Here is a 144,179-nt window from a genome sequence, read left to right as displayed (position 1 = left end):
CAACTGTATTTATATATAATTAATTATCTTAGATAGTCCAATTAATTCAAACCCTCCAATGAACAACTAAGGAGAGATTATTCACAGAAGGTTAACCCTCTGTGAACCAAGACACAATAATGTAACCACTTCAAACTTTCAAGTCAGATTATCTAGTGCAGTTATATATATATGTATACATATTCAAGTAAAAATATATTCAAATAAAAATATATATATTCAAATAAGAATGTGTATATATAAAATGTATAAAATGTACATATAAAATAAATACAATTAATAACTCAATAACTATAAAAATATATGAACATAGATAGATATGTATAAATATGAGATATAAAAACTTCATATTAACTTGATCCAGGCAGGCATAATCATCCAAAAGCAGAAAAACTAATATGCAATATGAGTGTTTGATATAAACTGACTTATCAATAAATATGTATATATATAGATGTAATATGTAGATGTATAGATATATATATAGATGTTCGCTAGGAACGTAGCCATTAAATTACTGTTTTTTAGAGATGTACATGCTGAGAATGTCAGTAATTGTATACCTGATTATCAAATGTTTAAAAAGAAAAGTACTTTCTCCCCTATACTGCCGAGTCATGTGGAAAGCTTTGTTAAACTCTGTGAGAGAGATTTATATGAATACTTCCTGAAGGACAATAGAAAATGTTTATATTACAACATGTCCAAAGATGAAAGCGTTTCACTTAGGGAACTTACACGTAACCAATCTGTGACTATCAAACCGGCAGATAAGGGAGGGGGTATAGTTTTACTGAACACTAAAGATTACGATACATACATGAGAAATATGCTTGATGATTGCTCTACTTATAAACACATTGATCAGGAAAGTCTAAATAAGATAGTTAGTAACATTAATGACACCTTGTACGACCTATTAATGGGTCGTCAGATCAACAAGGATCTTTTTGACTATTTCTCTACCCCTTTTCCACATCTTCCTGTGATAAAGGGCTTGCCTAAAATGCACAAAGGGCTTCACCCGCCCCCGCTGAGACCCATCGTCTCAGGTGATGGATGGAGCACAGAAAACATTTCAGTTTTTCTTGAAAAAACGCTGAAACCATTAGTTAATAACATTCCAACCATCCTGAAGGATACCTACCAGCTCTTGGATATACTAGATACTCTAGGGGCAATATTCAATAAAGATAGACACCTTTTGGTGACTATGGACGTCAGGAACTTGTTTACCTCTATTCCCAACGATGAGGGGGTTGAAGCCATTAGAATGATAATGCAGGTTTTTCCTCTGATAGATCGTAATACAGAAATCCTGGTATGTCAGTTGTTAGAGCTGGTTTTGGATAATAATGTCTTTTGTTTCAAGCAGCGTATGTATTTGCAGGTAGCAGGGGTTGCCATGGGCACCCCCTGCGCCAATACATACGCTAACTTAGTGGTACATTACTGGGAGAGGGAATTCTTATTTACACACCCCTCTTTTAAAAAATGTCTAGTTTACCAACGTTTTGTGGACGATATTTTTATGATTTGGGATGGCAGTGAACATGACCTCTGTACATTTGTAGAGTATCTAGAAACCACTACAGGCTATTTAAGATTTACTGTGGAAACCTCGTTTGATAGTATCAATTTTTTGGATATCAGCCTTAGCATTAAGGGTGGTAGACTATCATCCACCCTCTATCGGAAGGCCTGTTGGAAAAATACTATCCTACAGTTTGACAGTATGCATCCCCGGCATGTCTTCAAGGGGATAGTAAAAAGCCAGTTTCACAGGCTTAAAAGGCTCTGTAGAGACCCTATGGACCTAAAGCTCCAGGTGAAAGAGATGGAGTTAATTTTTGTGGAAAGAGGCTATGATATTAAGTTAATTAATCAGGTTAAAATAGAAATACTGGGAGAGACATACGATGTTGATTATCACATGCATTCTGGTACTACGGCTGCTAATAAATTAGCTCCTAAAATGACAATGACTCATGATAGAACCATGTTTGTTACTACCTATACAAATGACAGTGCGACAATTAGGAGAATTATCTCTAGACATTGGGGAGTCTTAACATTGGATGATAGAACATCAGATATAGTAGGCCCCAGTCCTGGTTTTATGTATAGGAATAATAAAAATCTAAAAAGGATCCTATGCATAGATCATGACACAAGTAAGATTAATTTTTCATTGACAGAGGTAATGTCAGGAGAAAGGGGAACATATCCTTGTAGAAGGTGTAACTATTGTGGATACATATCCAGGGAACAAGATTTTATACATCCAGTGTTAGACTTCTCCTTTAGCCCTAGGTTCTATGCAGACTGTAATACCTCGGGGCTAGTTTATTTAGCTAAATGCCACACATGTACAGCATTTTACGTAGGCATGACTAAAAGAAGTTTTAAACAACGTATTTATGACCATGTATATGACATAAGGAAAAAGAATATGCTGAATGCCTTGGCTAAACATATTTCTAGCCATAATGACCATGGCTTTGAGTTCAGAGTACTTCAGATTGTACTACCTGGGCAGAGGAAAGGTGACTATTTGAGTTACCTGGAACAAAAAGAACTGGAGTGGATATTTAGACTAAGAGCTCATTATCCACCGGGCCTAAATACGTACATTTCTTTGCGTTCCATATTAAAGGCCCGTAGATAATAAGATATTTACATCATATATTTGGTACATATACATTTTTACACTATGAATTATGGTCTACTTTTAGATTCTATGCCATATTTTGCTGTATATGTTCTATTTTTATCTTTATATATTTATATATATATATTTACATCTATATATATACATATTTATTGATAAGTCAGTTTATATCAAACACTCATATTGCATATTAGTTTTTCTGCTTTTGGATGATTATGCCTGCCTGGATCAAGTTAATATGAAGTTTTTATATCTCATATTTATACATATCTATCTATGTTCATATATTTTTATAGTTATTGAGTTATTAATTGTATTTATTTTATATGTACATTTTATACATTTTATATATACACATTCTTATTTGAATATATATATTTTTATTTGAATATATTTTTACTTGAATATGTATACATATATATATAACTGCACTAGATAATCTGACTTGAAAGTTTGAAGTGGTTACATTATTGTGTCTTGGTTCACAGAGGGTTAACCTTCTGTGAATAATCTCTCCTTAGTTGTTCATTGGAGGGTTTGAATTAATTGGACTATCTAAGATAATTAATTATATATAAATACAGTTGTTACTCTTTGTGTGGTGATCTGAAGAAGCGTATTGTTACGCGAAAGCGCTCATCCCTGTGTTTCATCTAATAAATATCATCGTGTTTTAATATTCTGGATTTCATCATTGTCTCCTGCCTCTGCGTTGGAACTGAACGTGTTTTTTCTACTACTTGTTTCCTGGTTTGTAACGGACAGTTCTTATTTGGAGTGGTGATCTTTGTTTTAACATTAACACTTCTCACATACTCTCAACTTCACTTTGCACGCAGATTAGTCTTTCACCCTGAAAAACTGCCCTGCTATAAACGGCATACACTACAACTCCACTTCATCAAGAGAGCTCTCTGCTCAACTGACAAACACCTCTTCTTAACTCATAAAGATCACAACAAATCAGGAAATAGTCTTTACTCCAGTTGTATCTCAAAATCCTTGAACTCAATTCTACCCCTACCCCACCGCCATCAGACTACTCGATAACACACATATCTTCAAACATGAATAAAACTGTTCCTGCTTGACTCCTGGGTATGCCCCGGCTATTCTCTAGGATAAACTATCCAAAACTATCTCTGCTATGTACACATATATACATTGATTATCTTTTATAGGTTCACAGTTTTACTGGTAAGTACTAGGTTAGCTGTCCTTGCAGGCCATATTAAGCCTAGCCAGTTTCCCTTTTTGTGCTAGAAATAAGTTATAGATTGGCCTTACCCCTTGTATATTACCCCTAATGAAAATAACTGGGATCATACCATAGATAATTTGAAGGGACCCATGCAAGGGATAAAGCATTTAGGAGCTGCATCTGTCCATTAGTAGTACAGGGTAAGTTTTCTGTTTCCCATGGATCATAGATCTAAGTTGCACTTGAAAATGGACTGTGATGAACTTTAGGTTCATAGGTTAGTACTAGGCTAACTGCCCTTGCGAGCCATTTTAAGCCTAGCCAATTATCCCTTGTGATATTCAAACCCTGTACCTTGTATTTGTAAGGCAAACACCTTAACCATTAGGCCATCCTCCCAACCCAACCAAAGCTTTGTTTTATGTGTATGAGAAATCTGTTCCATATCAGTGGTATCTGCTGCAAAATATACCTATCCCTACAAACCATTCGGCTGATGTTGTAGAAGGGGTTTAGATCTCTAGACCAAGTATTTTTGATGCCATTTGACTTTCTGCTCTTATTTCTTTCTCATATTTTTCTGTCTTCTACTCTTATTATGACAAAATGCATATAATTATGTATGACCTAATGTACTACTACTTAATTGCACCCAACGATGACCATAGTGCTGCAAAATATACTTGTTTATTTCATAATTGTCTGCTTTATTTATCCTCTCCTTATATGTAATGCTGTTAATGCTACTTGAGCATTCTGTATAGTGTATAATAGTAGGTTTTGTATATGTTTGTTTGTCTTTCGGCTTTTTTCCCGGTTAGGGGTCGCCACAGCGGAACTCCGGTCCGCTAATGATTGGCAGTTTTTTTTTTTTTTTTATGGTGTCAAGTTGCCAGCCTGATGCCCAACCTTCAACAAAAGCACGCCCATTCAACGCATGTCTTTCGAGCGCCCACTCGACCGCGGGGAGGACATGCAGACTCCACACAGAAGGCACTCCCAACCCAAGCCAAGAATCGAACGGGAGAACCTAGGTTTTGTATATAATGCTGCTAAATGATAACTGAATATTCTGTATGTTGTATATGTACTACTATTATTTCTTGTGGAGTTTTTCTCCCCAGGCCTGGGACAAAAAGGGGCTTGTTTGCCCAGCTGGACTGTCCTGGTAAACAGATATAAATAAATAATAGTACTTGCAAAAATCCCTGACACTTGCAACCATCTTTTCCAACAAAAAACAGTTTCCTTTGGAACCTTTAACATAAACAGCGTAGTCTGCTGTCAGAATTTGCAAGCATGGATTATCTAATTTGCATTGCATACTAACTGTAATACAGCATTGAAGTACCTTCTACAACATTTTCCTACCTTTGTAGGACAGATACTACCTTTAAACAACTAGAAGAATTAGAGAGCAACTAACTGTGACTGACATCTGAATAAAGGAAAGTCTTTGCAGCAAGAAAACTCTATTGGGTAATATATACATTCCTTAGCAACCACTTTGTCACTACAGTATTGTACTTTAAGAAATAAATGTAAGAAGCTAACTATTAAAGCCAAAACTATCTTTTAAGGCAGATGCTGGCTTCTTTACTTGGAATCTCTGTGTTTCTGGAAAAAAAAAAACAATCAGCTAACAGAGAGGGAAAAATAAAACACAGACCACTATCTCTCACTGAGATCAGCAACTTATGTCTGTTACCTTGATATCAGACATTTTTACAAATTTTTGTCAAGCCGGATGAGTCTTGTAAATGCCCCTAAGACTCACTTTTCCAGAAATATTTCCACTGACTTGTTTGGCTTCTTGCCCAGTTTCACCTTTCTATCAGACTGAGAAATGTACTTGGGTACAACACAACAGCTGCCATGGTATATCCCAAAGTCATTAAAACCTACAGTGTTTTCATCTTTATTCCAGTCCCACAGAATTGACTTGCCATTCATCCAGTGTTCACTTATAACTCTGCCCAAGGCTGACCTACCAAGGAGAAAGAGTCCTAAAGGCCTACATCATTTCTGTCCTCACTTTCCTAGGCATTTGCTATAATCACGTCAAAACAACTGGTGCACCACCTGGAGAACTGAGGACTGCTTTGTGAATAATAGCACAGTTTTCACAAAATTGGTAGATCTACTGCCAATTCACTGCCATTAGCCAACAGAATGTGAAGACTATGGATAATAGTGAATTAATGGGCGTGATCATTACCGAGCTTGTGATGGCCTTCACTTCTGTATCATACCAAATTTCCAGGAACGTGGCTTATATGGGCTACAGCAAATATACCTGCATTAATTAAAGTTCTTTAAAGATTGCCACTGATCAGTCACTATCATGGACAGTACTGGCCAAAGCATAAATCTTTCAATGTTCTCTCTTTTTTTTTTTGGGGGGGGGGGGTGGTAAACATTTCAGCCTTAATTCCATCACTTTCTACCTACCCACTATCAGTGCAAAAATCTAATATGCTAGACATTACAATGGCCTAGTAAGTGTTCATAGTTGATTTCTCCCACAGAGCTAACTGTGAACTGTACAAAAAGATATAATCTGTGATGTTTGTTACATACAGTAAAATCACAGTATTCCAGGTCGACTCAGCTATAACTTTACCCAGTAGTGGATTCATTGACACGAGGTACCTGGGTTCCTAGCTAGAACCCTCCCTGACCTTTGCAAACCAAATGCATTTTTACAGAGTAATTAAAACTAAGGCTGTAAAACTACACTGAAAAGTGGGTGAACATTTCCACAATCTGTACTCCCAGTTTTGTCAGCAACTTCATCATTAAACTGTCCAATATCTGCAGACAGGCTTGACAAATTCTATAAATCTATATTTCATTTCCCCAAATGCAAACATAACCAGTTCAGATTACAATGAAGATGTTTTTTTCTGTTTCCTATAGAATGCAGTGTGCCATTAATTAGTGCCCTCACATTCAAGGTCAACAGACAGTGAACTGTCCCTTCTTAACCAGGATGCGAAAATCCAGAGTCCATTGCAGGACATTAGGATGGTTATCTCTTCTTCTACAAGGCATTATCTGTGTATGGACCTAAGCTATGGAATACTTTACCTGTTGAATATATGACTCAACCCTCTGTCACCTATATGGTGATGGTTTTAGAGACTGGTGTACTTGCAATTCTGTTTTGCCTAGACAATGAAACCATGTAAATAACTGTGATGTGTCACTTCACTGCTGTCTGTAAATAAGCTTGTGAGACAAAATCATTTAGGAGTATTTGAATTTTGTCTGATGGGCTTACACTTAAAAATCAAATTTAACTGAAGCTCAAGGATTCACCCTTAAATGAAAGCAAGGTTGCACGTTGCTGGAGAGAGTGTACTTCAGTTATGCTTCACCTGACAATTTGTATGCTGCGGTGCTAACATTGCTGCAAAACTGACAAGTTTGATCCTACTTGAGCCACATTTGCACTTTGATTCTGTTAATAGTTCAGCTTACATTCTTGCTCTTTAAACACAAAACTAACAAATGTCATATTTGTGTTTGCACATTAGTGTGTCAGTCACAAATAACTTGTAGTTACATCTGGAATCAATTAAGGACATCTGCCATTAGGCAAATAGTAATGGGTCTATATTATAACATCGAAGTCTAAAAACTTCGAATGTTATAATATCAAACCCATTCAATCGAAACACTAGAAAACCGAACAGTCAGAATAGTGAATTTTTTTCCCAGGGGAAAAAATTTGCTGTTCCGACAAACATACACACAACTCAAGCACACCAAAATAAATAATCCACACACATACACTTCACGAAACCCTACACTAAACCAGACATACACCACTAGCTACCCACTTACCTTAACCCAACCCTAACCCTAAGGTCCCTAACTATCGCACACTCACCTTACCCGCTCCCTAACCCTAAGTCACCTACCCCACCCTAACCCTCACGTCCACACAATCGCACATTTACCTGACCCGCGCCCTTACCCTAACTTACCTAACCCATGCCCAATTGCATGCTCACCTTCATTCGCACACTTACCTTAACCTGGTCCATAACCTTCTCTCCACAGTTGAGGAAATAGCGAAGCTGCAGAAACGGCCCGCTGAATACTTTCCCTAAGAAAGTATTTGGTGTTCTGCAACTTCGCTATTTCAAGCGTTCACTGTACTGCATTCGATATTAAAACATTTGAAGTTTTTAGACTGTGATGTTATAATATAGACCCAGTAGTAATACCAGGAATGCTATATCCAGTCCGTCTCCACAAAATTACCAATTCTAACTTCCTGAGTCCTGTCTGTGAGCCATTTGGCTATCCACCGGGTGACATATGGGTTTGTACCTAACCTCTTCAGTTTGTCAATAATGCCCAAGTGAGGTATTGTGTCAAATGCCTTGGCCAGGTCAAGGTAGGCAGTGTGAATGATTTTGCCCTCATCCATTGCTTTGATGACCTTCTCAAAGAAGTCCACCAAGTTAAGTAGGCATGATCTGCCCTTGACCAAACCAAACTGGGTTGGGTTCAGTGTCTGGAGGTTTACTATATCTCTATTGATCATCTCCATAATAATTCTTTCCATGGCTTTACATATAAGACTAGTGAGACTTATGGGTCTATAGTTTCTAGGGTCTGTAGATGGCCCCACTTTTGTGCAGAGGGATGACTGTTGCCTTTCTCCGTTCATGAAACATGAAGCCTGTTTGGAGGCTACAGTTAAACAGTAATTGCATAGGCCCTGATAGGTCATGCTTTGTTATATTTAGAAGGCATCCTGGGATATTGTCTGGGCCCTTTCATGCAGTGTTCTTGGTCTTAGATGGAGCATTAAGGACCTGTTCCCCAATATTATTAGGGGGAGTTATATTTGATGATATTTCCTGAGGGAAGGTTTATGGGGAGAGAGGGGTAAAGCTGGATTTGAATTTATCAGCCAGGAAGTTTGCTATATCTTCTAGCTCAGTATAGGTGACTCCATTTACAATGAGCTCTGCACACAATTGTGTATTGCCTTTGAGGATGCCAACATAGCTAAAGAATGCTTTGTGGTTGTCCTTGGCCTGGGAGGCCAAACTTACCTCAAATTTGGCTTTAGTAGATTTTATTTGCCCTCTGAGGTGTTTGTTTAGTTTGTTGAGAGTGCTTTTATCCTGTTTGGTGCTGAACCTCCTAATTTTTGCCATAATTTTCTTTCTCCTGTTGTACGGCCTACTGATTTTGTAATTCCACCAGGGTGGCTTGTTTTTTGAGTTAGTTCTGTATTTCTTCCTGGTGGGTACAGCTGCCTCTATGGTGCTATTAACATGCTTGTACAGGATTTCTGTGAACAGTTCTGCATAGGCAGCAGTGTTCTCTGGGATTATGGGGGCTTTAAATTTTGCCAAGTCCTCACTTAATAGCAGGAGGTTAGCCTTAGAATAGTTCCTGAATATTCCAGGTTTAGCTGGTTGCCCAGGTTTTATTTTTACTACAAAAGAGACCATTTTGTGGTCTGACACTACAGTAAGGGATGTGCAGCACTTTCCCATATTAGTGAGTATCCAGTATGGTTCCACCCCTGGTTGGTGTGTTGACTATCTCGTCCAGGGGTTTGTATTTACAAAATCCAGGAATCTCTGTGCATGCACGCTTGGTGTCGTAGAGGATTCCAAGTTAATAGTTGGGTAATTAAAGTCACCTATGACTATGGTATTGTGTTGGATGATTAGCGTTTCTAATAAGTTTAAATACATGGTATGACTTTCCTGGGTCATAGAGGGGGGACTATAGCTTGCAAGGAAGTGGTATTGGATATTGCCTATGGTGATTTGAACATGGAGCAGCTCTAGTGCATTGTCCTGTTTGACTAGCCTTGAAATATATTTATTTTTGATGTAAACAGAGACACCTCCACCTTTAGTCCCTGACCTGTGAAGTAGCTGGCCTAAACGTGTGGAAGGTATTATAACCTTGCACTGTTGGTGTGTTCTCCACTGCTTTAAACCATGTTTCAGTGACCACACAGACATCAGCATTCTCTAGGGTAAAGAGAGCTTCTAGGGGATGAAGTTTTTTGTTTAGACTCCTAGCATTGAGCAGTAATATCTTTATGTTTTCTTGGTTTTGACTTGCTATGTCAGAAGCACATTCATTTTGGCATTGCCTAAAAAAGGCACTATAGGGGAAGACAATGTTTTAGCTAATATTCAAAAGCCTTGAGGGAGAGGTGCACAACATCCCTGGCAAAGCAGCTTGGCCTGTTGACCATCTCCTTCCATGCTGACAAATACTGCACCCCCCTGGAATGACACCAGAAACTAATCCAATTATTAAAGTCAATCATCTTTTGTTCCTATTATGGCATCATCTTTGGAGAAGGTAAAATGCTGCTCAGTGCTAAGCTCATACCAGCCTGAGACACTCCATGATGTCTTTTTCATATAGTTTAGGGAGGTATGTCCCAGTTCATTTACTCCCACATGGACTATGTCTGAGTCATATTGGTAGTTGTGGTCCAATGACCTGAGTGCAAGAGTAATGTGGTGGATCCTGGACCCTGATAAGCAACCGACCATGACTCTCCTTACTTATCCTGGTAAAAGGGACATCAGTGTGTCTCACAATGGAGAATGATTAGAATGTTGGATTGTGTGTTGGTTTACCTTATGGGCTTAGAGATAGAGGGTCCATGAGATTTATCTCTATTTGTCGATGTGGTTGTTGCTTTGAAAGAGCGCATTTGGGGCTGCTGAGAGTATTTGTTATGTGTACTTCATCTAGGAGGTCTTTGTAGTTTAGGAAAGTTACATTTAAGTGCCTCAGCATATGTGGGTCGATATGTCTACTTCAAATTATGCGAGAGCTTTGCCTCCAGTGACATTGTGTAAATACATTTTTCACATACCATATCAGTTTGTTTGAGAATTAACTGGTTGTCAGTAAACATGAGGCAATTTCTGCATTGCCTCAGGATGTCCATATCCACCAAGCCAGTAACAGAGACAGTAGGAAAGTTCATATCCATGGCAATAGACCCTTTTTATTGATTAGATTGTTGGACTGAGAATATGAGTCACTGTCACAGTCCTTATCATTGAAAACTAGTTGTCCTGTGTGTAACTACGTATTGGAGAAATTTCAGTTGTGGTTTTACAGAAAGAATGTCACTCAAGGTGTCTGAGTCTGTACAGGGCATTGCCAAACACTTGAGGGGAACTAATACATAGACCCTGAAAATTTAGGGATGAAGTATTTAGGCAGATATTCTGAAGTAAAAAATAAATCAAGCAGTACTTACTGAAAACAAAGAATTAGCTTGTTAAGAATGATGAAAAGTGGAGAGTCACATGAATTGCTACTGCCTGGCTACTACTAATGCTGGTCTCCCCACAGCTTCACTCTGTTGGGATACAATGCTCCTTTGCTTCGTCTCTCACCAGAAGCACAATGTTAGCACCAATCCCAGGATTAGAAGCAGGCCACAGCCTGTTTGGTGATCCACAGTCTTGCCCCAACTGATCCAAGGGTCTGTAGGCTTATAGCCTTTTCTTGGTACATGCCTTGAGCAGCAACCAAACTAATCAGGAACATTAAGCACAGACACTCAGTCTCCAACCAGAAACATTCAGGAATCAATGCACTCTGCTCCTTCTCTCACCAAGACGAAAATATAAGCACAGACTCCAAGCTGTCACCTATAAAGCAGTTATTAGGCTGGCTGGTGATCAGCAGTCTCCTGGAAAATAATGTCCCTGTACTCCTTCTCTCACCAGGAGGAAACAGAAGCACTAATCCCAAGATGACTACTGAGAGGCAGAATGTTGGCTCTCCAGTAACTGGTGGCCTTGCAATAGATGTTTAAAGGTAAGATGAAAAAATGGTTTATCCTAAACACTGTAGTGTGCATTAAGCAGTTAGATATGAAAGTGGGTAACTTAAATTTTAGCTGTCTAAGTGCAGAGCCACTATTTTAAAAGAGCAAGATAAATTGAAAGGAGGTGGGCACTTTTGTATTCTGGTACTATGGAATACAGTGGGATGGCCAATAAATTTAAATAGTTGAAGGGAAGTGATTTCACAAAATGATAATTTTGTGCTTACTCACACCAGCCAGAGAAAGGAGAGAGGGAAGGAGATATATGGTCAAATTAATATAAGGGGCAGGCAACTAGAAAGATAGTGGTGTTTAAGAACACACCACAGGGTGGGAGAGTGGGAAAAATTCAGTCTGACTCACAAGATACACAGATGTGGTCTCTTTTCAAGTTTTAATGTGCATTTAAAAACAGAATACAAGTAAAATACAGTGTAAAGAAAACAAATCACAGTATACAAAATAGAAAAAGGCAATAAAGTAATACAAAGTACAGGAAATCTAAAGCAAACTAACCTTTCCTTCACAGCATGCTGTGGCAGAGTCTGGGTGAGTTTTTCCAGTAAAAGCCTGTCCACGGTGGTACAGCAGTTAACGTTGTCGCCTCACAGCAAGAGGTTCTCCAGTTCGACTCTCGGCTGGGGTGCCTTCTATGTGGAGTCTGCATGTCCTCCTTGGGGTCACATGGGTTTACTCCAGGTGCTCCAGTTTCTTCCCACATTCCAAAGACATGCAGTAGGTGGACTGGACTTTTCAAATTGGCCATAGGTATGAATGTGTGTGTGTGTGCCCACGTCTTATGTGAAAGTTGGGTGCCAGGCTGGCAACTCAGCACCATAAAACCTCTGCTGCCAATCGTTGTATGGACTGTTGATCTGCTGTGGCAACCCCTAACAGGAAAAAAGACGAAGAAGACTAATTTGGATTGCTTTTGAGGGATTATTATTCCAAGATTTATAGCAGATCTACATACAGTGTATTTAAAAGATGGCAATGAACACTGACCAATCAGATTGCTAGTTGCTTGTGCATCAGATCTATTAAATGGACAGGAAATAATTAGTGCAGATCACCTTGATCTCACACTCAGTCACAGACTTCCTCTAGCTCATAACCTTCAAAATCCCACTGGCAGCTATTCTTGTTTTCACCAGTAACACTGATCTGTAGTGGAATAACACTCCGCAGTCAACTTTCACATAATTCTAACAGAAAAAAACAAACAACACCTTCAAAAACTGGGGGGAAAAGAGAGATCCAAAAGAAAACAGTATTATTAGGAGAAGTGTACACATGAGCTGGTCACCAGAATGCTAGTAAAAAATGCATATGCATTTCAGATCTTGGCCACGTGAGGGCACCATTAAAAAGATGGCCAAGCATGAAGGAAAACACACATTTAAAACTACATGAACTATGTTAAACAAATGTCCATAACTCTGCCAAAACTTAGCATCTTCAGCTCAGATTTGCAACTTATCACTTATGGACTCCCTTCCCTGAAAATTTCATAGTAGAATTTGAGAAAATTAATAAGTTATAATCCTGCATAACAAGCAGTTAGTTAAAATGGGTGGATGAACTATTTTCCCATTAAAATATACTATTAAACATATAATTATCATGCATAAACTAGTAAATGTAAATTTCAAACTACAAAAAAAAAATACAGATGCCCATTTTATTGGTGCATTATGGTACTTTGGGGGATTTGAATGATCCAGATATTGCTGCATGCTCAAAGGTAATATCTGTACGATGCTCCACTCTCATTATTGCATGCCTATTTTCTTCTGTTTATATGTTTTCTGTGACAGTCTAATTATTCACTAGTGCTGCATCATCCGTGACCTTATTTTGGTATGTACATGGCAGCTGATGTCCTCTGTTGTAAGCATAACACGTCATTGCAATAATGTTTGGTGCACATTACAAATATTGCCTTATGTTGTGCTTACATCTGCCTTTTTCTCAGGCAATCCTATTTAAGCAGATTGTACCAGATATATATTTCATCTCATTTTTGTACTATTGTTCCTCATTATGCTTAACAATCCAGTGTAGCTTATATAATAGAGATTCTATTACCAGGTCTCCTTTGTAAATGGACTTTGTCAACTACAGCTTACCCAGTTAACAATGCATAAAATAAATACATAATGCACAGGATTATGATCAGGTCTCACACTGCATTCAAGTTATGTGTTTGAGAAATGGGTTCAAGAAATTAACCTTGAGAAATTTCTAAAATTCGTATCAAGAACATATAAGAGAAAGCTATGATTGGAAACCTGATCATATTTTTCTGCAACATGTGGGTAGTTTTAACTGTACTGATATAGTTCCAGGTCAAAATTTTTGCAGTGTGAACTAACATCTGCAACACACCTCACAGAATGAAGCCAGATATGAGGTGTACCTTTAATCAGTCAGCATCTTTAAAAGCCGTTAGTCACTTTGGTCTGCCACATTTATTTCCTTTATTGCTTGTGAAGTAGCATGATGTACATTGTAGCTTGCAGAGCTGTTAATAGGTGTCTGATATTCCCTGGCAACTGCCGTATGTGTTGCACCATAAGACTCTCTAATCATATAGAGGTGTATGTACTAAAATGTCATTATAACAGACTTGCTAAAGCTGGTCCTTTGGTGTGGGCTGCAGTATAACTAGGTTATTTTTCTTGATTTTAGAGGATAATCAGCAAGTTCTATGTATTACATAAATAAATACCATGTTGTAAATAAGTTTGATGCTGCCTTTTCTTTTATTGCCAATACTTGATTTATGTTTCTTCACTAAGTCAGAATTATGTCTTCAATACTATAATCTGTCAGTTTAATTCATTGTTACTCTATATTTTCTATTTTAAGCACTTGTGTCCTTTTATTTATTGTTGATCTATCTCATTTTATTTGATTTTATACATTTATTAATTGAGTAAATCCATTGGATCCAAGTGTCTTTTTTTCAGGGGCAACCTAGGAGCACTATCTGGTTAAGGGCTTTGCTCAAAGTCACACAACAGGCAAATCAAGACAGAGAGAATTGTACAGTGGGTGTAGGAAATACAGCATTAATATCATAGAGCCTTAATCCCAGTGGGTGTAGGAAATACAGCATTAATAACATAGAGCCTTAATCCCAGTGGGTGTAGGAAATACAGCATTAATAACATAGAGCCTTAATCCCAGTGAGTGCAGGAAATACAGCATTAATAGCATACAGCCTTAATCCCAGTGGGTGTAATAACATACAGCCTTAATACCAGTGGGTATAGGAAATACAGCATTAATAGCATACAGCCTTAACCCCAGTGGGTGTAGGAAATACAGCATTAATAACACAGATCCTTAATCCCAGTGGGTGTAGGAAATACAGCATTAATATCATAGAGCCTTAATCCCAGTGGGTGTAGGAAATACAGCATTAATAACATAGAGCCTTAATCCCAGTGGGTGTAGGAAATACAGCATTAATAACATAGAGCCTTAATCCCAGTGAGTGCAGGAAATACAGCATTAATAGCATACAGCCTTAATCCCAGTGGGTGTAATAACATAGAGCCTTAATACCAGTGGGTATAGGAAATACAGCATTAATAGCATACAGCCTTAACCCCAGTGGGTGTAGGAAATACAGCATTAATAACACAGATCCTTAATCCCAGTGGGTGTAGGAAATACAGCATTAAAGTGGTGCAGCAGTTAACGTCACCTCACAGCAAGAGATTGTCCGGTTTGATTCTTGGCTGGGGCGCCTTCTGTGTGGAGTTTGCATGTTCTCCCTGTGTTTGCGTGTGTTTCCTCTTATACTCCGGTTTCCTCCCACATTCCAAAGACATGTATCTGGAGCATTTCTCCCCAGGCCTCCGCTGAAAACAGGCTCTGTGGAACCTAGTCGGACTTTCCCGGTCAACAAATAATAAATAAATAAAATTAAAAAATAGCATACAGCCTTAATCCCAGTGGGTATAGGAAATACAGCATTAATAGCATACAGTCTTAATCCCAGTGGGTATAGGAAATACAGCATTAATAGCATACAGCCTTAATCCCAGTGGGTATAGGAAATACAGCATTAATAGCATACAGCCTTAATCCCAGTGGGTACGGGAAATACAGCATTAATAGCATACAGTCTTAATCCCAGTGGGTATAGGAAATACAGCATTAATAGCATACAGTCTTAATCCCAGTGGGTATAGGAAATACAGCATTAATAACATATAGCCTTAATCCCAGTGGGTGTAAGAAATACAGCATTAATAACATAGAGCCTTAATCCCAGGGGGTGTAAGAAATACAGCATTAATAACATAGAGCCTTAATCCCAGTGGGTGTAGGAAATACAGCATTAATAACATAGAGCCTTACTCCCAGTGGGTGTAGGAAATACAGCATTAATAACATAGAGCCTTAATCCCAGTGGGGTGTAGGAAATACAGCATTAATAACATATAGCCTTAATCCCAGTAGGTATAGGAAATACAGCATTAATAACATACAGCCTTAATCCTCACTGCTAACTTCCAGACAGATTTATTTTCCTGAATTACACTCTGTATTATTTAGCTATCATAATTTCTGTATCAAGACTATTTACTTTAATAAGTTATTGGCTGACAAGTGGCCCTATGTTCCAAGTCACCTACCTGTTAAATAAACAAATACATGTACTCTGTCCATGAAGGACACTTGAGGGCTATAAAAATTTATTTTATTTATTTATTTTACATTTGTTTACTGGGAAAGTCCGACTGGAACAAGGTCCATTTACAGCGGAGGCCCGGGGAGAAAAGCTCCATAACATAACAGTACAAATACAACAAATGACAAAAAAAAATTCTGTATAGAGGCATATATACAATCAGAGCTCCATGTCTTTATATGACAACACATAATCCACGAATGACAGAACATTTCTATACAGTGGCATATATGCAATCAAGGAGATTTTTCGTACCTTAGTCTGATTTGAGCAAGCTTGGTATATTGACAGCAAAACTTTGAATTCCCTATTGGTAGTACGAAGCATAAAAATGAAGAATGGAATCTGGAAAATAATGCTATTTGGGAGACATGTCACAGTGTGAGAAATAGTTTGTAGGATAGTAGTTCCTGATAGGGAGCATTTGAGTAGTACAGAATAGCTGAGGTAAGCAGTAGGGAGATGAGGTGTGGCAAGTTAGGAGGAGAGCAGAAAATATTTTATGTGATACAGGGACAAAGCCATGATTGCAAGAGGTGAGACTTTAGTGATGTCTTGAAAAATGAGATGAATGGTGCAGAGCAGATACTTTGGGGGACGTGTCTTGTTCATAGCTTTATAAAGTTGCTGGGTGTGGACAAGCAAACTGAAAATTCAACAAGTATTTGTGTCAAATGACAGATGATCCAAACTGCACCACTACAAGCACCCAGTGGAATGGTGGAGAGTGCCATAACAGCAAGCTGACATTACTTTTGGAGGGCTGTTCACTGAACTTTGCATTTCTACTTATTGATGCATGCTATTTGTGGCCAGAGGGTGTATGGAATCTACCCCTTCCACTGCAATATTAAGGACAATATTTGAAAGAAACCGCTTGCCTGAATAGATTTCCATTAATGATGGGACAATGTTTATGTCTGAAGAATTCAGAAATGTTCAGAAAACAAAATGGCATTAACCACTTCAAGTCTGCTCTCTATCATTCATCTAGTAAATGTTTAGCGGGAGAGGTTAGCGCAATCATGTCAGGAAAAACACTAAATACACCATTCCAGCTCATATGCCATTATGATACCCCAGCAGAGCAGCTAAAAGACCCCCACAATGACTTAATTTGTGAGAGAGAAATAATACTGTGAACTAAAAACCAAGCTTCCTGTCATAATTATAAATAATGCACTAATGTAAAGGGAAAGTTTACTTTGCCAAGAAAGGTGAAGAAATGTGTCATATGTCATGAGTGCTAACCCAATCAGTAATACCACACGTGTCATATGTCATGAGTGCTAACCCAATCAGTAATACCATAGCTGATCAAAGATTTTGAGTTAAAACTACTGTACAATTTTTGAAAATGACATCACATTACATTACCATTTAATAGTAAAATCATAAGTTTACAACATCGTTATAATTAATAATAACATCCAGTATTGCTACCCTGCTATATATTTGTATATAAATGCTTACTTTTTCCTAGAGCCAGCTGTTATACTCAGATATGTTTAATTATTTTCCCAGGTATATATAATTAAGGTGATAAGATGTGAATTATATTTGAAACTACTATGTATACACTGTAACATTGTAGAAAAAAGTTTTCTTTCAGGCTGTACACATTTCTGTATTTTAAAATATGAATGCAGTTACTCTGGATACAATAAGTACCTAAAGACAAATAAGAAAATCCAGAGCATAATAGGTAAAATGACCTAGTGTCATAGAACAAATAATTAATATATGCAGTATAAAGCAGAGAAAGCAATTGTCTAACAGAATCAAGTACAAGGGTAAATATTTATTTGTAAAAATATGTGTATTACTGTGATGAAAACAAATTGTTAGAAATATTTGATATGGTTATGTACAGAACTCAGCACTCTAAGGATAGCACCACTGAATGTCTTGTCACCAAGGCTTTTTATCTGACTAGACTGCTCTGTAGAAGCAAAGTGATCCATAGATCCTATTGATCTCCTTGGAGACTTAGCAACATGTTAACAAATGTTGTTAGCCATCTTAAGCTGAATAGTTTTCATTTTACTTGAGAGTGGTTCATGCGGTCATATGAAATACAAGGTACTTAAGCAGAAGATCATGTGTGCCTTGTCAAATACTACCCTCAAATGTACCCCCACTTCCAGGAGGGCAGATGTGTCAGGCTATTTTTGAACTTGCCGGAACCCATCCAATCATCAAAGTTAGCCTTGCCTGAGGCTAGGGTATCACTCTTAACATGCAGCAACAATTTGTTCCAGAGATGGGGTAACCACTGGGTAACAAATCTGTCCATTCAATGCATGTTGCGTTTTATTTATATGTTGGCAGAGGTTCAGATCCTCAGTTTGGGTGTTTATGCAGCTGTGTGTCTCTTGAAGTTATAAGAGATCCATTAGGATGAATCTCTGATAGCATGGAATCACCATGCTAGACTTTATAAGTGACTATAGAGTATTATACTCTGTCTTGATATCTAGAGTTTTTTAGGCCAATAATCTTTGGAGCCCTTCTAGCTGCATAATATGTCTGGCTTGGTACATGCAGGAAGGAGGATTTTCATCAATACCTGATCTAATCAGGGAAGAGTGCAGAGGGATAACAACATCCCTTATACTAGATGACATGCCTTTGTAAACCAGCTGTGCTGTATAGAATTATTTCCCTACTACCATGGGGGTTAAAGGTCAGGAAGTTGTTTACCCAGGAGCCATGATCCCTGACTCCCTTATCCATATGAGGTGAAGTACTACTATACTATACTATAAGTTGGAGACAAGGGGTGTTTCCCAAATATAACAGTGCAGCACATTTTTGCATTTAGTCTGAGCCTCTTCTTCTGTACGTCATTGACTTATAGGTATTAATACTTGATTAAGCACTTCTATACCAGTGGTGGTGGAAAGGAAGACAACACCCATCTTGCAGTCATCTACGAATTTGGTTAGCCTTAGTTTGATCAGGGCTGTACATCAGTGGTTACTTTTATACTTTCTGAAGTGGCATCTGATACCTTAATTGTGTGGGTTCTATTCTTCAGCCAGTTTGCATTCCATCTTACCATGTAAGGATCTACCTTAGGTTCTGTTATCATGTTTACAGTGCCAGAGTGGGGTACAGTGTCTAAGGCCTTTAGCAGGCTCCAGGTATGCTATGTAAATTGACTAACCAAGGTTATTGTCACTGCTCAGTAACCTTCTCAAAAGCTATCAAGTTAAATAAACACAATCTCCTCCTAGTAAAACCACACTTTTATAGGTCAGGTTGTATGAGTTTTTAAAATCATAGATTATAAAGTCAGACATGATGCATTCCATGGTCTTACAGACTAAGCAACTTAGGCTAATGGTCCTGTAATTCCTGGGCCTGCAGTAGGACCCCCTTTTGGCAAGGGCAGCACCACAGCTGCTATCCAAACCTCAGGGACATAAGCAGTGGAAACCTTTAGTTAACAGTTGTAGAGGGGGTCAGCAAGGGCTTGTCTGGTGCTATTAAATGAGTAGAGAGTTCCATATTCTGAAATTAGGAGCACTGAAGCTCTTATCAACAAAGGTATTCTGAATGACTGTCAGACTACCAGGTAGGAGTAAGGTGATATGTAGGCCTTAATGATCTCCTTGAAGACTTAGGAAACATGATACTAGAAATATTCCTAATTTATTTAAGTGTAGAATTATGTAAGGTGTTTTAAGATAAATAGCTTCCATCTTGTTTGGGAATATCATGCAGTTTAAGTTGTATGGTATGGAGTTAACTGTCAAAGTGAATGCAGATTTATATTGGAAGTCTTGGTATATTGGGACTCTCCAAAATATGTTCTGAGTGTCAAAAACAGAAAAGTAATAGTTTACTGATTTATGGAGTGTATGAAATACAGGAGTAATCAATGATATAACCTAATTCATAACTCAATAATTAGTAGTCATTCTACAAGTGCTTTTTGACTTGCCATAGACAACAATTCACTTTACAACAGATATTTCACAAGATGCCTTGCCGTATAAATTCATGCACCATTCTTATAGCTGTCTTAGCTGTTTAAAAATAAATATTGGAAATGGTTGACTAAAGAACTCAACAGTCTGTGGACAGCAACACTGAATGTCTTGTCAGCAAATTGTTTGGAATGACTGGCAAGAATGATAATGTTTTAATGCTGAAGGGTCAGTTCTTTTTACAATTATCTTTATTCAGACTCCTTTTTACAATCAGTGCACTTAGCTGTTCATACTGAATGGTTATCATGAGTCAACTAATAATATGATAGCTTTGTTTTATGCTTTCCAGATTATGCATATAAAATAACAAACCTGTTTTCTATCTCTGTTTATGTTTTGTGAAATCTAATATTGTTTTGACAAACTATCTGAATTTGTATTGATATTAAGCCCAATTATAAAAGACTTACCCTGGGATTCATTAACATCCTTCTATGTAAACAGACAACACAAGCATAACCCACACCTTCTGCCTCCTAATTTTAGTTTTCCTACTAATTTTCTTGAAGCCTGAAATATTGAGAGTGATTCAAAAAGGTTACAGAAAACTATAGATTACACAGATACTTAGTGTAATCTTTCTGAATGACTAGAAAGTACAAAAAAGTGGTAGAGATTATCTTGAATACAGATCGTGTACACTTAGTATAGGTATAAATACATCTGGCATCATATTATACAAACACTTTATAGACAGCTGTTCATCTTTTGACATACTATGAGAATTTATTAGTTCTATTATTTCTAATTTCATTGCCCTATGTATCAGCAGAAAGTTGAAGGGTAGAATGTAGGGGTAGCAAAAATCTGAATTTTGTGATATACAGCCACTCATTATCAAATGTTCAAAAGTTTTATATATTGAAAGCCTGTCTATAGTTCACAGTATGGATTTTGTATTAAAGCCATTAGTAACAAAGATAGCAGGATTTGTAAAGGACAACTGAGATTTAAAGTCTGTTAAGGTTAACAATGAGGATATTTTTAACAATTAACTCCTGATACATGAATATACCACATATGTCAGGACGGAAAACTATGAAATGGGTCGTAAATAAGTGTTCTTCATACAGCAACCAGTTAATTCATTAATATCTTACCCTGAGTGAATTTATTATTATTAATAGTCTATTTGAAGGGGATGGGTCATTTTCACAAAAATGCAGTACAGATAAGGATAAACTGTTAGTTATTAATTACCTAGAGAATTGAAAAGAGAGTCTGTCTCAGTCTGTAAAGAAGAAGTGTGTTGATGGAACTATTACACTGTATTTAAAGCTGGATGACTATGAAGACAGTTAATAGGAATGCTCCTGGGAGAATGATATTCAAATATTGTTGAGCAAGTGCTTAAACAGAAAATGTGAAATGATCAAACTGGGATGTTGAATAAGTACTAAGGTAATAGCAAATACTATGGATATTGCTCCAGCATTTGCTTACAATCAGGCACCAAATGTAAAGGAGCTGCTAAGTAAATGTAATAAATGCTATAACATTCCTGATTGCCGGAGGTTTTATATATGCTGTATTCTGAATTTGTAAAATAATAACACTGGAAAAACTGAGCATAGTTAACATTATGGAATACAGAGTATAAAAATAATGTGATAAAAAATAATATAAATAATTGATTGTTTAAGCATATGCAGATACAGTGATAATTGCTTTTTTACATATCAAGTATTGCAACATACCTCTCAATGATATAGTCATTATAGAAACATTTTATTGTGACAAAAGAACTGTAAGGAGAAGGTTTTGTTAGTGTGTCTTTTTATCAATGGATGAAAAAGCTGGTACAGCTGATCTCAAAGCAGCTGATGGAATAATACTGTTTTCAATATAAGATTGCAGTATAATGATGATCTGGGAATATGCCTTTTCCCCACTGTAGTGCAATCTTAGATTTGCTATATGTAATTAGCATGGGGACTGAAGGTGCGCTGAGGCTTGCCTCCCTGAAAAAATATTTTTTTTAATTGATCTTTGCAGGTTCAACGTTTTGTGGTTGAAGATTGTTGGTTTAATGCTTTGCATTGTTGAGGAATGACTTATGTTCCCCAAAAATCTAAATGGCAATAAAGCCTAGATGCGTATATATGTTTTGTTGCTAATAATATGATCATTATTAAACATGCATTAAGTTTACATATGAAAAAGGTTACATGATTATTTAGGTTACTAGTTATCTGTGTGACATATTTAAAAGATCACATGACTTCTTTTAATGTAAATACGATTCTGTGTATTATGATCAAATGCAGTCTGATGACATGCAAGTTCAATGTTTACTTTTGTCTTAATAGAATATTGCTTTAGTTCTCTTAAATTGTGCATTTTTGATAATTTTTTCCATAACATATTCCATGTCATTTACTGTTGTGCTCAGTCTGTGTTTTCTCAATAACACTTCCCGTCTGCCTTCTATCCATACAACCTCTTATAGAGCTACCAGCCATTACCATATTGTGAGTCTTTGAGAGTATTTTTGTATGCATTTATTATATTTTTGCTTCATTCCATAAAACAGCAATGATTTCCCTTTATTTCTTTACTGGAAGCTTAATTTTCCATCTGCCATCAGCTTTTCTAAGTTTTCTGTCATAGCACAACCACTGCCCTTCTCTCTTTCGTGGACTCACTCAACAGCAACCGTAACAACAAATTAATATCCTCCGCTCTCTTTCTTGATTTGTCAAAAGCCTTCGATATGGTCAATCACCAACTCCTGCTCCACACCTTGAAAACACTACGTCTTAGTAACCTCGCTATCAGCTGGTTCAATGCTTACCTCACTGGTAGAAAACAAGCCGTCCAATGGCAAAACAAGCTATCCGATTTACTCCCAAATAACATCGGTGTTCCCCAAGGCTCTATACTTGGTCCCCTTCTCTTCTCTGTCTTTATAAATGATCTTCACTCAGTCATCCCTAGAACCTCTTGTATTCAATATGCAGACGACTCCACCCTGATCTGCTCAGACATCTCCCTCACCAAACTCCAAGTTTCAACCCAGCAGTGCTTTACTATAGTTGAAAAATGGTTCTCAGATTTAAAACCTTTACTAAATCCTACTAAAACCAAGTTACTGCTATTTTTTCCCTCTGCATCTATCGGCCAAGGTAAAGAACCTCCAAACGCCAACAACCCTACTTTCCACGTGATCTCTACCAATGGAACCATCATAGAGCCTGTCTCCCACACCAAACTACTTGGTGTGACCATCGACCACAAGCTCAAATTTGACATACACATCAGCTTAACCATTAACTCTGTCAATAAGAAACTAGGCTCCATGTACAGAATAAATAACTTCCTAACCCCACACACCAAACTAACTATAGCTCGCACCCATCTCCTTTCAACCCTCCTTTATGCCTCCCCAATATTTTCATTCCTCAACAAGACTGAGCTAAATAAACTTTCTACAGCTTATAACCATATAGCCAGATTCATAACAGGGACGCCTTATCGAACCCACCACTGCCTAAATCTAAAGGCACTTGAATGGTTAGAACTGCCCAATATTCTCAAAATCAACCAACTCACTGAGGCATTTAAGATAATTAACCAACCAGACAACACCCCTCACTTAATAAAATACTTACCCCTACTCCAACCTAACCTGCCTCAGATCTTCTAAAACTGTCCGGTACAAACCGTCAAATCTAATAACTCTGGAGGTGATGCTCTCTACACCAACTCCATTGGTAGGCTTTGGAACTCCCTCCCAACCAGCCTAAGAATTATTACCTCACTCAACCAATTCAAAAAAACACCTCAAAGAATTCCTCAAGTCACACTGGCTGTGCCCCTGTACCAAACCTGACTAAAAAAAGTTCAGGCCTGTACCACCCCAGAATTCCACCACTTCCCTCTAGGACGACAATTGCAATTGAAGCATGTGAGATTATTTACTTAAGTTCTGTGCCTGTTTTATATAGTGTGTAAAGCCAATTGTTGTATTTTTATTCTCTATTTCAACTACATGTATAGCCAATTGTTTTATTTTTATCTCTATTTCAAATATATGTAAAGCCTATAGTAATTTTTACTTTCTTAGCATCTATTATGTTATCTGTACCTTCTTCTTGGAGCTTTTCTCCCCGGGCCTCTACTGAAAATGGACATGTATCCAGCTAGACTAGCCCGGTAAACAAATGTAAAATAAACAAATGTAAAATAAAATAAATAAAATAAATAAATAAAATATTCACTTAACATACATCCTGCAAGATGATGGCAATCTTTCAGTCTGTCTACAAGATATGAGACTGCTCTGAGGCTGTACCAGCATAAGCCATTCTAAGAAGACTGCTTAAATTCACTGAATAATCAAAAATGTTTGTCCATCTTTCTTTTGTAAAGTAACAGTTTAAAGATTTGGTTCAGCCCAAATATGGTATATTGTGTTTCAACAATCCCTGATGAAGTGCCAGTCCTTACTTTTCATGTGATTCATTCTTATACCAAAAGAAGATAAAGGAAATGCATCACAGGATAGTCATACAGTTTAAAACTTTCTTTTTCATGCACTGCTTTTATATTATCTAGCTTGTTGATACATTCTGAGAACCACATTTTTTATTTCAATTTACCTAAAACACTGAGTGAATTATTTTTCTGCTTCTCCATCTTGGTAATCTGGTCACCCAGCTGGCTCATTTATTCCCCTCAGGTCAAGAAGGGTGAGAGCCAGGCTAACTGGGAGAGACCATCATATTTCAGACAGGCAGATTAGAACTCTATCACCTGTGTTGCAGTTTCAGGCTTACTCCAGGCATCTGCATGGTGTGAGGTAAATGTCTTCAATTTCATTGTGACCCTACAGAGAAATGAGATGGGCCACTAAAAGGACACACCCTGCCTCTATAGTAGCACATTGCTTTATTTGTGGTTTTGCGCACATTCTGACCTGGCATGTACTGTGTTGTGCTCTCTGATATTTTCTAGCAACACAACAGCTACATTTCTGCTTGGGGAACACCCCTTTTCCCCCTCAAAAGATGTTAGACAGCACAGCCTCTTCATTTCTCTACCACCCCTCAATGGTTCCTCTAGTTATAAGCCCACTAATGAAATCACAGTCAGCTGGAGTCAGTCAGGGCTTCTTTGCCCTAAGTCATGGAGGAACATCAACAAATTAATTAGTTATTGAATCCCAAAGTCAAAAGAGTTTCTGCATTATCTGCTTCAGAGTAATATTTTACATAACCAGCTCTGTTTATAAGCGTCTTCAGTTATATTGGCCCTTGTCAGCACCGGTAATTATTCATTAATTTCATTATATTATATTCTTTTCTACTAAGGCTTGTGTCTTCTCAGACTTCCAAGATGGCTGCACACTGAGTAACAGCTTAATTTCAGTTCTCCCACTGTGAAAATAAAATCTCTGAAGAAAGAGCAAGCAAGCTCATGTTTTTTGGGGTAAATTTCAGTAACTGGCTAATAAGTGTATTGCCTGGATACCAGCAAAAAAGAAATTGATTTTCTTTCAGGTTTTCTGAATCACAAAAGGTGAGGAAAACACTAACTGGGAAGAATTCTGCAGCATTTCACCAAAAAGCATTGCAAGCTCCAGGTTTGGTGCAAGACATAACTTCCAGTAATCTAGAGGAAAAAAAAGACAAATGTACTCAGAGCTGATTAAAATGAACAAAACACTGATGGAGTATATCAACTCAAATAACAAAAGACTAGAAAAATGGAAGACGCTTTAAACAGATATTCAGATGAGGTGCTAAAACTGCAAAAATCAGAGGTTGAAATGAAGAAAAGGCTGTCTGAATGTGAGACCTCTCAAAAAGAGATATTTCAAAAAATAATAGAATTAGACAACAGAGCACGTAGGGAAAACCTGAAATTTTCTGCTATGCCAGAGAAGCTTGAAGGAACAGACTATATTAATTTTATGAAAGCACAAATAAGCAACTGGGCTGTTACTCCACAGCAGTTGTTAATTGAAAGGGCACATCATGTGTATCTTCTAAACTTGTACATGAAAAAGAAAGCTAGACATTTAACAGTAAAGACGCAATCCTACCAGCAGAAGGAGTTGCTTCTGACAAAACTGTGGCAGAATGATAAAGTATTAAATGTGAGAGACAGTAGAGTATTTGTGGAAAATGATTACTCATTATACATCAGGCAAAGGAGGAGTACATTTATTCCACTAATCAGAGAATGTCAAGAAACAGGCTTGAGATTCAAACTGCTGTACCCAGCTATCTTCAGAATATTATTTCCTGGAGGGACACAATCATTTTTTGATGCAAAACATGCTAAGGAGGAAATGCAAAAGTTGCAAAAGTTTGTGTAACAAAAAGTAAGCTGTGAAATAGAAGGAACTTCTGCTTCTTGTTATTCTGGTAATAAAGTAAAACATTTTCAGATGTTTCAATGCAAAATGCCTGAGAGACAAAAAAGCACAACAGTTGACTAGAAGAACTGAGAGTACATTGGAAATGAAGCAGAGACTGGATTTGGGAGATAGAGATAAACAAGAATAAAACCAGCAGCTTGGAAATTGACAAATAAATGTGGGATTACAAAGCATTAATTATATTTGGGAAACATGATAGAACAAGAAAACCTGGAAATAATTGGATGGACTTTTTGACTTTGTTAAACTTGTAGGAGACTGTAAAGCATATGCCCTACTTCATGTTATTAATGTTTGCAGGAACTCCTAGGAGAGGGGAAGAGGAGAGAAATAGTTAACTGTAAGTAAAACAAAACTTTGTTCTTATGAGTAATATTTTGTAGTGGATAATATAATCTGCATGCTATAAAGTAATTTTTTCAGTTATTTTCAAGTGTAATGGGGATACTGAAGTAAACAGGTGCCCCTGTTTTTTCTTCTTTTCTTTTTCTCCAAGTTCAGTTTTAAGAAATGTAGGCAGTACAATGTAAAGGAAAAAAAAAAGAAGATGACAAAAAGTCTGGTCAAAAGAGTATGATATAAGAAAACTTGATGTGTTTTTTCTCATTCTTGCATAGGGAAATGACTAGATTAAGGCTCTTGGCCTGATATAGTAACATGTTTTAAGGGAAAGCAAATAAATAAAAAAGAACATTGACTATAATAAGGCTTTCCTCTAGCAAATAAAAAAATAAATGCTTGTAAAACAACTCTGTATTTGGTTCTTGTGTCTCCATGGAGACAATCTGATAAAGAGCAATGAAAACAGAAAATGTGCTTCTTTCAATGGGTAGGAGAATATGTTTTCTGAAAGCATTCAACTGTTTTCTCATTCTGGGAGTGCAATAAACATAAGATAAAACCTGACAGCACTTAGTAGAAGCACAGGCTGTACCATCCTCTGAGCATGGATGACCCTCCTTTTAGGTTAACCCAAGTCTATGAGTGTGGCTGTCAGTTTGGGACAATTGTTCCTATTAGGAAGGTAAAACTTCAATATCTGAAGATGCACATAGTTTTGTGTGTTAGCATTAAGTTAATAGGTTTTGTGGAGTGTATTGGGAGTGTATTTTTTGAGGGCTTTCAATAAAACAAAAAGTTTTGTAAGATGTGACATTGGCTCAAATGGATATGACAAGAAACAATTGTATAAAGGATCAACCTGATAAATATTAGTGTGTGCATGTAACAAAAAAGCTGTTTTAAATAAAAGGTGGGAATAATAATTTTTTAACATAATAATGCTTTCTATTTTATCTTTACATTTTAATGGTCTCACAGATATACACAAAAAGGAGTGAACTATATTAAAAAATGTAGAGTGCAAATAGTTATGCGACAAGAGACACATTTGGAAAGACCTGAACATGTGAATTTGATAAAGAAAGGCTTACAGGCCAGTTATTCAACAGAATACCTTGGGAAAAGGAAAAATATCACTTATATTAATTGCAAGAGGAGCTCCAATAGTAATAGAAGAGGATAAAACAGATAATAATGGTAGATTTGTAATACTAAGGGGCTATTGGCAAGGGAGAAGGATTACAGTGGCATGTATTTATATTCCACCTAAAACTGCTATAATGGAGCTTAAGAAAATTCTGGGAGAAATAATCAGTTTTCAGTAGGGGATATTACTTATAGGTGGAGACTAGAATTTGATTTGTTGAAGTGAAAATGTGTCTGGAGAGCCCAGAAGGGAAAACATAACAAAGGAGGCTAGATTTTTGAAGAAATGTATGAAAATATTTTGCATGGAAGATCTAAATCCAGTTGTAGGAGCTGGGAGTGAATTTACATATTATTCCCCAAGATACACAAACTGGGCTAGGCTAGAAAAAAACATACATTTCACAGGAAGGTGTGCATTTAATTGAAAGTTTTGACACGCATCCAGTAAGTATTTCAGATCAAGCACCAGTAATAACTAAAATAAAAATGAAGGGTAATGAAATAAAAATGAGAGGCTGGCACTTTCTCGCCTATCTATTGAAAATCGAAGAATTTAAGGAATAGGTAGTGGAAATTATTCAGGAGTTATTAGAGGAGATAAAAATTTCTTCTCAAATTATAGCTAGGGAGTGGGATAAAATTAAAGTGGAGTTTAAAAATTGGGTGGAAATAAAAGAAAGAGAGACATGGTTAAGTAGTAACAAAAATTATTTAGAGGGACTGACAAATGTTAAAGTGTTGAAAATGAGGGGGAATCTCACAGAACAATAAATGTTGCAGTTAAATAATGCTAAGCAGAAAATAAAGGATTACCTCTAATATGCATGGGTTTAGAAAGATTGCTATTAAGCAACTGTTTTTTTTTTTTTTTGATAATAATGCCAGAGCAGAAAAACGTTTAGCTCAACAACTCAGGCAACAGAAAATATTAAGGGTCGTTACCAAGCTTAGGGAGGCTATAACAAGGAAGATAGCAAGAGATCCTGTAGTGGTATTAGAAATATTTTGGAAATGTTATGAAAGTCTGTATAAAGCAGAGAAATATAGAGATCAGGAAAAGGTACAAATGGAAAGGTTTATGGAATAATTAAATGTGCTAAGGTTAGAGGTAGATGAGGCTGAATTGCTAAGAGTTAGTATAGGAGGAGATGAGATAAAAATGGTAATGTATAACCAATCCACAAGAAAGTCTCCAGGAATACATAGTATCCCTGTGGAAGTTTGGAAGCTAGGAGGGAAAAAAATTGATAAAGATCTGGAAGGTTTTGTTTAACAGTATTTTAAGAGGAGGAGAATCACCGACAACTTGGAAGAAAGTGTAGGTGGCTGTAATACCTAAAAGATGTAATGATGCACCAGATCCAGCTTCATACAGGCCCATTTCAATCCAAGACCATGATTGTAAAGTGGTTACATCTATAAAGGCTAAACAAATTGTAAAGATGATGCCAAAATTGATAGATATGGGTCAGTGTTGTTTTGTGGAGGGGAGGCAAACATTTGACAACATTAACAGAACATTGATGATCTAGAGGGAAGCTGAATGTAAGAAAATATCACAGTTGTCTGTGAGTCTTGATGCAGAGAAAGCATTTAACAGAGTAAACTGGGAGTTTTTGAGTAGGGCAATGGAAGCATTTGCATTCCCTCATAAAATTATAAGGTTGATTAAGAGGATATATGATGAATCAGAGGTGAAAATTAAAGTGGGTGGATTCCACTCTAATAATTTCTGTTTTACTAGAGGGGTGTCCTCTTTCCCTTTTTTATTTTCACTATATTTAGAACCATTGGAAAAGAAAATAAGACACTGAGAAATTCTAGGATATAACTGGTATGGTAATCAAGAAAAGCTGGCTCTGTTTGCAGATTATATTGTTTTATACCTGATAAAACGAGAAAAGGATATTTCAGCATTGTGGAACATTTTGAGGCAGTTTCATATCTTTTCAGGATACAAAATGAATGAAGCTAAAACAAAGGCAATAACTATAAAGGATGTACCCACACACAAATTGGTTTAGCAATATCCACATTATGGGGAATGATAAAATGAAGTACTTAGGAGTGTGGATTAAAAAGAATTCTGGTGTGGAAACTAAAGATATGTGGGGAGAAACTAAACAAAAGATAATACAAAAATTGAGAAACTGGAAGCTCTGTTATATGGATATGGATAGAAAGATACAAGCAGTTAAAATGTTTTAGTCCCCTTGGTTTTATACACAGATCAGGCATATTTTATTCAACCAGAGGAGAAGTTGTGGATAGCAAGAGTCAAGTGGGGGGTAAGCTGATTCTTCCAATTGAACAAGGGGGCTTGAGAGTACCTGATTTGAAGAGGTATTTCAGAGCTACACAGTTAAGGCTCATATAGATAGCACAAGCAGAAACCTATAATTAAAAGTGGAAAGGGATGATGATGAAACAGGGTGGAAGCTCAAGAAATAGGGAGAGACTGGGATTTTGGATTCAGATACTTAAGGAGAATAACAGTAACCATACAGAATATTATATTCATTAAGTGGCAGAAAGTATTCTAAGAACTAAGCCAACATAGGAATGGAGGAAGGAGATTCTGCCAGTAGGGATGCCTGTGATTAGGGATACAGACAATAGGCAAGAGGGGGGTGAAATTTAGTAGAGAAAACTGGCAAAAAAACAAGGTATTGGGACCAAATAATTAGAGAGGGAGAGGTAATAGAGTGGAAACAGGCTAAGAATTTATTTGGACTGCAAGCTAGAGATTGCCTTCCCTATCAAGGACTGATATCAGAGTATAGGCAAACAGAAAGAAATAGGGAGATCCTGAGTGAAAAACCAGCACTGGTTGTATTTTAGTAGAATCTTGAACAGAGGCTGCTGTTATAAAAGGAATAATAAGTAGAGCATACAAATATTGCATGATAACTATAAGAATAAATCAGAGGAGGTTAGAAAGGATTGGGAAGAGAGATTGGATAAGCAATTCACAAAAAAATGAGGGATATATGTATGTCTCCCAAATATGCAATAAAGTCTAAAAGATTTAGGATCTTTGCTTGGAAGTATTTACATAGCTATTTTATATCCCAAGTAGACTCCAAATAATTTTTTCTGAGGTAGACCGTAAATGTTGGAGGTGTGATGGGGAGGAAAGGGGGTAATTGAGAACATATTTTCTGGGAGTGTAATGAGTTGGCAGACTTTAAAGATTCCCTGCAGACTGCTCTGTCAGAGATACTGGGTGAGAAAATTGCTATAACTAAGGAAATGATTTTTCTAGCTATGATACAGAATCAGAATTGCCTAGACATAGTTAAGCCTTGCAGAGTCTAATTATGGTGGCTACCAAAAAAAAGCAATTACTAGAAAATGGAAATCAATGTTTAAATCAACTTTACTAGAAGTAGCGAATATAGTAACAGAAATAAAACAACTGGAACTGGGATCTTCAGAAAAGGACAGGAGCAAATTACATAGAAAAAATGAGAATTGTGGGAATAATACATTCAGAGCAGAGGAAGAACAAGGTTTAAAAGAAGGCTGGATTTGAATGAGCTATGCAATGTTTGACAATGACTGGAGAGATTATAAGTGATGTATAATGTTTGCAACTAAATGATGACAATATGGTTTATAATCTGTATGTCTGCAACTAAAATCATGTCAATATGGTTTGTTTTCATTTATATAAATGTATGATTGCCTATGTCATACACGATAATTTAATAAAGATGTTTCTTGTTTAAATAAAAAAGGCTTATGTCTTCTCTTATAGTCATTTTCTCATAAAAGGTTAAAGTATATCCACTTTTTACTTTCCACCATTTTACTGAGGTGAAGCTGCCACTCTAGCAAACCATTCAACTGCTTTTATAATTCTAAAATATGATTTTACAATGTTGCTGCATAAGAAAAGCCTCCTGTCCAACACTGGTTCCATGTCATATATTCTGATTGCTTGCCAGATAGGTGCCTACTCCGCTGACCTTAAAATATTTAATGCAGATATTGGAAAATGAATAAATGAGGGTGGTCTTTTTATAATGACAGCAAATGAAAAGGAGCTTTTCCATTCGGCTCCTTTTCACATTTCTTTATTCGTCAAATGCATTTCATATGGTAATGTTCTTTATAAGGGGAAGTATAGAACTGAAGAATTTTAAACTTTGAATTGTGGATTTTATGATAAATTTTGTGAGCTGTAATTGAGCTCAACTTCATTTTTCTCATCAAACAGCTTTTTATTTATGAATGCAGAAGAAGTAATATGCAGGAATCAGTGGACATTCAACTGAGAAAACCATATCTGACTCTTCCATTTACTCCCAATAAAGGATATAAATCTGAATGAATAAAAATACATAGTCCTCTTCTGATAAAGATATAAAAAATTGGAACTATTCTATTGTGAATATGTAGAAGCAAGTAAATACTCTTAAGGATGTCCCCTTTACTTGTATCTTAAATGATTTTTCTGGCATAAAACTTCATCTTTGCAAAAGAAATAAGTTAACAGGAGAGTATCTGACCTAGAATGTAATTTTTTCTGTTCTCTGAGTCTACTGTAAAATAATCTGCACATCTTTTTGCAATTATTTCAAGAGAAAACATATTAAATTGATGGACTGATATTCTTATACGATGATTGATGGAATCTATTGGTCATGATACATTAATTACAACCGTTATAGAGATTTTTCCTGGAGCTGCAAACCGAGGAAGAATGATCCATTAACTCCTTCTATAAGAATCCACAATCAACCTATTAATTCCCCCTCTGGTGAGAATCAAATGGTAGGGAGCAGACAAGTCTCGGGTCCTGGGGAGTGGCCGATCCTCCCTCTAGAGTTACTCTACAGTGCTGCATACCTCAGAGCAGTGAGTGTTCAAACACTTGCTGTTGGCAGAGATGCTTCTGTGTAAATCAGCGCTTCACAGTCTGTGCTCAGCAGTATCATGCTCCACAAGCAGAACACCTAGTGCTCTCACTAGATGTCTTCAAATGCAGCATTCCACAGTCAGTAATCATGCTTCACAAGCAGAACACCTAGTGCTGTCACTAGGTGTCACCAAATGCAGCATTCCACAGTCAGTAATCTTGTTCCACAAGCAGAACACCTAGTGCTCTCACCAGATGTCTTCAAATGCAGCATTCCACAGTCAGTAATAGTGCTCCACAGGCAGAACACCTAGTGCTTTAAATAGGTGTCACCAAATGCACCATTCCACAATCAGTAATTGTGATCCTCAAGAAGAACAGCTAGTGCTCTCACTAGGTGTCACCAAATGCAGCATTCCACAGTCAGTAATCATGCTCCACAAGCAGAACACCTAAGTGCTCTCACTAGGTGTCACCAAATGCAGCATTCCACAGTCAGTAATCATGCTCAACAAGCAAAACACCTAGTGCTCTCACTAGGTGTCACCAAATGCAGCATTCCACAGTCAGCAATCATGCTCCACAAGCAGAACTCCCAGTGCTCTCACAAGATGTCACCAAATGCAGCATTCCACAGTTACTAATCGTGCTCCACAAGCTTAACACCTAGTGCTCTCTCTAGGTGTCACCAAATGCAGCATTCCACAGTCAGTAATCATACTACACAAGCAAAACACCTAGTGCTCTCACTAGGTATCACAAAATGCAGCATTCCCCAGTCAGTAATTGTGCTCCACAAGCAAAACACCTAGTGCTCTCCCTAGGTGTCACCAAATGCAGCATTCCACAGTCAGTAATCATGCTCCACAAGCAAAACACCTAGTGCTCTCACTAGGTGTCACCAAATGCAGCATTCCACAGTCACTAATCGTGCTCCACAAGCAGAACACCTTGTGCTCTAACTAGGTGTCATTAAATGCAGCATTCTACAGTCAGTAATTGTGCTCCACAAGCAGAAAACCTAGTGTTCTAACTAGGTGTCATCGAATGCAGCATTCCACAGTCAGTAATCGTGCTCCACAAGCAAAACACCTAGTGCTCTCACTAGGTGTCACCAAATGCAGCATTCCACAGTCACTAATTGTGCTCCACAAGCAGAACACCTAGTGCTCTAACTAGGTGTCATCAAATGCAGCATTCCACAGTAAGTAATCATGCTCCACAAGCAAAACACCTAGTGCTCTCATTAGGTGTCACCAAATGCAGCATTCCACAGTCAGTAATCGTGCTCCACAAGCAGAACACCTAGTGCTCTCACTAGGTGTCACCAAATGCAGCATTCCACAGACAGTAATCGTGCTCCACAAGCAGAACACCTAGTGCTCTCACTAGGTGTCACCAAATGCAGCATTCCACAGTTAGTAATCATGCTCCACAAGCAGAACACCTCATGCTCTCACTAGGTGTCACCAAATGCAGCATTCCACAGTCAGTAATCGTGCTCCACAAGCAGAACACCTAGTGCTCTCACTAAGTGTCACCAAATGCAGCATTCTACAGTCAGTAATCGTGCTCCACAAGCAGAACACCTAGTGCTCTCACTAGGTGTCACCAAATGCAGCATTCCACAGTTAGTACTATGAAATGCTGATGATCAAAATCACAAAACGTAATACCCAGAACATAAAAGGGTGAAAATTTTAATTTTAAGAGGGCAAGGCCCCTCACCCTTAAACTTATGTAAAAACCAGCTCTGCAGTGACACTAGTTAGAAAGAAGGAGAAATCTCCAAAAATAACTGAATGATTGCTGGTGTGTAATTAGAAATTGCACTGACAATGATTTCCTATGGAAAACAGAGACAGGGGTTGTTTTTCTCTGTGTTTTATTTGGGCTACTGCCACTCAAGTAATTTCACCTTGATCATCTCTAGAGGAGCTTCCAGAGTCACCACCCTCCCCATTTATGTTCGAACATGCAACAGCTGCTCATTCCATTGCCCATCTAATAACAATTCTGCTAATTGAACCTGGGTAATTTGGAACACATTCAGGGCTTCATCCCTCTGCATCACAAGGGCAGATGGTTTTAGTAGTTTTGATATATGATTTCATTCTTTCTTACAAAACTTTTGTTATTCCCAACAATTTTTATTCTAATTGCATAATGCAGATGCAAGCAATTAATTCTGATCTATAGTTTATACTTTTCCTGTTAAATCCTGTTTCTGGCAGTGGGTTAAATGCATCAGGTGATAGCATTCCAAAATTCCACAGCACTTATCAGTTCCTGTATAGAACTCGATATAGTATTTCACACTTTGACATTGTGAGGATTCCTTTTATAGATACATTATTTTCTTTGATATCCCATTGTTTCTGGCAAAAGAACAAAATAAATTAATAGTACACTTAAATGGTGCCACAGAGTTTATGAAGTTGTAGAATACTTAAACCAACTTTTGTAACTCCTATAAGCACTTAAGCCAAGTTATTGCATGAAAGAACAGCTATATAGTAATCTTATATAAGTTTAGGACTAGCATGATATTTGATTTGTTTTTTGCATTTTAGAAATTTAGGTTAGGCAAAATGCAAATTATTTTATTTTAGATTATATAGGCTGGATGTATTACCTAAATCACTGTTCTAGTATCCAACAGTTTTTAAAATCAGTCATTTTTATACCAATTAGACAGGTGTATATTGTTTGATTTGTGGATTCTCTTTTATATTTTAAAGTAGTGTTTGCTATATAAGGCCCGCGGTGGTGGTGCTGCGGTAGCGTTGTCGCCTCACAGTAAGACACTGTCCGGTTCGATTCTCAGCTAGAGCGTCTTCTGCATGGAGACATGAGTAAATGGATATACCTTTGTTGAAGGTTGTGCGTCAGGGCTGCTAGCTCAGCATGTAAAAATCAACTACCAATCATTAGCGGACTGAAGTTCTGCTGTGGTGACCCCTAACCAGGAAAAGCTGAAAGACACAAACAAACAAAGTGTTTGTTATATAAGCATGATTATTGGGAGGCAGTGTCGAGTGTTAACTGAGAACTGTTTTAATTATTCAGACTGTCAGGGAAGGTTCTTCAAAATGTTCTGCTGACAATACACACGCACACGCACACACACACACACACACACACACACACACACACACACACACACACACACACACACACACACACACACACACAGATATGGGTTTGGTTGACAGTGAGTTTTGTTACATCTATTTAAAGTTATTTGCTAGCAGCAACCTCTTCATTACTTGTAGATCTCTTTATTATAGAATTGTTCAGATGACTTTGACTTCCTCACAGATTATGCATATTGATGGATTGTAATGGTTGAAATGTTCTGAAATACCTAGTTTTGTCATTCTTGGTTCATACATTTTGTTTCATTGCTTACTGGAAAAAATGTTCAAAACTGCAAATTTAAAACACATTGTAACAAGCATTGGTGTATTATACAAGGGATATAATTTAATGCAATAAGGAAGGTGAATTGAAGAACACATTGATATATGCATGGTCATAAAAATGTGTGCAAGGGACTTGTGGTTTGAAAACAGCCCAAAGGTAAACTTAATCCAATACAGGCCAGATGCATTTTCTTTGAATGTGAGTTTCAATGTCATTTCAATATATATGAGTTTCAAGGGAAGAGGATTTTACTTTTCACACTAAGTCTGTTTTCATTGTGGGATTGTATTGTTTATTTAGCAAATGGCTATCAGTGTTTGTGCTATAAAATTTGAAATAAAAGTTTTAAATTAAATCCAAATATCTGCAATCGCAGAAGTAAAGAAGAAAATAGTATGTGCACTGACAGGTTTGAGCGGTGTTCATGGTAACTGGGAGAGATAGCCAGGTAATTGGATACTGGAATCACTGCAGAGTGGGGGGCCCAATTCATTCTCCTGCCTAGAGCCTTATCCAGCCATGATTCAGCTCACAGTGCTTAGTACTGGCCAGCAGGGAGCTGTTGTAGATGGCGATTTATCTAATACAATAACACCAACGCCAGTTCAAAGATCGGCAGTTTCTATGGTGTCGCTTAGTAATTCAGTTGACAACCAGCCGTCTAATCAGCTACTGCACCCATCAGCGCAGGCTTTTACAAACACAAATGGATTAGTTCCTGAACAGGCAACATCACAAAATTTCACTCTAAACCTTGATAAAGAAAAGGTTGTTGATGCTCGAGCCTTAACAGCATGGTTGGCTAAAGGTTTTTCGTTTACAGCAGACCAAGTAGGCTCTAATGCTGCTAATCAAGAAAAGGACGTAATTATAATGAATCTCCAGGCATTGTTACTAATCTTAAACTTTTAGATAGCCACATTTTAAAACTAAAGAAAACTCAATTAGAAATTTCCTACTTTAGGGAATGCTTGAAGCAAAAGATAGTGCTGAAAGGCTTACGTAAAGTGCAGTATCCAACAGGTTTGATTAAAGGTTCTCAGTTCCATTTAGAATTGCTTCACTTATTTGATAAGCAGGGCTTTGAGCTCATCGAGCTCATGATTAAGCATTATTCCCTGTTTGTGGACTCTATCTCTAAATCAATCGAGTTAGACACAAAGGACCATGAAGACTTAGAATTTGTTAGATACAAATTCGAGTATAATAGAATTTTCAACAGTATTAATTTACACATGAATAAATTGAAAGGGAATAAAATCAAAAAATTGGAGCGTGATCAAAAGGCATATAACCAGGGCACTGCTTATCCACCTCCATCGCAGGCACAGATGTAGCGTCCAAGTCAAACTCGCAGTAACCAACATGGAGTTGAAAAACAACAAATAAATAGTTTAAATGAGCAACAACTTGGTCAACTTGTCGACCACGCACAAGCCACCAATAATTATAATTCTGGAAGGATAGATGATTTAGACCATTTTGGTGACTCCAGTGTAAACATCACTAATCAAGATGAAATACGTAGGAGTGAGAGATTGCAGAATGCCCCTCGGGTTAATTACAATTACAATAAGAGGCAACCAAATCAATATGGTCACCAGCAAGAGGGTTTTCAGAAGGACAGTGCCCTTGGGGCCAAACCGAAACAACAGAGATTTGGCACAGGCAACAAGAGTACACAGAGCTCCAACAGGGAGTGGAATTAACAGTTGAGGAAGACCTCTTAGGTGACAGTTTACAACCCACCTTAAGAGGTTCTTCCTCTTTCACCCCTCCTGTGGATGTTGTTATGGTTGTGACCTGTACTGACCAAGTAAGCAATCCCAATCTCTCATTAAACAATGATCGTGGATATACTGAACCCCAATCACCTCCTGAATTACCTAAGGTTATTGTTAATAAAGACGGTGACTTTAAGGTGTATCATTTTTCGACTACTGAAATTTCTGTCGATATGGTCGAACTCCAAAAGGTCACACATATGTCCCAAGTCAACGTATGGACATAGCTAAATCTATTATGAAACTTAAAATGTACACAAGGAAACTGAACTTTCAATTACAATTTACGAATTTAGTAGACACAATATGTGATAATGAGTTCAGAATTTCAAGTACATTTAATCCTCCATTGCACCCTCCATTACAGACTTTTGAGCAACTGTGCGAGTTGGACTTTAGGCACGTAGTTAACTTTAAGAACAAAATGTCTAGCACTGATGATGATTACACTAGGGAATTAGATCTTGTGAAATACATACAAACACAGGACATACGTGTCTGTAAACCCAATAAAGGTGGAGTTCTGGTCATGTTTGACCAAGTAGATTACATTAACCGTATGTACCTACTGTTGAATAATGATACCTACCAGCAGAGTTCTAGATCAGAAGCAAATAAAGCATATAATTTGATCAAAAGTTGTTTGAATGACTTGTTTATAGAAGGACGAGTTGATCAAGCAACGCTTAACTATATGATCACTTTATTTCCAAGGTATCCATCCTTGTTCGGAATTCCCAAAATACACAAAGATTTAAAAAACCCACCAATGAGACCTTTAGTTGACAGTAGAGGCTATCCTACATATGCATGTTCAAAGGTCATTGACACTATGTTACAAAAGTTTGTTGTGCTAGAAAAACAAATATGTAAAGACTCTTGGTCTTTTTTGTCTAGTATAAATGATATAGAATATAGATGTGACTCGAACTTTTTAACAATTGATGTCAAGGATTTATATACATGCATTCCTCATGATGTCAGTATAGAGCGGGTAGCAGCAATAATGCACAAACATGGAGCACCAAACTGGGATATAGCCTTGATAATGGAACTGTTGGACCTTACGTTGACAAACAACTACTTTATGTTTGATAATAACTTCTTTTTACAGAAAGTAGGATTAGCAATGAGTACTCCTTGTGGGGCCAGTGTGGCCAATCTGGTCATGGCCCACTGGGAAACCAATTTTATATTTAATGATGTGAGGGCATCAGAGAGTATTTTATATTATACTAGGTTCCTAGATGACATCTTTGTATTATTCAATGGAGATGAAGTAAAAGCGACCGAGTTAGTTCAAAAGTTTAACAACTCAACAGACTTTTTACAGTTTACATTTAGTTTTAATTCCAATGTTATTTCCTACTTAGATGTTTGGCTAGTTAAAAACAAAGAGCTAAGATCTTATACAGCAAGAATCTTTCGGAAACCAACTTACTCAAATTCTTTTTTGCATTTTTCAAGCTGCCACCCTTTCCATCAAAAAAGATCTGTGGTCAAAGGTCAGTTAGTGAGAGCCTCCCGCATTTCCACTTTGAATACAGATTTTTTGAGGAATATGTTTTTTTGAAAGGAATGTTTATGCACTGAGGCTATCCCGAAGAATTATTGGATTCTTTAATAGAAGAGGTTACCTGTAAAAGAGAAAGATCTTAGTTGAAGCCTATTTTACTTACTAAATTTACATCTAATATTGGTGAGAATTCTTTGGATATAGAAATAATAGATCCACCTATAGAGCAACCAGCCAGAGAGAACAAGACTTTAAATGTAGTTTTATAACAACTTTCAATGTCCAAAGCAACCATATAGTTAGAATAGTGCATAAGAATTGGAACTTATTTAGAACCAATTATGAGTTGGTTGAACGGCTTGGCACTAGACCATTAATAGTATTTAAGAGAGGGAGCAATTTGAAAGCACTCCTGGAAAGACATCAATTGAAGGTGCTTAGAATTAAGGGCACATTCAAGTGTGAAAGTTGCAATTATTGCAAGTTTATAGATGTCACGAGTTTTTTGAAATTAATGGACATAAATATAAAATAAAATCTAAATTCAATTGTAACAGTAGGTTCATTGTTTATTTAGCTAGATGTGTAGTTTGCCCCGCATTTTATGTGGGTAAAGTGGAACAAAGATTCCATGAGAAAATGTATGTGCATATCTATGCTATTAATCATAACAAACTTGACAATGCTCTAGCAAAACATGTTCACTTAAATGGCCAACATCAGTTTAAATTTATGGTCATTGACCAGTTTGTAAACGACATCAGGGGTGGCCCAGCATCTTTCAAACTAGAAGAATTAGAACTAACTTGGCAACTAAAATTAAATGCTTTTAGTTTTCCAGGATTGACTGAATCATGCTCAATTATGAGCATTTTAAAGCTCAAAAGTTTACATAGGTAGTTTTTACCATTTAAAACAATGTACTGATGTTGTGTCAGCATTAGTAAAAGAAACAGTATTTAATATTTAACATTCAATTTTTACTGATATTAAATTTTACTTTTTGTTTTGTGTATATACTATGTGTATTTAATTTTAAGTAAGAATAATTTATTTTTTAACAAACAAGGATCAGGGTTCAAGATAAGGTACATGTTGTTCAATTAACAGATCAGAGTTAAATTTCCCGCACTTTTCACAGCTGTTGACTATTTAAGTATGTATAACTCAATGTTCTTGTAACTTCTGAAGAAATCTGCATATGAGCAGACGAAAAGCACTTTAAGTTTGATTTTATCTTATTTAATTACAATAAAGTTGGTGTTGCAGTCTTGTAACCATTTGGCCATTTTTTGTTTTACCATGATTCAGCTCTGGTTCAGACAAAGAGCAGAGTTATGAACACTGGCTTCCTAGGACTTCACCCGCCTCACTCTCAATCCAGTGCCTTTCATTGCTATCTTACCATCAGTTGTTGTTTGTCTTTCGGCTTTTTCCCGGTAAGGGGTCGCCACAGCGGAACTCTGGTCCGCTAATGATTGGCAGTAGATTTTTATGAAATGCCGAGGTGCCAGCTTGACACCCAACCTTCAACGAAGGCACGCCCATTTACACACGCATGTCTTTCAAACGCTACCCAACCGTGGGGAGGACATGCAGACTCCACATAGAAGGCACTCCCAACCAATCCGAGAATCGAACAGGAGAACGTCTTGCTGTGAGGTAACAATGCTACCACTGTACCACCATGGCATATGCTATCTTACCATCAGTAACTTGGCTAAAATTACTTTGCAGTCACACATACAATGTTTTCCAGAAGGGGCTAATGATATCTTTTTAGAGTCACTACAGCTTACCTGCTAGTACCACCCTGTCACCATCCAGACCAGTCTGGCATAGCCAGTATACAATCGCTGTATAATATACACTGGTAAAATAAATTAATCATACATGTAACTTATGGTAGGTCTTTCAAAAGACACATGCCAACAGTTATAATTCACCAGTTTTGTATAATTATCCTTTGAAGCATCAAGAATCAACCACCCACAAGCTTTTGAGATAGAATAATGAAATTCTTTACTTAAAGAAATTAGGCAGTATAGTGTAAAAAAGTAAATATAAAAATAAATGTGCACTTGCACAAGAAAATGTAAACTTAAAAAAAAAAAAAAGCTTTGAGCCTATGGCATAAGAAAAGCATCACCAGCTATACAGTTCTACCTCTACTGTTAGCTGAACAAAACAAAAACTTATCTAACTCATAATTTTTTGACCACTTAGCAGTTGCAAAAGACAAGCAGGTAAGAGTTACAGGCAAGAGCTGACTAACTCAGGTAAGGAGGCTTACCTTCTTTGCATCTTCACTCCATGTAAAGATTTCCTTCACTGCTGCCTACAAGACAACCAAATTAAATGCATTAAGATGAAAGTACAGACTGAGTGGATCAATTGCTGGGGTGATTTTCAGAAGTATTAGTTCATTTGAAGAAGTTCCAGAGAGATGTCCTGGAATGAGTCTGGTTTTCAGCTGGTAAGGAAATCCTGAATCTTTTCGTCCAGCTGGGTCAACATTTTAAATTCATATCACTTCTCCCATGGTAAAGTTGCTTAGATAACTAACATCGTTTGTATGACAAAGTAGAAGCACCACAAGCTGAAAGCTCCACTAAAGGGATTGAGAGAGACACTTTCACTTTTCAAAGCTTTGCTTCATTTCTGCAGGAACAGACCAACTCCTTATTCTTTAGTTCTTATCACTTTTCACATCTTTGCTGTAGTTTTACTGCAAAAAAAAAAAAAGCATTTATAGGTTCTGTACAGCTTTAAACACAGACTGATACAGGCAAATTAATGATGTATTAATTACACTGATTATTTTTACAAAAAAGTAATGTTTTCTTGATTGTGTACTTTAGAAATACTGTGGAACTGTCTCTCTTTTTTGTGTTTGAATAAGGGTTTATGTCTAATCCCACAATACTTTAACGGCATGCAGAACATCTGCTACTTAGGTTTGTGTATGTGTTTATATCCTTAGCTAAGGGCTTGAGTACAGCATTCATGCACTGTTGCCTTGCAGACTAAGATTACATTAATCGAAATTATCTTATTTATCAAAATAAATAACTCATGCATATTAACAAAACATGTCTTAGTATAAGAAGGTATGATTTTAGTTGCTCGATTTTTTGAACAGCCAAAGGCAGAAGGGCTGTAACAAGTATAGAACGTCATATGTAATTTTTAAAGACATAGATTTATATATGATATTTACATATGTTTCAATGACACATAGGAATATAACAAATACATTGGGGTATATATGTCAGTACTGGTATTTAGGTGTGCTTTGTATGGAATTTCTTAGTAAATTGTGGAACTATTGTACTTCTGGAAAAAAATTAACTAGATACTCTTTATTTAAATCTATTTTTCAATGAAATAATTGCAAGTCCATTACCAGGACAGTGTGCTCTTTGTTTTTTTTTTTTTTTTTTTTTACTGGAACATTTTATTACCAACAAGAACAGAAAATTCCTTGTATAAATAAATTGATTGTTGAATTATTTTATAGTATCTATGTTGGTAGAAACGGTAGTTTAGTTTTACATCCTGGGGTGGTCTTACTCATTATTTGTATCCTTGTAATAAAGAGAGCTGCATACTGTGGTTGTTGCACTCTTGGCAGGAACAAACTGTGTTTTTAAAGTTTTTAGTGCTAGTATTACAATAGTAGCATAGTCTGTATAATATCACATCAGTTCTCCCCTGAAAATAAGCCATGTCTAATAGTACTAACTTGGTCAACAAAAGTTAGTAAATTAATGCATCTGATGTAACTAAGTAAATTAATAAAATCAGAATAATTGGGGATACAAGATATCTAGGCCTAGTCGCCATTTGCACCTTGCCAGTACCCGCCATTAGACCTTGACTTCTTATTCCAAGGAGGGGAGTTTATGTATATCCCTGCAGTTATCAAGTTCACATCTAAAAGAAGATGACACTTCTTAACATACAGTGGAAGTTGGTTCCAGAAAAGAGAAAGGTGCTGTGTGACAAACCTAACCCACCTCCCTGTTTTGTTAATTTGCTGATGTGGATTTAGATTTCTGGTCTGTATGCTTTTAGGACTGTATGATATATGGAGATGCAAGAGATCTTGGACTAGTAGTTCCCTAATGGTCCAAATGCAAGTCATTGATCACTCCTAAGTAGTCTATATAATACTGAATATAAGCATAATCCTTCCAGTCTTCCCTGCTAGTGCAGGTCCTCTTTAGTCCTTGATCTGCGTAGCTAAGAACTTCTAAGGTCTCCCTAGTTGATTAATATTTTGAGTAAGATACATTCCAAAAGGGGTATTGTATTGTATGATAAGCCTAATTATACAATGACTGCTCATTAATATTGCAAAACGAGCACACTGATTGGTCAGCCCAATCAGCGAGCCCATTGTAAATCCTAGCATATACCAATGGAAAAAGGATCGGTCGCCCGGACTTTTTTTCCACTGCTATATACTGCAAGTTTTTTTTTTTTTTTTTTTTTTAAAAAAACCTGTAATCCATAGCAGACAGACAGGACAGAGAAAATACTGGGAAGATACAGTATGTTAATCAAAACTAAAGACACGTACCGGATTTTCCTTGTATTTTCTCCATTCTGTCTCGCTCCTACCCCTAAACTGTCTGAAACCTTTTTTGTATATTAAAAAGAAAGAAAGAAAAGAAAAATGGAGCAATGGTGACCTTCTTTTCTCCATTGCTTCCTTTACAAAGCACTGATGTACTGGTTATTTGTGGGACCGCAAGTCCCATGCATATGCGCAGTACATCAGAAAATGCCCTAGGATATCAGAAAAACATGGAAGGACAGCACAACGCCAATATACAAAGACATTATTTAAGAAAAGTAAGTTTTTTTTTCTTAAATAATATCATTGTATAATAGCAATAAATGAGTCCTTGGTTATGGTATATTAAGATTTACCCATGGTTGGCTTTATTTAATCATACCAACCATGGGTAAATCTTAATATACCACACCGAATGCTTAATTAATGCATAGTACATATGGGTAAGTACTTCATCATCTGTGGATGATATACTTTCAGAAGTCTGCTGTGCTGATTAGAAAGACTTCTTTACCACATGATGATCAAAAGGTGAACAAATTATCTACTCACGTTCCCAAGTCTCTTACTGCATTTTCATTTTGAAGAAGGGTGTTGTCTATAATGCATGGAGGCTAGAGGGATTGTGTTGCTATCAAATGCTATGATTTTGCACTTTTTAACATTTATTTTAAGCCTTTTTCTGTAAAGCAATTATTAACAAGTGTATGCTCCTGTTTGGATTTTGACTTAAAGCTGACACTCAGTTTGCAATCATCTCCATACTCTGTTAACCAGATACTGTCATTTGTGATTTGGAGATCTGAGAAGTCAATGCTGAATAGCAGAGATCCAAGCAAAGATCCTTGAAGGACAGCATTGGTTACCTTCATATTTTAAGAGAACACATGCACCATCCTCAGTGTGGATTTTGTACATCTGCTAATTTGTTATCCATTCCACCACATCGGGATCAAGCTGAAACATGTTTAGCCTGTTGATTACATTAGTAGGTGGTGTGATGATGGGGGTGAGATGGATGAAGGCTGCCAGCCTAGTCAAATAGAATTTGATATATTTCTGGCATTTGTAAATAAATGTAAAATACAGGCATATCTTCTTGATAATAAATGTAAAATACAGGCATTTTTTTGAGTATAAAGAATACTGTGAAATGTGGAACTGCAAAATATGTGACAACATTGCACTCTACTGGCCCAGTGAATCATGTTGTGACCCTTTCATATTAGCATTCGGCTCCAGTGCGGTTGGATGAAGGCTTCATGACCATTGCTTTAAGGTTAAAGTTTATGACCAGAATTTAGATGTGGAATGTGCTTTATTGCTCTAGTTTCTGTTAGAATATACATGTGAAATGTCTTTGTCAGAAGAAAAATTCAAACGAGTCGCATCTGCCTCAGGTGATGAAAAACTTCTTTATTAGCAGCTAACCAGATTACACAGCATGTTGGCCAAGATGATCTCCTCTGGTCAACTTGTTTACTGACATCAACTTTTATACTGCAAGCAAAACAACTTTTTGTTACATTTCTGACCGTTGACAGTTGGCTATGAAAAACATATAAGATAAACATGTTTATCACAAATTACCTCAAACCAACAGTTAGTACAGAATGTTCAAGAAGTACAGAATGTTCAGTTCAACAATGGTAGCTCAAATTTTCCAGGACACACAGCCTGCTTCAGTAAATTAACTCTTACTCGGCCGTGCGTCCTTATCCCAGGCTTCACCAAACTATAACCAAATCTCTTTATTCTGAAATGCAGAAAACAGTTATTATTCAGGTTCATAAGCAATGCTGCATTTTGTTCACAGATGAGGCCCATCTTTGATAGGCATATCCCAACAAATAACATGTTCACTTTGCAAGAAGAGGAAAAAGACAAATAACAGTATGTTTTAAAACTTTTTCTCTTAACATTTCCCTGCTGAAAACACTTTTATTTGTCTTTTATTTCAGCAATATATAGTAAAAACTAAGTTTTTCTTTGCATACATTACTTCATTGGCAAGACAAATTTTTAAACTTCAAAAATATTTGCAAAAAGTCACATTTCAATGTATTCACTTTCACCAGTCTGTTGCAATTGCTGGTACATCGTCTTCGTAACAGCAGTATCAACCAGTCTTTGTAGAAGACCTTTGATACAGGGTATACAACAACAACCACATACCACCACGATAGCCACAGTGACTCCAACGGACACCAGGAAACTGCTGATGAGATGACTTCATTTTCCAAACCACGCTTGTAGAGTATGTAAAGGGATTACTTACCTCAGAGTTCTCTGCCAATTCTTCGGATAACATCTCCAAACCTTTCAAAGCTCGAGTGATACTTCCATCAGGCGCAGTGTTGTTTGGAATATACATACAACAGAAAGTTCCAAACATCCTGCAAACTCATCCTTCTTTGGCCAGGACCATATCCAACGCAATTCGATTCTGCCATGCCACCTGCGAAGTGGCCTCCAGTTGTTCAGCAATACCTTTCAATGCATCTTTGGTATAGTTCACAAAACGCTGCTGGTTATAGTAAATGTAGTTGATCCAGTCCACATTCTTATTGGGTTGAATCCAGACAAAGATGGATGTAAAACCAGCTGCTATTTGGTTTATTGCTTTGTATTCATCAGGTACGCCTCTTGGTATGCCAATGCTATCGATGTAGACACTGCTATCAAAGGATTGCTTCGGTGCCTCTCTTTTTCTCTTATTCAACCACTTCGGCTTTATTTCAGGTTCTCTTACGAAATTGCTTGCTGGAACTGGGAAAATGTAGAATGGAAGAATTAACTTTACAAGTTCCAGGGAATCATAAGCCTTGATCTGAGTTTGTTGTCTCCACATAACTACCATATGTCTGCTAAACTATGAGTTTGGTTCTCCAGAAATGGATTCTCATTGCCATTCACAGTAACATTGCAATAGTTCTGTCCCATATTGCCATAATTCTTCCCTGTGCCATCTCTGGAAATGAACATATACGAACCTGGATAGGAAATCGCTGCAGGCGGTTTCTCAACTTTGCTTATGACTGGAAAACGCTGAGTTTCATTTTTGCATTTATCTTCAGTTTTGTTGAAGAATAATTTCAACAGACATGTTAGGTTACCTTCATCTTGCATCAATGGGACTGTCGCTAGTTGCTGTTTACCTTCAGCACAAGAAATACAGTTTTCACGATGTGCTTCTCGGGTACTATATCTAACCCAAGATAACCATTCATTATGGTGTACGAATTCCGTCTCGAGTAACAATTGTTCTTCTTCTGTGAAGGCAAAATCTGCTTTACTTGTCGCATTCTTAAGGCTTTGTACTTTAAGTTGGAGGGTCCCCAAAGGATCAGTTCTAGTTGGAAGGGACACTCCGATTCCATAAACTCCTGAATCACTTTCTTGTGGTGACACATCATTCATCATCATCATCATCATCATCCCCTTTTTCCCATTTACATGGGGTTGGGGTATCGTATTAACTGTCGCCAACTCTCTCGATTCAGTGCCACTCTCCTGCCTTCTTCAACACTCATGCCTGACTGTCGCAGATCTTCTTTCACACAATCCATCCACCTCTTTGCTGGATGCCCTCGCTTCCTTTTACCTTCTTCCTGTCTGTCCCAAATCTCACTCACCAGATTGTCTTCTGCTTTTCTACACATGTGCCCATACCATCTTAATCTGTTTTCTTTGATCTTTTCTGCAATTGGAGCTTCTTTGGCTTCTGCTCTTATGTCCTCATTTCTTCGCCTGTCCCGCAGTGTGCATCCTACCACCTTTCTCAGGCACTTCATTTCCATCACCTCTAGCTTCTTCAACTATTCTGCCTTTACTGCCCAGGTTTCTGTACCATACAGTAGTACTGGTCACACCACTGTCGTGTACACCTTACTTTTCAGCTTCTTTGGCATTCTTATGTCATATACTACACCTGATACTCTATGCCAGTTGGCTGCAGCCCCTCTGATTCTAGCTTTGACCTCTTCATTCAGACTACCCTTCTCCTCAACCACCCCTCCCAGATACTTGAAGCTGTTTACCTGTTCCACTATCTTCCCATCTATTTCTATTCTCAGCTTCTTCTGATTTCCCCAATCTGCTGCCATTACCACTGTCTTATCTGTGCTTAGTTTCATCCCATGTGCCTTCAGATTTGCATTCCATTCTCCTATCCTTTGCTGAAGTTCTAGATCAGAGTCTGCCTGTACTACCACATCGTCTGCATACAGCAGCTTTGTTGCTCTGACCCCTCTAACCTGTTTGCTGATGTAGTCCATTACCAGTATGAACAGCAGTGGGCTCAGAGCTGAACCCTGGTGTACACCCACTCCCACTGGGAACCCCTCAGTGAGGCTAAACACTGTTCGTACTTGAGTCACTGGGTCCTTGTACATAGCCTGTACTAATTCTACCAATGTTTCTGGGACTTCAAACCACCGCAGTACTGTCCAGATCAGCTTTCTTGGGATCTTGTCATATGCTTTCTCCAAGTCTAGGAAAGCCCAGTTTGACTTTCTCCTCTTCTCTAGTTTCTTCTCAAGTATCTGTCTCAATGCAAACATCGGGTCAATTGTGCTGCATCCTGATCTGAAACCGAACTGTTCATCTCCCATCTTACATTCTACTATTCTGCGTATCCATTTATCAATCACCCTCTCCAGAACTTTCATGCAATGTGGTAGGAGTTTGATGCCTCTGTACTGTCCACAGTTGTGGATGTCCCCTTTGTTCTTGTACACTGGCACGAGTATGCTGATTCTCCAATCATCTGGAATACGTCTTTCTCTCCACACTGCAATTAGTACCCTCAGGAGCCATTTCTCCCCTAGCTCACCCAGCTTCTTTATCATATCTGCTGTGACCTCATCTGAGCCTGCTGCTTTCCCTGACTTCATTTTCCTTAGTGCTGCTCTTACTTCTTCTAAGCTGGGCTCCATGGTGACACAATGGTTATAGTAATTACTTCAGTACCTTGGGAATGTGCAATTTTTATTCTTTGTTGCCTGCTTTTATCTTTCTCTGGTATCACTGCACCACTTGTTTCCCATCCATTCACATCTGTTGACCACCAAACATTTCACCAGGATGTACAGTCTCTATTGCACAAGTATTTTGCACGAGTCAAGAAATTATTATTGTTCCATTTAGAACAGTCCAAAATTCCTTCACAAAGTTTCACCTTAAACACAGTAGTAACACCTGGTTGCGCTTGCAGCACCACCATTCCTTTTTCTCTTGCAACTGTTCCTTCTCATATGGACATATTTCCTTTTGCCACCAAAATCATCATCATGTGACAGTTCAAGTACCAGTTGAACATGGCCATCCTCCCTAAGGACTACCTCGCGCCATTGGTTTCTTCACTGGGTTTGAGACGAACTAACCCCTATTGGGCTAATCCCCCTTTGTAGCCAGACTTTGCGCTCAGAGGTCCGGTGGAGTTTGACCAACATCAATGGTAGAAGGAAGAGCCTTGAGTTTTTTACAGTGGGTGATATGAATCCATGAAGTCCTCTCAGCAATCTTTACAACCGTAGGTGTTGAGATTAGTACTTGGTATGGGCCTTCCCACCTGGGGGATGACCAATTCTTTCTCTTCACAATTCGGATCCACACCCAGTCCCTGGGTACCATGCTTAACAAGGTTTCATTTCATGATACACGGACAATGTTTGTTCACTTGAGTGTATAAAGAGCGCCATTTTTAAAGTTGTATTTTTTCTCTGAAGAAGCTTTTCTATTTTGAATTGTGAAAACGCTTCGTAACATTGTGATATTAATAAATTCATTTTGCGTTAAGAACATCGATCACTGGTTGGTGCGTTTGTGAACTGAGGAGCTTTTTGTTCTTTTGGAAGGTTTCATTTCTGGAATCTGCAAAGGAGTCATTGGTTACAAGAGATTTGACATTTAGCAGCTTCTTCATATAATCCGCTAGATCCTCACCCCCCTCATGTTCCGCTGGCAACAATCCTTGCCACTGCGGGACGTAATATGGTCTCCCAAACAAATGTTCAAATGGTGTAAGTCCTTTGTAGGAAGGTGAGATTCTCATATACAGGAGTGCCAAAGGAAGGCACACAGTCCATGATCTATGTGTTTCTGCCATCAGTTTGCGGAGCTTACTCCTCAAGACACCGTTGTGTCTTTCCACCAGTCCAGCTGATTGGGGATGGTAAGCACAATGATATTTAAGATCAATTTGAAACACTTGACCCAACTTCTGAACAATCTGGTTAACAAAATGAGACCCATTATCACTGTAAATGCGTCTTGGTAAACCAAATTGGGGAATTATTTCTGTAGTCAAAAGCTTTGCTACTGTTTGTGCATTCGGGTGCTTTACTGGAAAAACTTCTACCCATTTAGAAAAAGCATCAATAATGACTAAACAGAACCGTTTTCCCTCTGAGGGTGTCAATTCAATAAAGTCCATACAGAGTGTGTGGAATGGATATGGAGGGGTGGGGAATGCCTACTGAGACTTTTTAACTCCACCCTGAGCATGATACTTTGCACATAATAAACAAGATAAACAGAATTGCTTTGCATAAGTTGGAAACCCTTTACACCAAAACACCTTAGACACTATTTGAATCATCGTCTGCACTCCCACATGGGCAGGTCCATGGCTAACCAATGCCGCATACCTAAAAAGGTTTGAGGGTAATACCATTTTGCCATCTGATGCCCTATACAACCCATCCTGTTGAGTGATACCATATTTTACCCAACGACATTTTTCTTTCTGCGTTGTCAATGTTTGCATTACTTTTAGTGTCTCTAAGTCTAAGAGGTGTCCGGGCTCTAAGTCATTGTCATGCAAAAGCAAATCATTTTCTTGAGCTGCCTTTTTTGCAGCCATATCAGCAAGTGCATTTCCCCTGGAGACAAGATCTTTTCTGTTGGTATGTGCAGAACATTTACATATCGCTATCTGAACTGGTAGTTGCACTGCATCTAACAACTGTAAAATTAAATCTCTGTGATTTATTGGTTTGCCTGTCACAGTAACCATTCCCCTATTCTTCTATTGTTGAGTGAAAACATGCACAGTGGAGAAAGCATATTGACTATCTGTATAAATTGTCACTTTTTTACCCTCCCCTAAGGTACAAGCTCGAGTCAAAGCCACCAACTCAGCTGCCTGTGCAGAATAAAAGTTTGACAATCTTTTTGCTTCCAAAACTTCAGTTTCTGTGGTGACAGCATACCCTACTAGTGTTTTTCCTACAGTGTCTTTCTTTGCTGATCCATCTACAAACAAAACAAGATCAGAATCTACCAACGGAATATCCGTTAAATCTGGTCGGGGAAGCACTTTGTCATGAATGCTCTCTAAACAAACGTGTGGAGTACCTTCTTCTGGAGTCGGCAAAAGTGTCGCCGGATTAAGAGTAGTACACCTTTCTATGGTCATATGAGGCTGTGTCAGCAGCACTGTCATACATGACAAATGTCGACTAGGAGATAAAAAGGTTATCTTATCTTGCAAAAGTATAGTAGCTACTAAATGTGGAACCCGCAATTGTAATGGGTGAAACAAAACTAATGATGCTGAGGCTTGTACTGCCATGGCGGCTGCCACTACAGCTTGAACACAATGCAGCAATGCCCTTGCAACAGGATCTGATCTGGAGGAGTAGAAAGCTATTGGTCTCTGTTTATCCCCATGTACTTGTACCAGAACCGAAGTCATATATCCTCCCTTACAATCAACCATTTGTACAAACGGCTTAGAATAGTTCGGAAAACCCAAAACAAAGGATCCTGCTATCAATTGCTTAATTCTTTTAAATGCCTGTATTGCCGTATTTGTCCATTGTATATCATTTTTAGCTGCCATGGGAGTGTCATAGATTAGTGTGGTCAATGGCCCTACTTCCTCAGCATAGTTAGGGATCCCACTTCTACAAAAATTAATCACATCTAAAAAGGACATCATCTCCCACTTAGTCGTAGCATAGGTGCCTCAAGAATTGCTTGTTTTCTTTTGTTCTCCAATTGTCTACCTGCCTGCGAAATTAAATAACTCAAGTACTTTACTTGTGCTTTCCACAATTGTAACTTCTCTTTATTTACTTTATGTCCTTGTTCAGCTAAAAAACTAAGAAGGGCAAGGGTATCCTTTCTACAACTTTCCTGCATGGGTGAGGCCAACAAAATATCATCTACATACAACAGAACCTGGCTTCCCTCTGGGGGAACAAACTGAGCTAAATTTGCAGCCATTTCTTGTGCGAATATTGTCAGACTCTCACAATAGCCCTGTGGCAATCTGGTGTAGGTGTATCTTTTACCTTGATAAGTGAATGCAAACCAAAATCTACTCTCCTTATGTAGTGGTATGGAGAAAAAGGCATTGCTTATATCTATGACAGAAAAATATCTGTGCTGAGGTAGTAAATCATTAAGTAATGTATAGGGGTCAGGGACCACTGGTGCTCTTGGGATCACAGCTGAATTAACTGCTTGTAAATCCTGAACCAACCTCCATGACCCATCCGGTTTCTTTACAGGAAACAACGGAGTATTGCAGGGCGAATCTGGGTATTCAACAAGAATTCCTACCTGTTTTAGCTGCTCAATAACTGGCTTAATTCCTTCCTCTGCTTGTTTACTTAGCGGGTATTGGTGCTTACGAGGTCTGAAACCTGACTTTGGAGTTATACAAATTTCACCTGCTGTTTTCATCAGTCCTACATCTCCTTTACCTTTTGACCATAAATCTACAGGTAAGGCACTTAACGCACTATCTTCCTCTCGAGTTAGGAGGATTTGTCATGCCGTTTCTGTTTTGTCATCTCTGAAGTGCACACTTGGTTGTGCCCAAGTCACCCAATTTAATCTTTGTACCTGGATCTGTTGATCTTTCAATTGACTTTCGGACATTGTGTCCCAATTCGTTACCTTTTTCGCCAAATCTACCCAATGTGTCCCCACCGCTTTAGTAATTGAAATATGTGGGCTATAACCTGAGCGATATAAAGAACTCATTTCCTTAGTCAAAGTACAGGTCACTACTGTATTACCTTGCATATCCCAAAACATATCATTCAAAATTATCCTTGCATGTTTGTGCTTTAAGAATTATTTTTCAAATTCTTTATCCGGACCAGGGGCCTTTCTGTAGAACATTGTACAATGTAAGTGCGCCGCAACCTGCGGTGACCCACTCCTAGATTTACTTAAAGCTAGGTTGATCAAATCTGTATCAACCCTCCCTGGCCCGTTTGAAATCAAGTCCTGGCTATACCAGTAAAACAAGTCTTGTACTCCCTGTACCACCAAGCCATCCGCTAACCTTTTCAGCTCAATGCCTTTAGGTGTGGGAATTGCTGCTATTCCAAATGAATGCATCAAATCTCTTCCCAGCAAATTAACTGGACAAACTTTCAATATAATTACTTTACACCTAACAGTTTGGTTTGTTTGTGGATCTGTGAACAATAGAGGATGAGACAGTGGTTCCTTATAAATTTTCCTGTTTGCCGCTTTCACAAGGACAAACTCGTCTGTCTCGCAGTTCGGGGGCAGAACTGCTGGACTCAAAAGTGTATGCGATGCACCTGAATCACATAAAAACTCCACTTTCTGTCCCTCAACCAAAAACTCTATCATGGGTTTTTGATCTAGATGCATAGCAATACCCAAATTTGCCAGGTTTATGACTTCACAGTCACAATCCTGCCCTTCCTTCTGAGTGTTTTGACATTCATCACAGAGAGTGTCTGCCTCATCATCATCACAATCATTCTCACTTTCTTCTTCTCTACAATAATCACAATAATGAATTTGGCACCTTCCTTTACTATCATATAGTCATGCGGAGCCCTTGTTCGTAAGCTGTGGGGGATGTTGCCACTCTTCACAGTCAGCAGCGAAGTGCCCACGTCTACCGCACTTAAAACATTCTCCACATTTTAACCTCCCCTCATATTCCTCTGAATGTCCACCCTGTTTATACGACGTGTCCCATTTTGGGCCCCCACGTCTTTGTACACCACCACGGCGCCCTTTCCCCCTTTGGTCCTGTACCAAAAATATACCACCATCATCCCCTACTGCTAACACTTGTACTTTCTTTTTCTTTTTTAAATTGAAATGTCACTCAGCATGCTGTGCATATTCAAACAAAGATTGCAGTCTACATGTTCTATGATCTACCATATGCTTAGTTATAAAACTACTTATCGGAGCCCTACAACCCTTAAGAAAAGCATTTTTCAATTGCTGTTCATACGGACTATCATTGGTCTGATCCTGCGGAATCATCATTCCACAATGGTTATTGAAAACTTCTGTCAGTCTTACAATATAGTGATCTACAGATTCATCATCATTTTGGATGCACTGATTTATTACTGTCCAATCTGCTCTTGGATGCCACTTATCAGAAATTATCTTTAACAGATCAGTGACTCGCATATCTAATACCCCAGAATTATGCTTTAATGTAGTGCCGTCATCTGCCTTACATGTCCAAGTACCACAAACTAAGTGCCAATCTGGACCCAGGATTTGTTGCACTACTTGTTCTACTTCTAAACTATTTAGATGATAACTTAAATGCATACCAACTATGTCCTCATAAAACTTTTGAAAATTAACCTTGGGATGAGGAATACCATCTGCAGCTCGTTTTATATCCTCTCTAGCCCAGGGACAATAAACTAAAATAGTTGGCTCTTGTCCAACATCCCCTGCTTGTGGGTTTGCAACTTGTATTAAGGGAGGAGCTTCTGAGTAGTCAGAAAGTTTAATGGCCCAACGTCCTTGCCCTGCTGGTCCTGACCTTAACTGCATAGGTTGGTCTACCTGTTGCAAAGCAACCTTGGGTACTACGGGAATTAGCGGGTAAATTGGAGGGGTCACAACGCTTCCTTGAGCAGCCAATAACCCACCCTGCTGCACAGATCCCACATCTTCAGACTGATATTGAGGAGGTTCCTCCGGTACTGCAGCAGCATTTTCCCCATACGGTGGGGCAGTTGCCTGCCTTTGTACCGTACAAACTGTATGCTCATCCTCCTTATCTAAAAATAAAGCTACTTTTCCACTTGGCACCAGTGATCCCTTTTGATTTGTTTTTTTCTTTTTCCTGGCACTGTTTTTCTTTTATAGCTCGTTTATTTGCCTCTTCTAACCATTTTTGTGCTTGGGGAAATCCCAATTGTCTTTGCTTTTTAGTTCTAGTTCCCGCATCTCTTTTCAAATCTCTAACCAATTTTGCACAGGCATTTTTATTCAGGGTACCATCAAAATCATATTTCAACTTACACTTTTTCAAAAACTTAACATTATTTTTGTTTAAACCTTTCATATAATTAGCATCAACATTTAAACAAACATCACTCTCACACTTGCAGCCACTTGAACCCATGTTTCCCCTAGATTTCTTATTTTAGGACTGTATCAAAGTTATTTTACAGGGCTTATTATAAAATGGGGCTATCTTAATGGGTGATCCTAACAAAAGAATCTTAACAAGTAATCCTACCCACCCTTAACTAAAAATAAAACCCTTGTCAACAAGGTTAAATTAAATTAAAAGAAAATTTATTTTTCATCCTACCTGAACCAGATGAGACTCAGTTTCCCCTTTTTGTTCGGAAATCATCCCTCAGATAGGGATCAGAGAGTGGCCAGCCTCCTTTCAATGACAAATCAGTCAGAGGGCTTTAAGTCGAGGGAATCTTAAGATGAGAAACCCTCACCTGCACAAGTTTTTCGGTCTCTCTGTCGGTCTGATCTGTATCTTCGTAGAGGTTTCTGGTCCGAAGGACCAAAATGTCAGAAGAAAAATTCAAACGAGTCGCATCGGCCTCAGGTGATGAAAAACTTCTTTATTAGCAGCTAACCAGATTACACAGCATGTTGGCCAAGATGATCTCCTCTGGTCAACGTGTTTACTGACATCAACTTTTACACTGCAAGCAAAACAACTTTTTGTCACATTTCTGATAGTTGACAGTTGGCTATGAAAAACATATAGGATAAACATGTTTGTCACAAATTACCTCAAACCAACAGTTAGTACAGAATGTTCAAGAAGTACAGAATGTTCAGTTTAACAATGGTAGCTCAAAATTTCCAGGACACACAGCCTGCTTCAGTAAATTAACTCTTACTCTGCCGTGCGTCCTTATGCCAGGCTTCACCAAGCTATAACCAAATCTCTTTATTCTGAAATGCAGAAACTAGTTATTATTCAGGTTCATAAGCAATGCTGCATTTTGTTCACAGATGAGGCCCATCTTTGATAGGCATATCCTAACAAATAACATGTTCACTTTGCAAGAAGAGGAAAAAGACAAATAACAGTATGTTTTAAAACTTTTCTCTTAACAGTCTTATATTGTTGCAAGTTTCTGTGCAGGTGTTAGATTGCTAAATAATGCAATTTGATGCCTGAGAACTCAGACCAGGTGTTAAGATGATGCAATATGAATACTGGGAAAACCAAAGTGTCAAAAATGATGTAATTTAGGAGGGCCTTAGAGACATGTTTGCTAGTAATGTTTAAATACTATTTCTCACAAGAGACTGGGAGCATTTTGACTTTGGACATCTGACTTATCAGCACTCTGCCTTATGCTCACATGTAAGTTTTAGCACTGTGATTCCTAGTAGGAATAGTTAAAGCTAGTAAAGATTAATTAGGTATTTTTCTTTGAAATCATACCTGTCCTTCTGTATTATTTTAAGTTTCTGTGTGATCTCTGAACTCTTAGATATCTCTGTGGTGTAGTAGTTTTGTCTTGTGTTTTAATTATTTATTATTAAATATTTTTAAAATCTTCTACCTGTGGCTGATTTGTGTAGAGATAAGCTTTAGAGTACATTGCATATTTATAGTTTATTGTGATAGGCCACTCTAAAGTAAGCCTTGACTGTTAGTCATACTACCATTGGATATTAATATTGCACAGTAATAATTGGACACCCTTCTAAGGACCTTTTAGTAGCTGATATTATTAACTGGGTGGCGGCAGTAATTACTACCATATAGTCTGGGTAAAGGAGCACAGTTGGGGAATCTGTGTCAGCATTTCCCAGGAGTGTCTGTGAAGTTGTATAAATACTTATCTCAAAGTGTGTGTGTGTTGTGTCAGCTACTTGGCAGGGACAAGAAGCACTGGTTGGACAGAGAGGGTACTGGAGTTTTTAGCTTGCCCAGTTAGGCTGAGACCTGGACCCTATAGCTGTGCCAGTGGGGAGTCTTATTAGGGACCTGGAGAGCAAGGGAGCAACCAGCCCCAGACTGACTGTGATCTCTGTGTGCACTTAAGGGAAATTATACTTTACTGTGTGTATTTTAGTTATCCTTTCCTCTTCTATGAGACAACCTCCCTGGTGTTAGTGGTGAGGATTGAGGCTCCTTGATTGCTGGGCCAGGGCACGGTCATCACAACTGTTTGGCAGTGGTGGGATCTACTTTGCACACTAATTGGCTTGAAGTGGTGTGGGTAGAGCGAATTCCTGTAGCTTATGTACAGTGATCTCTAAAAGTGTTTTGTACTCTAAAACAGCCATGCATGTCAGCAGAAGAGTATGGAAAGCTGACAAGGAGCCAGCTGGCGGAGATGTACTCGGTTAGGGGGCTAGTGCATGGAAACCTGACTAAGGCAGACCTGATTGCAGACTTGGTTACAGCTGCATCAGAAAACAGCAGGCTGGAGGACAATCAGACTAACAATGGAGATACAATATCCTCGGAGAATGGACAGTTCAACCTTTCTGCAGTGGACTTAAAAATCCAGCTGGAGCTAAAGAGACTTGAGTAGGAATAATCACAAGGAAAACAAGATCCATGAAAGACAATGGGTTTATTGCAAACAACATGAACAGTGAAATCGATTGACCTAGGTTTCGTCCACAAAATTGGACTTCTTCAGAATCCAGATTCTGAAGAAGTCCGATTTTGTGGACGAAACCTAGGTCAGTCGATTTCACTGTTTGTGTTGTTTGCAATAAACCCATTGTCTTTCATGGATCTCGTTTTCCTTGTGATTATTTTTGGGTTTTGGTTCCTGTTTTTTTCTAGACTTGAGTAGGAGGCCAGGCATATGGAACTAGAAGCAGCCGAGAAAATGAGGAGCTTAAAAGCTGAAGAACAGTAATGGCAGAAAAAGCATGAGAGGGAAATGCTGACTCTTCGCCAGAGTCATGGAGGTAATGGGGAAGGGAGTAACCTGACCCCAGAAGCACAAGGTCAGTAAATTTCTTTCAAAATTTAAAGAGGGGAATAATTTTGATAGCTTCATTCATATGTTTGAGCGGGTATGTAAACAGTATGAAGTTGACCAAGGGCTCTGGGTACAGTTCCTGACCCCCTTACTCCATGGTAAAGCTGTGCCTTCTTTAGCAAAAATGCATGACACTGACTGTTTTGATTATACTGCTGCAAAAAGACACTTGTTGGAATGTTTTAAGCTAACACCTGAAATGTATAGGAAAAGGTTTCATGAGCATAGACGCAAGGCAGATGAAAATGTATGTGAATATGTTGTTGAACTGAGCACTTATTTTCATGGCTGGGTGAGTGGATGTCAGGTCACCACTTTTGAAGGGCTGGCAGACCTTTTGGTAAGGGAACAAGCCCTTAGCACTTTGCCTGAGGACATGAGGATCTGGTTAGCTGATAAACAGTGTGCTACTTCAGAGGAGTTGGGGAAGAAGAGAGACCTATACCTAGCAAGCAGGGCAGCCCTGCACGGGAAAGGGACCCCCCCAGTACTGCTCATAGGACTAAAGGAACCCATGGTGGGCAGCATAGACTGCCCCAGTAGAATCTACCAGTAGCAGGGGAAGCCACTATTCCAGCTATACATCCAGGAGCGAGGGTTAAATGTTTTGAATGCAACAAGTGGGGCCATGTGGCATATAGATGTCCATGGAGGCAAAGTGGGGAACCAAAGGTGAGGGAGTCAGTAAATGGGAAAGACAAAATGCTAACAGTAGGTTGTCTTGAGACAACAGGAGTATGGAACTACCATCCTGCAGATGTCCTGAGAGGGAAGGATTTGGATGAGGCAGTACCATGTACTTATGCAGTTAAAAGCAATCAGGCTAGGAGACAAGCATGTGAGTCTGGTAGCCTGGGTGAGACCCCGACAGACTGCATACTTGCAATCAGGACTGCTGAGGTGGTTACTTCATGTAGGGAGCTGCTCTGTAGCAGTGAGACTGAATGTGAGCCACAGCTGCTTGTGGGTACTGATGTTCCCTTGGACAGGGTAACTGCAAATGTAGAGGTGAGTAGTAGTACCCAGGCTGACAGTGAGGCACCGCTGTCAGAGGATGCCAGACTTCCTGTGGAAGGGGAGCTGGGAAGGGTTACAAGAGAGACTTGAGACAGGCTCAGCTCTCAGACCCTACATTGCAAGGCCTGAGGCAGGTAGCTGGGGAGGCACCTGATTATCAAGGGAAGGGGGAATCTGTATACTGGAACAAAGGGTTACTGTACAGAGAGTGGACCCCTGATGGAGGGCTAGAAGGTGAGAGAGTACAGCAGTTGGAAGTGCCTAGAGCTTACCATCTGGCGCTTCTAGACATAGCCCATGATATTCCCTTTGCAGGTCATATGGGTATAAAACATACAAAAAGGCATATTATGCAAAACTTCTTTTGGCCTGGAATTTCCAGAGATGTAGCAGGGTACTGCAGGACCTGTGTGCAGTGCCAAAAGGTAGGCAAGGCAGGAGACAAGGTGAGAGCTCCTTTGATGCCTTTGCTTGTGATTGAGGAGCCATTTCAGAGGGTAACTATGGATATTGTGGGGCCTTTGAGTACCCCAAGTTCCACAGGGAAAAAGTATATCCTATTGATTGTAGATTATGCTACACGGTACCCTGAGGCAGTGGCTTTTTCCTTCACTGAGGCAGAGAAGGTGGTAAATGCATTGCTAGAAATTTTCAGCAGGGTAGGTTTCCCAAAGGAAATACTGCCTGACAGAGGTGCCAATTTTATGTCAGACCTGCTTGCTGGCTTGTCTGTGGAAGTCCTGTGGGGTGAAGCACATGAAGACCACTCCCTACCATCCCCAGACTAATGGTCTTATTGAGAGGTTAAACTCTACAATCAAGTCCATGCTACGGGCATTTGCAGATCTGTTTAAGAGGGATTGGGACAAATATTTGCCCCATCTGTTGTTTGCTTACAGAGAGGTTCCCCAGGAATCCACAGGTTTTTCACCCTTTGAGTTGCTGTATGGACATAGGGTGGGTCCCTCTAGATTTAATTCGAGATGAGTGGGAAGGTGAGTGTGAGTCTCACAAGGAGTCTGTGGCATATGTCCTGAACCTCAGGACAAGGCTCAGGGAACTCGTGGGCCTGGCCCAGGAGAACCTGGCAGAAGCCCAACAGAAAAAGGTGTGGTATGACAGGAATGCTCAAGTCAGAGAGTATGCTGTAGGGCAGCAAGTGATGGTTCTCATTCCTGTCAGACACAACAAGTTGCAAGCAACTTGGGAGGGACCCTGCAAGGTGGTAAGAAAGGTATGTGATATTAACTACATGGTTGAAGTGCTAGGCAGATGGCAGGGGCACAAATTAACATGATGAAACCTTACCATGATAGAGAGGTCCTTGTGCTGAGCATTTGCAGTGGATTGCAGGAAGAGTCTGAGGGAGATCTGGGGACTGATCTCCTCAGTGAAGCTCGAGCTGACACCTCGGTGGAAGGGGTAGCAATGTCCCACCAGCTATCTCCTACCCAGGTTCGGGAAATCCGAGCAGTGTTGCAGGAGTTTGGGGGCATGTTCACCGGGAAACCAGGGAGCACCCATCTGGTGCAGAACCAGGTGGATACAGGACCCCAAAGACCTATCTGGCAGGCCCTAATAGGGTGTCTGACAGAGTCAAACATACTCTTAGAGAAGAGGTACAGGACATGTTGGAACTAGGGGTGATTCAAGAGTCCAACAGTCCCTGGGCCTCACCAGTGGTGTTGGTGCCAAAGATGGATGGCAGCAACATGTTCTGTGTGGATTACAGGAAATTAAATAGTCACACAGAGTCAGATGCTTACCCCATGCCTAGGACAGATGAGGCCCTAGAGCAGCTGGGTGGGGCTAAGTATCTTACAACAATTGATCTTACCAAGGGTTATGGCAGGTACCCTTGACTCCCAGTGCTAGAGAAAAGTCAGCCTTTGCGACTCCTTTTGGATTTATGAGTTCACAAATATGCCCTTTGGGATGAAGAATGCCCCAGTGACTTTCCAGAGGCTGGTAGATCATATCTTAGCAAGAGCAGGAGAATTTGCCCTTGCTTACATGGATGATACTGCTATATACAGCCATTCCTGGCAAGAGCACCTTTAGCATGTCAGGGAGGTGCTGGGCAGACTATAGAGGGCAGTGCAGGGTTGACCATTAAGTTGAGCAAATGTCAGGTGGGTATGTCAGAGGTCTCCTACCTAGGACATAGAGTGGGGAGTGTTAAGATAAGGCCAGAACCTGCCAAATTGGAAGCCATTCAGGCATGGCCTGCACCTGTTACCAAAAAGCAGGTGAGGGCATTCTTAGGGACAGCAGGGTACTACAGAGAGTTTGTTCCCAATTATAGTACCATAGCTGCTCCCCTCACAGACCTGACAAGGAAGAACAGGCCAGATAAGGTAGTGTGGACCCAAGCATGTGAGCAGGCATTTCAAAAGCTTAAAGAAGCTTTGGGAGGACCCCCTGTGTTAGCCAGTCCAGGCTACAGCAAAGAATTTGTTGTGCAGGTGGATGCTTCACACTATGGGTGGGGACTGTACGTAGCCAGATTTCTTCAGAGAGAGAAGAGCACCCAGTGGTTTATCTCAGTCGTAGGCTCCAACCCAGGGAGGAATGCTATGCAGCTGTACAAAAGGAATGTCTAGCCATAGAGTGGGCACTACAAAAACTTCAGCCTTATCTGTATGGAAGAAAATTCACTGCGATGACAGATCACAACCCTCTAACATGGTTAAACAGAGCCAGTCAGCAACATGCCAAGTTGCTAAGATGGAGTCTGGGGTTGCAAGCATATGATATGTCAGTACAGCACTGCAGTGGGAGTAGCCATGCCAATGCAGATGGACTCCCAAGACAGGGAATGGGGTGAGGTACACCCAGATAGACCTGACACTCTCAAGCGATGTTTCTCAAGGGGCACTTGAAAAACTTGCTTGAGTTCCCCAGGGGGGGGGGGAGATGTAACGATTGGGGAGAGATGGGCCTAGTCAAATAGAATTTGATATATAATTCTGGCATTTGTAAATAAATGTAAAACACAGGCATGTTTTCTTCATAATAAATGTAAAATACAGGCATGTTTCCTGAGTGTAAAGAATACTGTGAAATGTGGAACTGCAAAATATGTGACAACATTGCACTCTACTGGCCCAGTGAAGCATGTTGTGACCCTTTCATATTAGCATTCGGCTCCAGTTGAGCTGGATGAAGGTTTCATGCCCATTGTTTTAAGGGTAAAGTTTATGACCAGAATTTAGATGTGGAATGTGCTTTATTGCTCTAGTTTCTGTTAGAATATACATGTGAAATGTCTCATATTGTTGTAAGTTTCTGTGCAGGTGTTAGATTGCTAAATAATGCAGTTTGTGGCCCGAGAACTCAGACCAGGTGTTAAGATGATGCAATATGAATACTGGGAAAACCTAAGTGTCAAAAATGATGTAATTTAGGAGGGCCTTAGAGACATGTTTGTTAGTATTGTTTAAATACTATTTCTCACAAGAGACTGGGAGCATTTTGACTTTGGACATCCGACTTATCAGCACTCTGCCTTATGCTCATATGTAAGTTTTAGCTCTGTGATTCCTTGTAGGAATAGATAAAGCTAGTAAAGATTAATTAGGTATTTTTCTTTGAAATCAGACCTGTCCTACTGTATTATTTTAAGTTTCTGTGTGATCTCTGAACTCTTAGATATATCTGTGGTGTAGTAGTTTTGTCTTGTGTTCTAATTATTTATTATTATTAAATATTTTTAAAACCTTCTATCTGTGGCTGATTTGTGTAGAGATAAGCTTTAGAGTACATTGCATATTTATAGAGATTATTGTAATCGGCCACTCTAAAGTAAGCCTTCACTGTTAGTCATACTACCATTGGATATTAATATTGCACAGTAATAACTGGACACCCTTTTGGCCTTTTAGTAGCTGATATTATTAACTGGGTGGTGGCAGTAATTACTACCGTATTGTCTGGGTAAAGGGGCACAGTTGGAGAATCTGTGTCAGCCTTTCCCAGGAGTGTCTGTGAAGTTGTATAAATACTTATCTCAAAGTGTGTTGGTGTTGTGTTAGCTACTTGGCAGAGACACGAAGCACTGGTTGGACAGCAAGGGTACTGGAGGTTTTTAGCTTGCCCAGTTAGGCTGAGACCTGGACCCTATAGCTGTGCCAGTGGGGAGTCTTATTGGGGTCCTGGTGAGCAAGGGAGCAACCAGCCCCAGACTGACTGTGTTCTCTGTGTGCATTTAAGGGAAATTGTACTTTATTGTGTGTATTAGTTATCCTTTCCTCTTCTATGAGATGACCTCCCTGGTGTTAGTGGTGAGGATTGAGGCTCCTTGATTGCTGGGCCAGGGCACAGTCATCACAGGTGGTATAGTAGCACAAGCTTTGGCCTGGTTTAAGTATGCCATGTGAACTGCATGTCCACCATCTATGGTTTGCATTCACCTTTCAAACAATTTTACCAGATTCATTTTGTAGAGTCAACCATTTACAAGGACAGTCTGTTAAGAGTCAGATCTTACAATATTTTTGAAACCATAGTTAATCAGCTCTATAATATATGCCATAGTTTACAAATAAGACTCATTAAACTAATGTGCCTGTAATTTCTGGTGGCAGTGATTGGACAGTACTTGGGTAGTGATGTTATAACAGTTTTGTGCCAGACCGCTGAGACAAAGCTAGTGGCTAAGCTTAGGTTGAATAGAATAATCAGGCTATAAGCATCGGACCCTCTGATAAAGGAGGGTCTATAGTAGTCATGAATCATAAAGATTATAATATGAGTATGCTTACCATGCTGAATGAAGATACAACATATGTACAGATCAGCATGGAGAGGTTAAGATCTATTATTGATTATGTACATAGTGCCTTATATGAATTATGTATGGAAACTTCTATTGACCGTGACTTGACTGACTTTTTTGTATGTGACTAAACTTAAGATGCCATTTATAAAGGGCCTTCCCAACGTTCATAAATCTTTGACTAAACCACCCCTATGTTTGATTGTGTCAGGGGAAGGATGGGTTACACAAACATGTTCTTTATATGTGGAAAGTAAGCTTAAGACAATGTTGGCTTCGGTCTCTGTTGTACTCAGGGACACTGAGCAGTTTTTAACTGACCTCTTCATATTTTTGAAGAGTTGTGGTGATATAACAGGGTTTTTTCTTGTGACCCTTGATGTAGTGAGTTTATTTACGTGCACCCCGAATGAGCATGGCCTTGATGCCATTATTGAACTGTTGACACACACAGGTAATCTTGACAACAGTCAGGTTGATATGGTTACCTGCTTGTTGGATTTGGTTTTAAACAATAATGTTTTTTGTATGGTGACTGCGTATATGCACAAAAATGGGAGGTGACCATGGGCACCCTGTGCAAATTCATATGCAAATGCAGTAATGAACTCACTGGAGGAACAATTTGTGCTTGACAATAACAATATATACAGACCACACATTAGAATATACCGTCATTTTGTGGACGATGTTTTTATCTTGTGGGGAGTTGGCCAAGAAGAATTATATGGTTTTCTTCACTACAATAACCATACCTCTGATTTTTTGAGGTTTACTATGTCCATGTCACAGAAAGAGATAGATTTTTTGGATGTACGATTATTGTTTAACCAAATGGGTCAGATAGATACCAATTTATTCCAAAAGGGATGTTGGAAAAATAGTTACTTGTCCTTTGATAGTATGCACCCCAGGCATATATATCCTAATGTAGTAAGAGGCCAATACATGAGTGCCTCTAGGCTATGCACACAAGAGGAAGCATTTCATGAAAACATTGATGCATTGAGTCAACATTTGTTGAAAAGGACCTTCTGATACATCATAAGGATAGGGTGGTCAAGGATAGAAAAAACACTACTACCCCATACTTCTCTAGACATGCTTCTAGTGCACATAAGGATAGGAGCTTTGTCAGTAAACACAGATTTGGTTTGAAGTACACAAATCATGTAGGCTCTGTATGTAATATTATATAAAAAAAATGGGGAATACTCACAAGTGACAACAAGACAGCTGAAATAGTTGGGAACAATCCCTCTTTTCTGTATAAAAATTGTTTAAACTTCAAAAGACAACGGTGCACAGGGAATTGTAATACTAAGTCAAGTATCTTGTTATCTGCCAGATTTGGCACATACAGTTGCAGGTACTGCAGAGCCTGTACATATATTTCACATGAACAAGTGTTTAAACATCCTTGGATGAAATATATTTTTAGTCCCAGATTCTATGCAGATTGTAGTACAGCAAATGTGATTTATTTACCCACATGCAAGTCCTGTACAGGATTCTATGTTAGTAAGACCAACAAGAGAATTTTTAGTCATTCTTATAAGATAAGGACTTGCAATATGAACAATGCACTAGCTAAACTTATTAAAAAAAATGTTGGACATGAGTTTGTTTTTAGAGTACTACAAATAGTGCATGTTGGTCACCGGGGGTTGGGGGGGATGTGATCTCACTAACTATACTGAAACAGTAGAACTTAAATGGATCTTGAGGCTACAGGCTGATAAACATCCTGGTATTAATGCTTGTGTCTCTTTAAAACCTGTAATGAAAGGGAGGAAATTGGTTTAATGAAGTGATGAATTAACATAGCTGATTGAACATCTAACTGTTTTTAAACTGAGCTGTGATTTTGTGTTTTTATGATCTGAAGAAGTGTTGGTTTTACAACGTGAAAGCACTTATCTGGTCAATTTTTACAAATAAATACTTTTTCTATGTGAAGCTGTGGTATTCCACAGTGGTGCAGCGGTAGTGTTGTCGCCCCACAGCAAAGAGGTTCTCCCATTCGATTCTTGGCTGGAGCACCTTCTGTGTGGAGTCTGCACGTCCTCCCTGCAGTTGAATGGCATTCGAAAGAAATGTTTGAATGGGTGTGTCTTTGTTGAAGGTTGGGTGTCGGGCTGGCACCTTGGCACCATAAAAATCGACTGCCAATTATTAACGGACCGGAGTTCTACTGTGGTGACCCCTAACCGGGAAAAGCCAAAAGAACAACAACAACTGTGTGAAGCTGTGGTGCTCCTGACAATTTTTATGCTTTTAGGTTGACTAGATTAAGGAGAGGGTCTGGTGACACATGTTTAATACTGTTTATCAAGCAGCCAGGTATCTTATCCATTTCTTTGGAAGATGCATTTTTTTTTTTGTTTCAGAGAGTATGTTTAGTACAAGTTCTTTAGTGTTGATGGGGCATCAGATATCCTCAGGGATATACAAGTTTTGTGTTGTTGTCTCAACAGTGAAATTAGCACTACATTTTTTGTTACTATGTTTGCAGTATACATTGGCTCAAATAGTGGCATTTTGAATAAATTCCAAGCAACACTGAGTGTTATCCCTCATCTTCCTGACATGACTAACACATTCACTCCAATGGAGCTCAGGAGGTTTGCACTGTAACTTTCTATAGGTGGAGCCTAAGGGGTTATGAAAGAAGTATTAATGGCAAACTCTTCAGCACAAATTGTTTTTATACTGGTAGTATTATTTAGGTTCTAGGTCTTAAACCTAATTTTATAAGTCACAGTAAACACAATAACTATTACATTTGAAATATTTTGTAAACAACTTACAATATCTCAGCAACCACTCAAGTTACACACATATTGTCAGCAACATTTTATTCATCTAGCTAAGAGCTTTCATGTTAGGTTAAGGATTTCTGTCTGTGTTACTTGGTTGTTGAAATATTTAGGAAAATGTGAAAATTATATCTCTGTAAATTAATATAATAAAAAACAATAGTTAATAACTGTATACTTGCACTAGACAGAGGTAAAATATTAATGCAGTTGAGTTTACCATTGTGTTCGCTTTAAGAAGAAATCTTTTAAAATCTTGTACACAGTGTGGTTTTGGAATTACTGTTGCAAATATGAACAAGCAATATCTGCCTAGAAGGGTCAGTAGGAAGTAACTGCAGATGCACCTGGAGGTATCAATCGGATGTAGTGAGCTAAGGAAGGATTTATAATTATCTTACCTTCTGATTTTTGTCAAAGTTCATGGGATGCTTCTGTCTTACTGATGATATTTTTCAGATTCTTTGCTAACTTCTTGATGTTAAACTTACTTTTATGGTCTTTAATTTAGCTATATATTCTAAGGAGTTTTTTTATTGTATAGGTTCATAGGTATATACTAGGTTATTGGCTCTAGGGCCTATATAAGCTTAGCCAAGTGAGGTTCCCTGGCTTTCGCCACCCAAGAAAATAATTTTCCTGTGTCCCTTTTGAGCAGCACAACAGCAGTGATCCCTGGGATGAATTTCCTGTTTCTCATCCAATTGTCAAGATTTTTCTTAAAGAGGGCTAATAAGGAGCTCTGCTTGACATGAATGGGTAACCTGTTCCAGAGCATGGGAAGTCGCTGGGACAGGAATCTATCCCTCCAGCATGTTCTGATTATTGTGGTGACAAGGTCTATGTCCCTGGAGCTTGTGGCTCGGAGAGATTGTGATTTCTTTAAGTGTAGCATGTCCATCAGATCTGGGTTAGACATGGCTTTGTATGTTAGGCAGAGGTTGCCTCTGAGTAGGCGATATGCAATGGAGTAGAGCTGGTGTTTTTTGAGACGGTCTGCATATGGCATCTGTTGGAGGCCGGTAATCCTCCTAGTTCATAGGTTAATAGGTGTGTATTAGGCTAATGGCCCTGGAGCCTTTACAAGCCTAGCCCATAGGATTACCCTGGCATCGTGCCACCCGACCTTAGTTCCCAGTGTCTATGTCGAGTAGAGCCACTGGAGTGATCCCCTGGGTGAATTTTCTATTTCCCTTTCACTCATCAAGATTTCTCTTAAAGAGGGCCAGTGAGGTGCTCTGCTTGACATGTATGGGAAGTCTATTCCATAGCATGGGCAGTCTCTGTGTTATGAACCTGTACCTCCAGCATGTTGTGTTGATTGTGGTAATGAGCTTGACGTCTTTGGAGTGTGTGGTGCGGAGGGATTGGGATTTCTTTAGATGTAGCATTTCTAACAGAGCTGGGTCAGACATGGCTTTGTACTTCAAGCAGATATTGCCTCTGAGGTATTTCTGTGGTCTTTCTAGTTGTTGCAGATATCTTGCGAGGTACATGCCAAATGGGTCATTGTATTCTATAACGGGTCTGATGAGGGATGAGTAGAGAGGAACGATGACCTCTCTTTTTCTGCAGGAGAACCTCTTTCTGATGAGGTGTGCCATGTAGAAGTCCTGACTACTGAGTCAACGTAATTATCAAAGGAGAGACTACTGTCCACCTGTGTCCCAAGGTCTCTAATCACACTTTTGGTGTATAGTAGGCTACTGCCTATATGGTAGTTCATGGGTACGGTGTTTTTCCCAAAGGGGATGACAATGCACTTCTTGGCATTGAGCTTTAGGCCATGACTTTGACACCAAGCATCAGTCTCAGTGAGGCCTCTTTGTAGAATGTCCACATCTTTAGATGAATCTATTATGGCTCCTAGTTTGCAGTTGTCTGTGAACTTCATTAGCCAGAGACCAGCTGTATTAGTCTGGACTTCTGTGAAGTAGATACCGAACAGGAGAGGACCCAGGACCGAACCCTGTGGTACTCTGCTTGTCACTGGTCTAAAGTCAGATTTGGAGTCAGCTACTTTCACTGTGTGGGTTCTATCAGTGAGACAATTGGCCACCCATCTTGTGACATATGGATTTATTCCTAGTCCAGTGAGTTTATCTATAATACCAGAGTGGTGGATGGTGTTGAAAGCCTTGGCGAGGTCAAGATAGGCTCTGTGCACCACCTTACCCTCGTCTATGGCTCTGGTGACCGCTTTGAAGAAGTCAATAAGGTTTAGGAGGCATGATCTACCTTTTACAAACCCAAACTGAGTGGAGTTCAGAGTTTGGATGTTACCTATGTCTTTGTTTATAACCTCCAGGGTGATGCGTTCCATGGCCTTGCAGACCAGGCTCATCAGGCTAATGGGGTGGTAGTTCCCTGGGTCAGTGGTGGCACCCCCTTTGTGGAGTGGGATAACTGTCACTGTGCACCATTCCATAGGCACAAAGCCTGAAGTGAGGCTATGGTTGAACATGGTACTTAGGTGGGGTGCCAGTTCGTTCTGTAGTTCATGCAGAATGCAGCCTGGGATGTTTTCCAGTCCCATGGATGCTGTGTTCTTGGCTTTGGAGAGTGCAGTCTTTACCTTACATCCATGATTACAGGAGCTTTGCAATCTTTTGGTATGGAGATGGGCCCTTTGGTGGGGTGAGGGGGGGTAAAGTTTGCACTGAACCTGTCTGCCAGGATGTTGGCAATATCAGTTGGTTCGGTAAATGTAGTGCCATTGTGCTGTATGTTCTGAGCAGATCTGAGCGTTACCATTGAGATTCTTGACATAGCTGTAGAAAGCTTTGTGGTTGACTTTAGAATCCATGGAGATTTTATTTTCGTAACAAGCTTTGGAGGATTTTATGAGGGATCTCAGCTTCTTGCTGAGGCTGACCAGGGAGTTCTTGCAATCATGGGATTTTACTCTTTTTTGCAACAGTTTCTTCCTTCTGTTGTAGAGTTTGTTTATAGCAGGGGACCACCAGATTGGCTTCCTTTTTTTTGAGGATAGCATCTTGGTTCTGTTGGGGATGGCATGGTCCATGCACTCATGTTTGTGCTTATACAGTGCTTTTGTATATGATTCAGCAGTTGTGTCTCTATTTTCCATTTGTGTGGGTGATGTGAAGTTGGCCACTTCTGACTTAAGAAGCATGAAGTTGGCTTTGGAGAAATTTTTTACAGTGGTTTCCTTAATGGGGGTGGGGGCAGGATATGGATGTCTAGGGTGATTAGCTTGTAGTCAGACCTGACCAGCAAGGAGTTGACCTCTGGCATGGAGCATCTGTTATCCAGATTGGTAATGACCAGGTCCAGGATGTTGCTGCCCCTGATAGGGGTATGGACAAGCTGATCCAGGGTGTTGGAAATGATGAATTCCAGAAAACGTTGAGAGATGAGTTAGTACATGAGTATTTTTCCCAGTTGTTGATGGGGTAGTTGAAATATCCCAATATTAGGGTATTGGGCTGTACCTTAATATTATCTAGTATATCGAGTATCGAGAAACATGGAGTGGGTGTCCTGGGGCATGGCAGGGGATCTGTAACAAGCTACAACCTGAATTGCAGTCTTGCCCAGTGTTAATTGTTCTTGGATAATTTCGGATGCATTATGTTGAGCAACTAGCCTGGAGGTGTGGATATCCTTTATGAATATGGACACGCCTCCTCCTTTAGTGTTTCAGTCCAGGTTAGGTGGCCGAAAGGTGTGGTAAGAACTGTAGCCTAGTAATGCAGGGGTACTCTCTGGAGCCTTAAACCAGGTCTCTGTCACTGCACAGATGTCGATGTTCTCCATCTTAAGGAGTGCCTCGAGTGAGTGCATTTTCTGTTTGTACTGTGGTATCATTCTGGGGGATGGTAGGATGCTGCATGTATGGTTAAAAAAGTTTATTGAGAACTTCTGACAGAAAATGCCCATTTTTAATAACAATAGTATAGAACGTTCTTCCTCAAAAGCTCATGTTCCCTTAACATCTTCTTTTTTTGCCTGCTGTCATGCACATCACTGTTACCCTCCTCTGGAATGTTTCCTACAGAATGGTTGCCTTTCTTAAAGGATTGCAAAGTTCTCCTACCCTACTTTTTTTAGATTCAATTTAATATGTAATCCTTGTAGTTTCTACCTGCAGAGGGTGTCTGATAATCCTGTAAACAGGTCAGAGGTATTCCAGTCCTAATCTCTGAAATGCAGAGTGCCATTGAACATATTATTACCCACTGGCAGGATCCATAATACTCAGCGGGAGCAGCTTCTCCAGAACAATTACACCCAGTTACAAAAGGATACAACTGCACTGGGCATGCTTTGTCTTCCATGTAATATATTAAAGAGCAGCTCTGAAGATAAAATGGTATAGAACGACATTACAAATGTCAGATTATGTGGGCAGAATTGTTTATTTTGTTCACAAGGATTTTGTTGTGATCAAAATGGGTGTGGATGCTATGTACCCCTAGATGAAATTATCTTATGTGGGAACACTTGACTCCTTCTCACAAGAAACATAAAAAAGGCAAGATAACATCTACAGATTTTAAGAACTTTCCTTGGGCTGTATGCTTAATGCTTCTTTGCATTTCTTGCTATTGTGTGCACTGCCACACATGAGATTCATCCAGACGTAATGCACAGTGTTATTGTTTTTTCTCAGGCTGCCACCTTTTGAAATGTCCAAAGTGGGACATTTTTTACAGAAGTGTGAACTTTTGCAGGACAAGTTCTAGCAACAACCAGTGCAAAGATCAGAACTTTACTTATTTATTGCCAAAATAAAAAAAGCTCACTGCAGTAGAATTTGAGTATTTTCCATTGTTTGTATAATATTAAGGTATTTCACATACAGATTAATCATTTTATACAACTATAAAAGGATACATAAGAAATAGTTTTGCTCTAAAATCTCAAGACATTTGTCATTTGCTGTGTTTTTTCTGCAGGACACTAACACTGAAATATTCATTGCCCTTTGTTAAGAGGGACCGATGTAACCTGTGTTTTTTCTAGTTCCATTGCCAAGTTTTCCCATCCTGCTACTGAAACCAAACTGCAAATTGCCTACCATCACTCATATTGTTACTGTCCTCCAGCAGGTCACGTCTGCACTCTTTTGTATATTTACAAAAAAACTTTTGCCCTGAAGCTCTAATCAGGGCTGGGTGTGGGTATAAACACCTAAGGCTTGCAGTTTAGATACGTGCTATTTGCTATTTTTGCTTTTGAAACTTGGTGAATGTTTAGCGAGGGAGAGTACTGTTTATTTTATTTTATCTCTTGAACTACTTATCTTGATTAGCTGGTCTTTACAGTTTGTATTTTTTGTCTGGACTGGGCATGAACAGGCAGTTCTGATGTTGCTGTACTTCAGATCTCACCTGGACTACAGTCCTTGTTTTGTTATAGAACATATTCTGACCTCACTTCCTGATAGCGTTCTGTGCTCTGATGCCTTTTCAATTTTTAGGGTAAACTTCATGTCTTCCAACACTTGTCTGTCAGATACGTGCATCTTTCTCTTTCACATTACTGGATATTAAAAAAAAGATGATACCTTAGATAAACATGTCACTAATTACTAGTAAAAATTCTAAACAGGTTTAGCAACATATAAGCAAAAGATAAAGCATTACTCTTGTTGTAAAACTGTACATCACAAAAATCATCAAAAACTACACAGCTACACTTCACAATACATAAAAGGCATTTGCTCCAGTCATATTATGCTGCACTGACCTCATGACAGACTGCCACAGATTATCTGGAGACATTGTTGAAGTAATGCATCTCAGACAACAGTAAATTCATTGCAGATCTTGTCTTTAATCTTTACTTCAGAGAGTACTTTCTGTTGAAACTTGCTGATTAATACCCCTAAAATAATGTGCTTCCCCAGTTTTCTGTGCAGTAAATATTTTTTTCCAGTCTCTCCCCCTGGAGCATTCTTTTTTATTCATAACCTCTGAGTATTGTTCATTAACCTTGTATACCACAGTGCAGGGCTTGTACACTTTAGAATGGCGAACAAAATCCCTGTGCTTTTCATAAAAAAATTTACACGTCATTGAAAGTCAATATATGCAATGTTACCCCTATTTTGTAATCACTGTACTCCATGCAAATATTAATGTCTCCCCCCCAGACTTTATGGTATTCACCAAAACAGCAACTTCTCCATACTGATTTATCCCATTGAGGCATACCCCTCAACCTCTTAAAACAAGAAATCTGGACAAAACCAAAAATAATGGGGGGGAACATAGGATCAAAAATAGTGACAAATTTTAAATATTGTTCTTATAAACTTAAAATGATGTCAGAATTAAAGGTTTTGTGTTACCATGCATTTTCTTTTTTTTTCAAAACAGGTTTATTGTTTTAACATATAAGAGAAATATCATAACAATTTTATACAAGTAATTAAAAATAGATATTATTATAATATTCAACAAAACAACTAAAGTATTTACAAAGACATCCACTACAATCAGATCAATTAATTAAACTAAAATACCATGCTATTGAAATTAGAATTTTTTTAACAAATTTTGTAAATTATCCCATACAATATAATAAGATGTTTTTCTAGTTGTTCTTGACCTAATTGTGTTTATTTCCATATGGCACACTATATTCATAACATTTTTAAATTCATTGAACAAAGGAGGTGTATCTGAAATCCAATTTCTGGTTATTATTTTCCTAGCCACTGCTAGAATAGACCATAACAAGGGAAGCTTAACCTTTTTAACACTTTGAGGTACAGGTGTGTTGAATAATATAAGAGATTTAGAAATAATGAAATTATCTGTAAAAAGAGCCTGCAAAAATTCATTAATTGACTTCCAGTATTCTTTCAATTCTATACAGTCATAAAACATATGAGCCCAGTCAGCATTAATTTCTACATTACATCTCTTACATAGATTATCTTTATTATTTATTTTATTCATCATCAAAGGTGTATAAAAAGATCTATGTAAAAATTTCCATGTATAAAGTCTCCAGACAATGGAAGACGTAGTTCTATAGGCAGATTCCAATATATATTGCTTATCTTGTTGATTTGGTGGGTTCCCATTAATAGAAGTGAAATAATTCCAGTATGTATCTACACTGTAAAAAGTTTCTTGTCTGATAATTTTATGTATGTATGAAAGTTTACCTTTATCAGAAACGTTATATTGTAAATTTAATATCAAGTAATCAATCAGTGTTGGAATAGATTCTTTAACTGTTATAGACATTAGATCTATTTTATTAATGAGATGTTGTCTAAAGGTCTGAACCTCTAACCAGCAAGTTTCTCTTAGATCAAATTCTTGTTTTAAGAAATCTAGATTTTTAACTTTATTATCAGATATCAACTGATACCAGTATTTTAGATCATTATCTATAGCTAAATGAGTTCCTTCAGAAGTAGATGACAAAAGCATAACCTGAGTATACATTATAGGGAATATAATAAAATTCCATTCCCTATACTTAGGGTGCATGAATATAAAGTTACGATAGCTAATAATAATATTTAATGGGTAACAAACCATATGTTTAGGTGTAATAGGTGAAGTACAAAATTCCTTTAGTAACCATAACATGGAGTTATTTACAATCATATTTCTATGTGTTAAGGAGATTTTCATGAAGTGCATACTAATTAGCTCCCAATAATCTTTCCATTTTGTGACATATGACTGATCTATTAATAAAGTAATAACTTTTACAATAGAAGAGATAGTATATAAATTAAAGTCTGGAAAAGAAATACCCCCTTGAGACCAGCTATTAGTATGTTTCTTTAAAGCAATCCTAGGTCTATTAGGTGCCCATAGGAAATTTAACATTAGTGTATTCAGTTTCTTGATAATTATTTTTGTAGGTGGAAGTATTATTGATTGTATTAAGTATAAAATCTTGGGGAATATTATCATTTTAATAATTGTAAGTCTCTCCTCCATAGTAAAAACATATTATTCCAGGTATTAAAAGATTTTGTATATTAAGAAAACAGGTATTATAATTATTATATATAATAGATTTAATATCTTTAGATAGTATTATACCTAAATAAGTTATCTGACCTGAATTGGGTACATATTTAGTAAAATCACTAATGAGAATATTTTTCATGTATATATAGGTAGTATTTTAGTTTTTCTTCATTGAATATTAAACCAGAAATACTTTTAAAATTCATCATTTTATCAAATAGAGACTGCATAGAAGAATTAGATCCTGCTGATGTAATTAGAACATCATCTGCAAAAGTTGAATTTTGGATGTTGCATTTTCATCTATTTCAAAACCCTCTATGTCAGTACTGTTTCTGATCAAATTAGCCCAAGGCTCCATTACTAAAGTGAATAATAGTGGAGAAAGTGGACATCCTTGTTTTGTATCTTTAAAATGGGTATTTTTGTGAAACATATGTTCCTACCTTAATATAAGCCAATGTTCCTTTGTATAAATGCTCAATTAGATTTACAAATGCATCTGAGAAGTTTGTGCACTTCAGTAAGGTAAACAGATAGTCCCAACTTACTGAATCAAATGCTGAACTTATATCAAGACTAATAAGTGTTAAATCTTTCTTTTTCCTATTTGCAAAATCAATTAATGTTAAAGTTCTTCTTATATTATCAAAAGTATTTCTATTTACAATGAAGCCTGTCTGATCTATATCTATAATGCCGGGAATGATTGTCTTCAATCTATCAGCAAAAATACTCATAAACATTTTATAATCAACATTAAGTAATGAGATGGGACGATATGAAGTACATCTAGTTGGATCTTTATTAGGTTTTAAAATTGGCGAAATAAATGTATATTGCCAAGATGGGGGAGTTATTAACTCAGTTTGGGCCAAAATAAAAACCTTATGTATTAATGAATATGTACTTTTAGAAAGGATTTTATATATCTCTGGTATAATACCATCATTACCTGGTGCTTTGTTTGATTTAAGCTTATTTATTTGTGTAATAACCTCTGTATATGAAATACTTTTGTCCAATAGTTTAATCTGTTGTTTATTAAGCTTTTTATTCATGTTTGTGGTTATAAACTCCTTTATTTTATCTTTAGGTTCCATGTTAATGTTATTATGGTTAATTTTGTGAAAGTGATTTCTAAATTCATCTAGTATTTCTGGTATACTAGAAACATTCTTCTTTTCCTTAGAGAAAAGATTTCTTTGATATGGTTTTGTTTATTCAACCTTTTTGTTTTATTTTTAAGTCTATGTAAGTATTTGGGGCTTATTGAATAAGACAAAAACTTGTATTCTCTAAAGTTATTTTAACTTTATGAGTTAAAATTTCTTTGTATTTCTCATTTAGTTTGTTTATTTCTTCAATAACTTTCTTGTCCATAATATTTTCTTTATTATTATGTTTATGAGTCTAATTTACTTTGAATATCTAACAATTCCTTATCCCAAGATTTCCTTTTATTATTATACCATCTGATACTTTGTCCATATAGATATGATTTTAAGGCATCCTAAACATAGACAGTGGAGACTTCAGGAGTATTATTTATGTCTAAAAAATGTTTTACTTCTGAAAGTATATATTCTTTATAGTCTTTTAGTTGAGTTAAGTATGCTGGTATCCTTTTGATCTGAACATTATGAGTATTTTTTATCATGAATTCAAAAACAATTGAATTATGATCAGATACAGGACATGAAATGATTTTGGAATTAATTAAATCTGTTACCATCTGGTTAGAAATAAAGACCCTATCTATTTTTGAATAAGTTTTGTATCTGTTAGAAAAAAGGTGTATGGTAATGATTTTGAATCTATCTGATTATTAATATCATTCAAATGATAAGAATTAGCAAAATCATTTAAATGTTTTGCATTAGATGTAATTCTTCTTTTTCCTATAGTGGTAGTATCACTTTCATGTAGTATACAATTAAAGTCACCAGCTAAAATAATATCTCCTATAGAGAATGATATGATCTTATCAAGATGATGTTTCACTGTATTAATACCAATTCCAGGTATCCAATATACATTAATTAAAGTGTAAGTCTTCCCATTAATTTGTATTGTAACCATACAAAACATTCCTTTGTCATCCTGATAAGACTTAATGGTTTTAGGAATGGGCATACTTTTATTCCATAAAATAGCCACTCCTCTTTTTTTCTCAGTGTGCTCTGAACTAACCAATACTGTATATTTGTTTGTGGCTAGTTTATCAATATCTTTTTTTTCAAGAGATGGGTTTCTTGCAGGAAGACTAAGTTGGCCTTATGTAAATTAATGTATCTTATTAGGCTTGCCCTTTTACACGGATTATTCAATCCATTAATGTTTAAAGAAATTCCTTTTAAAGATGTCATTTGGCATTTTTAAAACTTAAGAATCTTATGATCAAAATAACAAATAACAACATAAGTAATGTTACATCTCCTCCTTTAGGTGTACCTTTAAATATAGCTGTATTTATTGAATCTCTTATGGGATTTTGTATAGGATTCAATTTTGTTTGTAGTGACAATGAGTGTACAAAATATATTGTGGATGTCAAAACTATATACATATAACAATGAACAAGTGAAAATAATGTAAGGATTAAACCTTGCATCCAGCCTGGAGTTATAAACTCCAACTTAGAGTAGTATTTACCACTCAGGTTAACCCCCTACCCTAAGCAGCAGTACCTCAGCTACCACCTTATCAATTTAATACTAGTTATATTTAACTGAGGTTAACAGTTTTCAATTCAATTATCTAGCAAGACAAGACTACACATTTGGTAAAACAGCATCATATAAACTAAAATAAACTTTTTAAAAACTGTTCATACTACTATATACATCTATGTAATATAAAACACTTGTATTCAAATAGCATTCAAATAATCTTGATGTTAGAAATCAAGAGGAGAGAAAAATAAGTTCTAACATTCATTTAAATCAAAAACTTTGGCTAATATGATTCAGACATTACATATATTAAGATGCATCTATTTTCTGTCATGTAAATGCAGTCAACAGCTTCCAAAAAAAAACCTTGAATTGCTTGTATATGAGCATTTTACTTATACTCATTATTGTCAATAGAATAAAATATTGTATTTATAGAAATTGTTATAAATCATACTACATAGTTATGCATATTCTCAGAAACACTTGCATTATTGTAAAAAAAAAAATAAGCCATCACACACACACATATATACATATATATATATATATATATATATATATATATATATATATATATATATACACACACACACACACACAGACACACACATATATATATATATATATATATATATATATATATATACACACACACACACACACACACACACACACACATATATATATATATATACACACACACACACACACACACACACACACACACACACACACACACACACACACACACACACACACACACACACACACACACACACACACATATATATATATATATATATATATATATATATATATATATACAAACACACACACACATATATATATACACACACACACACACACACACACACACACATATATATATATATATATATATATATATATATACACACACACACACACACACACACACACACACACACACACACACACACATACACACACACACACACACACACACATATATATATATATATATATATATATATATATATATATATATATATATATATATATCTGATCTCACTGAGTTGTGTCCTTGCTGAGCACTATCCTACTTGCTGTCCCTACAATAAATCTGTCTGCTTCATACAAAATAATGCACAGCAAACACATTTTAGTAACCAGATTTTACAACCATGCTATACTACTGCTTTAAAATATATCACATGACAATTTCTTCCAGAATAGAGTTATAAAATTATTTATGCTTGTCAATCAGATGAATTAAATGAGTTATAGTAATGTATATGTTTGGAACATAAGTTTTAACACAGATTATTATGCTGCTGTTAAGTAGATTTTCAAAAACACTTGAATAAATGTTTCATTTTCTATGCCTTCTAAAATAAGACATTTACTTACTACAAGAAACTGCATCATTTAAACTCATTATAACTGACATATTTTATGAATTATAACATAGATATTTAAGTAATTATATAAAATAACTCACATTTAGATGTTAAAGAGTTCATTTTCCTTCACATAGTCGCATTTGCATCAGTTCTACTTCCTGGTAGAGTGTTCTTCCTGAATCTGTGATGTGTCAGTGTGATATCTAGGTCAAAGGTTAGACTGACTACTTTCAGCTTCTCTGTGAGAATTCTGAGAGTTGAAGCTTTTGATGTAGCTCATGGACACTGTGCATGAGACAGCCCACATCCCAGATTGTCTCCCTTAACATTTTGGCGGGAAACTTATTAAAAACTAGTGACAAACATTCATTTAGCAGTGTAAATGCATCTAAACATGACAAAACCTTCACAATGTATTTTACAGGTTATTACAGCCTCTATGTAAGTGAAATTAAGCCCAAAGTTATTAATAAATAATAAAACTCAATATTTTGTCCCAACTCAATTTTTATGCAAATCTTATTATTTACTTTGTCTATATGATCAAAAGCATTTCTATATATTAATAAAGAAAAGAAAAGAAAAAGAGAGTAGAAAATAAAAGAGTGTAAGGCAGAAATAAAAAAAATGTAAGAGAAAGCTATAAGAAGTATATACAATGGAATATTACTTACTATTTATATTAATAGAGTTAAAAATAAAACATATTATTTACTATTATTTAGTTCTAATTATTATTAGTTAAAGCATGACAGATTATTTACAAACAAGCATAAGCAGTATAATCAAGAAAGTATAATTAGGAATAGCATTTGAAGAACATATAAACTTTTTACAAGGAATAAATATGTTATTATTCTATTAATCATATTTTCATTACTCTTCTCTCCCTGCCCTCCCCCACCCTTTACCCATTACATAATCGAAATAGAATGTCATTGTTTAAACAAAGAAAAGAAGAAAAGGAGAAGAAAAAAAAAGAGAAAGAAAAAAATGTATCAAATTACTGACCTTACTTCTCTTTTTCAGAAAGAGAAACAAATTGAATCATAGCTTGTTATTAGTTCTTCAGATATTTTGACTGGTTATGAAACAAAACATTTCTTTGCACACAGAGAATAACTTTGATTAAATCTTTTTCAGAATATTTGTGGCTTTCTGGAAATGCAGGGACTATATTTAAAAAGATTAATAATGAAATAAAATGATGAGAGAAAAAAAACATAGAACAAATCATTTGTTTTTTAGTCTCTTCTTCTTCTCTGAAGTCTTCCACGAAGTTTCAGTTGCCAGTCTCTTTAATGAAGGACTAGCCCATTCCATTATCTCTATTTTATCCAAAATCTTATTTTTTTTGATAAACAGTAAAGCAGAGTCTAAGTCATCAAAAATTTTAGGACCATCAGGAAGGAAGATTTTAAGCTTGGCAGGAAACAGAAGGTATGTTTTAAACTGTGCTTTTTTAAGCTCCCTTATTAGTGGCAGAAAAACTTTTCTTTTAGCTATTACCATGGAAGAATAGTCATTGTCAAAACACACAGTTGTCTCATTAATCTTAACAGGAGCTTTAGTCCAAGCAGATTTAAGAACCATCTCTTTATCAAAAGATGATAGAAATCTAACTATAACTGATCTAGGATAGTTTTGTTAGAGTTAGTATTAGCTATAGATCTATGTGCTCTTTCAATACCAAAAGAGAATGCTTCTGGTAAGTCTAAAGTTTTAGGGAGCCATGTTGTTAAAAAAGAAGTAATATTGTTACCTTCAATATTTTCTGGCAGTCCAAAAATCCTAATGTTATTGCGCCTAGATCTATTTTCCAGGTCATCAAGCTTTGTTTGTAAATGTGTATTTTGTTTCAGCAGAAACTCAATGTTGTTTTCCTCTTCTTGGATTCTATTTTCCATGTCATTCACAGCTTCTTCTATGCCTGTCATCTGGATCTTCTGTTGTTGCAGGTCTATATGTAACAAGTCTATTTGTTTTGTAGTTTTTTCTATGAAGGTATCTATTTTAGTATCCATTTTATCCATCTTAGCAGTAAGTTGCTGGATTATAGTTATCAGAGACTGAAGTTCTTTCTTGATGCTGGAGTCTTGAGAATTTGTCTTACTGGAACTCATTTCAGACTGATAAACTGACAGGAAAATTTCCAAAGTGATTTCTGACAGGAATATTGTTAAAATTTCCTTTCTTTTTTAGATATAGTTCAAGAACTATATAAAACAAACATATTTAGAAAGAAAATTACTTTAAAAATTAATTTTTTAAATAATTAATTCCTGTCAGTGTAATGAAATTGGTGGAGCTGAAGAAATCTGCTGCTATCCTGTGTTCATCCTTGGCCATGCCTTACCATGCATTTTCTGAAGGTTAGGAAGCCTGAAACTCTATGTCTCTCATTATTTAGTGAATTCCTAACTGCTTTGCCAAAAAAACATATATTTTATGAGGAACAGATGAAAATATGATGAAAAAAATCTGGAGATTCTGCAAAAATCTGGAGAGTTGAGAGGTATCCAGCGAGGATACATTTCGGACAACGAATGCATGCCTTCAGACAGTCCTGGGGTTGTGAGTACAGCAGTCCTCCGTCCACTGCAAGTATGTTGCTCAGCATACAGTGTATTATATTTTAACCCGTTATAATCAATCATTAGATAAGAACTGCGGTGGTGGTGCTGCGGTAGCTTTGTCGCCTCATAGCAAGACATTGTCCCGTTCGATTCTCAGCTAGAGCGTCTTCTGTGTGGAGGCATACATGAATGGGGCGTGCCTTCATTAAAGGTTGTGCATCAGGGCTGGTAACCCGGTATGTGAAAATTCACTACCAATCATTAGCGGACCAGAGTTCCACTGTGGCGACCCCTAACCGGGAAAAGCCGAAAGACACAAACAATAATCAATCATTAGATAAGACAATTGAAGATAATTATGAATCATAACTGCTTTAATTGTGTGTTTACATACATATTTTGGGGCCCTGTTTTTCCACTGAAACAGCCATAGTCTTAGAGAGATTACCCACACAGTAAATGCTGAGTGAGTGGCAAATTGGTACAGGTTCCTGTTTTCGTTTCTATTTGCACATAGCACTATTTTGTCTCTGTACCCCCCCCCCCACACACACACACACACACACACACCTTTAGTTAATTGTAATCAATTTAGTCTGTCTTTTGTGTAACTTTGACATTCCCTATTAATGCAGCTGTGTGTAAAAGATGTGGTAAGGAGGAAGTAATACTATTACCTGACATTGCTTAGCATTGCTATTCCTGTAATGTGCGCATTTATTTGTACATTATTACAATATTAAGACAATATGATAGAAAAATATAATTTGGGAAAAAAAGTCAGTTTTACCACTGTTGAACATCAAGTATAGCTTGTTTATGCTTGTGAACCACCAGGATGGTTCATAGGTTCATAGGTAGGTACTAGGCTATTGGCCCTAGGGCCTATACAAGCCTAGCCAAAAATGTACCCTGGCTTTCGCCACCCAAGAAAATGATTTTTGCCTTGAACTCCTCATTTCTTTTAGACTTAGTTGGGACTATCGAATGACTGAAATTATGAAGGTGAGCATAGAATTTGCTTGCGTAATTCCTTGCCTGATTGACATTTTTGGGCCGTAATGCTATACTTGAATTTAGATGCTTCATCATAGAATCAATGAAGATTTGTATATTTGAAGTCCTTGAATTATGTGATATTAGACTCTGAAGGTAAAAGTTATAATTTTATGATCAGACTTATTCAGAGATGAAGATACTAAGGGGAGGGGCTAGTACATAGAGATGCTACATTTGTAAGGACTAGGTCAAGAATATACACAAATAACTCTAATACTAGCTTTACCCTCAAAACAGTTTCCACCACTTCAATCAAAAGCATGCTCTCCAAACTAAAAACCTCATCAACAGCAGCCGACCTACTCCCCAGCTATTTCTTGAAACTTACAGCAGATGCTATTGCTATCCCAGTCTCCACTCTCATAAACAGATCAATTGTTGAAAACTATGTGCCCAAACTCTGGAAAATATCCTATGTTACACCCATACATAAAGGCGGGGCCTCCACTGAACTTAATAACTACAGACCCATTGCTTTACTCTCCCCCTGGCCAAAATCCTAGAAAAATGCATCCATACCCAGATGCTAAACTATCTCCTAGACTGCAACATCCTGTCACCTACTCAGCATGGTTTCAGACCTGCCCATAGTACCACTACAGCTCTCCTCTGCTTCACAGACACAGTAAACCGTCTCAAAAATGAAGGCCTGCAAGTGTCAACTCTTTTTTTGGATATGTCCAAAGCATTTGACACAGTCTCACACCAAATCCTGCTAAACAAACTAAACCAATATCATCTATCAAATTCCACTCTTACCTGGTTCCAAAGCTACTTAACTGCCAGGTACCAAGCTGTGAAATGGGAAAATTCTCTCTCTCCTCAGCTGCCCATAACTATAGGAGTCCCACAGGGTTCTATCTTAGAACCACTACTATTCACAGTCTTCACAAATGACCTCCACACCTCCACACAGCATGCATCTATAATTCAGTATACAGATGACACTACCTTAATCTGTGCTGCACAAAACATTTCCACCCTCCTGCAAACAACTCAACTAGCATTCTTTGACATTGAAAACTACCTTACAAAAGCCCAACTTATCCTCAATCCAAAGAAAACTCAGCTTATGATTATAACCAGTTCTAACAAAAACACTAACAGTCAATTCACTATCTACTCCACAAATGCTACTCCAATTGCTCCAGTGCCACAGGCTAAGCTATTGGGAATAGCCATAGACTCCCACCTAAAATTTGATAGTCATCTGAACTTAACTATTAAAAAAGTACATGCCAAACTGGGGTCACTCTACCGTATCAAACCATTTCTTACCAACAACACAAGATCAGCCATTGCTCGCTCCCAACTTCTATCCACCCTACTCTATGCATCTCCCATTCTGACTAATCTCAACAAAACTGAACTAAGCAAAATGGAAGCTTGCTATAACAGAATTGCCCGTTTTGCTGCAAATTGCTCATATAGAACTCATCATTGTACTGCTTTGAGACAGCTCCACTGGTTTGAACTGCCCAACCTCCTAACCTACAATCAGCTCTGCCTCTGTCATTCTATCTATTACCTCCCCAATAAGTGTCCTGCCCTCAAAAACCTAGTACAACATCACTCAGCCAAAAGGCCTCTTAGATCATCAAGCAAACTACTACTAGAAGTCACCAACAGCTACAATAGCTTTGGAGATGCACTATATAGTAGTTTGGTGGCTAAAAAATGGAACTCTGTCCCTACTAGCATTCAAAACACATCATCCAAAGCCTCCTTTAAAGACCTCATCAGGCAACATCTCAAGCAAAGTTGGCAGTGCCATGATTGCTCCCCAGGCTAGTGAAAGCGGATAACATATGCATACTAAATCTAGAGCAATTTATAATAGTTTTTCAATCTTACTCACAAACACTGGCTAATCTACAATTTATGTACTGTACCTGTGTACTATGTATGTATTCTACCTACATTCCAAAGTTCAGCTGTACACCACAAACCTATTACTTACCTTTATTTTTAAAATTAATATCTTTTTTTGATTGTTCTCTCCACTGTAACTGTTTGTGCCGCATGCCACTGTAAAAACATGTCTCTTGTAATTTGTGTGTATACTGATTATGTCTAAATAACTAAATGCGTCTGTAATTTTTCTTTGTGGAGCTTTTCTCCCCGGGCCTCTGCTGAAAAAGGGCCTTTTCGGCTCAGTCAGACACCCCCGGTTAACAAATGTAAAATAAATAAATAAATAAATAAATAGTTGGTTGGTGAGATGGTTGAGGAATATTTGTTCATAGATTCATAAGTAAATATTAGGCTAGTTGCCCTTGCAGGCCATTTTAAGCCTATCCAGTTTCCCTTCAATGGTGAAAATCAAATCCTGTACCTTATGTCTATGTGGTAAATGCCTTAATCATTATGCCAAGCCGACAATCCCTATAATGTTCATAGGCAAATACTTGGCAATCAGTCTTAGCCAATCACTAGACAGTGAGCATAGATGAGTAGATGAGAATCAAACAATGTATGTGTGAGGTAAACCCCTTAACCATTATGTAATCCCCCAACCTCTCCCTCTAAGCAACTGCACAATAAATACATGTATTGTGCAGCCTACGAATATTTTGGCATAGCCTACATTTCAGATTTAGGTATCCTGGTTTAACAATGAGTAATTAAAGTCACCCAGGATAACAGAGTTCCTGTTTACAGGAAGTTCATCCAGTATATTTAGGAATCTGGCATGGTTTTCAGTTAGTTATAGAGGGCAGGGCACACTGCAATATGCTAGGATCTGATTGTAGAGGGCAGAGCACACTGCAGTGTGCTATGATCTGATTACAGTGGGCAGGGCACACTGCAATATGCTAGGAAATGATTGTAGAGGGCAGGGCAAACTGCAATGTGCTAGGAGCTGATTATAGAGGGCAGGGCAAACTGCAATGTGCTCGGATCTGATTATAGAGGGCAGGGCACAATGCAATATACTAGGATCTGATTATAGAGGGCAGGGCACACTGCAATGTGCTAGGAGCTGATTATAGAGGACAGGGCACACTGCAATATGCTAGGATCTGATTATAGACGGCAGGGCACACTACAGTGTACTAGGATCTGAAAGCTGGTCACAGTTAGTGTGATTTGTATCTTAGTAAGTACTGTTTGTGAGTCTCTAGGGTTCTGCCTAGAAGTAGTTCTTTAACATATATGGAGACTCCACCACAGTTTCCACTAAGTCTAAAGGCATGGTTGGCACAAAACCTAGATACAGAGGGGAGTGTTTTCTTCACCTCTAAAACAAGTTTCAGTATTTATACAAAAATGAATGTGTTCCAAATGCAGGAGGGCCTCAAGGTCTAGCAAGTTGTGTTTAGGCATTTCGCCCTGAGCAGAGCTTGATGTGGTCTTGTGTATGAATTGTTTTGCCAGTTAGATGGGAACATCACTCCAGAGCTCATCTTTGCTTTTGTGATTTATTAGATGGGAACATCACTCCAGAGCTCATCTGAAACCTTCAAGTATTGTTTTTGCGATTTATTGTGCAGCTGCTTGGTGGGCGATTTATTTTGCTTTACATTGCATTTTTACTGTGACTGTGAGCAATAGTGAGCAGAAGTGACATAAAGGTCATTCAGCATTTTAGTGTGACCGGCACAACTGCTACTTTATGAATTACTTCCTGTTGTACAAAGATAGCTCTGTCTACTTACTGTAATATGTATCTTCATATTGTTTGTATGATTTCCTCATACAATTTGACTTAACTTACCAATTGTTTTAATCTCATTGAATTATGTGGTCACTGATTTTGAATTTGTTTCTTTCAAGAATCTTTACTATGTTTGTAGCTGAAAATGGATTTGTTAAATGAGCATGCCATTAACAATTCGCTGAAATGTTAAGTATCTAGCTGAGTATGCTAAATGCTGTGTATGTACAGAGGTAACACCAGGTAACATTGGAGACTTGTGTTCCTCATGTCAAAAGTTGGATGATTTGCTTACCTTACTATTATTAATAATGAATCTGTAGGCTTATTGAAGGTGATTGCACTTGTGCAATTGGCATAGATTGGAAAACTGTTATTACATATATTAATGACTAGGCTGATGAATAAATATTATTAGGCAAAGTATGACTAGAACACATTTAAGAAAGGAGGGGTCTACTGCTAATAAAGATCACTTAACCCCTATTAAACATGATGACAGCTTTGTAAAAGCTGCGGTGGTGCAGCGGTAGCGTTGTTGCCTCACAGCAAGAGGCTCTTCCGTTCGATTCTTGGCTGGAGCGCCTTCTGGGTGGAGTCTGCATGTCCTCCCCGTGGTCGAGTGGCGTTCGAAAGACATGTGTAGAATGGGCGTGCCTTAGTTGAAGGTTGGGCATCGAGCTGGCACCTCGGCACCCGTAAAAAATCTACTGCCAATCATTAGCGGACCGGAGTTCTGCTGTGGCGACCCCTAACTGGGAAAAGCCAAAAGAAGAAGAAACATGATGACAGCTTTGTAATTAAGGATACAAGTATTCAACAATCTGAGAATTCAGAAGATGTAAAAGAAAATAAGAAAATAAAAAAGTGAAAGAAAGAGAGAAGGCCACAACAAATGACAAGGAAGAAAAAGAAATTCATTAATGTCTATAATGCAAAGAGAATATTTACTGAAAAAAACACTGCTTTCTCATGTAACACACAGATTGCAGGGATTGATAACATTGTTCAATCACAAAGGATTCAGTGTAAAGAAAATTACATCATTTGTCCAACAGAGAAAGCAGAAAAAAAGAGGCAAAGGGCAGACTAAAAGGAAGAAGTCTAAAGTGAGCTTGGAAGGATTAAAGAACATTACTGCAAGAAAAAAAGAGGAGAAAGACTGAAGTTCACAAGATGACTCAGGTTGTGAAAGGTCAAAGACAGCTAGATGAGAACTGCATGCTTGCAAATGAAATAAGCTGTCCAAACAATGAAATTAATGGTGATGAAGATCGGTCTTTTGTAACAAACAAAAAAACAGGCAACACTGAATTAGAAGTGTGAGATTCTTCACACCTAGTCAGAAATACCATACTAGCAGTTGGAGAATCAGTTATTAGAGGAACAGGTATTTATAAGTTCATAGGTTAGTACTAGGCTAACTTCTCCCGTGGGCCATTTTAAGCTTAACCAGTTACCTAATGTGAGAATCAAACCCAGCACCTTGTGTTTACAAGGTAAACACTTTAAGCATTATGCCATCCTCCCAGGGATAATGAATACTGAATAGCATTATGCTTGCCAGGAGTAAAATTACTGGATATGAGTGGGTCACGGCCAGGGCCTTAGAATCACTTAATTTAAGGAAGCATGGAGCTATTTTTAATTCATGTTAGTTCAAATTATCTCATCCTTAAGGACTCATTGACTGTTAGAAGAGAACTTATAAGGACTCATTGACTGTTAGAAGGGAACTTATAGCCATCTTAGATAACATAGCTTGTACAGGTGTTAGGACAGAATTTTCATAAATCACATATAGAAATGAGAGCCAGGTCAAAAAAGTTGAAATGTATATAACATCAAGGCCTAATTTTGGACTGATGTGTAATTAGACAGGATGGAGTCTGCTTATCAAGTCAAGGGACAAACATTTTTGTAGTAGATATATTGCAATATTTGACTAACACAAGAGAGGATTTTTATCACATCAGAAATTTAATAGTTCACAGATAGCATTTGATTTATCTGTGCTGATTGTTAATGCTAGGAACATTAATAATAAATGTTTTATTGGAAAATTTGCTGTGTTCACAAAAGATTGATGCTGTTATTGTTTGTGAAACATGGTTAAAGATCAATGACAATGCCAGTTCTGTCAAGGTATAAATGTTTTTACTGTAACAGACATTCTAACAAAAATATATTTTATTATTTATTTATTTATATATTTTTTTATTAACATTTGTTGAGCGGGAAAATCCGACTAGGACAGAGCCTATTTTCAGTGGAGGCCCAATGAGAAACGCTGCAGAAGCATGCCTTTGGAATGTGGGAGGAAACTGGAGTAGCTGGAGGAAACCCACGTGAACACAGGGAGGGCATGCAGACTCTGCACAGAAGGCACCCCAGCTAAGAATTGAACTAGAGAACCTCTTGCTGTGAGGCGACAATGTTAACTGCTGCACCACTGCACTGCCCATAAATATAATATATAGATTAATATAAGACAGGGGTGTTGGATTATGTGAATTTGAAGTACATAGATATTATCATAAAATCAGGAGGACGTGTTATAGTAGGGATTAAAGATCGCAGTAAGATCTGATTATTACATGTTTGATGATCCATAGTGTCAGTGTTATCTGTGACAATAAAGACAACACAGGACTAGATTACAATTTTTGGAGTGTATAAACCACCAAAGTCATGTGCTGATGACCTATAGGAATTCAGCATTTCTTGCATGAAGCCATCAGGGCAAATTATTCTAGCTTCTTCTTCTTCTTCTTTCAGCTGCTCCCATTAGGGGTCGCCATAGTGGATCAACTGTTTCCATTTCTTCCTGTCCTCTGCATCTTGCTCTGTCACACCAACCACCTGCATGTCCTCTCTCACCACATCCATAAATCTTATCTTAGCCCTTCTTCTTTTTCTATTACCTGGCAATTTCCGCCTTAGCATCTTTTCCCCAATATACTCTGCATCCCTCCTCAGCACATGTCCAAACCAACATAATCTTGCATCTCTGGCTTTGTCTCCAAACCTTCCAACCTGGGCTGACCGTCTAATATACTTATTCCTAATCCTGTCCACCCTCGTCACACCCAGTGCAAATCTTAACATCTTCAACTCTGCCACGTCAAGCTTTGACTCCTGCCTTTTTGTCAATGCCACTGTCTCCAACCCATATAACATAGCTGGTCTCACTACCCTCTTGTAGACCTTCCCTTTCACTCTTACTGGTACCAGTCTGTCACAAATCACTCCTGACACTCTTCTCCACCCATTCCACCCTGCCTGTACTCTCTTGTTCACCTCTCTTCCACACTCACCATTACTCTGAACTGTTGATCCCAAGTATTTAAACTCATCCACCTTCGCCACCTCTGCTCCCTGCATCCTCACCATTCCTCTATCCTCCCTCTCATTCACACACATATATTCTGTCTTAGTCCTGCTGACTTTCATTCCTCTTCTCTCTAGAGCATATCTCCACCTCTCCAGGGTCTCCTCCACCTGTTCCCTACTCTCACTACAGATCACAATGTCATCTGCAAACATCATAGTCCAAATTTGCTAGAAGCAGACTGAAATAATATTGACTCTACAACATTAGTAAGGAAGTTATTTACAATGTATGTTCAGGAAGAACACTTGTTGCATATTGTAAACCAATCTACCTAGGAACATAATGTATGTACATGATTGTTACTTCATGTTAGGTTTTACCACCTTTGATGTGCAGTAGTCATAGGTTTATAAAGGTTAAACCACTGCTAGGTAATGCTGCAAAATCAAAATGCAAACCAATGCACAGAAGATTAATAATAGACATTATGGAAGTAAAATAGTCACTATGTGAAACCTAATTGGATTGATGCATTTAGTGGAAAAACTGCAAAGAAATCTAGCAAGTTTTAAAAGGGACATTGAATACAAAAAAAAATGTTTAACATCTGGATTTTGCCACACAAGGTCAAGGGGATACATTTCCATAAGAACAAGATACATAATTAAAATGAGAGATAAACAATATAAGAAATAGAAATTTGAAAACTGAAATAAACAATTTGGACAGACCAATTAAACATAGTGGGAGACACAATATGGAAAAATTTGAAGAAAATTGATATAAATATGCTGAGAATAATAGGAGACCATGTTATAGATATATATGATTATATGATGTGATAGGAGTAAAGGCATACAAATTGATAAACTGTGTGTAGATTTTAAAATGCATTCTTAAACACAAATATATAGATAGATATCTATATATATAGATAGATAGTTGATAAGTGCCATGGGACTGTTTATACCCCCTGAGCTACCACCAATTCAGGTAGATGGGACCTTGGTTTAATGTTTTATCGAAACGAATATTGGAAAGTAATCCATGTACCTGGTATGGGACTAAAACTCATAACCATTTGATCTTCTGGCACCAAAGGTGAGTGTGCTATTACTTACTGAACCACTGACACTGACTGCTATGCAAATATGTCAGATGCACGCTATTTCTATGCATTTTTTCTTATATAAAGATGTATGTAGAATACCTGTCAGGTCTTGTTTAACATCCACATCTAAAAACTGACATGTGTGTGAATAATTTAAATAAAATTTAAAATATGCAGTTGTATCATTAAGTCTGTGTATAAAACTAAGTAGACAATGGGTTTCACCATGCCATATAAAGAAAATATTGTCCAGAAGTTTACAGTAATAAAAATGTGTGATCTAAATTCATGGGGAGAAAAAATACATTTTCTCCCATTGTGCTAAAACTTAGTTGGTATAACTATTCCTGCATGGACTACCCATTGCTATATCTGTCTTCTGCAGAGAAATTTGCTGTTCAAAAATAAATACATTATTCTCCAAAATAGTACTAATAAAACACATATCGAATTAATATTAGAGTTTGAGAGAGTACTGATAGAGGTAAGAAAATTTCATACCTTTTCAATGCAACTGAGCACACAAACACATACACACATTCAAAACAAAAAAAAATGTGAGCTTGGCATTTGGAAAGGAATGGATCAGGGTGAGAAATAAGTAGGCCCTTTACTAGTACATTCATAAAATTCTGGCTTTGAACAACAACAGTAGTTATAGGGAATAATCGAGAAGTGCGGGCAGAGTATCACTAACAAAAACGCAGTAGCCAGCATAGTGTCACTGGCACCAAAACCATCTACAAGGCTATAACTCTTGAAGTGATGGCATCCAAGGAGAAGTACCTGTATTATGTAACCCAGTGAACCAATGAATTGAATCTGAATATACCACACCAGGCAAATTCTCTGTTTGAAAGGACTACGGATGCAAGTTAGCTAGTGGTTTTCAAAGCACTCATTACAACTCATCATCTTATCGTATATGGAAATGAGCACATTACCAGTACCTCCCATCTAGAAATAAACTGTTCAGTTTAAGCAATTCTTTGGATAAAAGTGGATTGAAAGGGTATGATATGCCAACATTTAGCAGATAGTATAACCATTATCTTAACAAAAAAAGGCAATTTCTTATTGACAAATTGTTTTTGATTTTGCAAAGGTGAAAAGAGATCCTGATGGAGGACTGGAAACAATGAACACAGAGAGGCTTCTAATGGCCACACCCATTATATAGAATCATATAATGTATGCACTTCTTGACTGCAGTCTTAACTCAAATGAATTTAACAAATGAAGTAATTAATTCCTGTTTCATGCATCTATTTAAAGATACCATTGGACTATTTGTTGCTTATAACAAAGGACTTATACATTTTTACAAAAATACTTCAATATAAAAGAAATCAGTGCAAGGAAGGGTTTGATTTCTACAAAAATTCATTCCTTGCATGACAATAATTTTTGAATTCTTTAAAACTGCCGAACAAATTGGAATTGGCAGGGGAGATATACCAGGTATCAAGTACTCTTCCTGACATTCTAGAACAATACTTGGCTTCTTTAGAATGGGAGAAGATTAAGGAGTCAAAAGCTGTAAGCAGGGCTAACAATCTTTCAAATGCAATTTCATCTTTTGCAAACACAGGCAGGTTTCTTACTTAATGAAAAGAAAAAAAAACATGCAGCTCTAAATGAAGAACAAGCTCAGTTCAAAGCTTTATGGGAAAAGCAACTGAAAATATTGTAAAAAAGAAAAATCTTAGTGCAGTCCAACAACAGCAGCCGCTTCTTCTGTGTCTACTTCACCTAAAAGTATAAGGAATACACAAACCAGAGATCACTTTTCAACTCCAGGTTCTTCAAGTAGTATGTTCTAACCTTTCATGTGATCTCCTTCAGTTGCAACCAGCATTTCAGATATCACTCCATTCTTCATCTACCATACCACCACTAGTAAGTGCATGGGGAGTGTTTGGTTCTTCATTACCTGATCAAATGCAAACCTCATTCTGACTTAATGTTGACTTTGATACAGTGTTTGGGAAAAGAAATCTCCTTGTTTTGCAAATAAGATTGTGGAGTCTAATGACTTTCATTTAGGTGGAATCATTAGCCTAATGAGTTAGTATCACATGGCCTTGATTCATCTTTGCATGCACAAATATTTCAGGCATGATTAATAAATCATCAGCCTAATAAGTTAGTATCACATGACCTTGATTCATCTTTGCATACACAAATACATCAGGCATGATTAATAACGCCCTTCTAGCCTGACAATATACCAAAACAGTTACTAATAATTGTCTAGGGTGTTCTTAAAAATATCTAAACTAGTGCTTACTTTAATGTAAATTGGTAGTTTATTCCATGCATTGGCTACTCTCTCAGAGAATCAATTAGTACACTTCTCATTCCTGTATTATGTTCTACATAGGTTGTCTAATGATTTTCTAACTACTTTTTGATAACCCCAAACATTCCCAGATATAGTTGTCTCTGAATGCCCTGTATACCTGAATAAGGTCTCCTCTTAAATGTTTAGTCTTTCATAATAGCTTAAATTTTCATATCCATGAATGCCATTGATATAGTTCCACTGTACTCTTTCCAGTTTACTCATGCTTGTTTTCTTGTTAGGTTTCCATACTGTTATTCCATACTCAAGTTAGGGTCTGATATGACTAACAAAAATTATTTCATCATTTCTGATTTCCTAGACTTTATAAATGTTTTTATACAACCTATAGTTCTATAACTATCAGTAACCAATCAGTTGATATAATTAGAAAAATTCAAAGCAAGATCTACTTATATACCCAGGCCCTTAACTGACTCTATAGTTTCAATCACTGTATTCACCTTTCAGTCTACGTCTCCCAAATCACATATGATTAGTTTTTGATGTATTTATCAGCATATTATTCTCTTGTAGTCAAATGGTCAATTTGGTCAAGTTCTTTTGCAGAATTGCCCTCTCTGTAACAAGTGTTATCAGTTTACCCATTTTCAGGTAATCTGCATGCAGACTAGAGGACACCTCACATGAAAAACATAAATCTAAAAGATACACCCTAAACAACTATGGGCCTAGGACAGAGTCCTGTGGGACACCCTGACTGTAACCTAAAATGTCACCTGTCCAGTTAATGTCTAATACTTGCAATGTCCTATTTGTAAACCATGTAGCTATCTATATTATCAAGAATATATCAATACTCAGTTGTACTAATTTATTGATCACTGTTTTGTGAATGACCCTATCAAATCCTGAAGTTAAGTCTATAGAAATTACATTACAGCACAATTTTTCATTTATAGCTGTTATTGTATTGTTATAGAGCATTATCTCGTTACAGGAAGTTCTAGATTTATTTTCAACATATATATGCTGATATATGTTTTGAAGTCCCAACCTTTCCATTTCTGAAAATAATTTAAACTAAATAACCTTCTCCATTATTTTCCACAACTTGAAAAATATGTTTATGGAGCTATATGACTCTGGGTTTGTTCTATTCCTCTTTCCCCTTAAAGATAGGTTTAACAAGTGGGTGGCGCAGTGGTGCAGCAGTTAATGTTGTTGCCTTACAGCAAGAGGTTCTCCAATTCAATTCTCGGATGGGGTGCTTTCTGTGCAGAGTTTAAATGTCCTCCTTGCACTCACATGGATTTTCTCTGGGTACTCCAGTTTCCTCCCACATTCCAAAGACATGGGTCTGAAGCGTTTCTCCTTGGGCATCCACTGAAAATAGGCTCTGTCCTAGTCAGACTTTCCCAGTCAACAAATGTTAAATAAATAAATAAAAGTGTGAGTCTCCAATCTTGAGGAATCTTGCCATACTTAAATGACCTAGTGAATAACAGATAAAAGAATAGTGTAGGAAATTCGGGCATTGGAAATGGAAGCAGAAAAATTATATTCACTGGTGTCATGCAAGAGGAAAAAAAAAACATAACTGGAAGATCTAGTTGGCAATCAAAGAGTACTCCTTCTACAACATGGAATCCTCCTATTGTGATACTCCCAGTAATGGTATACCCTGCTACAACACCAACAGTAGTAAGGGACGATGGAATGTATCCTCATATGGGAACTATTCCTGTATAGGCACAGCAACCAGTAATGTAAGAACAAACTGTAATGGCATCACTGAACCCATTTGGGCCAGTACCAGGAGCACAGATGTAGTTTATGCAATGCCATGAAATGTGCAAAAATGGATCAACTCTTGAAAGTTGACCAAAGCAGCAAATTCTTATAGTCCAAGCAAAATTCTCTTTGCTTATAAGTCCTATTTCACCTTTACATCACTAACATGCACATGAGCTGAAGGAGGGGAAGGGTGGAATAACAGGCCTTGGGGACTAAATGCTATAGCATAAAGAAATACCATCCATATGAAGGCCAAGATCAACTGGAATCACTTCTTGAATGATTCCCTCAGTTGGTACTATAATTCATTGTAAACATAATCAAAACATTTGTTTGTGAAGGAGGAAAAATGCAGGAAAATCTTGTTAGATTTCAAACTGGCAAATGATTGGTGATGGTGTGTACCTCACTTTTGTTTATTAGATGTGCACTGGGTATTTTAACCCTCATATAATAGAAGTTCTAACTGTTTTTAATAAGTATGTTTGGTTTGAAATAGACCTTGTGCATTACTGTTTTATTTATTTATGATTTTTTTGTTAAATAATGTATATGTCTTAATACATCTCAAGTTAGGAACAGGTATGCACAGTATGTTTGGAAATAAGCGTATTTGATCATGTCAAAGACAACACACAATAAACAAGCCCTCTTTAATTACACTTTGGAAAATTATTTATTCTAGGACAGGTTTTCATAAATTAATTTATATTGGGAATTGAGAAACAGTAATCAAATATATTAATTTATGTAGTCAATTCTGTGCCTATAAGTTTGCCGAGTAACAGATAATTGTTGAAAAAAAGCACTAAATTTGTTAATATTATTGCATTGGAAAGATACTTAATTGTTCTATGTGTAGTGTGTCCTTCTATATTTGGCTTTTTAAAGCTTTTCCAAAATGAATGTGGGGAACTGCTTTAATTTCAATGGCTTTCCTTCTATATTGTATATTTCAGGGCTGTAGAAGAGGAGAAAAAGTAAAAGGTTATTTAGGCATCTTAAGCACCTTAAAGAAATGTATGTAAAAACTAAAAATATTTAGAATGCAACTGAGGAATAAACAGCTCCCTTAATGATCAGTTCAGTGGCACTCTTGATTGGTGCTTTGTATAAATACAATAAAAAGCATGCTTATTTTGAGAAGTGATATCATGAGTCAAGGCAAAGGGACAGCCATGATAATGGATATAGTTCTGTTATAATTTAAGCATATTTGCTGCATTGTCTTTGTAGATTCTATTTTTGTTTAAAAATGGTATAAGTATGTCACCACAACTGGGAAGATTTTCAAATAAAGTTCGGCTTCCATAGAAAAAAAAACATGCACAGCTCCCAGAGTAGCAATTAAAGTAAGAAGATACAGAATCTTTGCTTGGAAGTGTTTGTATAAATACTTCTACATACTATATAAGCTCTAGGAGATGCTCCCACAAGTTAGGGGAGAATGACAGAGATGTGACAAGAATGGGAAACAAACATGGGAGCAGGCCAGGCATTTGTGGACTTAAGGAGAGAAGCACAAAGTGCAATAATAAAGTTAACAGACACAGAACTTTAAGTACTGAAAAGTTAGGTGAAAGAACAAAAAGTGCTCCTTGATACACATGCACTGATACCATTATTAATGATAGTCTTAAAAGATATTATCACTTGCAAATGCAATTGCATTGAAAAAAAACACTTTGGAGAGATGTAGTAGTGCTAATGAATGGTTAAACAGAGTAGAAGAACAGGGAAAAATCAAAACAAATGTTTACTGTGAGAACGTTTCATAAATGGCCTCCTTATACCAGCGAGGCTGTCTCTGTGCAAACATGGGAACTATCAATAGTATACAATGGTGAGACAACAACTATACAGAGTTATAATGGTAATAGCTATTCTAAGTCTGGTGTAATCGCCATTTCATTTTATGTTAACAGACAAAATGGAAATTATTCAAAAATTACAGGTATCTAAATGCAATTAGATTTATGTATGTCACAGAGATCTATTTTTAGATCACTGACTGGAAATAAAGGTTGTGTTAAAAAATGAGAAATATATCATCTAACAATCATTGTCACCCTTTTGTTGAGCCAATGCCTCTCATATGATATCAGTAGTCATATCTTCCTCCAAAGTAAAATTTTTCAATTTTTTCTATTTTTACTATCATAGATTAAATCACACCATTGCATACAACACCTTTTTATCACATTTGCCTCAAATTACCTTGTTTAACCTTAAAAAGAAAACAAGATTTTAAATATCTGTGACTTGACCTGAGGACTCAATAGTCCATGGTGCCATGGGAAGCACCTCAAGACTTATCCCTTACCTCTTGCCAAAGGGGTCTAATTTGGGGCAAGTGGCAAAAATTATGTGATCAGTCTCCCAGCTCTTCAGAGAAACAGTGGAAGTACTGATTCAACTCCCAAGAAGACATTCCTGCCAGTATATGAGATTTAGAAAAGGAAAAATAAATGTTTCTTCAAGCAAATTAGTGGATTGTGGTGGAGGTACTAGATTCTTCACTCCAGCCATTACTTGTGTAACTTTTATGCTGCCTCAGGACCTTCAAACCTGCATCTTTCCAAGGTGTTTAATAGCCAGATGAAATTCACAGATAGAAAATATGTGAGATTGTCACCCCAGAAGACAGATGCAGAACCAAGAATTTTATACCTTGGTAGGACTTTCCTTTATACACAGGCATCTAAATGCAATTAGATTTGTGTATATCACAGAGATGTATTTTTTAGATCATTGATTGATGTCCTGAGGCAGCATAAAAGTTACACAAATAATGGCTGGAGTGCTTAATCCAGCACTAGCATTAACCGGGAAAACTAGTAATAGTCAAGGTAAATTGAACATATGCTGACCCAGCTCTTAAAGTTAGGCTTATCAGGAAAAAAAGCATTGTACTTACTAAGTGATAAGTGAACTTAAACAATTTTAAAATTTGTACATTTTTGGTCAGTATCTAACCACTTTTTGTTCTACCTTATACCTCTCAACTTGATTGGGCAAAGCCAAAAATAATGGGGCTCAAAGGCCTAAATCAGAGACAGTTTTTAAATACTATTCTAATTCACTTAAATAGTTAATATAATGACATGTTTTGCATCAACATGCATTTTTTAAGAATGAGAAGTATGAACTCTAATCTCTGACATTACTGACAGACATTAAACTCTTAAGAGATTTACCAGAAAAATAAAAGGAACTGGGCAAAAATCTAAGACAAAATGTGGGACATTCTATGAATTCAGGGACAGTTCAGAGGACTTCTTTATGTGTTGTTTGACATGACTGCCAATAAAGCATTTTTCTGACCTCCAGATCCTTAGGGAAAGTGTTAGGAGAAAAAGTTTTAAAACATACTGTTATTTGTCTTTTTCCTGTTCTTGCAAAGTGAACATGTTATTTGTTGGAATATGCCTATCAAAGATGGGCCTCATCTGTGAACAAAATGCAGCATTGCTTATGAACCTGAATGATATTGGTTTTCTGCATTTCAGAATAAAGAGATTTGGTTATAGCTCAGTGAAGCCTGGGATAAGGATGCACGGCCGAGTAAGAGTTAATTTACTGGGGCAGGCTGTGTGTCCTGGAAAATTTGAGCTACCGTTGCTGAATTGAACATTCTGTACTTCTTGAACGTTCTGTACTAGCTGAGGGTTTGAGGTAATTTGTGATAACCATGTTTTTCCTATATGTTTTTCATAGCCAACTGTCAACGGTCAGAAATGTACCAAAAAGTTGTTTTGCTTGCATTATAAAAGTTGAGATCAGAGGAGATCAGATCAGTCCAGACCGGACATCTTGGCCAACATGCTGTGTAATCTGGTTAGCTGCTAATAAAGGAAAATTCATCACCTGAGGTAGATGCGACTAGTTTGAATTTTTTCTTCTGACATTTTGGTCCTTTGGACCGGAAACCTCTAGGAAGATATGGATCAGACCGACAGAGAGACCGAAAAACCTGTGCAGGTGAGGGTTTCTCATCTTAAGATTCCCTCGACTGAAAGCCCTCCGACTGATTTGTCATTGAAAAGAGGCCGGCCGCTCTCTGATCCCTATCTGAGGGACGGTTTCTGAATGAAAAGGGGAAATGGAGTCTCATCTGGTTCAGGTAGGATGAAAAATAAATTTCTTTTAATTTAATCTTGTCGACAATGTTTTATTTTTAGTTAAGGATGGGTAGGATTACTTGTTAAGATTATTTTGTTAGGGTCACCCACTAAGATAGTCCCATTTTATAATAAGCCCTGTAAAATAATTTTGACACAGTCCTAAATACCTGAAAAAAAAAGAAAAAAAAGAAAAAAAAAAAAAAGGGAAGGTAAAATTAAAAATCTAGGGGAAACATGGGTTCGAGTTGCTGCAAGTGTGAGAGTGATGCCTGTTTAAATGTTGATGCTAAGTATATGAAAGGTTTAAACAAAAATAATGTTAAATTTTTGAAAAAGTGGAAGTCGAGATATGATTTTGATGGTACACTGAATAAGAATGCCTGTGCAAAATTGGTTAGAGTTTTGAAAAGAGATGCGGGAACTAGAACTAAAAAACAAAGACAATTGGGATTTCCCCAAGCACAAAAATGGTTAGAAGAGGCAAATAAACGAGCTATAAAAGAAAAACAGTGCCAGGAAAAAGAAAAAATAAATCAAAAGGGATCACTGGTGCCAAGTGGAAAAGTAGCTTTATTTTTAGATAAGGAGGATGAGCATACAGTTTGTGCGGTACAAAGGCAGGCAACTGCCCCACCGTATGTGGAAATTGCTGCTGCTGTACCGGCGGAACCTCCTCAATATCAGTCTGAAGATGTGGGATCTGTACAGCAGGGTGGGTTATTGGCTGCTCAAGGAAACATTGTGACCCCTCCAATTTACCCGCAAATTCCCGTAGTACCCAAGGTTGCTTTGCAACAGGTAGACCAACCTATGCAGTTAAGGTCGGGTCCAGCAGGGCAAGGACATTGGGCCATTAAACTTTCTGACCACTCAGAAGCCCTTCCCTTAATACAAGTTGCAAACCCACAAGCAGGGGATGTTGGACAAGAGCCAACTATTTTAGTTTATCGTCCCTGGGCAAGAGAGGATATAAAACGAGCTACGGATGGTATTCCTCATCCCAAGGTTAATTTTCAAAAGTTTTCTGAGGACATAGTTGGTATGCGTTTAAGTTATCATCTAAATGGTTTAGAAGTAGAACAAGTAGTGCGACAAATCCTGGGTCCAGATTGGCACTTAGTTTGTGGTACTTGGACATGTAAGGCAGATGACGGCACTACATTAAAGCATAATTCTGGGGTGTTAGACACGCGAGTCACTGATCTGTTGAAGAGAATTTCTGATAAGTGGCGTCCAAGAGCAGATTGGACAGTAATAAATCAGGGCATCCAAAATGATGATGAATCTGTAGAGCACTATATTGTAAGATTGACAGAAGTGTTCAATAACCATTGTGGAATGATGATTCGCAGGATCAGACTACTGATAGTCCGCACGAACAGCAATTGAAAAACGCTTTTCTTAAAGGTTGTAAGGCACCGATAAATAGTTTTATAACTAAGCATATGGTTGATCACAGAACATGTAGACTGCAACCTTTGTTTGAATATGCACGGCATGCTGAGCGACATTTCAATTTAAAAAAGAAAAAGAAAGTACAAGTGTTAGCAGTAGGGGATGATGGTGGTATATTTTTGGTACAGGACCAAAGGGGGCAAGGGCGCCGTGTTGGCGTACAAAGACGTGGGGCCCGAAATGGGACACATCGTATAAACAGGGTGGACATTCAGAGGAATATGAGGGGAGGTTAAAATGTGGAGAATGTTTTAAATGCGGTAGACGTGGGCACTTTGCTGCCGACTGCGAAGAGTGGCAACATCCCCCACAGCTTACGAACAAGGGCTCTGCATGACTATATGATAGTAAAGGAAGGCGCCAAATTCATTATTGTGATTATTGTAGAGAAGAAGAAAGCGAGAATGATTGTGATGATGATGAGGCAGACACTCTCTGCGATGAATGTCAGGACACCCAGGAAATTAAGGAAGGGCGGGATTGTGACTGTGAAGTCATAAACCTGGCACATTTGGGTATTGCTATGCATCTGGATCAAAAACCCATGATAGAGTTTTTGGTTGAGGGACAGAAAGTGGAGTTTTTATGTGATTCAGGTGCATCGCGTACACTTTTGGGTCCAGCAGTTCTACCCCCGAACTGTGAAACAGATGAGTTTGTCCTTGTGAAAGCAGCAAACGGGAAAATCAATAAGGAATCACTGTCTCATCCTCTATTGTTCACAGATCCGCAAACAAAACAAACTGTTAGGTGTAGGGTAATTATATCGAAAGTTTGTCCAGTTAATTTGCTGGGAAGAGATTTGATGCATTTGTTTGGAATAGTGGCAATTCCCACACCTAAAGGCATTGAGGCGAAAAGGTTAGCGAATGGCTTGGTGGTACAAGGAGTACAAGACTTGTTTTACTGGTATAGCCAGGACTTGAATTCAAACAGGCCGGGGAGGGTTGATACAGATTTGATCAACCTAGCTTTAAGTAAATCTAGGAGCGGGTCACCACAGGTTGTGGCGCACTTACATTGTACTATGTACTACAGACAGGCCCCTGGTCCGGATAAAGGGGATAAGCAAGGTAATACAGTAGTGACCTGTACTTTGACCAAGGAAATGAGTTCTTTATATCGCTCAGGTTATAGCCCACATATTTCAATTACTAAAGCGGTGGGGACACATTGGGTAGATTTGGCGAAAAAGGTAACAAATTGGGACACAATGTCCGAAAGTCAGTTGAAGGATCAACAGATCCAGGTACAAAGATTAAATTGGGTGACTTGGGCACAACCAAGTGTGCACCTCAGGGATGACAAAACAGAAATTGCATGACAAATCCTCCTAACTCAAGAGGAAGATAGTGCGTTAAGTGCCTTACCTGTAGATTTATGGTCAAAAGGTAAAGGGGATGTAGGACTGATGAAAACAGCAGGTGAAGTTTGTATAACTCCAAAGTCAGGTTTCAGACCTTGTAAGCACCAATACCCGATAAGTAAACAAGCAGAGGAAGGAATTAAGCCAGTCATTGAGCAGCTAAAACAGGTAGGAATTCTTGTTGAATGCCCAAATTCGCCCTGCAATACTCCGTTGTTTCCTGAAAAGAAACCGGATGGGTCATGGAGGTTGGTTCAGGATTTACAAGCAGTTAATTCGGCTGTGATTCCAAGAGCACCGGTGGTCCCTGACCCCTATACATTACTTAATGATTTATTACCTCAGCACAGATATTTTTCTGTCATAGATATAAGCAATGCCTTTTTCTCCATACCACTACATAAGGAGATTAGATTTTGGTTTGCATTCACTTATCAAGATAAAAGATACACCTACACCAGATTGCCACAGGGCTATTGTGAGAGTCCGACAATATTCGTACAAGAAATGGCTGCAAATTTAGCTCAGTTTGTTCCCCCAGAGGGAAGCCAGGTTCTGTTGTATGTAGATGATATTTTGTTGGCCTCACCCACGCAGGAAAGTTGTAGAAAGGATACCCTTGCCCTTCTTAGTTTTTTAGCTGAGCAGGGACATAAGATAATTAAAGAAAAGGTACAATTGTGGAAAGCACAAGTAAAGTACTTGGGTTATTTAATTTCACAGGCAGGTAGACAATTGGAGAACAAAAGAAAACAAGCAATTCTTGAGGCACCTATGCTACGACTAAGTGGGAGATGATGTCCTTTTTAGATGTGATTAATTTTTGTAGAAGTGGGATCCCTAACTATGCTGAGGAAGTAGGGCTATTGACCGCACTGATCTATGATACTCCCATGGCGGCTAAGAATAATATACAGTGGACAAATAAGGCAATACAGGCATTTATTAGAATTAAGCTATTGATAGCAGGATCCTCTGTTTTGGGTTTTCCGAACTATTCTAAGCCGTTTGTACAAATGGTTGATTGTAAGGGAAGATATATGACTTTGGTTCTGGTACAAGTACATGGGGATAAACAGAGGCCGATAGCTTTCTACTCCTCCAGATTAGATCCTGTTGCAAGGGCATTGCAGCATTGTGTTCAAGCCATGGTGGTGGCTGCCATGGCAGTACAAGCCTCAGCATCATTAGTTTTGTTTCACCCATTACAATTGCGGGTTCCACATTCAGTAGCTACTATACTTTTGCAAGATAAGATAACCTTTTTATCTCCTAGTCGACATTTGTCGTGTATGACAGTGCTGTTGACACAGCCTCATATGACCATAGAAAGATGTACTACTCTTAATCCGGTGACATGTTTGCCGACTCCAGAAGAAGAAGGTACTCCACACGTTTGTTTAGAAAGCATTCATGACAAAGTACTTCCCCGACCAGATTTAACGGATATTCCATTGATAGATTCTGATCTTGTTTTGTTTGTAGATGGATCAGCAAAGAAAGACACTGTAGGAAAAACACTAGTAGGGTATGCTGTCACCACAGAAACTGAAGTTTTGGAGGCAAAAGGATTGTCAAACATTTATTCTGCACAAGCAGCTGAGTTGGTGGCTTTGACTCGAGCTTGTACCTTAGGGGAGGGTAAAAAAGTGACAATTTATACAGATAGTCAATATGCTTTCTCCACTGTACATGTTTTCACTCAACTATGGAAGAATAGGGGAATGGTTACTGCGACAGGCAAACCAATAAATCACAGAGTTTTAATTTTACAGTTGTTAGATGCAGTGCAACTACCACTTCAGATAGCGATATGTAAATGTTCCGCATATACCAACAGAAAAGATCCTGTCTCCAGGGGAAATGCCCTTGCTGATATGGCTGCAAAAAGGGCAGCTCAAGAAAATGATTTGCTTTTACATGATAATGATTTGGAGCCCGGACACCTCTTAGACTTAGAGACACTAAAAGTAATGCAAACATTGACGACACAGAAGGATAAATGTCATTGGGTAAAATATGGTATCACTCAACAGGATGGGTTGTATAGGGCATCAGATGGCAAAATGGTATTACCCTCAAACCTTTTTAGGTATGCGGCATTGGTTAGCCATGGACCTGCCCATGTAGGAGTACAGACGATGATTCAAATAGTGTCTAAGGTGTTTTGGTGTAAAGGGTTTTCAACTTATGCAAAGCAATTCTGTTTATCTTGTTTATTATGTGCAAAGTATCATGCTCAGGGGGAAGTTAAAAAGTCTCAGCAGGCATTCCCTACCCCTCCATATCAATTCCACACACTCTGTATGGACTTTATTGAATTGACACCCTCAGAGGGAAAAAGGTTCTGTTTGGTCATTATTGATACTTTTTCTAAATGGGTAGAAGCTTTTCCAGTGAAGCATCCAAATGCACAAACAGTAGCAAAGCTTTTGACTACAGAAATAATTCCCCGATTTGGCCTACCAAGACGCATTTACAGTGATAATGGGTCTCATTTTGTTAACCAGATTGTTCAGAAATTGGGTCAAGTGTTTCAAATTGATCTCAAAAATCATTGTGCTTACCATCCCCAATCAGCTGGACTGGTGGAAAGACACAACTGTGTCTTGAAGAGTAAGCTCCGCAAACTAATGGCAGAAACACATAGGTCATGGACTGTGTGCCTTCTGTTGGCACTCCTGTACATGTGAATCTCACCTTCCTACAAAGGACTTACACCATTTGAACTTTTGTTTGGGAGACCATGTTACATCCCGCAGTGGCAAGGATTGTTGCCAGCGGAACGTGAGGGGGGTAAGGATCTAGCAGATTATATGAAGAAGCTGCTAAATGTCAAATCTCTTGTAACCAATGACTCCTTTGCAGATTCCAGAAATGAAACCTTGTTAAGCGTGGCACTCGGGGACTGGGTGTGGATCCAAATTGTGAAGAGAAAGAATTGGTCATCCCCCAGGTGGGAAGGCCCATACCAAGTACTTATCTCGACACCTACGGCTGTAAAGATCTCTGAGAGGACTTCGTGGATTCATATCACCCACTGTAAAAAACTCAAGGCTCTTCCTTCTGCCATTGATATTGGTCAAACTCCACCAGACCTCTGAGCACAAAGTGGCTACAAAGGGGGATTAGCCCAATAGGGGTTAGTTCGTCTCAAACCCAGTGAAGAAACCAGTGGCGCGAGGTAGTCCTTAGGGAGGCTGGCCATGTTCAACTGGTACTTGAACTGTCACATGATGATGATTTTGGTGGCGAAAGTAAATATGTCCATACGAGAAGGAACAGTTGCAAGAGAAAAAGGAATGGTGGTGCTGCAAGTGCAAACAGGTGTTACTACTGTGTTTAAGGTGAAACTTTGTGAAGGAATTTTGGACTGTTCTAAATGGAACAATGATAATTTCTTGACTCGTGCAAAATACTTGTGCAATAAAGACTGTACGTCCTGGTCAAGTGTTTTGTGGTCAACAGATGTGAATGGATGGGAAACAAGTGGTGCAGGGATACCAGAGAAAGATAAAAGCAGGCAACAAAGAATAAAAATTGCGCATTTCCAAGGTACCGGAGTAGTTGCTATAACCATTGTGTCACCACAAGAAAGTGATTCAGGAGTTTATGGAATCGGAGTGTCTTTTCCAACTAGAACTGATCCTTTGGGGACTCTCCAACTTAAAGTACAAAGCCTTAAGAATGCTACAAATAAAGCAGATTTTGCCTTCACAAAAGAAGAACAATTGTTACTCGAGACGGGATTCGTACACCATAATGAATGGTTATCTTGGGTTAGATATAGTACCCGAGAAGCACATCGTGAGAACTGTATTTTTTGTGCTGAAGGTAAACAGCAATTAGCAACAGTCCCATTGATGCAAGATGAAGGTAACCTAACGTGTCTGTTGAAATTATTCTTCAACAAAACTGAAGATAAATGCAAAGATGAAAGTCAGCGTTTTCTGGTCATAAGCAAAGTTGAGAAACCGCCTGCAGCGATTTCCAATCCAGGTTTGTATATGTGCATTTCCAGAGATGGCACAGGGAAAAATTATGGCAATATGGGACAGAACTATTGCAATGTTACTATGAATGGCAATGAGAATCCATTTCTGGAGAACCAAACTCATAGTTTAGCAGACATATGGTAGTTATGTGGAGACAACAAACTCAGATCAAGGCTTATGATTCCCTGGAACTTGTAAAGTTAATTCTGCCATTCTACATTTTTCCAGTTCCAGCAAGCAATTTCGTAAGAGAACTCGAAATAAAGCCGAAGTGGTTGAGTAGGAGAAAAAGAGAGGCACCGAAGCAATCTTTTGATAACGGTGTCTACATCGATAGCATTGGCGTACCAAGAGGCGTACCTGATGAATACAAAGCAATAAACCAAATAGCAGCTGGTTTTACATCCATCTTTGTCTGGATTCAACCTAATAAGAATGTGGACTGGATCAACTACATTTACTATAACCAGCAGCGTTTTGTGAACTATACCAAAGATGTATTGAAAGGAATTGCTGAACAACTGGAGGCCACTTCGTAGGTGGCATGGCAGAATCGAATTGCGTTGGATATGCTCCTGGCCAAAGAAGGAGGAGTTTGCAAGATGTTTGGGACTTTCTGTTGTACATATATTCTGAACAACACTGCGCCTGATGGAAGTATCACTCGAACTTTGAAAGGTTTGGAGATGTTATCCGAAGAATTGGCAGAGAACTCTGGGGTAAATAATCCCTTTACAGATTTTCTACAAGCGTGGTTTGGAAAATGGAGTCATCTCATCAGCAGATTCCTGGTGTCCGTTGGAGTCGCTGTGGCTATCATGGTGGTATGTGGTTGTTGTTGTATACCCTGTATCAGAGGTCTTCTACAAAGACTGGTTGATACTGCTGTTATGAAGACGATGTACCAGCAATTGCAACAGACTGGTGAAAGTGAATACATTGAAATGTGACTCTTTGCAAATGTTTTTGAAGTTTAAAAATTTGTCTTGCCAATGAAGTAATGTATGAAAAGAAAAACTTAGTTTTTACCATATATTGCTGAAATAAAAGACAAATAAAAGTGTTTTCAGGGGGGAAATGTTAAGAGAAAAAGTTTTAAAACATACTGTTATTTGTCTTTTTCCTGTTCTTGCAAAGTGAACATGTTATTTGTTGGGATATGCCTATCAAAGATGGGCCTCATCTGTGAACAAAATGCAGCATTGCTTATGAACCTGAATGATATTTTTGTTTTCTGCATTTCAGAATAAAGAGATTTGGTTATAGCTCAGTGAAGCTTGGGATAAGGACGCACAGCCGAGTAAGAGTTAATTTACTGGGGCAGGCTGTGTGTCCTGGAAAATTTGAGCTACCGTTGTTGAATTGAACATTGTGTACTTCTTGAACATTCTGTACTAGCTGAGGGTTTGAGGTAATTTGTGATAAACATGTTTTTCCTATATGTTTTTCGTAGCCAACTGTCAACGGTCAGAAATGTAACAAAAAGTTGTTTTGCTTGCAGTATAAAAGTTGATGTCAGTAAACAAGTTGAGCAGATCAGAGGAGATCAGATCAGTCCATACGGGACATCTTGGCCAACATGCTGTGTAATCTGGTTAGCTGCTAATAAAGGAAAATTCATCACCTGAGGCAGATGCGACTTGTTTGAAATTTTTCTTCTGACAGAAAGTATGCTATAATATTCAGTAGTAAATGCTGACAAATTATCTTGTAAATAATCTTCTTTAATGAATGGAGTATATAACCAAAATGGGACTTGTATCTTAGAAGCAGTGATTTTAAAGTTACATACCCGAGAGAAATTCTGTAGAATTGAAGAAAGGTTCGAAAGTCCAGCACTAGAAGGGAAGGATAGGACAATCAAGATATTATCAGCAAATACATTTACCAGCTGTAAAAAATACTGAATCAGAAGTTTAGTTATGGTTAAGAAATTTCTAAGATTTATGGTGAGGGGTTGTTTGGCAAGAATGAAAGACAGTATTAGTGTGCTGTGGCTAATGGGCTTTTTCTATTTTTTGTGTGTACCTCTCAGTTTTTAAACTAAATTAGAACATTATTTAAATAACTCCTGATTTTGTCCCCCCCCCCCACTTTGTCCAGATTTCTTGGGCAACAATGTTGAAGAGTGTGGTTGTGTGGATGGTGGGGACAATACTTGTGGACTTGCAAACTGGTGTGATGGTCCTCGTTTTCAAAAATGGACAGGAGGATGTGCTCCAGTTCTAGAGTTTTGTCATGTGAAGGTCACATTTTTGTTGTTTGCAGATGATGTTGTTCTCTTAGTGTCAAGTGTCTGATCTTCAGCAAACACTAGAGTGATTTGCTGCTGAGAGTATAGCAATTGTGAAAGTCATCACCTCCAAATCAGAGGATCAGAGGTCATGGCTCTGTCCAAGTAGGTGGGAGAAAAGCAACTGTCTCAGGTGGAAGAGTTAGCTTGATAATACACAAAAATTGCGAGCATCATGTAACTGACACACACATGGCTGCAGTGATGATAAGATTACAGTTATTGTAACAATGGTGATGAAGGGAGAATGTAGTCCTAGCTCACAACTCTCATTTACAAGTCAGTCTATGTCTATATCCTCAGCTACAAACACAAGCTTTGGGTAATGGCCAAAAAGATGACAGCCCAAAGATAAGTAATAGAAATGACATTCTTTGTCAGACTAGCTTGGCTCATTCCCTTTGATAGAGTGAGGACCTTGGTGATCTGAAAGGATCTAAACATGTAGCCACTAGACTTTTGGAGGCCTTCTGTGACAGATACACCAGGTATGACCTACTGGAAGGAGGCCCTAGGACAGGCACAGAATTCACTGGAGGGATATGTCAGAAATGCTTAGATCCCACACGATGCACAGCAGACTGCTGCTGAGAGCACATAGCAAGTCAGATCTACTCTGCTCAGCTTATCACCACCTAGACCTTCACTAGCACAAGGAGTTTAGAAAATAGTTATCCTTTTCTAAGATGACTATAAATTAGGTATTGACTATAAATGTAAATCCACCTTTCGAATATCTGCCTTTTGGACTTCCTTAGATCCATTTGTCTCTCAAAATACACATTTTGAAAATTCTTTTAAAATTTCCATTAAATGTATCAATGTAAAAATTTTAATTGTACTCAATTTATGATTTTCTTAGAATTCTTACTACATCCCTCTTAAAAAGCTCAATATTTTCCTTCACTTTCAGTGCGAGTGTGTGTGCAATTGAGTGGTATGGATGAACTACCACGGTGAGGCTAGCCACCCGGTGGTTTAAACCTTGGCTCAAGATGATTGTTACGGCTGAAGTGATGCCCCGACCCTGTGTGCAAAATGGGAAAAATGGATTGAGGATGGATGGAGATATATGAACCCTGAATTTTGACAACATCTTTTTAGTCGACAAAATTTGGTTGACTAACTAGATGGGGTCAACAGGTATGTGAGATGGCACAATTCTCAGGGTCAGAAAATATGCCCTTTTCCTGAGATTGTACAATCTCAGAGTCAGTATATATAATTAAAAGGAATTGTGGGGGATGCAGCACTCCCACATGGGATGTACAGGGTTCTTTCCCACCCTGCAAAAAATTATGTTTTTTACTTTTCTTTTTTAAGTACAATTTGCATGCACAGAGTATATTCCTTGGCACATGTGTTGCACTGTGTAGACATTTGCATTGTTGGCATTCTGTGTTTAATGCCTAGATCTTCAGGGTTTGGGTGTTTCGGTGAAATTCATTACATGTACATCTATGATACACTCATGTATCATGTGCACATTTAACTTTTTTTTTTTCTTGTAACAGTTCAGACAGATTAAGCACAAGTGTGAGTTCTCAAATGAACTAGTAACACTAGATGACCTGCTGATTCACATAATGGACCGGCAGCATTTCCCTGGGAATTGAGCACAGGTCTGCATGATGTATTAAGGTGGTTTGTGACTCATTACTTTAATTCGTAACTGATATGCATTCTTTATACTATGTGCTCTATGCTACAGCAGTTAAATTGTATATGTTATGTAATCTCAATTACTGAAGAATGTTTTAATTATTGCAGTGTTGTAAATATTTCAAGCAGTGTATCGCCTTTTAAACTCCTGCATTCAAAGTGAAGATGTTTTTCATATACTTTTCCAGAAGAATTTTTTTTGTTTGGCTACTATGAAATAATTAATGCTGTTTACATTGGTTACAGTTTCTATGTGCCTCAGGACATAGCTAAGGAGGAACTGCTGCAAAAGAAACATAGGCACTACCACTAGCAACTTTTGTCAATATAAACTTCCCCACCCACCATCCATTACCACAAACTCTAAGCATGTTGATTTTTCTATATCCAGAATTTTAAGGCCTGTCATTACAGTTTGAAACAGACAACCATGTAAGCAGAGTAACTCCACAAAAAGATGTTTGTAAATGTAAAACTGAATGGCATGGAACTGCAAAAGACAGTGGTCAGGAATTATAACATAGTATGGTATTGTGGTTGCTGTGTGGTTCTTTCAGTTAGACACACCCATGCTGAAAATAAAGCTGGAGTCCTAAGACTGTCAGATCAACTCATGTAGTTAAATGAAAATCTCCAGTTTTGAATATTATAGAGTGCAGATTTGTTCTGTTAGCATTAATCATGACTAAACAGTATTTTAGTTAGTCATTCCTTAACAATTGGAAGAAACATACAGACACTGCCAATGTGATAAAAATATTACCATGCTTAACAAAGGCTGTTTCTTTTAATGATTAATTCAATAGTTCATGTAAAGAGAGGGGAAAAAAAAACAAGTAATGACCTACATTTCTTTGTGTTCTTTTGGTTTTATAAACTGCCTTTCATAATGTACCAGCAGTGCATAAAAATAGTCTCTTTCTTAACAGGAAACCTGTCATCTGTCTCTGTTTCTCCCATCTTCTTTTTTGTGTCTTTCTCTCTGAATTTATGTCTGTTCCTGTATTCCTTTCACAAACACCTGCTTTCTGTATTTGAACACATTTGTTTCTCAATCAAGAGCTGTTCACTGCACATTTTGAGAGGCAGTCACATGTACCTCATCAGGAAAGCAGTTTCTGATTAAAACATTACTTGATAGCTTCAGGCTCTCATGAGTAGCTGCCCTGCACAATGACAAAGGGTTTCAAGGCATCACAGTCACGGCATTGTTTGGTGACTGGGAGTCATGATGTCATTTCAGGCTCTTTGTTATGATTCTTCCTGACACTAAAGTAAATGAAGTTTATTTTGATGTCTGCCTTCAGCCTGTACAAGCTCTCCCACATGTGCTACATGGTGACATTTCTTTGTTGGCAGTAACAACACAGGTCATTTGTTATTCCAGTGGGGGTCTTAAAATTCAGCATTTAATGAGGTCCAGCATTCTGCATCTGCCAATACATAGCAAGTGATTCCATCTGAAAAAATGCCATCTCTCAGAATAGACTGAAGAGTGTTGGTTCTTTGAATATGTAAGTCACTCAGTCTAGCAGTCCCTACTAACAGTGAAATGTTACCCTGTAAAAGCCTTTTTATTTTCTTTACAAGTCACTGCACTTTTCTTTACCTTTGGGCCACGTGGCTTGTATCCATTTACTTCTCATAGTTAAGGGTTGGAAATATTAACACTGAGAGTGAAAGGCATTCATTAAACCAAGTACAGTGTCATTGTATGTAGAAATGCAACATTGGGGAAAAAAAGAGAGGGAGAAAGCTGCCTAAATCCTGTAACTTCAGAGCTGCCTAAATCCTGTAACTTCATCAGAAAAAGAAGTCACATAAAGGCAATCATGTTACTGGATGTTCACCTTAATTCAACTTCACTTTTTTTCTTTACATTCAAAAAGGCACATTCTGAAAGCAACGTATTGCAGTGTTGGGAACATATCATTATAGAAACATAGTTATTTGCATTTCTTATGGGCAATGGCACATGAATCTGTCCTGTTCCGACTACAACCCAAGGCAGGATTTCTTATATGATAACTGGATATCCTGAAGCGTGCCAAGCCTTTTAGAGTAGTGCAAGAACTATAGTTAGATTTTTTTGGTACAACTGATCATGGAAATTTCTTTTTAATGCTAACAAGCACAATTCTTATACAATTCATGTGTCCCTTTTTATATGTTTAAGGGAAGATGGATAAGTCCAGCCTACAGGCACAGACTTTGTCAGTCTTCACTCTGCTAGTAACAGAGACACTATTTAATGGGGTATATTTGATAAGTTAATAGAATGCAGTTAAATAATTACACTATCACTCACTAGTAATCTGTTTTGCAGCACTTTACCTTTCATTTTCAAATACCAGTTTCAGATAAATAATGTGAAGGTCTACCCAAGTGCTCTGTGAAGTATTCAATTAAAATCAAGGGGTTGGGAAATACACTGTAATATTAGGAAGAACATGTTCTTATTTACATTTGATGACAAGAATATCCATCTGGACAATACCAATTTTTGTTTGACTACTGGAGCTCAAGGAACAGTTGATCTGAAGTTGTTAATCTTCTTCCTATTCATCACTGATGGGTTCGGTTCTGAGACCTCAGAACCGAGTCGGCCTTATACCAACCTTGCATGCACCAAAAACTCTCGAGCTAAGCTGCTACTCACAATGCCCTTTACTCATTTACCTCAGATCTCGTTTGCCGCACAGCCATATAGCAGCGTTTCACCAAGCTCTCCAGCAAAGTGGTTTATCTTATATATTTACAAGTTTTTGTAAAAGTTTTTTCTCATTTATTGCTTGTTCTTTGATATCTTTATATACTCCACTCTACTCACAGGTATCCCTTTCGTACCATTGTTGGTATTTTGAACTTTCTACCCTTGTGGTATCTTACCATTGTTGGTATTTTGGACTTTCTACCCTTGTGGTATCTTATTACCATTGTTGGTATTTTGAACTTTCTACCCTTGTGGTATCTTATTACCATTGTTGGTATTTTGAACTTTCTACCCTTGTGGTATCTTATTACCATTGTTGGTATTTTGAACTTTCTACCCTTGTGGTATCTTATTACCATTGTTGGTATTTTGAACTTTCTACCCTTGTGGTATCTTATTACCATTGTTGGTATTTTGAACTTTCTACCCTTGTGGTATCTTACCATTGTTGGTATTTTGGACTTTCTACCCTTGTGGTATCTTATTACCATTGTTGGTATTTTGAACTTTCTACCCTTGTGGTATCTTATTACCATTGTTGGTATTTTGAACTTTCTACCCTTGTGGTATCTTATTACCATTGTTGGTATTTTGAACTTTCTACCCTTGTGGTATCTTATTACCATTGTTGGTATTTTGAACTTTCTACCCTTGTGGTATCTTATTACCATTGTTGGTATTTTGAACTTTCTACCCTTGTGGTATCTTATTACCATTGTTGGTATTTTGAACTTTCTACCCTTGTGGTATCTTATTACCATTGTTGGTATTTTGAACTTTCTACCCTTGTGGTATCTTATTACTATTGTTGGTATTTTGAACTTTCTACCCTTGTGGTATCTTATTACCATTGTTGGTATTTTGAACTTTCTACCCTTGTGGTATCTAATTACCATTGTTGGTATTTTGAACTTTCTACCCTTGTGGTATCTTATTACCATTGTTGGTATTTTGAACTTTCTACCCTTGTGGTATCTTATTACCATTGTTGGTATTTTGAACTTTCTACCCTTGTGGTATCTTATTACCATTGTTGGTATTTTGAACTTTCTACCCTTGTGGTATCTTATTACCATTGTTGGTATTTTGAACTTTCTACCCTTGTGGTATCTTATTACCATTGTTGGTATTTTGAACTTTCTACCCTTGTGGTATCTTACCATTGTTGGTATTTTGAACTTTCTACCCTTGTGGTATCTTATTACCATTGTTGGTATTTTGAACTTTCTACCCTTGTGGTATCTTATTACCATTGTTGGTATTTCCTGTCTCTTTACTTTCTTCATTTTCGTCACTTTCCTCACTTTTTCCCATTTGTGTGAGAGTGTGTTCTGTTATGTCTGAGATGACGGGAATTACGGAGTTTAAACACTGCTCGTCTTGCAGTGGTAAACTTCCGAATAGCGACCTTCATGAAGAGTGTGTGTACTGTTTGGGGGTTCTGCATTTGTCGTCGAAACCCCCAAGTGATATTTGTGCTAGCTTCAGTCAGCGGATGCTGAATAAACATCCGAATAAATTTATTCTGAAGGGCCTGCTTTCTTTGCCTTTTTTGGAGGCTATTTCTGCGACAGAGGTCTCATCCCCTCCTTCTGTGGACAAGAAATGTCCTCGCTCAGACCCCTCTTCACCAGCCGGTGACAAAGGTAAAAGCCATAAGCACAAGGCCCAAAATTCTTCCTCCGAGCACCATACTGCCTCCTCAGTTCCAACTACATCGGTTCTGAGTTCGGCTCCAGTGAAGCTTACCAAGGTCGCCTCGTCGGTGCTTATCTCAGCACCAATGACTATGGCGCCATGTACTAGCTCAGTTCCTACCAGTTTGTCTGTCTCTGTCTTGGCACAGATGTCACCCATCTCCGCTCTGATGTCGGTTCCAATAACAACTTCTGAGCCGTTCTTGACATCCACCCCTGTTGTGACCTTGGCTCCGAGCCCATTCTTGTTTCCAACCATTCCGTTGTTTCCAGTTTCTAAGTTGGAATCGTCAGTGCCATTTTATGATACACCATGGACCTGATACTCGTCATCTGTGGCCCTGTTTGCCGGACAAGTCTGCAGCTCCTTTTGGACCAGCCTGATTCCCCCTCAGGAGCATCGGTAAGATCCACCAGGAGCCTTTCAAAATTAGATGTGGTGCACCTCTTTGACCAGCTGCTGACCGCCAGGGGAATTTGCCTAGACCCTTTCCCACTCCAGGCTTTGGGTCTATCACTCCGCTGACCCCTACATACTCTCCTCCCTTGGACCCCTCAGTTCCAAGGCTCATATACCTGATGTTTTTGAGAGGACCCTCTTCCTCAGTGCCAACAATGACAATGTCTGAGGCCCCGAGGCCCCTTTGGGTGTTGGTTCCATCAGAAACCACCATCCCTCAATCTCATGCTTGGGGGGGGTGTCTTGGTTCCGACTTTGTTGTCGGTCCCGACTTCAGATCCAAGAGTGACTACTGCCCCGAGTTTGCTTAAAGCTCCTTCCCCGGGGGTGGACCATGTGGAATGGGGTGTGACTCTGGTTCTGATTTTGTCTTCTTTGGTTCCAGGCTCCCACTCTTCTTCGGGTGGGCCTGCTTTCTGGGTGATGGAGAGGGTGCTTGCTTCTAGCAATCCTCCCATGTCGGTTATCCTCCCAGTTCCTTCTGAGCCGCAGCTGTCAAAGGCCACCCCCCCAGGACTCTGAGAGTAAAAGGCCCAGGAAACCCCTGTCCAGGGTATTTCCCTTTCTGAGTCTTCTTCGGATGCTCCCACTGAAGAACCCCTCAGAAAAGGGCATGTAAGAGGAAACACATGGACTCCCCAGAGGAGTCCCTTAAAGAAGATACGGACTATGATGATGGGGAAGGATCCCAACAGTCACCCCTTGATGATGTCTCCTTTGGAGACATCATGGAAAACTTGAAATGGGGGGGTGACTGGAAGCCCTCCAATCCTTCCTCGGAGGAATCCATATTCCTGCAGGCCTTTCGCTCTCAGCCCTCTACTTCTTGGGTGACCCCCCCCCCCGCCGATAAGTTGGTTAAGCTCATCATGCAGCAGGTGTGGAAGAACCCAGACTCTGTTGAGGCCATCCCCAGGAGATCAGACAAGGTACTCTCCCCTCCAGAGGATCAACCCCATTGGTCTAGAGGCTTGCCAGTGGATGCTATGGTGGTGGCAGCAGCCACGAAAAAGGACCTTATGGAAGAGAGTCCTGCTGTCCACCCACCCAACAGAGAGTCCTGGGCAGTAGACAGGTTAGGAAAGCAAGTTTTTGTGTCACCAACATTTGCAGTCAGGTCTCTGAACTTTTTGGCACATTTTATGAGACTCCAGAGAGATCTTATCTCCGAACTCTCAGGAACCCTCGCGGGCCAAGTATTGGATGGAGCACCAGATAAAGTTGCTTCCCAACTTGCCACCCTAGAGTCAATATCCAATTCATCCATGAGGTTGCTGTCACACGCAACCAAAGGAGCATCTAGGGATGGGGGTGCAGGCGTAGTCATGAGACGCCATACCTGGATGCACATTTGTGACCTCGCGGACTCCTTCAAGTCTTCCTTTTTAAATGCCCCTATTGAACCATCAGCTCTGTTCAGTGCTAAGGTCAAGGATACATTAGCCAGGTGCGAGCAAGATGGGAAGACCTTGTCTGCCATAGGCCTCTACTTTTCCAAACCTCAGCATTCCTTCTCCAGGAATCAGAGGAGCAGGAAGATGTGGCACAAGAAGTCTCAAGGTCCTTCCCGTGACGCACGTGATGAGGACTGCCCCAGAGGCAGAGGGGGTTCCAATAATGGAAGACACCCCTTTCGGGGCAGTGGGGGTCCCCAGAACCAGGGCTCCAGAGATTCCTTCTCAGGTAGACCATATCAGCGCTCAAGAAGCGCTGCCCGATTGCTTTCCTCTGGAAGCAGTCGGAGCACGTTTTTCTCTGCACCAAGCTGCCTGGCTCTCTATTACAAATGATCAGTGGGTGCACAGAATCATTACCAGAGGCTACCACATTCCCCTAATATCTTATCCAAGACCTCTGAAATCCCTTCCTGATGTTCCACCCAGTCAAAGGGAGGAGGCAGCTTCCAAAATACGAAAGCTATGTCAAAAATGAGCCATCCAACAGGTCCCCCCAGATCAGTGCTGATCAGGGTTCCACTAAAGATTCTTTTTGGTGCCAAAGAAGACAGGGGACTGGAGGCCCATTTTGGATCTCAGCCAACTAAACAAATCAGTAGTTCAGACCAAGTTCCACATGGTCATGATTTAATCCATCTTTATCTTTCTGCGGGAGGGTGTGTGGATGTATTCATTAGCTCTCCGGGATGCGTATTACCATATCAAGATGGACAAGTGCTCCAGGAGCCTCCTTCACTTCCAGTTGGGAGCCAATCACTACCAATTCAGAGCCCTGCCTTTCAGTCTCTTGACGGCTCCCCAGAGTGTTCACAAAATGCCTGGCAGTAGTAACAGCTCATCTGAGACTTCAGGGATTCCAGGTGTTTCCATACCTAGATGATTGGCTCCTCTCCACCCCCACCAAGAGTCTACTGGTCAGGGCCCTCCGCTACACCCTGGTTCTAGCGGAGTCGCTGGGCACTACCATACACTAGGACAAATCCAACCTTCAACCCTCACAACAATGATCCGCTGTGGCGACCCCTAACGGGAAAAGCCGAAAGATGATGATGAATATTCAACACCCAGTCAAGCCTGATCTCCCTTACTCTTCACAGGCTTCAGAGATTAAGGGCACAGGTTCAAGTGATACTCTGTTGAAGAAAGGTGTCTGCAAGGGAAGTTCTCCAGGCCCTGGGGTCTATGGTTGCAGCCACCCCTATTGTTTCCCTAGCCAGACTGCACATGAGATTACTACAATGGCTCCTTCAGGCTCAGTGGATACCCAATCTTCACCCCCCTAAGCTCACAAGTTCTCATTACCAACACTTGCAAACAAGATCTCCACTGGTGGATGAATACAGACGAAAATCTTTGGTGTTGCCCCCTCCAGGCTCCCCAGCCCAGCACCATGGTGACCACGGATGCTTCCCTGATGGAGTGGGGGGCCACTTCCATGGAAAGTCAGTCCAAGGCACGTGGTCCAATGTAGAAGTCAACTTGCATATCAATGTCCTGGAGTTAAGAGTGGTGCTATTGGAGTTGCAAGCTTTCCATCTGCTCCTTTCGTCTGGAAAGATTGCTGTCCAGTCGGACAACATGTCCATGGTCTGGTACATAAACAAACAGGGAGGGACCAAATCCTACCCCCTATGTCATGAAGCCATGAGAATCTGGCAGTGGGCGATGGCTTCCAACCGCTTTCTGATCACAACGCATATCCCGGGGAGCTCCAACATGATTGTGGACAGGCTAAGCAGATGCATTCTCTGTCCTCATGAGTGGTCTCTCAACCTGAGTGTGGCGGCGGAAATGTTCAGGTGTTGGGGCCAGCCATGCTGCAACCTTTTCACCTCCCCCTCAAACACAAAATGCAGCAGCTACTTTTCCCTCTTTCCCCTCTCGGGGAGTCACTGAGAGACGCTTTGATTCATGACTGGCCCACGGGTCTCCTTTATGCTTATCTTCCAATTCCTCCAATCCTCCTTGTTCTAAGGAAAGCTATTCAGTTGAGAAGCTAAGTGATCCTCATTGCCCCATTCTGGCCTTGTCAAGTATGATTTCCCTTCCTCCGACCTCATCTGCTATGACCTCCTTGGATCCTAGACACTCATTAGGACCTCATATCTCACCCACAAGGGCTGACTCCCCTGAATCTGTCCACTCTCAAGCTGACCGCTTGGTTTCTCCACTTCCATTAGTTGCCAGACAGGAAACCCTCTTTTCACCCATACGTGATAGTATCTTGGCCTCTCATAAACCATCCACAAGGAAACTTTACAGGAACAAATGGAAGAGATTCTCTATTTGGTCACATAATCAGAAGCTAGACCCGTTCTCAGCCCCTGTAGCCTCTATTCTTCATTACCTGGTTGAACTGTTCAACAATGGGGCATCAGCTTCCACCATTCGAGTCCATCTAGCAGCTGTTTCCAACTTCCGTAATGGTTCAGATGGAGTCCTGCTTATTTCCTCTCACCTTTGCAAGACTTTCCTCAAGGGTATTTTCCACAGCAGGCCTCCCATCAGGCATCTGGTGGAGGCATGGAATCTGTCCTGGGTTCTGCAGTCTCTTTCTCTGCCCCCTTTTGAACTGGCTGCGACATGTGATCTAAAATTCCTGTCATGGAAATCCATATTTCTGGTGGCTATAACCTCAGCCAGATGCATTTCTGAATTATAAGCATTATGTATCAAAAGCTCTTATCTGATCTTTCATAAGGACAGAATATCACTTCGTACTAACTCATCTTTCTCCCCAAAGTGGATTCTGACTTTTCAATTAACTAGTCCATTGAGCTCCCTGTGTTCTTCCCAAATTATTCTAACAAGGAAGAATACTGCCTACATTCCTTGGATGTTCATAGACAATTACATTTCTATCTGGACAGAACTAAATCCTTTTGCAAGTCAGACCAGCTTTTCAATGCCTTTGCAGGTCCTATAATGGGAAGTGCAGTATTGAAAGTTACTTTGTCTAAATGGCTCAGGGATTGCATTGCCTTCTCATATTCGCTTACGGATGGATCTAAGCCTGGCCAAATCAAAGTTCACTAGGGCTATTGCAACATTGGTTGCCTTCCACACTAGAGCTTCCATGGATGACATTTGTGCAGCTGCCATTTGGGCTAAGCCCCATACCTTTATCAAGCATTACAAATTGGATCTGATCTCCAGGTGAAGAGCCGCCTTTGGTTCAATGGTTCTCAGGAATGTTCTTCCATAAGTCCACCCAGGTTCTTCAAGTAGCTGTGGACTCGGTCCCATCAGTGATGAATATGAAGAAGATTAACAACTTCAGATAAAGAAGTTATGTCTTACCATAATGTTCCATCTGAGTTGTTGATCTTCTTCCAGTCATCACACCCTCCCACTGACCCCCTCCAAAGGTTTCTGGCAGATTTTCTGGGTCTTTTTGGTGTCTTAGGGTTTCTAAGCAGAGATGGCCTCAGACTTATTTCTTCTTCTATATGTTCCATGCAAACTCGATCTGAGGTAACTGAGCAAAGGGCATTGTGGGTAGCAACTTAGCTCGAGAGTTCTTGGTGCACACAAGCTTGGTGTAAGGCTGACTCGGTTCTGAGGGCTCAGAACTGAACCCATCACTGATAACTGGAAGATCAACAACTCAGATGGAACGTTATGGTAAGAAATAACTTATTTTTATATACAGACTTATTGTGCAACATAGATTCATAGATATTCCAAAGTCACTGAGTCTCATGACCATTCAAGCCTTGCCTGTACCATCCCTCAGGCCGCACCTCCTCCTGCAGTCATCTAGTTTATTTTTAAAGGAAGATACTAAGTCACACTGATTAATGTGCAGGGAAATTTTTTTTTTCCAGAGGTTCCTCCTCTGTGTTATATTTATCTGCTGGTGAGGATTTAGGTCCCTGGTTCTAGCACTTGTAAAGATACTGGACTTACAGAGAAACAGGAAGTCCAGTAATGTTACATCTCTAATATTGCAGTAAGCAAGACAGATATCTCTTTACAAAAGTCTGTAAGACACTGAATAAAGGAATAGCGTCTCCAGGCTGTCTGGGTAGCTTAGGGATTTTAGGCTTATAATCCCTTTGGTTATAATCTTTTGGGGTCTTTCAAATTGTTTGATAGCTTTAGTGAGATACAACCCAAGGGGGAGTGCATAAGGGAGTGATTACATCTTTGCACCTTAGTAATATTCCTTTGGAAATTATATGGGCTTAATAAAAGGACTTCCTGACAAGCATTGTTACATGATGGTCTAAAGGGAGGGAGTTATCAACCCAAGTAGGTAGGCCCGCAACTATATTTTCTTTCTTCGGTGGTGCATTGCCCTGACAGTATGATGAGGGAAGGTTATCTATCTAAAGTGGTGATACTACAATTTTAGCATCTAGTTTGAGCATCTTTTAGTACACCAAGAGTTTGTTAGGGAGCGTTCATTCTGGATGGTTTAGGTGTCATAGGGTGATGTAACAATAGCCCCCGGAAGGCCTTAGCCACCATCTACAGCCTCTATCACCCTTTCAAAGAAAATCACTAGATTAAATAGACAGGCTCCACCCTTCACCAAAGTGTTGGGGGTCAAGTTTAACAAGATTCTTAATAACAAAGTTTATGAGGTCAGTTATAATACAGTCCATGGCTTTGCAGATGAGGCTTGTAAGGCTGTTAGGTCTGTAATTATCTGGGCCAGTTATAAGGTTACCCTTATGGAGAGGCATCACTACTACTGTGCACCACTCATCAAGGAAAAAAATAGCTAAACTTAACAGTTTGAGGCAAGTGTTTGCCAGGACATGTTTAACACTATTGATTATGCAATCAGGTATATCATCAGATCCAGTGGAGGAAATATTTTTAGTCTTGGTGAGCACTTTCAGTAAATGATGTTTAGAGTTTATTGGAGTAAGGTATTCCGGTATTTCAGTGCTTTGAATAGAAGTCTAAGGGTTGTCACTAAATTTGTTCACAAGGATATTGGCAAAGTCATTTGGGTCACAATAGGAGGCCAGTGTAAGGTGAGTTGTTTCAGTCTTCTAACATAGCTAAAGAATGATTTGGACTTATCTTTGGATTCAGAGGCCAGACTACATTCATGGGCTCCTTCAATAGACCTGATAGGTTTTTTAATGCTTTTATGTATAGCATCAAGAATAGTTACCAGTTAATGCAGTGGCATAACTAGTATGGGGTGAGAGGGTCAGCTTCTCTTAGTGCAAATTATTGGGAACAGGATCAGATAATCCCGATCTTTCTTTAATGCAATACCGGCTTATTGCATTTGCAGTCAAACCTGAGCACTCTACTTCTTTTGTTTAACCAAAACCTGAGTGCTGTAGTGATCCATGCAGGCAAGGTATAAACTGTAATAAACTGCAGCAACGGTTTGCTACAGTCACAAGAAATTATTATTATTATTATTATTATTATTTTTTGTAATAAAATATGTTGAAGGAGAGTTGGGGCCAGGGAACAGAAACAGAATTTAAATGGCTGGGGCAGGAGGGTGTGTGTGTCATGCATCTGGCCAACTGGTTAGTGTGCCAAAGAAGGAGCATCTTTTTTTGCTCTTCAATGGAAGAGCTTGGGGGAGCATAGATGTAGCTGTACTAAGCCAATCGGTCAATTGCTTACAATATAGATCGGCTTATAACAGTGAAGTGCATTTATTTTGCTCTTTGTTTGATTCATTTGATGAGCTGAGGAGAGGTGGGGCGCTGGTTCATAGTAGCAGCCCAAGGCACTAGTTCAACCAGCCATGCTTCTGCATTAATAAATACCCATTATTAAATGTACAATAAAAATAAGAATAATTTAAAAAGAAATGCAATGTACAATAAAAGTAAGAATGGTTTAAAAAGGACTAACCAAAGCGATATTATGTAGAGAGAATAGACAACTCTGTGTGAGAAGCCATTGAACTGGCATAAGCTCACAATGGGGTTGTGTCATTCCAGCATATGAGCAAAGGAGGAACAGTTCATTTACCAGTATATGGAAAATATAAGTCGAATTAGGGGCAGGTGTTAGCTGAAGTCAAAGTACTGAAATTATAAAGTGAAAAACAGTGGTGGGTTCCAAAATGCTGACCTGCTGCAAATCTAAAGAATTCTGTAGAAAACTTACTGAAGTTCATAAAAAAGGAGAGCTTGGAAGTTGGTTTAGGTCTGCACAAAATGTGGGTTGAAGGAGATAAATGCATGCAGTAGAAAGTCGAAAACTGGGAAGTGGTAAAAAAGGCCCTGGCTTTTTAAAGACATCTGAATAACTGATTTGTTCAAGTGAATGTATACAGTACATATATGTTTATCAAATCTGGCCTAATTATTCATGTCAATCTAAGTAGATAGAGGTACTTATTTTTTTCATTTGCAGAACCAAGCCTTTTAGTTCAACAACTTTAGTTAGAATAGGTTTTGGGTTTTGTACTTTGGAGACAATAGGGTCAACAGTGTCATTCTTGGATCCTTGTAGTTAAAAAGCATGGAGCTGAATATGCTGTGTGATTTAGAGTGGATAACCAAAAGTATCACATGTGAGGGGGTGGAGTTATCAGTATACTCAAGTAATCTGGCAATACCAAAGTCCTCCACCATACCATTAACAAATATAGTGAGGAGTAAAGTACCAAGCTCAGAGCCATGTTAACACCTAGGGTCACTGGGGAGGAAGACTTTGCATCATCCCTTCTGACAGATTGCACTGTACCCTGAAGGCATCTAGTAAGCTATTTACATCCACTGAGGCAGCCTCATATAAAGCTAGACATTCCACGAAGTGGTGATGATAGACCATGCCAGATAACTTAAAGTTGTCTAAGAGCACTGATCTGACAAACGTGCTGCAGTTCAGAATGATTGACCATGCCAGATAACTTAACATTGTCTAAGAGCACTGATTTGACAAACGTGCTACAGTTCGCATGCATGAGTGTGTTTGTGTCATGAGCAGGTCTGAAAACTATACTATGCACTAGATATTAGGTTATTATTAATGAGATGCTGGGGAAGCTCAGCTTTCGGGCATTTATCTAGACTTTTTAGATACAGGACAAGAGAACAACAGAGAAACAATGGTTGAGAGCAGCTGAGGTACACTCTTTATGAAGGGGTGCCACAAGGGCCTGTATTAAACTGTGTCCAACCTTTTTGTTTGGACTGAGCAGTGGGTTACCAGTGATATACAGGATGGGCTATGGACCTCACTGCAGCCTTCAAGACTCCTTGTGGAAACCTTTTCATGGAGGCTGGTAAACCTTTCAGTTTGCAAAGGATTTTAAAGACCAGGTAGGATAACAGTTTGTAATATGAACAAAATACTGGCACTGAAACTCTGAAATGATGGTATATTGATACTTATTATCTTAACTGAATTTCTAAACGGGAGTCCAAAGGAAGTGACCATATCAACATGATAAAGTAATTGTCTCCAGGCACGTGCAGACGTGTGTGTGTGTGTGTGTGTGTGTGTGTGTGTGTGTGTGTGTGTGTGTGTGTGTGTGTGTGTGTGTGTGTGTGTGTGTGTGTGTGTGTGTGTGTGTGTGTGTGTGTGTGTGTGTGTGTGTGTGCGTGTGTGTGTGCGTGTGCGTGCGTGTGCATGTGTGTGTGAGTGTGAGTGTGTGCATGTGCGTGTGAGTGTGTGTGTGTGTGTGTGTGTGTGTGTGTGTGTGTGTGTGTGTGTGTGTGCATGTGCGTGCGCGTGCGCATAAGTGTGTGTGTGTGTGTGTGTGTGTGTGTGCGTGTGTGTGTGTGTGTGTGTGTGTGTGTGTGTGTGTGTGTGTGTGTGTGTGCGTGTGTGTGCGTGTGTGTGAGTGTGTGTGCGTGTGTGTGCGTGTGTGTGTTACAGATATGGAACAAAGGTCTGAGAATCTACTTTTGTTTCCAACTTAACTTGTAAACTCTGTGAATGGCAACGATTGCTCATGGGATCACTGTAGGGGTTGTATATGACTAGTAATCATGGATGAGTGAAAGATGATGAAATGAGAAAGTACTGAACATTTGGCCACATTTTAGGTTCTAATCAATGATTGATGATGATTTTTTTTTTTTTTGGAGAATTTGTTTATACAGATCCAGAAAATAGTTTATTTTACTGTAGCATAAATGGGCCTCTAGTCACACAAAATCATTGGAAGTCAGTGGATACTCTCAAATGGTAGCAGTTAGGTTACAGATGTCTGTGTGACATCATGACTTTAATTTCTTTTGCTGCACTTCTGAAGTGGAGGCGTACTTCACAAAGATACAACTGAAATATTGCATTGCTCCAGGGAGCAACAGTCAATTCAAAAAAACCCGGATCATAAAGTGTAGAACATTACTGAAACATTTAGGTTTGAGTCTCTTCATACTTTCTGAATAGCAACATTTTAATCTTTTATTGATGTTTCTGTGATAGCACAAATCACAAATAGGAAAAAGAATGCTGAAGATGTGAACTATCCATTGGCATCTATGATATTATCAGGAGTAGATGCAAGGGTCAAATGTAGTAAACTTTCATAACTAGTGACTTTATCAGTTTTTGTAGTGAGAGAAATGTTCTGCATAAGGAGTCATGTCAACTAATTGATATGACCAACATCGACAACATAATATTTAGAGTATAAACTCCAAATACCACCAGAATAGAAAAGTAACAACCGTGGAAACCATATAAAAATAAACAGCAAATATTCATACAAACACATAGTTGCTAAAATGCCAATCAGAAAAAGCAAACACAGCAAAAAAAAAAAAATAAAAACAAGATTCACTCCGGGGCAAGACACTGCAATAGCATTAAATATCATAGTCGCCAGCCTGTTTATATATCATATCAGAACTCAGGATGTCATACCCCGGGTGAGTAATTTCTGAGTCTGGAATGCTTCAGGCACAATCATGAAGTCAGGAATTTAACGTTGTGTTCTAACTTTGCAAGTGATGTATATTTTTCTTGGTACATTTTGTACTTACATGTGAGAGTTTAAGACCTGTAAAAATTAACCAACTGTTATTAGTTAGATCAAAAGTAGTAGTGTCATGTCTACCTGGGGCCAAAATTAAGGACATATCAATAGAAATAATAGTAATTATAACCTGTTTAGTGTTTATATTAAACTGAACAAAGAAAGGAAGCCCTCTTTCCTGGATATGTCACTAGATATGTTAGAATTATCAAAGATCCCAAAAAGCATGGGAAATACATCTGGTTGGCAAATTCCTGCTATTACTTTGCAGAGCACCTGCATATCACGACAAAGACAGGTAAAGTAACCTTAACCATTTACTGTTTTGTAATATCACTCACAAGAGCTGTCATACAATTATTCAGATTTCTTCTCTGAAATGTAACATGAAAGTGCAGCACTGGACTGCAGGCAGCATGTTATCTGAGAAGGCAATGTCAAAAATGCTGAAGGCATTTTCCAGCTGTAATACTGGGTTTTTAGTTTTTTGAGTAACATTTTATTTTGTGTTAAGAAAGTGGAAACATGGTGGTAGCATGACAAGAGTTGTTTCCTTGAGAAACTAACCTATGCTTGTTTCCTAAACAATGTAACATTTTTGAGTGTGGTCAAGCAACATAGCGACTAATGTAACTGACTAACAGCATCAGGATCCGAGTATCAATTATTACTTCCACTTACTCTCTTTGTGGATTTTGCATGGCTTCCCCTTTATGGGAGGGTTCTGTTCCACCCTACCTCCCAAAAGCACGATGGCTGATTATCAACTCTGATCTATCCACTTTCATGGCTCTAGTCCTTATAGCCTGGTCATGACTGTTAACTGTCTGCCAGAATCAATTCAAGTTCATTTGCTTGCTTAGCAAATGATTTAATAAATTAATAATGTAATTATTAATTACTCTGAATTCTTTAGCTAGACTATTTTGCACTAATGTAAGGGGTATTGATTTACTTTTAAAGTATTAAGAAAATGCTAGTCCCGTGGGGCTTTGGTAAGGGATGTGAACTATATTGAGCAGCTTTAAATGGAGCAAAATTTTTGAGTTCAGTCTGGAAGTTTTTAGCCAGCATTCTTTTGTGGCATTGCAAAAATGACACATGACTACCATGAATACTGTAATTAACATCCAAAAACTGTCCCTGCGGTGTCTTTTGTTTTGGTTAAACTAAAGATGAAGGAAGCAAGGAAATTAAGTACTAATAGAAGTTATTTTAAAAGCTAAAACTGTATGCTTCGATGCTTTCAATTTACTGACTTCAACTGAATCAGGATCTTTTTCCATCGCCATGTATGCGCATAAGTTTTAGTAACTGATGAATAATTTTTGCATTATTTCCACTTGCTGAATAATTTTTTGAATTATTTTACACTTGCTGAGTAATTTTTGCATTGTTTTGCACTTAATCAATGCAACTGGAGACCACTCTCATCTCCCCATCTGGAAAATGCCGTAGACTACTTCAATAACACTTTTTTAAACATTCTAAATCATCTTGCCCCTATCTGAACTGTCAGAACTAAGTCCATCTATGCCCCCAGCTGACCAGACATACCCGTTTACTACTCAAGCAAAGAGATAAAGCATGGGATTTGTGGCATCAAAATAAAACTCAAACTAATAGACAGGCATACCTAGAACTAAGGAACAAAGCCAAAAAAACAACAAATTAGGACAGACAAAAGGAACCCCTATATAGGTATTCAAACCAAACACAAATAACCCACAAAAATTCTGGGCTACCATTAATAAATTCCTACAGAATGACCAGTACTCCATCTCCAAACATTGACACCACCACCAATAATATTGCCACCTAATTCAGTGAACACTTCACCAAATCCATCCTAGCTCTCACCAGTAGTAGTTCTCCCACTTCACATTCATACCTATCTTCTGTACCAGGAGACCAAAGCCTGTTCTTCTTACAGCCTGTCCCAACTAGCACAATATATAAATACCTAATTAGGCTTAAATCCACAACCCTGGCCACTGATAAATTACCTGCAGAATATCTAAAGATCACAGTCAAAGCCATCTCTTGCCTACTCTCCATGCTCATTAACTGCTCTTTATCAGAACAATGTGTTCCTTCTGTGTGGAAAGTTTCACATACAATGCCCCTTCACAAAGGAGGTAACTCTGTGGATCTATCTAATTACTGTCCAGTCGCCATTCTATCCCCCTTATCTAAAATCCGCAAAAAATGTATATATTCCCAAATAATGCAATATCTCCTCACTAATAAACTGCTAACCGACACCCAGCATGGATTCTGTCCCAATCACAGTACTGCCACAGCTCTTATTAGCTTTACCAACACAGTAAACCAACACTGAACAATGGTAACCTAGTATCCACTGTATTCCTAGATCTCTCCAAGGCCTTCAGTACTGTCTCCCATTCTAAACTCTTTTCTGTTTTCTCTGATTTAATCTCAGCCACTCCATACTAGAGTGGTTTCAAGACTATCTAACCAACTACCAACAAGCAGGAAAATGGCAAAACTCCTCATCTCCCAATGATCCATTCTTGGACCTCTTCTTTTCAACATATTCACCAACCAACTTCACAAAGCTACCAGGCATTCCACTCTAGTCAAGTATGCTGATGACTCTACTCTAATCTGCTCCGCCCCATCATGCCCTCAACTCCAGGAATTGACACAACAGTCATTTACCACTGTTGAGACCTGGTTAGCCAACTCTCAACTAATACTTAACTCCAATAAAACACAGCTAATAATATTCTATCCCACTAGAGCCTTAGACCACATACCACCATTCACAATATTCTCAGCTAATGACACCCCGTGACACTTGTCCAACACTACAAAGTGTCTAGGGGTTATCATAGATCACTACATGAAATTTGATATGCACACTGCACAAACAATAAAGAAAGTCCATAAAAAAATCAGAACCCGATATAGACTCAAAAGGTACTTCACCAATGACAGCAAACCCACCTACAATCCACACTCCTCTATGCCTCCCCTATATTCATCAACCTAAACAAAGCAGACTTTAACAAACTAAACACTTGCTACAATAAAATAGCTAGGATTGCTACTTTCTCACTCTTCAGGACACATCACTGCATAACAATCAAGTAACTATCCTGGCTAGAATTACTCAACCTTCTCACATATAGCCAGTTTACAATAGCCCATCAAATTGTATATTATCCCAATAGTGTTCCTGCTCTTCTAGGTCTGCTTAATATCTACTCTAACAAATGCCTACTAAGATCCACCAATAAAGCACTGGCTGACATAGGCAAAAGCAACAATAGCTCTGGGGACTCCTTGTTTTCCATTTCTATTGTAAAAGCATGGAATACCATCCCCGTAGATATTAGAACCACTGAAAACAAAAATAATTTCAAAAAACTCCTCCGGTCCCATTTACATAGTTCTTGATTATGCAATTGTAATGACCCTGGGAAGCTTCATTTAATTAGATTATATCATACCTTAAGCTTCTATAAAAGCTTGCAACAGCTCCTTTCTATGCTCTTAATCAATGTGCATTTACTGTACCAGCCACTGATGAATTTAACTAAATGACTGAACAAAATGTCCTTTCCACTGTATTGTTTATTGTAACACACTGTGCTCCTTATACTTTTTGCTCTGTTCATGGCCTTGAAACTATACTTTCTTAACTTTTGACTCTGTACTGTACTTTATTAACATGCATACCATATTTACTGTATTCGTTGTACTCATCTTTGAGGAGCTTTTCTCCCCGCGCCTCCATTGAAAATGGGATCCATGCCCAGTCGAACTTTCCTGGAAAACAAATGTAAAATAAATGAATAAATTATTGAATAGTTTGACTTGGGCTACGCTGGGTATTGAGTTGAATACTTTCAAATGGATTAATAAACTTGTTTCAAAACTACACCTATGTATTGGATCATCTATGGGGCAAACAAAATCCATCCCTCCAGAAATATTTAGGATGTAATATTGTAAATTGTTGTTCTGTAAAATATAATGCATACTGAAGAAATGGAGATTTTATAAAGGGGAGGTTTGTTCTGAAAAGGGCATTTCAACAGGAAAATGTCTTATTGGCAGCTTCTAGCTTAAGAATTTAATTAAAAATCATTTTAGTATGCTACTCCCCCCCAAAAAATGAGGTCAGTGAAGAATAAAAGAGATCACCAGTTATTTTCTTATCCACAAAAAAGAGAGGCAAATTAGGAAAGAAAAGTTCAGTGGGTCCTCTTTATCTGAATGTGAAATCTACATCAGATTCAGATAAAGATATTAAGAATGTACAGGGGTGCTAAGTAACAATAGAGAGATTCCCGTGATATACTTGGTAGTCGTGGTATCCAGACTTTGCAACATAAGTGGTGATAGGGATCTCACACACATAGGTATCTATAATCCTTAGCTCAGATGATGCTCCTGCATACATTAGTAGACAGGGGCATCAATGCATACATGCTCATCTGGCATAGGAGAACTGATTCCTGTGTGGGTATCCTGTGGGCAACCATGACTCACATTTTGCCATTTTAGTGCCTTGTGTCATCTTTGGGGAGCCATGATGCACATTCTGGTATTCTTTATTTATTTTATTTTTTTTTTTTATTTTACATTTCTTGACCGGGCTAGTCTGGCTGGATACATGTCCATTTTCAGCAGAGGCCCGAGGAGAAAAGCTCCACTATATACTAGTAAATAAAACAGCACATTAAGAGACTAAAATGTAAGTAACTACAGAACTATTCCAGCAATTTAACAGAGCAGTAGCAATTTAACAGAAAAAAATACAACGAGGATCCGTAATCCCGTACTCTTTACAGTAGCAGGAATTGTAATGAAAAAAAAAAATAAACAGACACTAGAGTCTATACAATATTTACAATATTAACAGATATAATAAACATTTTGTGCCAGAACAAATAGTTTTAAGACCCAGACGTGTGCAGTAGGAATCAAAATACAAGGTTTAAATAGAAGGTGAGATAACAGGTTGCAGTAATATATCTAGGGCAGGATTCACGAAGCCTCCGTGTAAGAGTTACAAGGCTTACACGGAGGCTGCAGTTAAACGGTGTGACATCAGCATGCCATGCATATGCATGAGGGCATGCTGACTCACACCCAAGGCTAACACGGTCCGTGTAAGACCGTAGGGGGCGTGTCCGTAGGGTGAGCCCTGCAAACGGACACGCCCCCAGAAGAGTAACAGTCCCGAAAGTAAACCCCCATGACAGAGTCCGTATAAATGTCAATAAACCCAACACAACACATGCCCCCACAGACTATTAACATAAAATGTAAAAATGAACATGTTATATTTTTTTTTATAAGTTTTAAAGATGTTTGCCCCTGAGTGAGCTCATTTGCGCGGGCGTGCCCATCGCTAAGCCACAGTTAGCAGTCAGTGGAAAAGCATATAAGATCTAAATATGCAAAGTAAGCCAAGAAGCAATAGTGTAGCAGTAGAGACGTCGGCTGAAGAGAAAGCAGTCATGGTTCGAGCCCCCACAACATCAATTTTTAATCCTAGTGAAATAAGCACGAAACAATTCCCTGACATATATGTATATGTATAAAATTATTTTTATTTAAAATGTAATGAAATGGGCCATGTATTATGAAGAAATGTGTAAAAAAAAAAAAAACAAATGTCAGAAGTGCCCATAGCTGAGCTACACTCTAACAAGCAGAGTATATCTGCCCGTAGGTGAGCAGTGGTTTAACAGGTGTAAAATGAGTGCCCGTAGGTGAGCAGTAGTTTAACAGATGTAAAATGAGTGCCCGGGGTTGAGCAGAGTTCTAACACACTGAAACTGTGTGCCCGTAGCTGAGCTGAGCGTAATATGCGTGCTGACAGCCAAATGGCGCTTATGCCAGCGTGACCCGTTTGCGCGGAGCTGCGCACCGTGCCAACAAGCTAACTGACGGGCAACGTTGAGCAAGCTGTATCAAAACTGCCTTTACACAGACACACCTCCTAGCCTGTGTAGACAGTCATAAAATATAAAAAGCAATGGCCAGGCTCGAGCTCAGGATACCATGCACCATAGTCAAAGTACTGAACCACTAAGCCATAAGAGTTGCTCTTAGAAATGCAGTAATAGCATATATATAGGAATGAATGGAAAGAGAAGCATGACAAAGCAGGTTTTGTGAAGCTGATACATTTCCAAAATGGCCAATCACAGATAAGTGCGGGAAAAATGGCATATTTAAGCCCCATAGGCGGGAATACACAGCATAACTGATTGTGGAACCGATTTGCAGTCAGGATGGCAGGTGTAGGAGAGGGTAGTTGCTTCCGAGCACAGAGGTGGGACAATGAGGAGTCCAAATATATGGTTTGGCTCCTTGTCCATGATCATGAGGCCCAACTCATGCAGGGCCAGGTCCTGTGGGGAGCATATAGGGCTGAGGCATGGGACCGGTTGGCACATGATCTCACCAGTGCCACAGGAATACCAAGGACTGGTGAACAGGTCCGTCACCACCATGCAGACCTGAAGAGATGGAAGCAGGACCAACTCAACCGTTGGATCCAGGAGGCCCAGCAAATGCCCAATGCCCCACTACTAAGTTATATGCAATTATTTATGTAGAAAGTTAACCTAGCTGATATTATGGAGATGTGTATTCCAATATTACTTCATTTATATTGCAGCTGCAGGTGTCCGTTCCGCGAATTGTCGAGCCTATGCCAATAGGCTTGTGCGGTTGCGCCACCAGGCAGGTTAGTAATTCTCTCCCTGTAACTGTTAAAAAATGTAAGTATGACAGCTTGCAAAAGAGTGCAGTGTAGTCACCTATTAATATAAAGTGCAAGTAACAGTGTAAGATAGATTCTGCTAGTACTGTGTGATTACATAAGTGTGATGCAGCCTGTAATCCAAAAATAAAAATGAAACAAGACTGAAATAAAGATGTTCCACCTGTAATATAATAGTACATAACCTGCAGCAGGCTGAAAATTACAGCTACACAAGCTGAGTAAAACACATGTGTGAAATATATCCCCGTTTAAATTCTGAAACATGACACAAGTGAGACTGTTGGAAAGGATTGTTATAACCAAGTAAAACATGTCAATAAAGCCTAGAATTAAGTACCATCCTGAATTTTAAAAATAAAACAAGTGAGAGTGTGAGAAAGCGGTATGAATCCACCAATAAAGTTGTAATAACTCCTGAATAATGTATACTGCAGTCAGTACAGAATGAAATGAATGTGACAGGCACAACCAAACAGCAAAATGTGTGGAATAAAGTACTGAAGCTGGAATGTGTGTCCCAAAATCTGGATATGTTGCTCTCAGTTTGCAATATGCAGATAGTATGGTTGTATGAAATGCCAAACATCCACAGTTGTCTAGAGCCATATAAAGCAAATGTAGCAGGATGATGTAGCTGAACAGAGCCAGATATGAATGTATATGAATAAAAATGAAATGTATATTGATGTAGCAGTAACATTCCTATCACCAACATGCATAAGTTTACACATAGGAAACTGTAGTCAGACCTATAGTGTGTATAGATCTGCAGCTAGTAGAAATGTACAGCATATGTATAGGTATTTGAAGTTGTTAATGAAATATTTCTTCACCCTACCCTATAACCACAAATAATCCATTCCACATGAAATGGGTATGTGTATTCACAATTAACTCCCCTGGACAATTGTCCTGTTGGTTCATACATATTTGCATGTACGTTGATGCATGTGCCCTGTTCATACATCCAAACCTGATGGCCTGTTGCCATCACTCAACCCGGCATGTTGTTGGATTGTGTATTGTTGTTCAAATTATGCATGTGTTATGCTTGCTGTTCAATGGCTTGAATTTATGGGTGTTTGGTTAATGGGAATACTAATGCATACTGTTACAACTAATTGTGAATGGTATTCTATGTTACTAACCCAAACTGTCATGACATAATGCAAAACATAGGATGATAAGGAAGGTGGGTTCCAGTGGACCCACCTCTCCCACCTCAGCTGGCGAGTGCACCTGGCAGTAGTGCCCAGGCCGGACCCTCTTCCGGTGGCCCTGTGCCACCTGCAGGTGGAAGCGCTGCAGGGGATGGGGCTCGTCCCCCCTCTGCAAGCGTGGCCAGAGGAGATCATCCACTCACCCTCCGTAGTGTCCGGACTGTGGTGCGTAGGGAGATCTGGCACGCTGTGCTTGGGCCCCTACGCCAGCTTGAGGCACGGGTGGCACAACTCACGGGCATGCCTGCTGCTCATCCTACACAGCCACCAAAACGGCCCCGTCCAGGGCAGTGAAGGCACAGTGGCAACTGCCCATGGGTGGGGATCTCAGTTCCACTGTTGCCATCTGTGGGCTCATGGGCTCAAGATATCCAAACATCCGTCCCTGTCAATTGTGTAACCCCCCCCACATGTGTCATACACCACCCCTGTATGCGTCTTGTTTGTCTAGTCTGTTAACCTCCCCTACCTACCTCCCCAGCTATACTGACTTCCTGTACCTGACATACTACTCTCACCTGAAAAAAAAAAAAGGGGCACTCTGTACCCACAAAAAAATTACGCCCCATACATAGCTGCCCATTTTGCACACATGTCTGCTGGACATGTAAACTGGCAATTACAACTGGCTGTACAACAAATATTATTGTTGTCCTCACACCTCTCTCAGGGGTGGAAGGTTTCAAATTTCACACCAAATTACAAACATATGCACAGCTGTTGCTGACGAAGAAATGGGCAGCTATGGGCCTTTCCTACATCCCTCCTGCAAAACCCGAGCTTGTTTTCCTACTGTCCTACCCTCTTTGTGCCCCCTTTTTCACCACTTTCCTATCTCCCCATTTTCTTTTCTTTAAAAGAAAATAGCTCGGGTGTGCGCGAGAGTAAGCACTTTTAAGCAGTAGTAAGCAGGAGTGCGCTTCTGTGCGCTTAGCTAAGCATGTGTGGGAGAAGCTAAGCGGCAGTGCGCATGCGTGACTTCCGCACAAACCAGCGCTAACCTGCTTACAACTGCTTAAAAGTGCCTTAGTCACTCTGAATGACAAGGCCTGTACTTTTCTCAGCAGCAAAATAAAATAGCTCCATCAGTCTTGAACCCAAGACCTTGGAAACACTAGTCTGCATGACTTACCACTAAGCCATGACTGCTATACAAGAACATTGTGCTGAAAGAAATATATCATAAAATAGTAGGAATTAATGTAAAGGGAATATAGCAAGTCTAGTACACAAAGCATGTCATGTATATTTACTGTCAAATCTAGTGGATTTGTAAAATAGTACTGTGTGATGAGAAACAGCCATGCTAGTTGGTAGCTACTAGGTAATAATGTCACAGTAGCATCTGGCAAGCCACACACATACTCAGAGCAGGATAAACACTGCCATAGTTGAATAGTTAAGAGCCCAGACATAGCAACTGTGACTGAGTTACAGGGATGTCCCTGATGTGAAAACAAATGTCAACTGTGCCCCACTGACACCCTGTCAAATGTACTAACAGTAGGCAGAAAGGTGTAACTACACATGCAATGGTAACTATGAATTACTGAAAGTATGTACCACTTGCACGTCACAAATGGTGTAGTAATACATATGCTCGAAATAACCCACAGTCACAACTGCAGAATATCAGAATATTTCATTGGACTATCCCACGGATATGTACCATTCCATGAGGCTGATAAAAGATGCACCTGAGATTATCTGAGGCCTGCTCAGCAGCATGATCAAATACCCTTGTAAGTGTCAAGGGCCACACCATGGCCAGACCACACTGCATACAGTAACACCCTACCACAACAAACACATAGGGAATTGCTGCCCAAACAGATTTAGCAAGCATTACAAGCTGTGAATGTAAATGGAAAATAGGAAAGCCATAGCAACACATTACAGGAAAGACACCTAGCAGGCATACAAGGAGTGAATGTAAAGGCCAAATATTGAAGCCATAGCAACAGATTGCAAGAGCCACTGCTATATACCAGTTACACCACAATCCCCACAGGAAAGCACACACACCCATATACACAGTATTACTAGTCGTAGGTGTCAGTTTACATACACATGGAGAAGAGGACACTGGAGGAAGGAATACTCAGCTTACAGAACAACATGCATTGCAGTGTCTACAACACAGCCTGAAATATGAGAGTCATACCAACCCTTACACTCACAGAACAGTGTCCACAGCAAACCAGCATGGTCCCCACCCTGATAATCTGAAAGGGCTACGCCTACCTAACAGACCTTTTTATAGCACTGTCCTGAAATCACAGTGAGAACTGCAATCACTACACAACAGGCTGCATGCAATTAGTAAATGCTGGCTAACAATTGGTGCAGAGGCCATCACATGGACATGTGCAGATACCTACAAAAGCATCCTGTACTCCCAGTCCACACATGCAATACTTTCATTGCACCCTCTGGAGGTAGAAACAGAGTGAGAGAGCGAGAGAGAGAGAGAGAGAGAAAGAGAAAGAGAAAGAAATAAAAAAAACAGTAACAACAAAACAAAGAGGCTGACAGCAGGCCAAGTAACTGCAAGCCTACACAAACAGCTGCAACAAACACAGGTAATAGAAAGTACTACTATAATAGTCTACATACTGTGAACCCTCCAGATGTGTTATTGGTCTGTATCTATGTATATGAAGATGTGCATAGGGATGGGGACATACTGCAACTGTCACTGAAGGCTCTACATACATATGTATGTGAAGGTAGCTATGTGCACATAGTAATGTAGGTTGTAGTGCAATGTACAAGTAGGTTGTACAGTAATGGATGTTCATCAGTACGTTACTGTGTGTATACATATGTGGAACTAAAAAGGAGTATATATATATATATATATGTATATATATATATATATATATATATATATATATGTATATCGAGATATGTATATATATATATATATATATATATATATATATATATATATATAATATGCATATGTGTATACATAGATAGAGAGGGATGTAGAAATACATAGACATATATAGTTTCACAGTGTCATAGTTTAGTACTAGGCTATCTGCAGACAGTGTACAGAATAGATTTAGAAAATTGCGCCTCTGTATAGTAGTGACACAGTGAAGACCCCCGTACATAATAGCATTAGTTTACTGTGCCTCTGTCTAGTAGTGACACAGAGATGACCCCTGGTGTAAACCTATGATCTCCCATCCACTCATCAAGAATTCACATGAAGAGTGTCAGTGAGGGTCCCTGCCTAACATGAACTGGGATCCTGTTCCACGGTATGGGAAGCCTCTGATTTATGGATCTGTCCCCACAGCATGTCCTATTCATATTTGTGCTGAGGTTTAAATCTGTAGCTGTTGTGGTTCTGATGGATTTGGATTTTACGAGGTGGAACATGTCCATCAATTCCTGATTGGACATGGCCTTGTACGTCAGGCACAGATCACCTCTAAGTAGGCAGTATGCTATGGAATAGAGCAGGAGTTTCTTTAGTCTGGCAGCATATGACATTTGTTGGAGACCCTTGATCCTCCTGGTGACGTACTTATGAGGTCCCCCTAGCTGTTGCAAATGCCAGGTGAGGTACATACCAAATGGGGCACAGTACACAGTCATGGGCCTGATAAGGGAGGAGTATAGGGGTACAATGACCTCTTTTGATCTGGATGTGAATCCCTTCATGATAAGGTGGGCAAGGTAGGAAGTCTATCCAACCACTTTGGCAATGTGGGTGTCAAATGAGAGGTCAGTATCGATTAGTGTCCCCAGGTCTCTGATTACTTTGTCTGTACTCAGTGGGTTACTGTCTATGTGATAATATGTGGGTACCTTGTCCGTCCAAAAGGGTATGACTATACATTATTTGGTATGCAGTTTAAGGCCATGACTCCGGCACCAGTTGTCGGTTTCAGTGAGGCCTTTCTGTAGGATGTATGTGTCAGCTGGTGTATCGACTATGGCGCCTAGTATGCAGTCATCTTTGAACATTGTCAGCCACTAACCTCCCATGTTTGCTTCCACATCTGAGAAATAAATGCCGAACATGAGGGGTCCCAGGACAGAGCCCTGTGGGACACCACTTGTGACTGGCTCTGAGTCTGACATGGCACCAGTGATTTTGACTTTAGGGTTTCTATCCGTTAGCCGGTTTCCAACACATCTTGTGACATATGGATTTACATTTAAGCTGTTGAGCATGTATATGATGCCAGAGTGGGGTATTGTGTCGAAAGCCTTAGCCAAGTCCAGGTAAGCTGTATGGACCGCTGTGCCCTTGTCAATGGCTCTAGTGACTGATTTGAAAAGGTCAACCAGGTTCAAAAGGCAGGATCTGCCCTCTACAAAGCCGAACTGGGTGGGATCAAGTGTCTGTAAGTCTCCAGTGTCTCTGTGTATGAGTTCCATAATGATTCTTTCCATAGCGTTGCAGACCAGGCTGGTTAAGCTTATGGGGCAGTAGTTACCAGGGTCTGTAGAGGTGCCTCCTTTGTGGAGTGGGACTACTGTTGCTGTATGCCAGTGTCCAGGTACATATGCTGTAGTAAGGCTATGGTTAAATAGCATTTTATGTGCGGGTTTAGCTCCTCTTGGAGTTCACGTAGCACGCAACCTGCAATACCATCGGGTCCCATTGATGCTGTGTTTATAGCTTTGCTGAGGGCGGTTCTCAGCTGGACATCTGAGATGACAGGGAGGTTACAGTCAGCTGGGATAAGTAATTCCTCATGTGTGGGGTGAGGGAAGGGAGAAATCTGCACTGAACCTGTTTGCCAGAATGTTGGCAATATCTGTGTGTTCAGTGTAGCTTTTGTCACTGTGAACTAACTCTGAACATATCTGAGGGTTTCCACCCAGGTGTCTAACATAGCAGAAGAAAGCCTTGTGGTTATCTGTAGTGTCCATAGCGATTTCCCTCTCATTGTTGGCCTTGCATGTTTGTATGAGAGAATGTAGCTTTCTACTAGTGCTGATCAGAGATGCCTTATCTTTATGGAATTCTGCTCTGTCGTGCAGTAGCTACCTTCTGTTGTTATACAATTTGTTCATGGCTGGGGTCTACCAAACAGGATGCCTGCCCTTGGTGGAGAGGGTCTTGGTTTTATTTGGGATTGCATGATCCATGCATTCTTGGAGATGTCCGTAGAAAGCATTTGTGAAAGAGTCTGCATTGTGGGATGTGGTTTCCACTGGCCCAGTGGGCTTAAAGGATACCAACTCAGTTTTAAGAAGTGTAAAGTCGGCATTTGAGAGGTTTCTCACTGTAGTCTTTTGTGTTGTGGGGGAGGTGGGATATGTATATCCAGGGTGAATAGTCTGTGGTCAGATATGACTAGTGAGGGGTATACTTCTGGTGTGTAGCACATTGTCCCCATGTTTGTGATGATCAGGTCTAGTATATTATCTCCCCTTGTGGGAGAGGTGACTAGCTGTTCCATTGCATTTGACTTAGTGAATTCCGGGAACCTTTGGGCTAGGGTGTTTGGGCTAGAATAATGCACCCAGTATATGTTAGGGTAGTTGAAGTCTCCCAATATGATGGTGTGTGGTGGGGCATTCATATCCTCCAATGTCTTCAGGAAGGCTGACTGTGGTTCCTGAGATTGGGAGGGTGGTCTGTAACATGCTACCAGTTGTATAGCAGGTTTGCCTATGGTTATTTGCACCTGGATGGTCTCTGATGCTTCATGTGTTGCCACTAACCTGGAGGTGTGGGTGTCCTTCATGAATATGGACACTCCCCCTCCCTTTTTGTTTTGGCCCAAGTTTTGGGGCCAAAAAGCATGATACGAGGTATAGCCTGGTACCGCTGGTGTGCTCTCAGGAGCCTTGAACCAGGTTTCACTTACTGCACAGACATCAAGATTGATAGAATATGTACGTACAGATATATCTAATACACACATACATATATAGATATATGTAGATACATATACATATACAGATAGATCTGACTGACAACAGATATATCTGTATATGACTATCTCTCTCTCTCTCTCTGTCCCACCCTCTCTCACTCTCACTATCCCTCTCTCTCTCTCTCTCTCTCTCTCTCTCTCTCTCTCCCCCTCTCTCCCCACATCTATATGTATATATCTACATCTATATATACATATTATATATATATATATATATATATATATATATATATATATATATATATACTGTGTGAGGCACATGTGTGCAGATGTATTGCAACAGGTGCCTGGTGTCAAAGGCATGGAGTGAACACCAGTGTGGATACTGGAGTACCATACCCCATTCAAAAACACTGACAAAAGTAACCACCACATATGTGCATGCCTGCCCACCACTGCATGTGTCAGGGGGGAACAGGGGCAACAAGTGTACAATAAGCTCCCCATTGATATACACAGTGGCACACTAGTCCTGTAATACCTGTACATGGAATGTGTCAGCGGACATGGTGTGTCAGCTATGGACATGTAGGTCACTGTACCCCTCTATACCCCACAATGTCCTACACGGTATGTACCTCCCATGACAGCTACAGATATGGAGAAGGACACAGACATACGCAAGTAACTGTGTCAATGCACTCAAACACATTACCTATGCAGAGTGACTGACAAGACCACAGAGCGCACACAGACTACCTACATACAGGTTACCACTGCTGAATATACATAGTTTGGTCACACCCATGACAGTTGTCTAACAACCATGGTAACACCTACAACATCCACAACACAAATTACCTATGTCTGTCGTCCTTGTCACTGCAGTATAGAGCACAAGGTGGAGGTACAGGTCCCTACCCACAGATACGACATACCCTGTAGTAAACCACACAGAATTAAGAAGCAAGGCTCCCATGAGTAGATGTCAGATATACCCCTGCTGAATGTTATGCAGATAGGTAATATGCCATATGAGTCACCCTGTGTAACTGTTTGTAAGGAGCAGGTACGATCATAACACATGTGTCACAAGGGGCAGGGTAGCATAACAGTATGCTGCTGTAGGCCCAGGGCCAAAAGCACACTACCTACCTAAGACACAATGCACACCAATGAACACATTGCAAACCAAATATGTAAGGTGGAATGAGTGTGCCAGTGACTGGGTGCATGTTATGTACTGGTGTGATTGCTCACCATGACTGTCTGTCTGTCATGGTAGTGTGTGTCCTTGGTGTGAGGCCAGAGACAGATGTGTGAGGTATTGCGATCAACACATACTACATTGCCATATGTTGTGCTGTGTTACCCTGTATGTCACTGTGGTGTAGGTAGGGTTATGGCAAGTAAGAGTAGTGTGCATTACCAGTGAAATATGTAAGGTACATTGTGTGCAGTGCATGGGCTGATAATGTTCCCCATACAGTACCTTGATACAAACCCCCAGTGTGAGGTTGTGCATTGGACCTGAACCAGTGTGCTGACTGCTGCAGTATACTAGTCTGTCGTATGGAGTGTGCCAGGTACTGTTGCACAGTTGTCGGATGAGCACTGATATCTGGTCATTTACATGTGTATCCCCCAATAGACAAACAGATGCTCTATATGGTGGTTAAGTTATATCACTACAGTCGAGTATTATGTGTATTATGTGTGCCATAGTTTGCTGACAGATATTGCTGACATATTTTCCTTCTCCTTTTCAGGGCTATGGTTCACCAGCGAAACCCTGCGTACTACGCTGCAGAGGAGGAAGAGATACACCAGAGCCTGGTGCGGGATTTCACAATACTCTTTTCCTGCACCAGCCAGAACCAGCAGGAGAAGGCTGCACTGTGACAAGACCTGGTCCATCGGGTAAATGACATAGGCACACATAACCGGACATATGAGCAGGTACGCCATCACTGCAGTGATTTAATTAGAAATGTCCGTCAGCATGCGTCGGATATCCACAGGCAGCAGCTTGCCACAGGTAGTGGGGTGTCTAGACATCCCCCCTCACCAGACTGGAGGGACTACTCCTAAGTGTTGTGGCTCCAGCCCAACAGCAACAGCAGCAGCATACATGTGTAATGATGGAGGCTGGAGCCACCCAGCAGCAGGACATGGAGCATGCAGGTAACATGCCATGTGTATAGTTGACCGTTCTGTACACTGTTAGGTTATGCATGTGTGAGGTGTGTCCTCGTTGTGTAGCTGTAATCTTGGTAATTATTGTGCAAGAGTGATATTCTCAATATTAGCAGTAGACCTGTGGAAGCTAACTGTTGTACTACTGAACTGTATCATACCCACAGTATCAATGGCACAGTTGTGCCCACTGACAATAAATGTCTAATTTCTGCAGGTCCCTCTGGTGTAACAGCAAGGCAGCCTATCCATGCTGGTGAATGTGTAATACCATTACCTTCAATACTCTTGATACTAACAGTAATAATAGGCTGAATCAGTAGTGCTATGTGTTTGATTGCAGGTGTGTTTGTGTCTGTGTGTTGATATCTCATATACTGAGGTGTGTGCATGTGCCCATGTGTGCATGTGTGCATGTGTGCATGTGCCCATATGTGCATGTGTGCATGTGCCCATGTGTGCATGTGCCCATGTGTGCATGTGCACATGTGTGCATGTGCCCATGTGTGCATGTGTGCATGTGCCCATGTGTGCATGTGCCCATGTGTGCATGTGTGCATGTGTGCATGTGTGTATCAGTGGTGACATTGTGTACACATTGTAAACTGTGTTTTCTGTCTTACTCCCACAGGTTCTGGTGCTGCTCTGGTGTTGTGCAGCAGGGAACCTGAATCAGCTGCTGTGGATAGTGATAATGATGATACCTGTGTAATGGCACAGGTAGGTGTGCCAGAGTCCGTCATTGGTCAGCCAATTGACACTACACAGCTGTCGACCCCATCTATGCGCACAGTCATCCTGCCAATACATCCTTTGTCACCAATGTCCCTAGGTGATGGACAGGATACAGTGGGCATTGACCAGGATAATGTGGTATCGGTGGCACATGCATCCCCACACAGCAGCCATGGCCAGGGTCCTGACATGGTACCACACAGGCAGACATCCAGGGGTTCTCGTGGGAGCATCCGTGGGCATACCACCCCTGTCAGGCGTGCCCACAGAGGTCTTTCAACCTCAGCTATGTTTCGGGCTGTAATGCAGGCACAGTCACATATGGAACGGTATACCAGACAGGGTCTGAGGAAGCTGAGAGCATGTCACACAGCTATGAGTGACAGTATGCGTGATGTTGCGGCTGCCATCCGTAACTTCACCAAGGTCATTGACAGACATTGGGGGGACACATTAGATCTGTTCCACAACTACATGTCCATGAGCCAGGGCAATGGTGGATGGTTGAGGCATCGACATGGCCGTATGCCAGCAACAGCAGCAGCTGGCAGTCGTCGCAGACATCAGGCCCGCGGGCGCTCACATAGTGCCAGCAGCAGCCCCAGCAATGCTGGGTCTGTGCTGTCATCAGACTGCCCCAGGAGACCACGTGCACATGGCTCTGGACAGTCCCAACAGGGACCTGTCTCCAGTCACCAACCACCTGCTTCTGATGACAGTACCCAGTCTGGCTTAGTACCTGATACAGTCCATAGCACCCCTGCCAGGCACAGGTACCGTGTCCATGGCCACAGACAGTGATCTGTATGACCTGGCAGGTACAGTCTGTGGCTGTCCACAAACACCTGTATATGGCAGCCATGAGGTGGGACTGTGTGCATGCATACACACATGCAAATTGATAACACCTAGGACTACTGCATACATGCACACACTGCATCAACATTGCCCCATCTTGTACTGCTGTCCCTCACCAACACACACACACAGACATGTCAATTGGTTGTATCAGTGGCAGACTCAGGCATACCAGGTACACACCCTGTGCATATGATGAAACTGTGCCGCCTCCTGCAATCTGTAACATCGGTGCAGGAACAGGTTAACATGGTGCTGATGCATAGGGTGACTACATAGAAGTGTTGTAAGAGTATAATGTTGACAACAGTACAGTGTAATGATATCATTGTGGGTATATCCCAGCATGCCTAATGCAGTTACAGTATGAATGTCATTGTATTGTTTTGTACACCCATAGTAATTACCAAAGTGTACTGTCTGCACATCTTTGCATACTGGTGGTGAGGCTGTCAAGAGATGGCCACCTACATAGGCAGCACAGGGGATAGAAAAATGTACATATTGATACTCAATGATGGTCATGTCAACTGCGAGTTGCATGCTGTCCATACTCGACTCTGCAATGAGGATGTTTGAGGATGTTGATATCTGTGCAGTAATACACAACAGGTTCAAGACTCACAAGAGCACACTAGCACTACAAGGTCACACATCATACCATGCATGACAGCACCAAAACACAGAACTAACTATGACAGGAGGGAGAGTCTCCATACATGTCAAGGATACTGTGGTGCCAGGACAGGTAGCATACATCATACTAAGTCTGGAACTGCTGAGTGAGGGCTCAGTGTCTGTTATTTGAAATGTGTATTATTACAGGTATGAGCACTTGGGTATCAGGCCAGTTATTCAGCATTACGAAGGTACGTGGCCTATACACTTGTGGGGGGGGGGGCTGGACCCAGCCCATCTGACCTGTGAATGTCTGGGTACAGGCTTATAGTGCCTGCATATATGCACTGTTACCTACTGGAAGTCATACACCTTGTTTGTTGTAGCATAGTCTACATACAGGCCTGCTGACTGTAACTTTGTTTGTATGCATGTTTGCTTGTTATGTTCCTGAAACACTGATTCCACCTGCAGTGCAGATTTACAGTGCCTCTGTGGATCCCTAGTGACATCTGTATTGCTTACTGTACTGATGTCCATGTCTCACTTGACAGAATGTCACTGTTTGTCCTGTTT

At 38.9% G+C, this 144,179-nt stretch overlaps 1 pseudogene; it reads left to right on the top strand.

The window, feature by feature from the left end:
* The first annotated feature begins 37,112 nt into the window (after nucleotides 1-37,112).
* On the top strand, nucleotides 37,113-110,056 carry LOC122806178 (annotated as a pseudogene).
* The last annotated feature ends 34,123 nt before the right edge of the window (nucleotides 110,057-144,179 follow it).

This window comes from Protopterus annectens, chromosome 7.part0, assembly GCF_019279795.1.
Source record: "Protopterus annectens isolate FY-2018-M chromosome 7.part0, PAN1.0, whole genome shotgun sequence".
Classification (NCBI taxonomy): Eukaryota; Metazoa; Chordata; order Ceratodontiformes; family Protopteridae; genus Protopterus; species Protopterus annectens.
Note: the sequence above shows the minus strand (reverse complement) of the source record. Positions and strands in the feature narration are given on the sequence as shown.